Source organism: Mus musculus, chromosome 11 (genome assembly GCF_000001635.26).
Source record: "Mus musculus strain C57BL/6J chromosome 11, GRCm38.p6 C57BL/6J".
Classification (NCBI taxonomy): Eukaryota; Metazoa; Chordata; class Mammalia; order Rodentia; family Muridae; genus Mus; species Mus musculus.
Genome location: NC_000077.6, coordinates 104073831 through 104210475, shown reverse-complemented (window position 1 = coordinate 104210475; position 136645 = coordinate 104073831). Strand labels below are relative to the sequence as shown.

Below are 136645 nucleotides of genomic sequence, written 5' to 3'. Positions count from 1 at the left end.
TGCATTTTCAGGGCAAATCAGCTCTCAACACCTGAAGTGTTAAATCCTGAAATACCATCCTCCATTTGGACTGTTGCTGAAGAGTCAGACCACAGCAGCATCTCAGAAGCTACTGTGAGCCTCACAGGGCTGCCCAGTGTGAGTCGCAAGGGCTGGGCACTTTGGGGGCAGAGGCAGTGGGAGGGAAGCAGAAGCAGGACGTTAGAGGAAGGGAGAAGGTCACATGGGATTCTGCCTGTCCATCTTCATGGACAAGAGGACCAGCCCAATGTGGGATGCGGTAGACAGACACCTACTGTCTGCTTTTCTGGGACCCTTTCTCCTTCTCAAGGGCAGGGAGGTTCTTTTACTTTGATGCTTTGAACTTTTTGGCTCTGGAGAGCTCCTGATTGGCTATCCTCTCTCTGGCCATGCAAATGAGCTCATAACCCATGTTAGTCTATTTCTAAGGTTTTTCTAGATGGAGCTGGAAGAGGCTCTGTCCTCTGCTGGCCACATGGTCAATGAGCCCACATAACTGTAGATATCCCTGCAGTTCAGTGGGCATAGAAGATCCCGGACTACTTCCCTGTAGTCTGCCTCAAGCCAACTCCTTCCCCTCCATCTGGCAAACCTGCACACAGTAGAGGCTCAACTTCGGGTAAGTAGGCAGGAAGACATGTTGGATTTATCCAGAATGAAGAACTAAGCCCAAGCTACAGGAGCTGTGGTCAAGTTGAGGGGCCACAAGGGTAGGGCACCAGAAATACAGCCCTCCAGAGAGAGGGGTTCTTAAAGAATGGCTGATCTCATTGATTAACCAAAGACAAAAGGTGCTGGGGAGATGGTAGAATGTGTGCTTTAGCAGGAGGGCCTGAGCTCAGATCCCAGCACCCATGTAAAAAAGCTAAGCTCTATGCAGCTGAAATCCCAACACAGGGAAGGTAGAGACAGGAACCTCTCCAAGGCTTGCCAGCCAGCCAGCCTGACCAAAGGGAAGAGCTCCAGGGACAGGGAGGAGTCTTGTCACAAAAATTAAGATGGAGAGTGACTAAGGAAGACGGACAATGGAGACTGTTAGCTTACACACACACACACACACACACGAATTATAAATAAGTAATAAAAAGGAAGAGCAAGATAAGATGTGGTGGTTGTCTGACCCATGAGAAATGAAACTATTAGGAGGTGTAGCCTCATTGAAGTAGGTGTGGCCTCATTGGAGTAGGCGTGGCTTTGTTGGAGTAGGTGTGGCCTTGATGGAGTAGGTGTGGCTTTGTTGAAGTAGGTAAGCCTTGTTGGAGGAAGTGCATCAATGTGGGGATGGGTTTTGAGGTCCTGTGCTTAAGCTCTGCCCAGTGTGTGGAAGGGAGTGTCCTTATGCTGCCTTTGAATCAAGATGTAGAACTCTCAGCTCATCCTCCCACCATGATGATAATGGACTGAACCTCTAAAAGCTGGAAGCCAGCCCCAATTAAAATGTTTTTTGTTTTGTTTTGTTTTGTTTTACGTTGGTCATGGTGTCTCTTTACAGCAATAAAACCCTAACGAACACAGGACTATAGCCAAATACTAGAAAAAGAAGACAGTGAGGAAAACTGATTGAAAGAAAAAGAGATCATGAAAGGATAATGTATCTTTGTGCAAAGAGAATTCTCTTTTTCCTTCATCATGATTGTTGAGACAATGTCTCACTACTCAGTCCTAGCTGACCTGGAACTTTCTATGAAGACCTCACTAGCCTCAATCTCACAGAAATCCACCAGCATGATGATAATGGACTGAACCTCTAAAATCATGCTGGGAACTGAACCTTTGTCCTCTAGAAGAGCAGCCAACGCTCTTAACCTCTGAACCATCTCTCTAGCCCTGCTGATAGACATCTTTTAGAATAACTTGGATTTCAGGTCAAGGATCTGAAGAAGCAAGAACAGAAAGGAACTGATGGCTTTGTGTGACTTGAAGAAGGAAGGGTGGTCTCTACTTAGGGGAGGGGACAGTGCCCTGAAGGAAATCCGCCCATGCACCTCAGATTTTGCTCTCAGCTCCATGTACCTCCAACTATCCCACCTGTTTGGACTCTGGTCCTTCTTGTGACCTGTGGTCTACCACGAATTGAAAGGATTGATAGGGCCTGGGAGATTGGCTAAAGGTGACCACTCACATTTAACTCTTCCGAGGCTGTACTCTTCCTTGCTCCTGTCCTCAAGGTCCTATCTTGTGACCCTGCCTTTCTCTCTCGCTCTCTTGTCCATACTGGGCTGTCTGGGCTCTACCCTGAGCTGTGAACAATGGAGCTGATGAACATGTAACCCAAAGCCTGCTTGCAGGTCCTGAGGGCAAGGGCCCTGGGGAAGAGTGAGCTGCAGTTCAAAAGGCTAAGCAAGGAGGTGGCAGTTCAGAGCCAAGGAAATGCAATGAAGACATAGCGATGTACGGCTATGATATCAGAATTTGGGAGACAGAGGCAGGTGGATTTCTGTGAGATTGAGGCCAGTGAAGTCTTCATAGAAAGTTCCAGGTCAGCTAGGACTGCATAGTGAGACATTGTCTCAACAAATCAAAAACCAAACACCAAAACAAAATAAAAATCTCAACCAACCAATGATAGTAATAAAACCCTTATCTCTATAATTTGTCCCACAGGAGGCTGAGTGGAGGATTGCTTTGAGTTTGAGAGCAGTTTTGAAAATATAGTTAGACCTAGTCTTAAACAGTAATGAAGAGAGAGAAAGGAAGAAAGAAAGGAAAGAAGGAAGGAAGGAAGGAAGGAAGGAAGGAAGGAAGGAAGGAAGGAAGGAAGGAAGGAAGGGAGAAAGAAAGAAAAAAAGAAAGAAAGAAAGAAAGAGAGAAAGAGAGAAAAAGAAAGACCAAAACTAAGAAATTAATGCTGCTAATGATATTAACTGGGAGTTTGCTAATGATGATATTAACTGGGAGTTTGCTAATGATGATATTAACAGGGAGTTTGATTCAGATGTCACCAAATTATGTTCTGGTTGTTTCAAATCTGTTTCTTTCTTTCTTCACAGCCATCTCTTTGTGTATTTTCTAACCATCTGTATTTCTTCTGCAAAATGCCTGTTCAGTCTCTTTGCCCATTTCCCCCTCTTGGATCATTTCTCTTTTTTTGTATGAATTTTAAGGGCTCTGTAAAAAAAAAAATTCCAAGTTCATACAGCTAACTAGCAGCCTAGCTAAGAAGAGAGCCCAAGTCTAACCCAACTTTCCATTCCTACCATCCACACCTGTCCGGTTCTTCTTGGCCCTCTGGTCTTCCCTTTTCCCTTGTCCTGTGCAGTGCCCTCAAATGTCACAGACTTCATTCTTATCAGTGTTCCTCAAGCACAGCAGACCAGCATTGCTGGGTCCATGTGTCATTCACTCCTGTACCCAGTGACCCCAGTGGGCATCTGGTCAGGATCTTGTCTGGATGCAGTTTGCATTCTAGCTTTCCGGGAAGTCTCCCTCTTGGCAGAGATAAGCTGCACAGAGAGTTTGCTGCTGAAGTCCCAGAATGCACCATTTGGCGGATGGTCTCCTTCTTAATTGCAGTCCTGGCACTAGTAAAACCTTCTATGCCGGCAGAGCGGAAACTGCAGGAGGGGGGCTGTGCATCTTAGAGCACTGGACCTGTAATTCCCAGGATGCCATTCAAGATGCCTAACTCCCCTTGAGGGCATTATCTCATCCAGTAGCCATAGCCTCAGGACTGGGCAGGAAGTGGTGGGTGTGGGCATTGCTGTGGGCAGGAACAGAAGCATCTATCTGTCCAGCTGCTCCGATTCCAGGAACAGAGCCTGGCTTCTTTGAAGTCCTCTCTGTCTCTGATATGGGTTAAGTAAGCATCTTGCCATTGTAGCTCTGTTGAAGATGAAGATCAGAAAGGACATCATTTGTCTCCAGTAGAGTGTGTGCTTTTGAAGGGGAGGATGGCGTAGTCAGTTGTATGGCCATCCAGAAGGTGTGAATGAAACCTTGTCTGGCTAAAGGGTCTTCGCAGATGTAGCCTAAGAACTTGTGAAGGAATCTGTCCTAGGTCACCCACGTGGCTCTAAAAGAGATAGGCAGAGGAAGCCTGTGACCAAGGGGAGTAGGGTGGGGCTATAGCTCAGTTGGTTGCATCTTTAGTTAGCACGCAGGAGTTCCACTTGACACCCCCTCGCCCAGCACTGCATAGACTGGGTATGATGGAGGAGCCTGTAATACCAGCATTGGGAGCTAGAATCAGGACAATCAGGGGTTCAAGATCATTCTCAGCTATATAGCTAGAGGTGTTGGACCCCCACAGCTGGAGTTTCAGATATTTGTGAGCGTCCTTTCATGGGTGCCGGGAATTGAACACAGGTCCTCTGCAAGACCAGTAGGTATTCTTAACCAATGAGCCTTCTCTCCATCTTTTTCTTCTCTTTGATGTTTGAATAAATGATTTTGAACTTCTTTCCAAGCCTCACCTCATTCAAAAGCTCCCAAGGGTTGGGAGGAGGTCACAGGACATAGAAGAAAGGGCCTGAGTTTATGCAGTTTTAAGCTATAGGGCCCTGGGGTCACTAGACCCTGACTTATCCTAGAGCTCCCAGAGGGGACATAGCCCTCTTGGTGTCTGCACTTCACACTTCTGATCTCCAGCCTGAAAGAATAGATTTCTGATGTCTGAAGTCACCAGCTGTCCCAGCAACCACAAGAAACTGGTAGGAGCCAATGATGGCATTAAAACTCACCAACTGGCAGGCATGGCTCACGCCTTCAATCTCATTGTTTAGGAGGCAGAGGCAGTGTGACCTGGAGGCCAGCTTTGTCTACCTGGCCAGTCAAGGTTACATAGTGAGATCCTGTCTCAGGAAAAAAAAAAAGGAAGAATAAATGAACTAATGAAAGAAACAAAGAAACAAAGAGCACAAACAAAGCTTGGATGGGGGACTGTTAATGGAGACGTGACAGCAAGCTGGGAACCAAGTGGGTTTTTATACAGCAGGAGCAGGAAGCAGGTAGCTAGTCTAGGTTGGTGATCTCTGTAGGGGAGCAGGTGGTCTCTGTAGAGGAGCCGACTCAGGCTGCTATCATCCAGCACACAAGTTGCTCTAGGTATTTCTCTACACACCATACACTGTCTACATCTGTATTCAGATTAGGTGAAAGTGTCACCATTCCCGTGAGTTTGTCTGAAGCACTGGCATCCATGAGCATTGTGAGCATCCACAACATGACTGCACTCGTGTGAATAATTGCCAACACATTCACTTAAGACTTTATCTTCAGCCGGGCGCGGTGGCACACACCTTTAATCCCAGCACTCGGGAGGCAGAGGCAGGCAGATTTCTGAGTTCGAGGCCAGCCTGGTCTACAAAGTGAGTTCCAGGACAGCCAGGGCTATACAGAGAAACCCTATCTCGAAAAAACAAAAAACAAAACAAAACAAAACAAAAAAGACTTTATCTTCTCTTCATGCTTCTCAGTTTCCAGAACTTTGAGAAGTAGATATCTGGTCCTCTATGCCTCCCAGCCTATAGGATTTTGTTAGAGCGGAGCAAAAAGACACACAAGGAGCTTCTGGGGTTCCATATTGGTGACTGCTAGGCCATGTGGGGTGGGAAGAGGCTGGTGGGTCTTCATGCGTCAGCCCCTGTGCCCTCATCACCCATCTGACCTTTGGCTAATTCATTGAAGCCATCTTAGACCAGCAAGATGGGCTCCTGGCCAAACAACCAAACCTAGGCAATGTGGTTCCTTTTCTAGTCAATACCAAGTGAAGAAGAGGCTGCCAACCTCGCATATCTGAGCCACCTGGTCCTGTGGGAGCACCACCTGGTCCTGTGGGAGCACCACCCGGTCATGTGGGAGCACCACCCGGTCATGTGGGAGCACCACCCAGTCATGTGGGAGCATCACCCAGTCATGTGGGAGCATCACTCTCTCATGTGGGAGCATCACTCAGTTGGTCATGCGGGAGTATCACAGGCATAAGGGAAACATCCAGAAAGAGGAGTGAACTGTATATACAAGGCAATAAAGTGGCCTTTGTGGGGTACATCAAGTGGGGGTAGGGAGTGAAGCTCAGTTGTCAGAGTGCTTGCTTAGTGTGCATTCAATCCCTGGCACCTCAAAACCAGGCAGCTTGGTACACACCTGCTAACCTGGCACTTGTGGAGGAGGCAGGAAGATCAGAAGTTAGGTCATCCCCAGCCATGTGGTAAGTTTGGGATACATTCAACCACATCTCAAACAAACCAACAAAACCACAAAAACTGAAACCAACAAACCAAAGGGAAATAAAAAGTAGAGAAGAGGGGGTAAAAGCCGAACATTTATTTGCTTGGTATGTGCGTGACCTTGGATTTCACCCCTCAGCACAACAGGAAAAATATTTTTAAAAACTTTATTATTTGTGTGTGTGTGTGTGTGTGTGCATGTATGTGAGTACATGTGTGTAAGTCAGAGGACAGCAGTGCCCCTGTTTTTCTCCTTTCACCTTTACATGGGCTATAGAAACCAAACTTGGGCCCCCAGGCTTGTGTAACAAGCAGTCATGTTGAGCCATCTTTATAGCCCCAACCCCCCTTTCCTGGCCTGGCGGTGCAGGCCTATAATCCTGGCACTTTTGAAGTGGGGGGAAAGCAGTCTGGGCTGTATGGTGAGTTCCAAGACAAGCCTTAGTTGTTAGACCCTGTCTAAAAAAATTAGGTTCAGCACTGTATTATGCTATGTTTGGAGTTCATTTGTTTGTTGCTCCTACAGTAAATGAAACAGAGCATTTGGGGGGGAAAAGCCAATCACCCACTGCCTCCGAGCCTCACGTCTCAGAGGCAATCCACTGTCAAAAGTGTCTTATGTGTTCATTGTTTTGGACAAAGGTGAGAATATCCTTCGAATCTGGTCTTCAGCCTTGGCCTTTTTGCCTTAACTACAGAGCCCAGACTTGCTTCTCCAGGGCTAGCTTACAGACCTTCCTCCAGATTGGTGGCTGTGTGTTGTTTCCACATGCCGTGACTCATGCCTGTGAATCCCTACTATCAAAGGTCTGGCAGGAAACAGACACCACCCTTCCTGTCTGCATCTCAGGGGCCGAGAACATAAACCAAGCAACACCAGGATGTCCTTTTAATTGTTCCTCTATAGTTCAGAGTAGTTCTTGGGCTTGAATAGTTTGCCCATACATTATATAACCACTTCCCACACCATGCCTCTAGACTGGGCTCAACAAACTGCTGACCTGTCCTACCATCTGCTTTTATAAAGCTTATTAGAGCATAGCCATGCTTAGCTACTTTCCTGTTTCTGCAGGGTAAGATATGCTAACTCATGTACTATCTTGTGGATTCTGTGAGTCAGGAGACAGGTGGTAGATTAGCTGGGTCCTCTACCCAGTATCTCACCAGGCTGAATTCAGTTTCCACTTGACCTGTGATCCCAAGGGGTCCATAGTCTCCTAACTTTTGTGTGTATGGTTGTTTTGCCTACGTGTATGTCTACGTACTGAAAGAAAGATGAAATTTCAAGACCTGTAAGTCATATAAAGTACTCAGAAATTGCTGGTTGTTTGTGAGCCTAGAGGCTGCCTGGGACTGAGAACAAAGAAAAACAAACCTGGGCATGCCCCGTCGTTAAAACATTCCTGGGAACAGCTTAACCATAAAGATAAAGAGGAATGTGAGGACATAACAGGGCTATCTGAACTGAGTCAACAACTCACAAAACCCTGACCTGCACATATTCTTTTGCTGATGTTTGAATAAGCCAATAGTGTGTCGCTATGCTGAATTCCCCACCCCTAAGCCCTTTACCCCATAAAAACCCCTAGCTATTGAGCCTCGGGGTCAAATCCACTGTCTCCTGCGTGAGATACCTTTTAACCCGGAGCTCCATCATTAAACTGCCTCGTGTGTTTGCAACAAGAAGGAATCTTGTGTTTCTTTGGGTGTGCTCTCTCTGCTAAGACTAGAGTGGGGGCCCCTGAAAGGGGGTCTTATAGTACCAAGTGAATTCCTGATCTCCTATAGAGCTTAGAAGAAGACACTGGATCTAGGAACTGGAGTCACAGATGGTTGTGAGCCACTGTGTGGATGCTGGAACTAGAGCACAGGATCTTTGACAGGACAGTCAGTGCTCTTAACCACAAAGCCATCTCTCCCTCTCTTTAAACAGATCACCTGATTAAGCTAGGCACTCCCAGGACAATCTTTCCATTGCTTTGCTTCTTCACTCAAAGTCAGCAGACTAAGCCTCGTATCTGTTTTCATTTTACACATGGTGTGCTATGGCCACTGTGAAGGGATCACTTCATAGCCATAGATTCTGCCTTGCATGGAGAGGAATACTAATCCAGCAACATAGATCTCTGCTCTGGCAAGGGATCACATATAAAAACCTTCTAGGTCTGTGTGATCTAGTTGAGTAACACACCTTTAACCTCTGGCTGGAACACAGACACACCCCCTAGTACACACCTTTAGTCCCAAACAATGAAGGTAAAGTTAGTTTGTAGAAGGAAACAGACATGTTTGAATCTGACGTCTAATTGAGGGGCAGACAAAGTGATGAATCAGAGTAAGATTTGACAGAATGAGTTCTATAGGATATGTTCAACTCACACATAAGAACAGCACCAGAAGAAAGGCTACTTTAGAACAGAGAGAGAGAGAGAGAGAGAGGATGTGGGGGGTGGGGGTAGGGAATACATATGACAGTTTTACCAGGACAGTTTTACAGAGACAGGTTGCAGAGATAAATCGAGCCAGAGAATGAGGAGCCAGAAGATTAGAACAGGTTGCCAAAGTTAGTATGAAGCCAAGTAGAAAAATTTGGTCAGAAGTCAAGAGAATCTGGATCAAATCAGTCAGCTTGGAGAGGAGTTTTGAGCCACAACAGCTGAGTTGAACCAGTCAGCGAGAGTTCAGAATAAGCTAGAAGACAATAACATCTGATGGATAAAAGTTACCTGGATACTTGTGTCCAAGGGAAAGCCTTACATGGGTCAAGAATACTGGTGTAGTGCCAGGCTGTGTGTCTGCCTTGCTGCTGGGGTGTCCAGAGTGTCACTGGTTCTGTTTTTTGTTTTGTTTTTGTTTTTGTTTTTTTTTTGAGACAGGGTTTCTCTGTATAGCCCTGGCTGTCCTGGAACTCACTGTGTAGACCAGGCTGGCCTCGAACTCAGAAATCCGCCTGCCTCTGCCTCCCAAGTGCTGGGATTAAAGGCGTGTGCCACCACGCCTGGTCAGAGTGTCACTGGCATGCAGTGCATTGGTAGCACAGTCCCAGAGCACAGCCTGTAAAGGGGGCTCTCAGTCTGTGTTTTTCCAGGTGGGAAACAGTTAAGTCTGGGATGATTGCTGTGGTTCCCAGTCTCCTGTGTACCCAGTTTCGAACTGGAGCAGGGGTGGAGGGGTTATCCCCTCAGAGCAGCCACACTTCAGGCAGAAAGGGGAAGGCAGAGCCTGGGCAGGACCCAGATTTGGTTCCAAGTGATTGCTGATAGTACTGAGGGGCTAGGAGAAAGAGAGAGAATGCCTTCTTCTGGGGATTTAGGTGTGGCTCTTTACTGTCTATGTACTGAAAGAAAGGTGTGAAGGTCTCCCCTGCACCACTACGGTGATCCTTATTGAAGAGATGGTCCTTGCTTGTCCAAACTGCTTTATTGGATGGTGAATGTGAATGCATGCATACCTTACTCAGGGTGAACAAGGGATTAAATACCTTTTGCAGGAAGGATACCCAGGAGGGAGGCTCATTGCCTGAACACTGGGGGCTTATCTAGATGTTTCATTAGTGTGGAGAACTCCAGGTAGAGGCAAGTGTGGGGGCTTAGAATCCCCCCAGACAGGGTCAGAGATGGAGAAAACCTGTTAACAAGGGCGTCTCCTATTTTTCAATCTTAATTAGCAGAGTTTTCCCACAGTGTGTGGGTCACTGAGAATTCTGTTTGTTCTGTTTGCCAGGTTTTTGTTATCTGTTGAGTACAGATGCTTACACATTACACCCACAGGCTTCAGCAGAAAAATCACAACCTTACTGTCTGGCCCTTTCCAGTAAGAGCTGGTCAGCCTCTGCTCTAGAGTAAGGATGGTTCTATTCCGTAGAATCATCCGATGGGCTGCAATTTAGCTCAAGTTTTAGACTCACCAGAGCCTGGCCTGACTTAAAAATATGCATGGTAAGTAAGATTTCCGCCAAGGCTGAAGCTACTGGATCCACAACCACAGCTGTGGAATTGCTATGTGTGGGGATCACCTGGGGCTGGAGCCTTCTTCACACTATCTGACCTTGCTCTCCTTGGCCTCACTTCAGCCTCAGCTGGTTGAACCACAGGTGGATCCTAGAGTCTCTCTCTCTCTCTCTCTCTCTCTCTCTCTCTCTCTCTCACACACACACACACACACACACACACAGAGAGAGAGTCTTCTATTTTAATATGCCTTAAACAGCTTAATGGCTGAGTCACTCCTAAACTTTCAGGCTGCTAACACCTCCCCTCTGATACTTCTGAGTTATTACTTACAAAAACCTATATTCCACCTTTGCTACCCTAGAACTAATGGAGGGGCGCCCCTAGGGCCACTCTTCTCCAGCTCTTACATCATTGGTAAGTTCTCTCTTCTGCAGCTCTCAAGCCAGGATCTTATTCCTTTCCCAACACGGTGATTCTCTCCTTTCTTCTTATCTCCATCCCCTTACCCACCAATGCCAAAGTCCTGCCTCTGTCTCCCTGCCCAACCATTGGCTGCTGGCAGCTTTATTTACCAATCAGAACCAACTGGGGACAGGGACCCTTAGCATCTTACATATGAATTCTTGTGTAATTTTGGGAGCCTAATTAACATAACACAAGCATTAAACCAAATCTACAACAGTCAAGGGCTCAAAGGCTCACCCACATCCAAGCTTAAAACTCTGGATAAATGGAAAATTAAAGCCAAGCCATAATCATCCTTTCTTGAGTCCTGAATGGTGGGTTAAATAAACTCCACTGCCCTTGGCAGTTACCTCTAGGATAAGATGCAGGGATGTGGAGTCAGGGCCAACACTCCCATGGGCCAAAGGCAAAGCAAGACGGTCACCTGGCTCAGTGAAGGCAGAGAAGGAAGTGGAGGCAGACTGAAGCCACAGCATAGGATGGTGAAGGCTTTCATAGACCTATTCCCACAAGCCCAGTCCAGATGTTGATCCTGGCTTTGTGAGATCTCTGTCTATCATCTTGGCTATTTTGCTTGAGTTCCTCTGATGAAATTCCTACTTATTGAAGACAAAGGGTTCTTTTTTATTTTTATACTTTTTATTAGGTATTTTCCTCATTTACATTTCCAATGCTATCCCAAAAGTCCCCCATACCCTCCCACCCACTCCCCTACTCACCCACTCCCACATTTTGGCCCTGGCATTTCCCTGTACTGGGGCATATAAAGTTTGCAAGTCCAATGGGCCTCTCTTTGCAGTGATGGCCGACTAGGCCATCTTTTGATACATATGCAGCTAGAGTCAAGAGCTCCGGGGTACTGGTTAGTTCATATTGTTGTTCCACCTATAGGGTTGCAAATCCCTTTAGCTCCTTGGGTAATTTCTCTAGCTCCTCCTTTGGGGGCCCTGTGATCCATCCAATAGCTGACTGTGAGCATCCACTTATGTGTTTGCTAGGCCCCGACAAAGGGTTCTTTATTCTTTCTTTTTGATATTATTATTATTATCATCATTATTATTTATGATGTATAAGGAGGCACATGAACCAATGAGAACATGTGGAAATCAAGCTCACCTCATCAGATTTGCACAAACTGAGACACAGAGTCATTTCACTGGCCTGACCTTTTTTTTTTTTTAAAGAAAGATTCTTGCTATATAGCTCAGGTTAACCTTAAACTGGATACCCTCCTGCCTTTACCTTCCAAGTGCTGGGACTACTGATTTGTGACTCCATGGCCAGCCTCCAGAGGGTCAGAACGCAGTTGTACAGCCATATATGGTGGCACACACCTGCTAATTCTGGCTCCTAGGGAAACTGAATTCTGAAGGATGATTTGAGCCCAGATGTTGGAGGCCAGATCGGGGAGCAGTCTTGCATCTTTAAAAAAAACAGGAGCACGGGTGGGGGATCGGGATGGAGATGTGGCTCAGTTGGTAGAGTGCTTGTGTGCACAAAGTCCTGAGTTCAAGCATAGCCAAGCCAGGTGGCGCACACCTATAACCCCAGAACCCTGGGCAGGAGCAGGGGATCAAAAGCTCAAAGTCATCTTTGGTTGTCTACATAGAGAATTTGAGGCTAGGCTGGGCTATCAGACCCTAGAGAGAAAAGGAGGGTGAAGAAAGGAGGGGGGATGAAATGAGGCGAGAAAGAGAAGAAGAGAGAGAGGAGAGATATTTGTGCTCCCACCCTTCTACTTTGGTTAGACCCTCTCAGTCGGGAACCCGTCGGAAGTTTCTCTCCAGGACCTTGGACAGTACCCAGCGCTGGCCGACTGGCGGGACCACAGTTCAACTAAGATTCAGTGTGGGAACCCGACAAAGTTCTGGGTCAGTGGAGAGCAGTGTGTGTGTGTCAGGAGGGTAAACACGTAAGACCCACATAAGAATCACGTAGGTGCTCAGGGGCTCCTGGGAGGTAGCTTTGGCCAGGGCAAGAGACTGATCCTGGAGGCTTTAAAGCCCAGGCTGAGGGGTGAGGATTTGGGCAGGCACTGAAGAGATGTGACAGACATTAGCTGTATTATTTTCTTTAACAAGGATTCTAATGGTGGAGGAAATGGGAGGCACCTAAAAATAGGCTTTACTTTGTTGTTTCGAGACAGTTTCTCACCCTGTAGTCCTGACTGGCCTGGAACTTGCTATGTAGATCAGGCTGGCCTTGAACTCACAGAGATCTGCCTGCCTCTGCCCATCTGAGTGCTGGGGTTAAGGGTGTGTGCCAGCGCGCCTAGCTGGGCTTTGCATTTTAAAAAGTTGAACACATAATTGCATGTGCTTGTGAGGTCTGCATGACGTCTAGGTACATGCATATGATGTGCATATGATCAATTTGGAGTGATTAGCGGCATGTTTATCAGTTCAAACAGTTATCATTTCACTGTGATGAGGACATTTAAAGATTCTTCTTGGTATTTGGAAATATGCAATCTATTAGTAATGTAATTACCCTCCGTGCCAGAGAATACCATTTGTAACTTGGTACCCATAGTCCCGCCTCTCTTCAGGGCCCCTCTCTCCTTCCATCTTTAACAATGGAAAGGATGTGATAGAGCCCAGAGAGTTTCCCAGGGTAGGGCTCGCAGGAGACAGTAACTGACTACATACTCTAAGCTATGGGATGAGAAACGTTCCCTTAGCATACCAGAGTATGGAAATTAAAGTCCAGCCTCACAGGAGCTTCAAGAGACGGAGACAGCTTTCCCTCACGCCAGGTTAGCAGAGCTGCTGCTGGGAGTGGTTTCCATCTCTTCTAGGATTTAGCTCACAAAGAGAATCCGAACACACCACGTGAAAAGTAGTCTAGTTAAAGTGTGTCGTGAGCTTTAAAGATGTTTGCATCTCCAGTTCTCTGGAAATGAAACCACCAGATCCATCTTACAAAAATCGTCTGGTGCTGTAGTTTACAGTAACCTGATTTGCAAAATATTTGAACAAACATTTCTTCAAAGAAGATTTGCAAGCAGCTACAGAGTACAGATAAGATGCTTAGAGGCACTGTCCCGAGACAGAGGAAAATCAACACTGTAACGGACAGCACCTTGCACCATAGTTTGCTGGGCGACTTTGGGCAAGCTGCTTTCTCTCTGTCCACAGCTCTGGAGAGTTCTGGAAGACCTCTGCAAACACCATGATTTAGAAACCCTCCTCTAGTCAAGTCTTGTGGGTGGGGTCCTCCTAGGAGGGGCCAGGAGTGAGTCTTGGGTTTTTTAGGAAACATCACATCAGGAAACATTCCAGATGAGGGAAAGAGTTCCTGGACCAGAGGTACAAAGATATAGCATGCACTTGAAAATACTGCACGGGGTCTCTCACTTGGAATCCTGGCACTCCAGAGGCTGAAACAGGAGGATGCCCCATTCGAGGCCAGTCTGAACTACATAGTGGCATCCTGTCTCAATAGCAACATTGGTAGGAGGTTTGTTTAGGATCAAAATTAAGTATCACAACATACTAGTCCTGTGAGTTTGGAGATACGCACAGTAGGGCAGGTGCTGGAGGTGCACACACTAGGGCAGGTGCTGGTGCTGGTCCTGTGGAGATGCCTCCCTCTTAAGAACACCAGTTCACTGTGGTCTGTGAGACCCATATGGAGGATCTTTAGGTGTTTCAGATCTTGAGGCCATGGTGTAGTTACTTCGTCTCAGAACCAGAATGCTTTTCCAAGGGCATTTTCACTTCCTCACAAATCAGATCCTAAAGGGTCAATGCTGGACCACTGCAGACACCAACTCTCTATCTCTACCCAATGGAATTATTCTAAAACCTGCCTGCAGTTATCACATTGACCAGAAGGTGGCAGCACAGGAACACGCAAGCATCAGCTGTGACCGATTAAAAAGCAGCAATGGTCTAATTGTTCTGGTAACCTACCACAACGCCTCCTTCTGGTAGCAGCATACACTGTCTATAAACTGCCTCCCGGGAATACGGATACCAGGCATGCTCGGTACTGTCTGGGAAACCTGCTAACCTGGATGGTGTGTGACGCACCACCTGTCATTCTCAGTTGTCAAAAGCATATACGAGTGTGTGTCTGTGCTCCTCATCTAACGCAAAGCACAGGTAGGCATCACCAGTCCAGTTTACTGATGGGAAAGCGGGCTCAAAGGGAAGATCCCATTCATCCAAAGCCTCATGTTAATAAACGTAGTGCTGGGCTTTACCATCAGTTCCGGGAGACTTGGGTGCAGCTATGTTCTCCCTCACTGGGGAGGTGCCGGAGGTGTCACATCTCAAGCAGGCAACACCTTCTCACTAAGCACGCAGGGCTGGTGGTGTCCATATCTACCGAGGGGAATGACGTAAGGAGGCTATGGGCCCAGACTTTTCCTGGAGTGGGGAGAGGAGGCAAATGTTTTCAAAGGAGGCTGAGGACGAGAGTTGGTTCCACATGTGGGACTGGGAGAGGTTGGTGCCCCGATTCGAGCCCCTTTCCTGCAATGTGAGCATGGGTGGGCCCTGACATTTTCTGGGCTCTCCTCAGGTGAACAAGAACATCCCGCAGGCTGGGCAGTGATGGTGCACACCTTTAATCCCAGCACTTGGGAGGCAGAGGCAGGTGGATTTCTGGAGGCCAACCTGGTCTACAGAGTGAGTTCCAGGACAGCCAGGCTACACAGAGAAACCCTGTCTTGAAAAAAACAAACAAACAAAAAGATAATAATAATAATAATAATAATAATAATAATAGTAATAATAATAGTAATAATAATAAAAAAGCATCCCACAGGTCCTTGCTGCCTCTCTTCCAGGGAATCTAGACTTCTAACACCAAACTCATTAAAAGGAATGAGTCCAAGACCTATGGAGTGCTTACTGCTTACTGGGATTAAATGAGGCTCCTGGGAGATGTGAATCCAGCCCTATCATGGAGACAGGCTCTTGCCCTGGCTCCTCCTTCAGGTTTACAAGCTGACTCTCCTAGAAGCAGAGGTCAGATGGGTCCAGGAGCCCACATGCAAGGAAGTGGGGACAGGCTGCAGCTGGGGAATCCATCAGACATGACCCAGGCCTGAACCAAGCAAGAGTTTGAGTAAAGGAGTTAGAGGAGGCCCCACAACGTGGCTAAGCCCTGGTGTTAGTGTGGTCATTAGCTTGTTCTCCATGTGCCAGGCACGTGGGTGTCTGCTCTGACATTCTTGGAGCCCCCACCTGTTCATGAGCTAGGGATGGCCTAGTGATGAAGGATCAGCTCTGAGGGGAACAGGTTAGAGCTTATGTGTATGTGTGTATGTGGTAAAGTGTGGTATGGGTGTGTGTGTATGGCAAAGTGCGTACCAAGGGATGTGTGCTGGGTACAGGTTTGTGTGTGTGTATGTGTGTGTCTGTCCATGCATGTATAGTGTAGTATACATGTATGCTTGTGTATATATTTGAAAAATCACATAGTACAATAGTCATGTTTGATTGTGTGCCCTTGTGTGTGTGTGTGTGTGTGTGTGTGTGTGTGTGTGTACATGATCAGTAGCCTGTGTCTTTGTTTTTCCAGTAGCCAGTGGAAGCTGCCAGCTCTAGGATGCTCTGGAACGGTGTGTCTCAGTCCAGCTACTTAGGCCAGTGGGTAGGCAGTAGACTTGCAAAGTGAGGCAGACCAGGCACATAGAAGAAGGCCTCTGGGTAGAAGCAGAGCCTCTCAAGAGTAGCAACTGGAACCCTGAGATTTCTGACTGTGCCAAGCATGGCTCAGCTCATTCCCACCACTACCCAGCATGATGGTTTAACACTTAACACAGACCCCAGGCCCTGTAGTGTTATTTTGTCCACAAAGTCCCAGCTAGCAAGAGGGAACATTTATCTACTCCACAAGTGACTGACAACTGACTTCTTGAGCATCTTGATGTCATGATATTCTAGGAGTGATGGTTTTCAACCTGTGAGTCACGACCCCTTTGGGGGTCAGACAACCTGTTCACAGGGGTTGCAAATCACATATCCCACCTATCAGGTATTTACATTACGATTCACCATAGCAGCAAGATTACAGTTAAGAAGTAGCAACAAAATAATTGTATGGCTGGGGTTCGTCTTACGTTTCTATTTGTCTTGGAGTTTCTATCGCTGTGACAAAACACCATGACCAAAAAGCAAGTTGGGGAGGAAAGGGTTTATTCAGCTTACATTTCTACATTGCTGTTCATCACCAAGGAAAGTCAGGACAAAACAGAATGCAAACAGGACAGGAACCGGAAGCAGAAGCTGATGCAGAGGCCATGGAGGGGTGCTGCTTGCTGGCTTGTTCCACATGGCTTTCTTATAGAACCCAGGACCACCAGCCCAGGGGTGACAAGTCTCACAATAGGCTGGGCCCTCCTCCTTCCCAACTGGCCACTAGTTGAGAAAATGCCTTACAGTCTCTCATGGGGGCATTTCCTCAACAAGAGCTCCTCCCTCTCTGATGACTTGTGTCAAGTTGACACAGGACTAGCCAGTATAACTGATCCCTGGTTAACCTGACACACTAACACATTGCTTTGTTTTTAAAAATTATTTATTTTTAGTTTTGTGTTTTGCCTGCATATGTGTCTGTGTTGAGGGTGTTGGATCTTCTGGAACTGGAGATACAGCCTTGTGGGTGCTGGGAATCGAACTCGAGTCCTCTGGAGGAACATCCATTGCGCTTAACCACTGATCCATGTCTACAGCCCAATATATCACTTTCAGGCCACAACCTTTCTTTTCTTATTCACCCTAAGATCTCACATTAAAAATATACATTACTTTAAAAGCCCCACAGTCTTCACAAATTTAACCATATTACAATTTCAGTCCCTTTAAAATAGCTAATTTCTTTTAAAATACAAAGTCTTTTAAAATTTAAAGTTTCTCAATTATGGGTGCCAGTAAAATAAAAAAATAAATAAACCAAATGTTTTACCCCAAGAGGGAAAAATTAGGGCACACTCACAATCAAATCAAAGCAAAATCAAACACCAACTGTCCAATGTCTGGGATCCACTCCCTATCTTCTGGGCTCCTCCAAAGGGCTTGAGTCATTTCTCCAGCTCTGCCCTCTGCAGCACACACATCTTGTCTTCTAGGCTCTGGCTGGATCCACTCCACTGCTGCTGCTGTTCTTGGTGATCATCCCATTATACTGACATCTCCAAAACCCCAGGGTCTTCTGCTGCAACTGGGCTGTACCTTCACCAATAGCCTGTCACAGACTCTCTTCATGGTACCAATTCTCAACGCTGCATGACCCCTTCAGTCCCCTTCAAATAACACTGAGGCTGTACCTTCACCAGTGGCCTCTTCTGGTCTCTCACAGTGCCAGGCCTCAGCTGTTCTCCATGTTCATCATGCCTTCAAAACCAGTCTTGGGTGACTCTTACACTACCAACTTTGGCTGCTAGCACGAGTTACAACGTTGGCCAATTCTTAAACACAGATGTTCTGTACTCTCTGAAAACACTTCCCAGAAGATTTCACGCCAACGATGCTGGTCTCTTCTCAGTCACTACTAATTTCTTAGCTCCAGCTCACCAGCATCAATTGTCCCAGTAGTGCAAAGGTTCAACTTCAGTGGTGGTGTTGTCTTGTTAATTCTGGCTGTCTCTTCATCCACAGCTGACCAGAACAACAGAATCTTAATTCAAAACAGCAAATAGCCATGATAGTCTTTAAATTTTCTTCTAAACCTTTACAAGCCAGGCCTCCATCTCCTGCACTGCTCTCAACATTCTTGTCTTCCAAGCTCCTAAAAAAATCATCTCACCGAGCTCTTAACGCTCAATGGCTTTTCTAGCCCAAAGTTCCAAAGTCCTTCCACAATTCCCCCCAAACCATGGTCGGATCAGGTCTGTCACAGAAATATCCCATTCCTGGTACCAATTTCTGTCTTAGTTTTATTGCTGTGATGAAACACCATGACCAAAAAGCCAGCTGGTTTTCAGCTTACACTTCCACATTGCTGCTCATCACCAAAGGAAGTCAGGACAAAACAGAACTCAAACAGGGCAGGGACCTAGATGCAGGAGCTGATGCAGTGGCTATGGAGGGGTGCTGCTTACTAGCTTGCTCTGCATGGCTTGCTCAGCCTGCTTTCTTATAGAACCCAGGACCACCAAGCCCAGGGATAGATGTCCCACAATGGGCTGGACTTGTCCCCATTGATCACTAATTGAGAAAATGGAAAATGCCTTATAGTTGGATCTCACGGAGGCATTTCTGAAGCTTCTTTCTCTCTGATGGCTCTAGCTTGTGTCAAGTTAACACAAAACCAGCCAGTACAGGGTCATCACAATATGAAGAACTGTATTCTTCCAGGGTCGAAGTATTAGGAAGGTAGAGAACCACTGTTTTAGAATACAGGGCATGAATGGCTATTGATGGCTTAGAGATGCGGGCTCAAATCCTCCTTCCCAGTGATTGGTTAGTAAAGCTGGATGAAGCCTGAGGCTCTGGGGATAGCCTTGTGGCCTAGGGCCCTAGTAGGGAATTAATGTATGAGGAACTGGCTGGAAGTATGAGCCAAGTCAGGGGTTGGGGGACTACCCTGGGTTCTGAACCTTAAATTCTGGTCTCTGTCCTCCCACCAGCTAGCCTGGATGCATAGAGGGACCAGGATTCAGTTCTCAAGAGGTTCAACCTGAGGCAGAGAGGCAGGAGCCCTTCAAACCCATAGGTGCCTGGTCCCACTCTGGCACACTGGGTCAGAATATGTGGCTCAAGGACTTTTATTTTTCAAATGTGCCCCTAGCTGAGTGACTGATATATAGCTGAGCCTGTGTGTCTGTGTTTGAGCACCCCAGGCTGCAACAGCTACTTGGAGTCATTGCCCAGAGCTGTTTGTAGCAGGCAGCATTGCTGTGGCATATTCTTGACAGAAAAAAAAAAAAAGACCCTGGCCCTCTCCTGTGCCCTCCCATCCCTCTGGTGCCAAGCAACTTAGCAGGCAGGGAATCTTGATCCTATTGCAGGCCATACGCTGGCTCTGATTTCTTTGCTTTAGCTTGGGCTCCCAAGAATGAGGCTCAGGAGAGGAGGCAGAGAGGCCTGGGCCTTGGGGAGACTCCTAGGTGTGGGGGCGGGGAGCAGGGTGGGAAGGAAGAGGCATCCTCTAGTGAGTCCTGGAGCGTAGGCTGTTCACACAAAATCTTCCTCAGGCATCCTGTGGGGCGGGAGTAGATATCTGGGTTACACTCAGGGGAGCTGGGTGTTAGCAGACAGGAATGGTTCTCCACTGAGGAGCTAAGATTTGCTTTGGGGATGTCTGGGACACTGGAATCCACTGCATGCTAGGTTAACTCCAGCACAGGGCTGTTCTCTGAACCCCTGTAGATACTGTGTTGCCCCAAGCACCTATTAAGCATGCTCAGATAGATCTATGAGCTGTCCTTGCTCACCTGGACTCTGGTAAATGAGGAGGGAGGGAGTTGCCCTATCTAGAGCCTCTCTGAGGCCCTGTTCCTTGAAGGCCTGTGTCAGCACCATCATTGTCACACCTGTTGTGGCTGGCATCTCTAGAGCATCCTGCTGGACACACCCAGAGAGGAAGCTTGCTGCCTGCCTCCAACTCAGGACCAAAGAAGCTGAAGGATGAACTCTGTCCAGCCCTTCCTCTAGGGCCTGGCAGGGGTGCAGCCTGCCCCATGGGCCCAGTGACGCAGAACCACAGTGGGGAGGCTGCTTGGGCTGGGGATGAGCCAGGGCCTATGGAGGCCCCTCTGTCCAGGCCAGATGGCCACTGGCAGCAGCGGGTGGGGCTGGCTGCCAATGTCTCAGGTCAGAGTCCTGGCTCAAGTGCCTTGCCCCATCCTGTCCAGCCAGGTCTGCAGCCACTGTTTGCTAAGATTAGTTTCTTCCCTGTAAGTGAAGTTCTGAAAAGCTGGTTTACTCGGACCAAACTCCAAGAAAGAGGCGTAGACAGTCAGGTCTTTCCTTACGGAGAATCACTGTCTTCTACAGTCAATTGACATCAGTGCCTAATTCCTTCCTTCCTTCCTTCCTTCCTTCCTTCCTTCCTTCCTTCCTTCCTTCCTCCCTCCCTCCCTCCCTCCCTCCCTCCCTCCCTCCCTCCCTCTCTCCCTCCTTCCCTCCCTCCCTCCCTCCCTTTCAAAGCAAACAGAAACATACCTATGAGCAAGGAGGTCAAGGTAGGTCCTCACCCTCACAAAGCCAAATTCTATTGCAAAGGACAAGAAACCCAGAGTAACAGGATCTATTGATGCAAATGAGGTCTAGGCACTTCTCGAAGGAGGGGACAGAGCCTGTAGCTCTTCCCTACTGCAGGGCACTGGTCACCTGATAGACACCTCTTTTAGACCTGTTGACAACCCCTAGTGTTGCTCTTCCTATGCTACAGATAAGCAATCTGAGCAGGGATAGCATTGGTCTCCACTCAGTGATATGCTCTAAGTCGGTGTGGGGGCTGAGATTTCCGGGTCCTTGACTCCTTTGTGGCACTGCCTCTTGAGACTTGAGCCCCTCCAACCCCCAACAGGGCCTCCTTCAGAAGGCGCTCCGTTACCCTATGCTCTGATCAAACTGCTTTTAAACACACCACATAGTCTAAAACCCGGTGGCGTCCTAAGGAGGTCATCCTGTTCGTGCCCCCCGCTTCTAGAGGACTCAGTTTTATAAGCCACATTTTCCCAATGGGTCTTTGGAGTTCCGTGAAACCGGGACCTGGCTATCTGATCTGTAAAACTTCCCACGGAAGCCCCATCTCTCTCGCTCCTGGTTACCTTTGTGTTGTTGCCTGTCCCAGACTCCTGCCCTTCTTCTGGATGACAGGGTCCTCCTCCCGTGCCTACTACCTCAGGGGACACAGCACGGGTATGCTCCCTGTCTCAGGGACAGGGCCAAGGGATGTCTGGGACTTGAGCAAAGGGGTTCAACAAGCCCAAGTGAGCTAAGGTTCGAAGGAAGCCTCATGATTTCCTGGCCCTGGGGTCTTTCTGTGGCAGGGAAAGCACCCAGCTAGCGGAATGGTGTGTACAAAGAGGAAGAGGATGTGAAAGGATCAAGAAATTGGGGATGAGCGAAGTGTGTGTGTGTGGTAGCTATGTGTCAAAGTAAGGGACTGGGGCTTTGGTTTGAGGAGCCAGGCAGGTAGGAAAGGACAAGTAGCTTCCCAGGGAACTCTGGGGGGTGGGGGTGGGAGGAGGGAAGATCTTGAGTGGATTTGTATGAGTTGTGTGACCTCCGTGAGCCCCAGTTTCCTCTCTGGGGTTTGGAAGTGATACCAACCCACAGGGACCTTCCCAGCTTCGCATAGACTTAATTCTGTGCTACTGTTGTCTTACAGTACTAACAAGCAATCAGACTGCAGAGGAAGATAGGGAGTTTCTCTAATGCCCGATCTCTTATCCTGTCTAGCATCCCCGTGCAGTGTTCTGGAAGCCCTTTGAGAGGTGCAGGTCCTAGGGAACTCTGTTCATAGGGGAGCCTGGGCTGACATACTCTTCTTCACCTTCAAGCCCTTTCTCTTGTGCAACCCCATCCAGGGCAGGCTGCTATCATGGACCCGAGATTGAGTGCGGATGTGGCCCAGCTCGGAGGGGTGTGGGATTGGTTGGATCAGTGGGATCAACATGGCCTCTAGGGCCATGGGGGAGCCAGAGGGTAGCTCATTGGGGTCCAGGTTGGTGTCACTCCAGCCCTCAGAACTCTCGCTGTGGCCCTCTGGACTCGTGGCTTCATCCTCAGATAGGGTGACCATCTCTGCCATATCGTCCCCAGTGCTGCTCTCTAAGTCCCCTGACTCTCCATCAACGGCCTGCTCAAACCTGTTGGTTGTACGGGAATCCTTCGCATCCTCCAGCTTCATCTTGGAGCCCACAGCAGAGGCAATGCAGGGCTGTGCCACAGGCTCAGCAGGAATCTTGGCTCTGCCCTGGCCAGTCCAGAAAAGGGTGAACTCTTGGCGGCAGGTGGCCACAGCAAGGCTGGTGAGCAGAGTGCTGGACACTAAGTAGAGCAGGGCAGGCTGGCCCATCTGCATGAGGATCATGGCGACAAAGGTGACCAGCAGGCCCACGGCATAGGCCACTGTACAGGCCATATAGTAGACCTGGCGAGATTGGACTTGCATGTCGAAGCGGTGACAGTAGGCCACTAGGAAGCCAGGGACAACAATGTCCCCAAAGCCAAGGATGGAGAAGGGCTGGTTGCACAACGTCAAGGCGGAAAAGCTTAGCCGGGGCACCTTGAGCACCATTGGTAACCTCTCGTGGCTTGAAGAATCTGCTGGACCTGATGCCACTTCTACCATAATGCTCTCACCAGTCTTGGTGAACAGGGGAGTGATAAAGACAAAGAAGACATCGAAGGCTAGTAGGGCCAGCAGGAACAAAGTGCAGTTCTTGAACGTGGGCAGCCGTACCCGCCTCAGGACAAAAAGGCAGTAGGCGACACCCAAAGTGTCCTGCAGGAGCCATGCCCAATGGTCCTCATTTCGGTGGATGACCCAGAGGACAGTCACCATGGCACACAGGCCTGCCAGCAGTAGTAATGGCCATGTTACAGAAACCCGTTGTCCAGGCAAGACCCACTGGTATCGCCATAGGGGCAGGTGGCACAGTATGGGTGCCAGGCAGCTGTAGAGGCCGGTACTGGCACCCAGGCTAAAGATCCCAATCATGACGTAGACAAAGCAGTCATAGAAAAAATACAGCAGGATCATGATGGAGCAGGACATGGTGACCACAGCGCCCGTCATGGCTGGTGTGAAATCCATAGGTGCATCTTCAAAGTCGTCATCTTCCCAGGCCCTTTGGGACCTCTCAGCTGCCACTGTTTGTTGTTGATTGTGACCACCAAGCCCCCCTCCTCTTTGGGCCTGGCGCCTCTGCAGCTTGTTTGCCTCCATCAAACCAGCCCAGTAGCCACCTGCAGCAACAGTACCCACTGCCAAGATGAAGATAATCGCCATGTTATAGTCAGTAACAGGCTCGAGGGGTGCAAACATGGCTACTCGGACATCGGTGTCACCGTAAGTGTGGCTGACAATGTCCAACATGTCAGTGTAGCGGAGCACGGCCACTGGGATGGTGAGGGCAGGCCAGGGCTTGCTGGGGTCCTGGGGCTTTGAGATGGTGTCTGAACACTGTTGATTCCTGGCCCGGCTCACAATGAGCAACCCCTGGGCGCCTTGATCTTGAGCCAGCCAGCCCTTGGCATAGAAGCTACAGTTGCCACGCGTGACCATGGTAGTAGTCTGGTGCAGGGGTCGCTGTCTAGGGGAACTGTCCTGGGCCTGGTGGAAAGAGTCTTCATCTGGACACCAGGGTGTCTTGGTGCCATCATGCAGGGACAGAAGTGGGGCATGGTGCAGGTCCCGGGGGAGGTTGACGTAGTCAGAGCTGTACAGGACACAGTAGTCCTTGCTCCAGTTCTTTGACACGACTCGGACCAGGCCGTATTCTCCCCGGGCCTCGGGGCTGAGGAGGAGGAGGAGGAAGAGGAGGAGGAGTGAGCCCAAGGGGTGGAGGGAACCCAGGCATGCCATCCTCCTCAGACGCCTGCTTCCTCCCAAGGAAGCAGCTGCCCACAGCTCTATTACCCTCCCAGGGGAAGGGTGTGGCTCTTGGTCACAAAGCAGCTTGGCCACTTCTCCTGGAAACCAGAGCCACACCTACCTACCCTGTCATAAAGTGAGGTAGAGCACTCAGTGGGACACAGGCCCCTGGCCCCTCTCAGATCATCTCCCAATCCTGGCTCCAGTAGGGAGGGAGCTCATTTGAGCTCTCATCTCTGCCCAGGCCTCAGTACAGCTAGCCCGGGAAGGTTGAAGTGTGTGTGGAGGGGTGTGGAGGGACGAATTCAGGAGTGGCTGCCTCTGCTCCTGGGAGGGAGTGGACAGCAGGGAACTGAGCAGACACAGCCTTTATAGAGAGATTTTTAGGGGGTGAAGCTTTCTAGGGCAGAGATATCCAGGGTGAGGATGAGGAGTAGTAGGATGTCTGAGCTGGGAGAGGTCAGGGATTGGTGAGTTTTCCTGTTCAGATTTTTTTTTTACCTAAAATTAGCATAATCTGAGGAGGGGTCTTGTTGAGGAGCTGGAGATGACCCTTGTGACAGTTACAGAGTCTGGAAACACCATTATGACAGTTAGGGAGGTCTGGGGGTTGGGCCTGGCTGCCGGAGCTCCTCAGGTGAGGGCCTGGACACTTTTCTCCTTGGGGCTTTACAAAGTTTACTAAGTATAAAAAGTTTACAGCATTTACAAGGCTAGTTCCCTGCTGCGTGGGTGGCATGAGCAGCCAACCCAGGGTCTCACTCTGCAGCCCTGGCTGTCCTGGAGCTCACTCTGTAGACCAGGCTAGCCTTGGACTCTCAGAGGATCTGCCTGCCTCTGCTTCTTGAGTGTGGGTGGTGCTACTTCTAGGAGGGTAGTCATGGGTTCTATAAAAAGGCAGGCTGAGCACGCTATAGGGAGCAAGCCAGTAAACAGCACCCCTCCATGGCCTCCTCTTCAGCCCCATGGCTGAGTTTCTGCTTTGGTTTACCCTGATGGTGGACCTGTAACCTGTAAGTCCTTCCTTCCTAAGTTGTTTTCACTCATGGTGTTTTATCATAGGAACAGATATCAAACCAGGACAGTGTATCGCATATGTGTACAGATGTGTGTAGGAGCGAATGCCTGTGCATGTTCAGAGGAGACCAGAGGAGGGCCCTGGGTACATCTTCCTCATCATTCTATCTCCCTCTGGCTCATTCTCTTGAGGCAGGGGCTTGGAGCTAGGCTGGCAGCTAGCAAGCCCCAGTGATCCTGTCTTTCCCTCCCACAGGGCTGAGATGACACGTGTGTGTGGCCACACCCCATTTTTAAAGATCTGGGTGCTGGGAACCTATCCTTAGGTCCTTAAGGTTTCCCAGCAAGCACTTTCAGACACTGCATTCTCGCTCCAGGCCCTGGCCCTGCATCATTAGCTGCAGAGTAATGAGGACATCACACCTCTAGGCTCCTGAGTGCTAAGCCTGATGAAGAATGCATGCTAAGGGCCAGTGTGTCTATCTGGACTTACTGCATCGCTACAAGGCCCACCTAGCTGGAGGCTGCACACCGTCCTTGGAAATCAGTCCCGCTATCCAGAGCTCACCTTGGAGCTTCTTACTCAAGCTGTCCCTTCCTTACAACATAGGACATGGACAGGACCTGTAATGGGGACAATGCCTGAAGGGATGGGGGACAAAGTGAAGGGGGGCAGTCCCTGGGCAACTGCATGGAGCAGTTGTCTGGGGGTGCTCACTGTGACTAGAGAGATATGTGACCTTCCACAATAAGCCTTCTGCTTGTCATGGGCGTCTTTGTAACAGTGACTTATATTAGGAGTAGAATAGGCTCAAAGCAGTCCAAGTAGAAAAAGTTCTCACATAGTTAAACCATTGGGCTTTGATGTCTTATAAACCTTTTGAAGTGAATTCTAGGCTGGTCTTCCTGCTTACATTCTGGGGTTGAGCTGGGAGCTGAATTTAAAATCAAGAACCAACCCTAGGTACTGGCTGGGCGGATTTCCATCCAAGCCCTGGTGTCTCATCAGCTACCAAATTACCCTATCCGGTCTTCCTCAGGCCACCCATGAAGGCATAAGTTGAAGAATGTGGTCATCAGGACAACTGGTATGTGCAGAGGAGGTACCCTTGGGCCCCTGGGACCTGGAGAGGGGTGGGAGTGGCCAGAGGGCTCCTGTGTTCCCAGGCTGCTTCTGCTGGCCTGTAGCCAGTCTCTAGTGCCACACAGCTGTCACTCAAATCCTTTCACCTGCCATCCTGTGACACCTCTCTGCTGGAGATGAGGTCTGCCATCAGTCACCAGCATAGCCTCTTGGTACAGCGGCAGAGACTCTGTTTCAGGATGAGGCTCTTCTGGGAACTAGTTCAGGTCTCCAGGGCTTGTGGAGGAGGGGAGGGCACACCAGGGAATCTGAGCATGGGCTTATGCCCCAACTCTGTGTCCTGGGTCAACACTGGGCATAGCCCTTCAGCCCCAACTCCCACCCCCTCCTTTGTTCTAGGGATTGAACCTAGACCTTATGTGCGCTAAACAATCCTCCACCAGTGAGCCATATCTCTAACTCTACTGACTTACTCTCTGCCCCAAGTCTCCTAGCAGTATAATCTGTGCCACTTGCTGCTTGACTTTGCCATCTAGGCTTTGGCTCCAATGTAATCTCCATCACCATTCCTCTGGTGGGGACAGTCCCCTCTCAGCATGCCATCACTACAGTGCAGATTTTCCTCACGGCACCACACTTGGCACTGTGCCTATTCTACTTCTACTAAAGACATGTGAGGTCCGTGAAGGCAGGGACCATGTCTGCCCTAGTTTGTAATCTAAAATTCTTGAATAGAAAGCAATGTTCAAAAAATGTGTGTGATGGGTGAGTGAGTGACTGGCTTCATAGTCACAGGATTGATGTGCAGGGCAGTTACAGAGCTTTTTCAAGGTCCTGCTTGACATTAGGAGCCAGATTCATGGTCAGGCTGCTAAGCATCACAGCCTCTGGTTGATCCATTATCACCACACATGGCATCCTTTATCACTGCACATAACATCTGTTATCACTGCACATAGCCTCTGTCACCACTGCACATAGCATCTGCTACTATTGCACATCACGTCCACTCAAGGACTGTGGAGGTGGTGATGCTGGGGTCTGGATGGAAGGTAGACTCACTGACAAAGCCAACTGAGATGTGAAATTCTTTAAAAAAAATTCTGTACCTTAGTACTGGTGAGATGGCTGAGTGGATAGGAGTGCTTGCTCTGCAAGCAAGAGACCTGAGTGTGACTCCCCAGCACCCACATAGAAAGCCAGGCATAGCTGCACGTGTCTGTCACTGCAGCATTAGAGCAGTGGAGAGAAGCCAGACGCTTCCTAGGCAGGTTCTTTATCAAGAGAGTTGGTTAGGGTGTGATAGAGGAAGACACCTGATGTGTGCTACTCCGGTCCCCATGTATGCGGCCACAGACACACATATCCTCCATCACTATGGTGGTAATTTGAATAAGACTGACCTGTCATAGGCTCACGGTCTCAAACTCATTCAAACTCTTCCTGCCTCTGTCTCCCTGATACTTCAGTTAGGTGTGTATCGCTGCACTTGACTCCACACACAGGCACCATACTTGGTCCCTGGTTGGCAGACCTGTTGGGCAAGAATTAGGGGGTGTGAACCTGTTGGAAGAGCTATGCATCTGGGGGCAGGATTTGAGGTTCCAAAGACAGTGCTATTCCCAGTGTGCCCACTGCCTTGGCTGTGGACCAGGACATGAGCTCTCGGCTGTTTCTTCTCTCTGGGATCAGGGATTCTCTCTGAAACCATAAACCAAATTAAATTCTTTCTTTTATGAAGAGCTTTGGTCATGGTGTTTTGTAAGACAACTACATGCATACAACACACACACACACACACACACACACACACACACACACACACACACACACAGAGAGAGAGTTTCCTTCCTATTTTATTCATTGCTCAAGTTGCTTGGGCTGCCCTAAATGATGATATGAATCACATATCTTAAAACAACAGAAATGGGGCCAGCGAGTTGGCTCAGCAGGCAGGAGTGCCTGATGCCAAGCCTGCCAACCCAAATTCAACCCAGGATCCACACGGTGGAAGGAAAAGAACCAGCTCTTGAAACTTGTCCTGTGACCTCCATGCATGCACCATGGCACAGGTATGCCTTCCCTCTAGTACATAGATAAAGTTAATTTAAAAAAGAAACCGCAAGAAGAAGGAAGACCAAAGTGTGGACACTTCGATCCTTCTTAGAAGGGGGAACAAAATACCCATGGAAGGAGTTACAGAGACTAAGTTCAGAGCAGAGAATGAAGGCATGGGCATCCAGAGACTGCCCCACTTGGGGATCCATCCCATAAACAACCACCAAACCCAGACACTATTGCAAATGCCAACAAGAGCTTGCTGACAGGAGACTGCTATAGCTGTCTCCTGAGAGGCTCTGCCAGTGCCTGAAAAATATAGAAGTAGATGCTTACAGCCATCCATTGGATATGGAGCATAAGGTCCCCAATGAAGGAGCTAGAAAAAGTACCCAAGGAGCTGAAGAGGTCTGCAGCCCCATAGAAGGAACAACAATATGAACTAACCAGTACACCCCAGAGCTCCCTGGGACTGAACCACCAATCAAAGAAAACACATGGAGGGACTCATGGCTCTAGCTGCATATGTAGCAGAGGATGGCCTAATTGGTCATCAATGGAAGGAGAGGACCTTGGTCCTGTGAAGGTTCTATGCCCTAGAATAGGGGAATGCCAGGGCCAGGAAGCATGAGTGGGTGGGTTGGGGAGCAGGGGGAGGGGGAGAGGATAGGGAATTTTCGGAGGGGAAACTAGGAACTGGGATAACATTTGAAATGTAAAGAAAATATCTAATAAAAAAATAAAAGCCAAAAAAAAAAGTTGAACCAATTTGAAAAATGAGCATTTTAAGTGAAAACAATGTATTAAAGGTTTGGCATAACAGCAATAAGTAGCTTGCCTCCGCAGGCATGTCTGTGAGGTGGCAGAAGGAATTTTGGTTCCTTGTTTCATTAAATACTGTTATTTAAAAGAAAAAAAAAACACACTGGAAATGGAGTAAGGTGCGGTGATACATACCTAATTGAAGTTTTAGGGAGGTGGAGGCAGGAGGATGGTGAGTTTGAGGCCAATTTGGGCTTCAAAGCCAGACCCTACCTCAACAACAACTCTACCAATCTTACACACACACAGACACACACTCGGGGGGGGGAATAACAGCAGTAACAATAACAGTAACAACAAGCTTACCCATCACAAAACACACACACACACACACACACACACACACACACACACACACACGCACACACGCACACACGCACACACGCACCACTACTACCCCCACCAGCAGCAGCAACAACAAAAATCAGAAACACATTCCCTTATAATTCTGGAAGGTATAAGTAGCCTATAGGCTGAAGGTTGTGTCCCCTCATCATCTGTGCACTGAAGCCTAGCCCACAATGTGAGTGAAGGTAAGACCAGATCATGGGACGGGAGCCTTCTCGCCAGGTTCTTAGAACCTATCGAAGAGACACGGGTGATAATCTCTCTGTTGGCCTTGTGAAGACACTGGGGCAGGGACCCTTTATAATGATGGAGAGCCATCTCCAGGACCTGAATCAGTGTGCACCTTGGTCTCGAGCGCTGCATTCTGCAGGACCAGAAGGAATCAATGCTTGTCGCCTTAGCATCTTGTGTGCTGCACTTGCCGTAGCAGCCTGAGCACTGGGGAGTCTACGTGGCATCTTTGCTTACCTCTCCCTAGGTGTGGCCAGCCAGCCTTGGGGCCACCCTGGCTTATAGTGAGCCATTCCACTCTGCGGCTATGGTTACATGACATTCTCCCTGTCTGTATCACATGGCGTCCAGCCCACTTGGTCCTAATTTGATTATACTGCAAAGACCTAGTTTATGCCACACCAATGAGGAGAGATGAAAGGTGTCCCCAGCACCCATCTCAGAGTCTTGGGAGTGGGGGCCATTTTTAAAGAAACTTATAAAGTGGCCATCAGGCCACATTTAGATTCTGACTTTGTCATGCCCCTAATTATTTATGTTTGTCTTGCCAACATCTAGTTTGACAGCTTAGTTTTTCAGTGACTCATTTGTAACTGTGTCTTTCAAAGCATCCAACTGAATTATCATCAAAACCATTTCCCCTTGTTTGTGCACTTCTGATTTATCCATTAACATAACATTTAATTACACTACAAGCAGTAATTACAATGACTGGTGAACTGTCAGAAACACATTAGGAGCCAACACAACTGATTGGCGACTTGCCACGAGTTGGGGGACTGTGCAGGGCTTAGAGAGCTGGCCGCCACTGGCTTGGCCCACTCTGAGGAATCTTTATTTCAGAGAGGCATAGGGGTGGGCTAGGGAGGAGGCTTGGCATGTATAACCATTAGTGGGGCACGTGGCAATGTCACCTCGGAGTGCACCCCTCTAGAGCAGTTGTTCTCACCCTTCCTAATGCTGTGACTCTCTAATATAGTTTCTCATGCTGGGGTGATCCCCAACCATAACATATGTTGCTACTTTGCAACTGTAACTTTGCTACTGTTATGAACCATAATGTAAATATCTGGTATGAAGGATATCTTATATGGGACCCACAGGTTGAGAACCATGGCTCTAGAACCAAGCACTTAGTTACTGTCCGGACAGGCATCCTTCATGGGTGGTTATTATCCTTACTAAAGCCCTGCTCCTCACAGGGTTTTTTTTTTTTTTTCCTTGTTTGTTTTATTTTGTTTTGTTTCAGAAACCAAGATCAGCACATTCTTGGAGCCAACTATTATTAAAAAGCAAACAGAAGGGCTGGAAAGATGGCTCAGTGGTTAAGAGCACTGACTCCTCTTCCAGAGGTCCTGAGTTCAATTCCCAGCAACCACATGGTGGCTCACAACCACCTGTAAGGGGATCCGATCTTTAAAAAGAACAGCCGAGGATGTAGCTCAGTTGGTAGAGAGCCTGCCTAGCGTGTGTGACGGCCTGGGTTCGATCCCCAGGACTGCATAAACCCCAGATGTGGTTCTGCCTGCCTGTAACCCTAGCACCTGGGAGGTAGAGGCAGGAGGATCAGACCCTTCACTTCATAGCAAGCCTGAGGCCCGCTGGGTTACATGAGAGCTTGTCTTAAAGCCAATCAACCAACCACAAACTTGGTCACATGTGAAGATACGGACAAACTAGAGGCTTCTACACAGCTGCTGAGACTGCACGGTGACGTGGCCACGTGGGAAGCAGCGTGACAGCTTTAAGTTAGCCAGAGAGTTGTTCCTGGAGCTGCCATCCTCCTGGGGCACAAGATCTGAAATCAGACTCCTGGGGGGCGGGGAGGAGTGGGGGAAGAAGCAGGAGAGAGGGAGGAGGGGGAGGAGGACAAAGGAGGATGGGCATGGGGAGGAGGGAGGGAAGGAGGAGGAGAAGGGGAGGAGGAAGAAGGGGGAGGGAGAGGTGAGATTGATTTTCCACTCAGGATGATAAAACATTCTGGAAACAGTGTTGTGGGTGTATTTTATTGACATGTAATAATTAACCATATTTGTAGGCTGTGATATTACTCGTGAGGAAGTGAGTTTTCTTTTGTTGTTTTTTTTTTGTTGTTTTTTTTTTTTTTTTTTGTTTTTTGTTTTTTAATGTCCATGTGCATTTTTTTTACCATAATGAGAATGAAAAGCAAGAAACCAGGATGTCATCCCAGTCCGCTGCAGTAGCACTGTCCCCAGAATGGGTTTCATTTTGGTCATCAGGACTCTGTTGGCCAGGGGCACTCCAACGAGGTTGGCAATATGTGAACACACCATACTGCCGACTCCATCCCCCTCCACATCGGATCCTCGGGCTAGGGGCGCCCTGGTTCACAGAACTCTCTGAACCCTTCACTCCATGCACTTGGGTGTCTAGTTCACTGGAGGTCTGGGAGACCTATTCAGTCCTTGCTGCCCCAGACCCCCCAGCCCACCAGCCCTAGGATTGCCTCCTGTGGGCACTTGGTGCCTAGGTTAGTGTATTCACGGGAGCAGCTGGGACTCTTCAGGCTTCCACTACTCCCCACGTTATAACTGCACAGTCCTATGCCAACAGTGTCACCTAGTCCCACTGCAACCCTCTGCTAAGATCTGGGCTCTCAGGGGCTCCCCAGGTAGCTTGGGACAAAGTGTCAGTATCTGTTGGGACCTAGGTCCTAGGTGGCACCTGGGATATTCATCTTCATCCAATCAAAGTATCGAGGACTGCAGGTAAGGACAGTGGGGAAGGGACAGGGTCTCCTAGACCCTTTCCTGGCCTGGCTCAATGGCCCACACCTTTCCAGCTGGAACAGATCTGGGCCTAGACATTACTTGTCTCTTCCCCACCACCCTAGGAGTGAAGGCCAAAGAAGGAACACCCCATGCTGTCTACCCTAGCTGGAGGGTATCTGTGGTATTCCTTGGCATCCCTGGGTCTCTGAAAAGCCCTGCTCCTGCCCTGTGTCTTTGTCCAATGGACAATGAGGCTGGGTGTTAGGGGTTCTGTTCAGGACCCCATAGAGACACAGTAGGAGTGGCTTGCAGTCTGGAACTCATGACTTCCCATGGTTCAGGTCTTTCTCCATTCTGAGCTACAGGATTTTCAGGTTGGTGTGTTAGCAGGATAATGGGAAACCATGCTGAAATGTGAATGTGAAACAGGCTAGGACACTGGGAGGTGGGCAGGCTGAGGGCCCTGTTCTGCAGGCGGTTCAGTCAGCTCATCTCTAAACACTGCTTGTCTACTGACTGGGAAGCTGGACAATGCCCCCAGAAGGAGGAGAGAGAGGGCCACCTTGCAGTGGGCTCCTGGGGCACTTGCTGGAAAACTGGAGCATGTGAAGCTGCTTGGGTTCTCCTTCAGCCACGCCTCTGCTGTGTGCCCTCAGGAAGCCCTCTTCTCCTCTCTGGGCTCCACCTTCCTCATATGTTAAATGGGAGAGCAGCATCACTGGGTTCACAGGGTTGAACACAGAGCAGTTTGACCCCTATGTGAGGCCTGGTGCCCAGGGACAGGAAGGACTGGCTCAGGATTGCTGCAGAGGCTACCTGGCCACGTCAGACCCAGTGTGGTCAGCAGGTGAGTTTAAAGTCAGCAGAGGAGCTGGGTGGGATGAATCAGAGGCCTTGGAATTCTTTGCAGGGTCCTGAGTGGACCTGGGTGGGGACCGCAGGGTGACAGTGGCTTCTGGTGACCTGGATGTACAGTTTGAAATGAAGCATCATTTTGAGGAAGGGGGATGAGGGGAGGGCTAGGGAAGTTCCCTTCCCTAGACACTGAGAACAAAGCTCCAAGTACCCCTGCACAGCTGGCCGGGCAGCTGGACACTGGGTGAGCCGCCCGGACACAGCTGAGATCAGCCCCGAGTCCCTGTGCCAGCCTCATCTCCCCTTTTGCTCCAGTGCCGTCGTTTTGTGGGTCTTGGCTTTCCAAGCCAAGGCTGGAGGACTCTAGGAAGGGAAGACTGCCAGATGTGTAGCCAGCCTTCCGTCTTCAGCCTCGGTTCCCTCGACCGCCAAGTGGTCTGGTCCTCCAATTGAGAGAAGGGTTAGATGCTAGAATAGGTTTGGTGGATGGTAAAGCAGCCAATGGGGGTCCCTGTTAAGGTATGTATAATTCTCTAGAACCTTCCTCCCTCCCACCCACAGGAGATGTCTTAGCAAACACCCCATCAGCACAGAGGCTGGGTGGGAAACCAGAACCCTGCAGTCACCTGGGGAGAGGGAGAGGGGGGCTTTCCCTCTCTCTCCCTAGCCCACCCATAAACTCCTAAGTTGATGTAGAAGCCACCAGTTCACTTCTCTCCCCGTGTTCTCTGGGCCTCCCCACCCCCGCCTCTACTTAAGGGCGCACTCCTGCTTGAGAATTGGCAGGGATGTATCCAGACTCCATGTATCCTTCAAGAACGCCTTCTCCTCCATCATCTCTGCTAGCTCAGCGGGAGCTGTGGAGCTCTCCCGCCACAGCCGTATCAGTCTTCTCGTGGCATCTCCTGCTACACACCCTTGTGTGCACCTGTGTGCATATTCATATGCATGCATGAGGTGGCCGTCCTCCCTGGTCGGAGCCCCAGAGGCATGGCCCAGGTGGTACTGGGACCCTCATAGGAGTCCCACCCATCACCCCTGTGCTTGCTTTGGGAGGTTTGCGGTGTGCTGTGTCTGATGACTCTGTGGCTCCCTGAATGTGGCAAATGCAGGGACAGCTCGAATCAGCGAGTGAGGGATGGTAAGAGTTGGTAGACCAGTATCCCAACTCTGCTCCCTCGTCCTGTGTCCCAGGCTCCTTGGCAGGCCAGAGTCCCAGCTGCCTGCCATGGTACTTGTATGTCATCTGCCTTTCTCTTTCTCTCCTTCCTTGGCCTTACCCACTCCAGTGCTGTCTTGAGAGTGCCCCGGTCACCAAGTCTCCATGTGTGTATCTGGGAAGACTCCAGCACCATAGGCTGCTCAGCCTCCCTAACTGCTGCCTAGTTCTCCCCCACAGAACTGGGCCCCACTTCAGCCTGGTCTCACTGTCCATGCTAACCCTCTCTGCGTGGTAACCTGCACGGAAGCCCACGACTCTTCTCTCCAGGTCTCACCGCCTTGCCAAGAGCTATTACTTGACAAGCATCCATACCTTCACGTCTGGAGTTCATGTCTGGCCCTCAGGCTCAACCTGAATTGTATGAGATGTATCAAGCTTCCTGCCACACAGGAATTCTTGCCCCTACTGGCTACTTCTCAGAGGCCACCCTCTGGCTCACTCCCAGCCCCAGCAGAGTGAACGTCTTCACAAAGGTAGTTGAAAAGATAAATATTATTTATATCACCCCCACCTCAGTCCTGCTGCGGCTCCTCAGCTCTCCTACCCACTGAGGACTGGGCCATTCCAAGCCTGGGAGCAAGGGCTTAGTTAGTTAGTTGTCCCAGGAGCCACCTGTCGCTGGTCAGGGCACTTGAATAGATCCTTCCCCCAGCTTGTGACTGTGTTCAAGAGGCCAGCCACTGAAGCCAGTGGCCTGGGTACCCAGGGGCCACTCCTTCCTCATAGACTGGGCCCACTCTGGTTCCTGGCAACTCAAGTCCCCTTCCCGACCCCCATCTTCTCACAGGTTAGAAGATACCCAGAGGTGGGAGGATTTGGGGGCGAGGGGACCGTTGCTGTCAGTGGATAAGTGACAGAAAGCTGGCTTGGCCTGCAGAATAGTAAATGTCTAAAGGTGCAGGGCAGCAAAGCAGCAAGGCAGGGCTTTCCAGTGGCAGTGCCACAGTGCTGATGAAATCCTGGTGGCTCAGGAGTGACTTGTAGGGAGGTGGAGTGCCATCTGATGACGTTCCCAGATTTCTACCGCTATCTCCCGGTCTCCTGACTGGACCATGTTGGTCCTCGGTAGCATCCCAAGGCATCGCTAACACTCAGAGACTTTACAGTCTCAGAAGGGAGTTTTCCATGATGCCCCAGGGTAACAGTTGGCCTCCCCAACAGCTCCTGAAGACGACAGATCTTCAGTAAGCTGCTCTGGGAGAAGACAGCGCTCACAGGCCCATCAAACTGCTGCAGGGTTTCCAGCCCCCAATGCCCATTTCAACTTCCCAGGGAGAATGGGCAGCAGGGAGCTAGATGCCAAGGGCCCACCCCAGTGCTATGGGCTTTGTCCACGGCTGGGCAGGCTTACAGGTCTGCATCCCAGGGGCAGGGATGGGAAGGCTGCCTGCCTCTGCAGACAGGCTCGCTAGTGAGCTTGCATCATTTCCCCAGCCTCGGGTCTTGGGGGCTGCTCTGTGGCCTGAGGTTCACACTGCTGTGGACTGCTTGATGCTGTGGAAGCTGACTCTGGTGGGGGAGGTGGGGATGGACATGGCGCGGGCCACTCGGGCTCTGATGGAGTGCTTGTCCTGCCATCGCCGCCACCTCTTCCGGATGGCAGAGCGGACCTGTGGGCACAAGGTAATGCATCAGAGCTCCGGCTCAGGACACCCCTCTCATCCTCTAGGTTGCTACAGGCACCTACCAGGTGTGGTGACAGGCTCTATAGTAGGTGGTGACATTCACATAATTACTTCTATTGGTTTGCTGTTTGTCGAGTCAGTTTTCCCAAATGAGGAAGGCACACCTTTTCCCCCCCCAGTCTAATTTTGCCTTTGCCATACAGAGTCCCAACCCCTGTCTGACTCTCCCTGAGGCAGAGACCTTATCTTCTAGCCACCCCCATGCCATGCTTAAAGATACACAGGTACAGATCAGCAAGAACAGGGACGCTCTCAAGGTTCCCTGAGACATATCATGGGAACCTGGGAAGAGGGAGGAAAGCCAGCCCACGGCAGAAGAGATATGATGGAGACAGTCCTTAGTCTCGGTATTTTGAGCCCAGCCCTGGCCTTAGGTCCTTACCTCACTGTTCAGAAAACAATAGAACACAGACACGAAGAAGCCCTGAAAGGAAGAAAGAAGTCAGAGGTAAGTGGGGTCCAACCAGCCCAGATTGCTCAGCCCTGCCTCCCCCAGTCCCCCAGGACTCTGCCAGAGCAATCCCCACCCATGAGTGCAAATCTGGCCCCCAGGCTGGAGAAGCTCTGGAGGGATGGAGGTACCTGAAAGGACTCCAGGAAAGAGTTGAAGTAGATGAAGACAACCCTGGAGACCTCGTCCTCCCCAGGGTTGACGAAGAACAACATGTAGGTGATGCCCAGGAGGGGCAAGAGCACCAGAGTGGCCTTCACAGCCTTCCTAGGGTGGAACAGAGGCTGGAGTCACAGGCTACCTGGGAGGGATGGGGCTGCTAGCTTGAGGGGAGAGTGACGGGTTTGGGAGACCGTCTTAGGCACTGGGCAAGGTGGAGCTGCAGTTTCTGGGTTGACTGGCTGGCTTGGAAGAGATCTGGTTCAAAGGAGCCACTGGAATCTCTGAAGCATCCCCGGGGAGCCAGGTACCTGTACTGAATAGTCTCAGATGTGGTGGATGCTCGGAGTTTGGTCATGAGGATGCGGACAATGTTGAAGAGAAAGATAAAGTTGATCTGCAATTGGAGCACACCAGAAGGAGTGAGGATGGGTGGCAGGGGCTGGGGTGGGTAGCAGGGACAAATGCAGGAAATGGAGGTGGGTGGGGTGGATGGGACCGGCTTTCCTCGGCTCTCTCAGCTCTGCTCTTGGTATTTCTGCTGCACTCGCTCATACAAACACACACACACACACACACACACACACACACACACACACACACACACACAGGCACGCACGTACTCCCTCTTCCTCCCTCCTTCTCTCAATACTGTCCATGGTAGACAGACTGTCCCACCCCATGGTGGCCTGTCTCCTGCTACCTCCTGAGGCTCTTACCAGCAGGACCAGGATCATGGGGCCCTGGTAGATGTAGTCAGTATATACTCCAGGACGTTTGCCAAACCAGCACCTAGAAGACCACAGAGGAAAGGGAAGAGAGGGATTAGTCCTTTCAGTGGTGTAGTGCTTGAACATAGGGCAGGGTCATTGACAGTGGTCAGGAAAGGGCACCCCAATTTCCAAGAAAGCCAGTCCAACTGACTCTCCTTCAATGCCTCAGTGAACCCGTCTGCAAAGTGGGTGGTACCCTCTGATGTAGGATGCGAAGCTGGAGCAAACTCTGTGGAGGGAGGGGCCATGAAGGCCCCTGATTGTGACAGCCACCATCCTCATCTACGCAGTTGTGGCTGCTTGTAAGGACCCCTCAAGATGGGACTGATTGTTGATATTCCTCCCACAGAAAGGAGAAGTAGAGTGGGAGGGTTAGTGGGCCCTTGCCTGAGATTCCAGCCATGTCTGCCTACACCTCTAGGTGCCCACTGCACATAGCTTCATGGTCTTAGGAGATGCTCGAGTTTGTAGAGTTAACTGGAGGTTAACTCTATGGAGGTTAAGTGCATTCATATCATAGGGAAGTCTTTATCCATGCTGTGGGGAGACTTTCTAGTGGTGCGGCTACTTTGAGGTCACCTATGCGCCTGTAAATAGCTCCTTACCCTGGCCCTGTAAACATCCCCTGAAGTTCATTGTTTCCTCAGCTGGACTTAGGTGAATTGCACCTGAGTTTGTGGTTGGGTCCCTGGCAGGCAGGGGTAGCTTGCTTGTTTGCGTTTCCCAGGGAAAGAATTCTCCAAACAGCAATCCAGAAACAGCCTGAAGCCTGACACTGCAACTGCATTCTCTGGTGTCCACCAAGAGACTCTGGCAGTGGCCATGGCTGAGCGATGCTCACTGCCCTGTCACACAGCAGTTTCTGCGGGACTCTGGGAGTGCAGCCCATGCAGGGAAAGGTTTCACAGCTAGCACCTATTGCAAGATGTCAGCCTGTTCTGCATTCTCCTGAACTGCCCTTTACTCGGCAAGCTCCTGGGAGTAGGCAGGGACAGGGCGAATCGGAAGTCCCGTGTCCTTATGGGCATATGGGATTGCAATGGATGCTGTAAACCAGAATGTGAAGTTAGCATATGTGACCCCCTGGCTGAAACGTCAAGTTTTTTTTGTTTTTGTTTTTGTTTTCTTAACACCACTCAGGTCATATGCCACTGTTTGTGGACTCCAGACTGGGACCCCGGGGCCTCGCTGCTCATCTTCCCCCACTTCTGCTGCAGTGTCAGCATTTGTCCACCAGATGGAGCTTCAGAGCTGCTCACACCTAACCTTACAGCATCCTTCCTGCTCCAGGGTGGGAGCAGGCTCCTTTCTGGGTTTTCCTTCGCTGCCTGTCTCTTGCCTTCTTCCGCCTCTCCCTCCTTCCCAGTCTCTTCTATTCAAAATTTCATATCCTACAAAGCACAGGCATCCCCATCCAGGCATTCCCAAGAAGATACCACCCCCACCCCGCGCCCACACCCTTCCCCGGGATACCGCACCCACTGTCAGTGAACTGGCTCCCTGCAGCCTGCCGCCTACCCTGCTTTGGCACAAACACCCCAGCCTGAGGCAGAAGGAACAACGTTCACAAATATGGATGATACTCCCCCGGGCTTCTTGTGCAGCCCAGTGAGGGGAAAGGAGCGTCTGTCAGTGTGAACCCCCAGTCAGCTAGCTGGGAGCTGGGGATGCTTAAGTGTGACCCAGCTCCTCCCACCTTCTCAGTCTTTCTGCGAAGTTCTCAATCTTGGCTTTACACAGTAACCACCCTGTTACCCAGGCCACACCTCAGTCTGGTAGCATGGAGCCCTGAGGTATAGAACTTTCTAGAGCTTCCCATATGATCCTTGTGAGGGATAGCCAGAAAGTCCCCCATGTGCAAGGCTTCAGGTTGTGCTGGAAAAGGCTTTGAAACCACTTGAACCAGGTTTTTTTTTTTTTTTTTTTTTTTGTAAAGCATACCTTGATGTTAATAAACATTTATGCAGCACTTACTGGGTGGCAGATGCTATTCTTCGTGCTTAGTAGGCACTGATGCCCTTCATCCCCACTACAGCCTTGAGGTGGCAAATAAAATGAAGATGCCCATTTCATGGATGAGGAAACTGAGGCCTGCTGTGACAATGAGCTCCAAGGTCACACATAGCTACTTGGTGATGGCAACAATTCAGAACCTGGGCTGTGTGACTTTGGGTATTGCTCTCCTTAAAACTCCAGACAGATAACAGGCTAGGTCCTTGGCTGTCTAGTGCCACCTCCCCGGCAGAGCACTGGAAAGGATCCTAGAATTGAGGCCAGTGCTCTGTGCCTTTGTTGAGGAAGAAGCCACTGTCTTTATAGGAGAGACAATGGCCGAAGTTCCCTAAGGCGTGTACGTAGAGCTAGGCTCTGACCTTGCAGAGTGACTTACTTTTCATTGTCGTAGTAAAGTTTCCCAATGGCCCAAGCCACAATGATGGGGAAAGGCACACCTGAGGGAGAGAGCGACTGTCACTGGAGGACCCCAGGGCAGTCAGGGGCCGACGGTAGAGCAAGGATTCATGGGAGCTGAGCTCTGATGCTTCATGGCAACCCCACTACTCTCATCCCTAAGAAGGGTGCACACCCCACCCTCTTGACCCCGCTGGCCCACATCCTCAGTGAGGAGAGGCGGGGACAGGGCCGGCCCAGCTCACCCCAGCCGATGCAGACGAACATCCACTTGCGCAGACGGTCGGTGGAGTACGTGAGTACGATGGCTGTGTGCAGGTAGCAGCCCTCACCGAACATCCAGAAGAAGTTGGTTACGTGGAAGTAGTTGTAGGCGGCTGTCACCAGCCTGCACCAGGCCTGCCCCGACCAGAGATGCCATGAGCGTGGGGGTGTCCAGAGACCCTTAGTGTCCAACCTCGGGCTCCTCGGGGTCCTGTTCCTGTTCTGTGGATACCCAGGCCCGACCCTCCTACACGGTAGCCCTAATCTAGCTCGGCCTCTTCTGCTTCCCTAGCTGGGACGTACCACGTTGCTCTGGTGGACCTCGGGGCTCACGGTGAGCTGGACCACAAACCACGTGGCGTTGCGCAGGATGAAAGCCGAGATGAGGTTCCAGTGGATGATGTTCCTCAGGCACCGGATGCTCCTGGGGCAGCGGGAGAGGGCAGGTGGCCATAGCAACAGGAGGAGAGAGAGCACGAGGGCGGGGTGTGAGCACTGAGCATCGCTCCAGCCCAGGTGCAAGAATGGAGGGATTGAAGCTTGAGTGAGTGGGGCCGACGGGTTAGCCTGAACTCCACTGGTCCCTTCCTATCTGGGACCACCAAGACATCCGCTCCTGGAAGAGCCTGGTGTGGTCAGGGAGTCCCCCTCATTCCCCACACCCCAGGATTGAATGCTTACAAACAGGAGGAACCTCCAACAGTCAACCCTGTCTTGACTTTCAGTTTCCAGTGCTACCCACTCAAAACTTTTTCCTATCACATTTGACCTTGTGACAGGGATGACCCTCAATGAAACCCTCACCTCCAGGGGTCCCCCTGCCTTATGACCAGCTTTAGGTATTGGTAACACAGGTGAGCCTGGGCTTTGTTTCTCCCTACCCTACGTCTCCCAGAGGCTGCTGGGAGAAAGGACAGGCATGGCTCTGCCGAGGTCCTAAGAGACCTGAGCTTCACATAGTGATACTCTTCTATTCAAATGAGAGGCCGGTTACCTCCTGGTCAGCGCCCCCATCCCATAGCTATGCCTGGATCTTACCCACCTCCCCGAGTACGCTCAAGGGCCCAGGGGTGGCAGTGCCCGTGTCTTCTCACCTGAGCCGCAGGAAGAGGACAAAGGCCACCAGGAGGGCCACCAGGGAGATGCAGTGGCCCAGGTAGTTGATGATGACGGCAATGTGGTAGTGCACTTTGCTCTTCTTCTGAGGCAGAAGAGAGGGCAGAGGTGAGCCTCCTGCACAGCCGCACCTCTGTACCCATTGAACTAAAGAGCTCTGAGAGGACAGCACCAGGGAGGGGGGCTGCAGGAGAGTGGGCAACAGTAACAGGGTTTGCCCCGCTCCAGAGTGGCTCTGTGAGCCACGCACTACCTTGGAGTAACAGCATCCACTTGGGCCAGTCTCTGAATCCGGTCTGTCTTGTGTTATAGACAGATATGAACTGAAGCTGTGTCTATGTCATACGGTGCTCCCGTGTCACATTAACACTGTACACACCCACACATGTACCCTAGTGCCCACAGATACCCGTGTCTCGTTCTGTCCTGACACCACAGGCTCCGGTGGGTGCAGAGACCCCAGCCTTCCAGGATTGCATTTCTCACTCCTGAAGGTTCCCATCTTCCTGGTCACACCCGAGTCCGGCTGAGTGAGAACCTGGGTTTGGATTCCTGACATCCTTGTGAACTCTGGGTGTGGCTGAGGGGGATCTGTAACCTCAACACAGAGCATCAGATATAGGTGGATCCCTGGATCCCTGGCCTGTCAGCCCAGCGACACTGTCAGCTCTAGGGATTAGTGAAGAGATCCCGGTCTTAACAAACGAGGTGGAAAACCATTAAAGAAAACACCCTACATCCACCTCTGACCTCCACAGGCACACACAGATGTGTGTTGTCCACGTGCATATATGAACACATGCATGTACCACACACATACCCCTGAAAGAAGAAAACACCAATTCCTCATTCTCAAAACATTTCCCTCATCCCAGGCCCAGGGGCTGCCCCAAGTGAACAGTGCCCCCCCCCCCCCCGTTTCTTCCCTCCGCCCTGCCTTCTCCGTATGCTAACCCTCCTCTTTCTGAATTGAACTCAGGGTCTTGAACAGGCTAGGCAAGTGCTCTGCCTACTGTGAACTACATCCTCAGCCATTCCTAATGAAAAGCATTTTAATTACATTTATTTATTCAATGTGTATATATGTAGGAGCATGAGTATAGATAGCCATGTGTGTCAAGGCGCATGTATGAAGGTTAGGGACAACTCGCACAAGCCAGGTCTCTCCGTCCACCAGGCGATCCTTGGGATTAAACTCAGTTTGTTGCACTCGGTAGCAATCACCTTTACCCACTGAGCCATCTCTCTGGCCCTTAACTTTCTTAATTATTCAATTATGAATATGTGACGGGAGCTACTGGCATGAGTGTAAAAGCCTTCCCACTTAAGAGTTTTCCTCATCTTAAAGCTTCAAAGCGGCCCTGTGGGAAAAGCTGGGAAAGCATTTGTAACTTCCTTTGCAGAAAAAGAAGCCCAGAGGTTTGTTGACTTTCTCAGGATTGCTAAGTTCAGCACCTCTTACCTTCACATGAAGCTTGGTAAGGTATATTGATGCTACAAATGGGTCCTTACTCCATAGGGGACCAGTCAGGACCCCAGTGCTCAGATCTTAGCAGATTCCCAATACAGGACTCTCATTCACCCTTTCCTGGACCCCAGAAGGCAGGACATCACACTAGCAGTTTATGCTGCTGGAGCCCTGGGACCCCCGGATGGTGAATAGAGACAGGTCAGGGAGGCAGGGGGGGGGGGCATCTATTCTGACCTGCAAACACTGAGGGGCTCTAAGGGCCTACAGCAGATGCCAGGATCCTACCAGAGGCTCCAGACAGACATGCTCAGTGCAAAGCCTGTCTGGAATCAACACTTGATTTCTTTTTATTAAATTTTCTACTCTTCCATGCTGAGAAGCCCCTGGGTAATAACGGCATCTGTGGAACTGAGCGGCTGCCGTGCCCCTGCTTTCTCTTCAGGTCTAGGAGGGGATTGGGGGGGGGGGAGGAGCTCTTCTGCCCCATCCTCTACCCTGGCTCCTCTGTTTGTCAGAGTGAAGCTGGATAGTTTTGAGAGGACCTACTGTGTGCTGGGTCCCACACCATCGTCCTCAGTGAAGTCCCTGAGGCTGGTCCTCACAACCTTGTTTTCTGGTTGGGAAGGCTCCACAATTGATCCAAGCTGTATGGTCAGCAATCAGAACCTGGGCCAGCCTGGCTTCTAGGATTCTCTTTTCCTTCCAACCATAGGGCATTTTGAGGGGGACAAGCAGGGATTGGGGGATAGGCACTCTGGGGGTGGGTGTCTCTTCTCTGCTGTGTCCAAGATCTTGGTGGAGGGGCTTCTGCATCGAGACTGTGGCTCACTAGTATTTTTTTCTTCACAAAGGCTAGAATGGAAAAACAAAGCCTAAAACCACAGGGGCAGAGAGATATAGCTGGGTCAAGCTCTGGGTTCTGTTTGACCCATGGGCCTGATGCAATCCGAGGACCAGAGCACCAGGATGGCAGTGTCACAGAGAGTGCTAGAGATACCCCAAGACATGGTAGCTGCTGCCGATACGAATGCATCCCTGAAATTTAAAGTCTGGAGACGTGGTGCCTGGTACAGAGCTGTTGGATGTGAGGCCTCTCAGCCAAGTGGGGGCCTCACTGCAGGACTTGGTTCCTTTTAAAGGGATGTGTGGCCTATTTGCTTGCTCTCACCCTTGCTTTGCCTTCTGTCATGAGATGACACAGCAGCAAGGCCTTTGCAAGATTCTACCCTTTCAACCTTGGGTGTCTCAGCTTTCAGTACCAAAAGACAAACCATTTCTACTCATTATAAATGACCTAGAAGCTGGGGGTGTGGCTCAGATGATAAAAATGCTTGCCTACCTCGTGTGAAGCCTTGGGTTTGATTCTTAGCAATCCAAAACATGGGAGGCACTGCCACGTGTCTGTGAGCCCAGATCTCGGGAGGCAGAGGTAGAAGGATTGGGAGGTCAAGTTTTAAAAAACATTTAGACTTATTTGTCTTATCTTTACGTGCATGCATGTTTTGCTTGCATGTAGGCATGTGCACCAAGAATGTGCGTGGTGCCTGCAGAGGTCAGAGGAAGGCATTGATTCTCCTGGAACTGCAGTTACAGATGGTTGTGACTTGCCATGTGAGTGCTTAGAATGAAACCCCGGTGTGAGCACAGAGCACACGCTTTTGACTGCTGAGCCATCTCTCCAGCCCCTCATATAGATCTGAAGTTTGTGGTTAGCTTGGACCACATGTGACCTTGTCTCAAAAATTAAAAGACTCAACCTCAAGAGTATTCTGTTACTGTAACAAAACCAGATCAGAACAGCTGCCAGTGCGCTGGGACATGAATGATCCCGGGACACCCAGCAGAAGAGCAGGTAATACTGAGAAAGCTCCGTGAACAGCCAGAGCTCTGGCCAAGCACTGCCTGGAAAGATATCTAGTAACACCCTGAGAGGTAGCCAGAAGCACCCCCAAGGAAGAGCTATTAACACCCCAAGATGCTGTCAATGACACTTGGAGAGACCAGCCATTGACCTCTCCAGTCTCCCCGATGTCAGTGACACCCTCACTTGTCCTGACTTCCTGGGGACATGTCACTAAGATCCTCAGAAGCCACTGGATGCCCAAAGCACAGGGAGACAAAAACAGCCCCGGGAAGCTTGGTTGGCGCTCTCTCCTTGCCCAGTCTGGAGATCTGAGCTCTACAGGCTCCATGAGGAGGGTGGCACTGAGTGAGACGCTGGAGGGGAACCACTCTGCTGTGGCCCTCAAGATCAGACTCTAACAAGCAGTTTCTGCTGAACGGATTCTGACCAGATTGGAAGATATCATCTTGCCCCAAAGGCTGGTGCCATCAGACCTGTTTGGATGCCCTGCCAGGATAGAAGCAATGAGCTCCTTCCAGTGCCTGCCTGTCTCACTCCTCGACCCTGGTCATCAGACTCGTGCCTTTTGCTGCCCATCTGAGCTGCAGTTTTTGCTCCTCTGTGGGTGGTCTGTACCTACAGTTCATAAAGCGTGGCACTTAAATCAAGAGCATCAGATCCCAGGAGCTTGCAGACATCTCAAGGAAGACAGAGTCTTGAGACCCAGCCCAGTCGCATCGAATTAGCAATCTTATCTTTAGCAAGGAGCCAAGAAATCCTGGGACATCTCAACACTGTTAGCATCCCATTCCAACCACTGCCCCGCCTCAAGCCCTGGCTGTTCAGGAGGCTGGGTGTGAACGAGTGTTCTGGGTGAGATTAAGCAGGTCTGGGAATCTCAGGATGGGATGGAGGGTCTCCCAAGTTCCTTTCTAACTCAGACCTTCCAGAGGATGGAATTTCCAGGATCTCCTGGGTCTGTCTGTCATCCTCACTCCTAAGGCCCAGGGACCTGGCAGCCTGGGGTGGTTTGGTTTCTAACCCTCTGCTTTTTGCTCATTTGTTCTGCCACGCCCCTGTTCCCACCCTCCTCAGATGGGGTAAGTGGGACTGAGCATGGAGAAGAGGTGATAGAGGGAGGCAGATATTCACACACCTGCCTAGCATCGTTTATAGAAGATTCCTTGTGATGATGCTGTCTGTAAAAGCCAAACACAGAATGAAGACTGGCCCGCTAAGTTATGGCACATCTGGACTGTGGTTAGTATGCAAATCTAACGAGAGTGAAGATGCTTGCTCTAAACTGACATGGAACAATCTCTAGGATCGATGGCCACATGAATAAGCAGGCATCCAGTAGTTTGTAGGACAGGTGACGTCTGGGTAAGACCAAGAACACCATGCACATTGACTTGAACACACAGAACATGTGAGCTACCGGCTAGGGATGGCAACGGGCGGGGCGCTTCTCGGTGTATTCCCATTTGGACCTTTTAAATCTTGCATTCCGGATAAGCAACAGCTGCTCAAAACCACTGAAGTTTTGCAAAGCACCTCTGGGGCTTTTTAAAACTGCATCAGTGCCCTACTTCCAGCCTTGGTTCTGACACAGGCCCTCACGGCCGGACTTTGATGTCACTCTTAGGTGTCTTTGGATCCAGCTACTGTTGGGCTCGGCTGTACCCCAGCCCTGTCCCACACCCAATGCAAGCAGCCAAAGACAAGTGTGAGAGGAAGGGAGAGAGGGAAGGTGGGAGGGAGAGGAAGGGAGGAAGGAAGAGGACCAGGACTGAATTCACCACACTATGTATATTCAGAGGTCCCACTAGCTTCTGGAAAGTTCCCTAGGCCCCAGCTGCTCATGTGGCAACCCCCCCAGACCCCCCACTTGTGCTGATGGCCCTGGCCTACTCCTCAGGATGGTGGCCTATCCTCACCTCTTCGTTGAGAATCTCCTGGCACTCAGAATAATTCACACGGGCTGCCCAGCTGCCGTTGGCCAGGCATTCCCGGTAGCCATTGTCTGGGAAGAGAAGAAAACCCATGTCAAAAGAGACATCTGTCTGCTCGCACCGCACATCTGAGCTAGCACAGGGCCTGCTGGCTAGGAGCCCTGGGGTTAAACTGGGGAGGGGTGGCTTCCTGATTACCCCATGCCCTACCTCTTTCTACTCTGTACCACAGAGGTTTACATCTGTACCCTACAAGCTATCTACAGGGCCTTGACTCTGTCAGCCCAAACTGGCCCGATCATGCGCTCTCCTTACCCTGAGGGCTACCTCCCTAAACTCTCTCCAGTGGTAAATTTCCTAGTTGCTATTCTTCCAAGATGTTCTTGTTTGGGGTCCTTCATGATGACAGAAAATGGCACAGGCTGTGACTTAGGATACACTGGGCAGCTGGAAGTGGTGGTGTATGCTTTAAGACAGAGGCAGGTGCCGGGCTGGTGGCGCACGCCTTTAATCCCAGCACTCGGGAGGCAGAGGCAGGCGGATCTCTGAGTTCGAGGCCAGCCTGGTCTACAAAGTGAGTTTCAGGACAGCCAGGGCTATACAGAGAAATCCTGTCTCGAAAAACCAAAAAAGAAAAGAAAAAAAAAAAAAAAAGACAGAGGCAGGCGGATCTCTGTGAGTTCCAGACCGGCCAGAGCTACACAGTGAGACTGTCTTTAAAAAAAGATACATGCCTGGGCAGGATCTGGTGGCTGAACGCGTGGTGACTGCTCACTCAGGCGGTTTAAATGACGGGACTCCTTGTGTTTGTTTCTCTGTGAGGAATTCTCACACTGGAGCGTTTCCTAAGGGGTCAGACTCACAGAGGTCCCAACAGTACCATTTCTCCACAACATGCCATACGTCAGAGGCCTCACAGGGGAGGCCTTTTGGCAGAAAAGGGCAGATGTCAGGGGTATGGTGGGGATGGCACCGAGTGGGTCTCATATGTCAGGTAGCTCACTACTAGGCCTGCTGCTGTTGCTTTTGATCTGGGAGGTGACATTAGAAAAGGGGCCAGAGAGTGGTTACAAGGGGAGGGGGACCCTGTGACTGTCAGACTGGACTGCAGCTAGACTCTCTTACCTCCTAAGGAGGTTTGGAGGGGCCTTAGGGCTTACCTTTAGGGCCTTGGGAGGGGCAGGGTTGCCCAAGGGGCCTCTTTTACCTATTTTCTGCACAGCCTTTGGGTAGCAGAGCCAGGAAATCTATCAGGGAGGGAGACCAGGAGTCTCCAGAGCCCTCTCTGGCATCAGTATTGTTAACCACACTTCCTTGTATTTCTGGCTCTTACTCCAGCCCTGGGTCATCTCCACTGTAGTCTTTCTTCCTACAGTTTGCTCTGTGGCTCCAACTGACCCACAAGCTAGAAGAGGGCAGGGGAAGCTGTCAAAGTCTCAGACCCTGGGCTCGGAGCCCAACAGGGGCCAAAGGCATAGCTCAGCTGTGGCTGAGCAGTTAGCGGGCCTCTCATCCCCTCCATTCATTTCTAAAAATGGAGATGTTCCAGTTGATGCCTAAGGACCATCCTCAGCCTGGGGGGTGGGGGGGCTGCAGCATCAGGACCAGAGGTAGATACAGAGTGAGAGGCCAGGGGGAATTAAAGCTGTCCCAACAGAGGAAGCTAGTCTGACTTTCCTAAAAGGCTGTGGCCTCTGAGAAGCTGCTCTGGCTGTAGCTAACCGATGGGGGAAATTATCTTTATGGATTTTCCTAGCTCCACTTGGCCTCACGGTGCGCAAATCTGAGTCCTGTGCAAAGCAATGATCTGGATAGAGTCAGCAATGAGGCCAAAGGCTCTCCACTGGCATTAAATAAGAGCTGATCCCCAAGGGACTCACAGTGAGGATGCTCTGGAATATCTGTGGGATAGGAGGCCAAGAACAAGCAGGTTGATTACAGCACACAGTACGGGTAGGATGTGCCTGACACCAACCAGAGGCTGCTTAGAATGTCAGCAGAGAAAGGGGCTTATGACAGGGACGGGGGAGAGCATAAGGCAGAGAGAAGCAGCACAAAGCAGGGCCCCTGGAGCCACAGAGTCTGGTTCAAATGCTGGCACTACCCTTACAACCTGTGTGACCTTGGGTGAGTCACTTGGTTGCTCAGCCTCCCTGTCTTGAGACAGAGCCATCTTGAAGACACTCAGCCTCTTTTGGGTTAGTGTTTTTAGTGAACAGTTGGAACAGTACCGGGCATATGGTGTCAGCCCTATGTCTATTATTGTTGTCTCTGAGCTGTCTTTATATAACCGTACATAATAGAACATATCATTTGTCTCTACCCAAGGGGTGCAGGTAGAGATTTAAGTCTTTTTTGTCCACCAGCTTTTTCACCTACCCCCACCTAAGGTAGGATGTCTGGAGCTGGCCCACAGGACGGACCATCGGAAGCAGCAGGCTTTGGCCCAGAGGGACGAACTGACCCTGAAGGAAAACAAGCCTGGCCCACAGAGGCTTGTTGCCAGGGAGGAGCCAACTTCCTTGTCTAATTGCTGAGCTGAGCAGTCCTCCTAGAGGATCATGGGAAAATGGATATTTTTGGAAATGTTTCCCATCCCTCTGAAGATCTGATGCCGCAGGAGGGAGAACGGTAAGGTTGCTTGGAAGTCCTAGCAACACCTCATCAGTAAATGAGTTAATTAGAAGCTAATGATTAGGAGCAGTTCTGCCCCCTCCTGACACCTTCGTGGGCGCGCTCCCCTTGTCTGGCGCCAGGAGCACCTGCATGGGGAGTCTGGCAGTCCATGCCAGGGAAACCAACATCTCAACTTTCTCCTTGGAACTGTGGGTGATCAAGGGAACTCAGCAGATACCTCACCTCACCCCCTAACCATCTTACAGAGAAACAAAGGTCCAGAGATGGCCCCAAACCAAGGATTCTTGAACTATGGACAGACAGAGATGGGGCTGGAGTGCAGGGTGCCTGGCTTCTGTTGAAGGCAGGGCCCATGTGTACCATAGCATTAAAGCACTTGCAGAAATGTGTCCAGGAAACCTTGGCAATCCAAACTGAGGGTGCCCATGGACAATGGCTGGGGCTGGCTGCAAAAGTGGGCAGGGCCGTACCGCAGACAGCTTAGTAGACTCAAGGCACAGAAAGGTGTAGCAGAAATGAGTGGTCTGTAACAGGATCAGACTAGGGCTTAGACTGGAGTGCCTGAGGCTGGGCAGTAGGCAGGAGGGAAGATGGGTGCCAAACAGGCCCTGGTGCTGTAGTGAAGGGAGAGAGAGAGACCTCCCAAGGAACTCATCTGTGCCAGCCTATGCTGCCACTGTCCTGGGACAAGGTGTAGGGTTTATGCAGAGCAATGTGCAGGCCTTAGAAGCCTGGGTTTTGACTCCACCTTCAGGTACTGTGACCCTGACTAAGTTATCCATCCATCTATGCCTCAGTTTCCTCTTTACAAAACATGCCCTAGTTGAAACTAGCCGACTATGTGCCACAAAGTCTCCTCTTTGACCTCTGACCTCTACTTTTTCTTACTTGGCCTTTCCCCCTTAAACCCATCACCCACTCTGGTATTTCTTCTCTTTCTCTCATGACCTTCCTGAGGCCACCCTCTCAAACCATCCTGTCTATATTCCTAATCTTACCCCCTTCAGCCATCTAGTAAATGATGGAGGGATGGGAGGAGAGGTTTGGGAGTTTGGAGTGGGAAGAGGTCCTCAGCCCTCTAAACCTCAGATGGGGAAGCTGGAGGGCCACAAGGAGGGAGAACATACTGAGGTCACCCAGTGAGTCTTGACGTGGGTCACGTGGCCTCTGATCACTTTTGGCACCTGTTTGGAGCTTGGGGATGACCTATCACACTTTCGGGACTCACACAGGAGCTCCTAGCCCCCAGGGACCCCAGGGACCCAGAACCCAACCTCCTTTGCATGTCAACGGCCCCTGGGCTCCATCTGTTTTTCTCTTGATAGCAGGAACCTGAGTCATTGGCAGGAGAAAGCAAATTAATTCTGAGGGTGGCAGATGCTATAGCAAGGAGCTGCAAAGCCTGGCATGAAGGCTGGGCCTCCAGGGAGCAAGGTGTTTACATGGGGATCCAGTATCTGCTCAGTCCATGGGTCAGTCCTGCCCCGCCCCCACCACAGCTGCAGGCCTGGGATACTTGGATACAAGTCACTTTCAATCGTGGATTGGGCCCTCCAGGTGCCCTGTCTCCATGAAAATTCCTTGTCCTGTTAGGACAATTACCCACCAATGGGACTAACCAGAAGTTTGTCAACCTACAACTACAGAAGAAAGGGTCAGTATCCCAGCTTCACCCACTGTTGGCTGGTGACTTGGGCAAATTCCCTAACTTCTCTGAGTCCAGGCACCTTGGTTATATAGAAGGTGTTTTCTCTGCAAGAATCAGCCCAGAGCAAAGCTGGCCCTAGGGGTGATGGTGGCTATTTCTTCCACCACCAAACTGCCGCCACTCTACCCCAGTAGCCCACTCTCTCCCTTCTTCCTTACTTGTGGTGTTGTAGCGGACACCGTAGAAAAAGGCAGGGCAGGGCCGAACCACCAACTGCCCTGCAGGGCTCCTGGGCCAGCAGGTGCCAATGAGGTCCACGGAGGCATTGCACTGCAGGCCTAGGAACAGAGACAACAGTGAGAAAAAAAAAAAAAAAAAAAAAAAAGCAAGGTCCCAGGTAGACAGAAACCTCTCTGGAGTTCTGTCTATCCTCAGTCCCAGTAAAGGCAGAAAAAGCAAAACCTCAGCAGGAATATCAGCTCAGCCAATACAGGAGCGCAAATTCGCTACTACAGCACTTGGGAGACTGAGTTCCAGAGCAGAGCAAAGAAAGACAGTCCGGGCTGGCTTCAGATCTCCTGCTGTTGGCAAGGACGCTTTCTTCAGAGGGGCTCATGCATTCGCCCAGCACCGTGGAGGTTAAATGCACTGCTGTCAGGGTCCAGGGAAGGAAACGCCTAACATACCTTCTGCCAAAGACAGAAGCACCTGCCTATTTCCTTACTTTTAACAGTCCCCCAATACACTTCTCGAAGGCTAGAGGCAGAAAGGACCTAAGGGCAGTTAGCACCATTTGATATCAAGACCAGCTAGAGCAGTGAGGCTCCACCTGAAGGAGTCTCCCGCCGGAAACGCCATCCCTCAATGTCCCCCATTTTAAAGACCCTATTTAGAGCTCTGACTCCGCCCACTGCTCATCCAGGGAGGAGCAGGACCCATGTGATGGTGGGCGAAGCAGAATGGCGAATGTCCTAGGGTCTTCCCTTAAATAACCTAAAATCTATTCTGGTCTTACACCACCTGCCCATTTGGACGCTAACTCCCTGCTTTAAAGAGAAGGAACACTGAAGGCTCAGGAATGCACAGGGGTCGACCCAAGAGGCGGGGTAGATTTTGAACCCTGGGCTTCTGAGGCCAGCCATAAGCTTCCACTGCTCCACAGAGGTCTCTGGCCGGCATCTGCCTTTTGCCAATATCTGGCTGGTGCTCCCTCCTCTCTGCGCCATGTTCCTTGCGCCTGTCCCCGACGCTCACAGAAAGCTTCTGAAGTGACAACGGGGATATAGCGACCTTTATATTAAAAGCTCAGAAAATCCTGGAGCATCAAAATCTTTGAAAAGCTGCAAGACTGGAGAAGAGAGGTGGAACGAACGGGTAGGCAACAAAGGCACCAGCTTCTTTCAGAGAGCATCCACACTGGGACCTGTGGGTGGGGCAGTGCGGGGGAGGGCGGAGTCAAGCGTATGGGGGCCAATCAGGAGCTGCGGCCGGGCTCCACTGATGCACTTAGCTGCTGAATTGGCACTAGGGTTTCAGTCCACCGCTAGGAGCTCCAGGGGCCGGAAAAATGAAAGGAAGGAGGGCACAGACCCAGCAGGGAGCAGGCGGCATGTCAGGGCCTCCAACAGCGCTGCCCAGCACACCGCCAGTCCCCAGACCACCCCACTGGGGTCCCCGCTGTCCAGTAACCTTCGGCTTGACCAGCGTTTGCTGCTCACCCTGAGGACCACGCCTGGGAAAGAGAGCAGGGTCCCTGGGGATCCAGTAGACAGACAGGGTCTCTGAAGGGGACCCATAAGACATAGGAGGGAAGGGGCCGGCGTGAATGTTTCCAGGCATTGTGAAGGGCGCTTTGCCACCCGCCACATCACTCTGAGGAGGGGAAAAGACAAAGCAAGCAAAAGAACAAACCGAGTTTGGAGTGTGTTACGGAGACTGGGACAAAAAGAATAAAGAATATGCTGAGGCTAAAGCCCGGAAGGGCAGAGGAATGCCTTGAGAAGCAGGTGCAGAGACCGATTTCAGAGCATAGGAATTCTCATGTCCTAGCCTGAAGCACTCAAGGATCTCAAAGCCTAGGCTGCGGAAGCCTGGATTACTTTAAATTTTTAACCCCTCTCTCTGTCTGTCTCTGTCTCTGTCTGTCTCTCACACCCCCCCCCCCACGAGACAGAGAGACAGAGACAGACAGAGCCAGCCAACTACCTACGAGCCCCTTCCTGGTCAGCCGCCGGCTGAATGGACAGGGAAGAACACCGGAGGCTTTTAAAATGATTCTTCTTTCCACAGAATATATTTTGGTATTATTTTTCCCTCCTCCAACTCCTCTCAGATCCTCCCCCCTCCCTACCCTCTCTCATGTTCTCTCCCTCTCTTAACAAAAACAAAACAAAAATTCAAATACTTAACTCACCCAAGAAGTGGGGTGAACTGGGGACAGAAAAATGAATAAAATAGATGTCTGGCCCCGAGGGGGCTTTCACCCTACTGGGAGACACAGTGAGCAAGCAGGCAAGCATGTGCTATCCAGTGCGAAATGTTACAAGCAATGTACGGAGATGATGACGGACGGGGTGCTACTTTAATTTGGGATTTCTCTAAAGCACTGTTTAATTACAGACTTGGAGAGAGGAAGTCACGTGCATACATGGGAGAGAGGGAGTAGCCAGTTCGAAGGTCCCCAGGAGGTGATTGCTGAGGTATCCAGGGTTGTCACTTGTCACTGGGTCACTCAGTTTACAGATAAGGACTCTTTCAAGGGTGGCCTAGTTATGGCTTGTGTACAGTTGGACACTGATTTCGTCTGTTAAATTGTCCACACACTTCCCTTCCTATCAAGATCAGTGCCCAAGGGTGTTCACAGGACCCTTCCACTGTAGGTAATGCTCCTGCCCAGGTGTGAGGAGGGGGTCTTCCATCATGTGCTTCTGGGCGAATCACAAAGGGTGTGAGGATCTGGCATCCCCCTGCAGCTAGGAAATCCATTTACCCATCTGGCATGAGACAGGGAGAAGAACTCTGGGGCTCCCTGGGGGAGCAGCCAGGAGCCAGGGCAGCCTCGGACACAGGCACCCCTGCCAGTGGGAAGCTGGTGCCATGGGATGAAGGGGTAATGGGTTTGTTTGGGTGACATGACATGGAGAAAGGCACACAGGCTGGCAGACAGGCTTGTCACCTTAGGTTAAGCTGTAAAGAAAGGCAGGACAAAGGTAGGTTTCTTGAGGCAGGTGGGTTTCTGAGTTTGAGGCCAGCCTGGTCTATAGAGCAAGTTCCAAAGACAGTCAGGGCTACACAGAGAAACCCTGTCTCAAAACATCAAAAAAGGAAAAAAAAAGTGTCTCTGGGGAAACACCAAGAGAGTAGGTTGGAGCCTATGAGACCTCCTGTTTTGTGGCTCTGAACACTCTTGAGTTTTACACTCAATACCTAGTAGAGGTCCCAGCACATAGTAGGTGCTGAAGAAGCTATAGGGCTATATGAAGGCTCAGTATGTGCAAGGTAAACTTCAGGGGTGACACTGCAGCTCTAAGTAACTGAGGACACTGGGTCATGGGTATGACAAGTCTCTTAAGTGACCACATAATGTACTAAATTTGAAATCAGTGTCCAGTTGGCTCAGCTCTTGAGGCCAGTGTTTGATAACTGTGTGCTCCAGTGAGTTACTCAACCTCTCTAAGTCTAAGGTTCCTTTTCCTTAAAGCAAAGACAAAAATCCTCGCTGACTCCACTATGATGACTGAAAGAGGCCGAGCACTTAGAGCGGAGCCCAACGCAAATGGAGATCCACACACGCTAGCTATTATTATAGCAGTTGTTAGTCATTGCCACCTTAACAACAGGAAGAGGAGCCGGTGACCCCAGGTCCTTGTGAGCTCTGATTCCACTTGTCTGTGATGTTATTAGTCCGTAATTCTATTTCTTCCTGGCATAGACATACTCATGCCATGATTTTATAAGGAGCCAACTCTGTAATCTGTCACATGATGGGGCCTTGGCCATGGGAACCTAACCCCTCCTTGCTTTCTGGCATGAAGTGTGTGCAAGGCCCCCAAAGGTTTCAGCATAGTGCCAGCCACTTCAGCCAGACGTCCATCCATCTGTCCCGGGCCCTTTGCCCCACCCTCACCATCTGTCTCTGCCAATGCCCATCGGTCTGGGTTGGTCTCAGCATCAGATGACAAATGGCTGTATCGGAGGCCGTTGTGAGGGTTGATGGATTGCATCCTATGAGGCCAGGCAGGCTGGGATGGGGGTGGGGCATCCAGTACAAATCACGGAGGAATGAACACCATTCATCACAGCCTGCTGCCTCCAAGGACAGGTGACACCTGTGTGGCTCCAGGGTGTCATTTCTCTAGAACACAAGCAAGTTAATGGAGCCTGACTTGGCCTGGGGTAGAAAGGAGAGATGGAGACCTTTCCTCCAGGCATCCACCCTCCCTCCCTCCCTCCCTCCCTCCCTCCCTCCCTCCCTCCCTCCCTCTCTCCCTCCCTCCTGGTTCTGCAACTGCCCACAGGCTGAGAATAATGCTCTTCCTGCTCAATTCTGCCAGTGGGTAGTCCAAGGCTGAGAGGGCAAGTGCCTCTCTTACCCTGGTGAGTTCTCCTGCCAAACTTACCCGTTGGTGTTCACTGATTGCTCTGCCTCTAGGCTCACTTAAAAAAAAAAAAACCCTCTCCTTCAGAAAGGCTTCTTAGATTTGCCCTGCCCCTGTCCTGGCCTCCCAATACCTCCCTCATAGTAGCCAAGCGATTGGTAGCGTGCATTTTTCTCTTCTTCCTGGCTCTATAGTTAAGTGCTTTTAAAAAGCCACCCATGGTTAGTCCCAGTAGTTATGTGCACTCTGCAGTTTGTGAAACAGATCTTCAAAATTCAGTGCATTTAACCTCATGGATTTCCCCCTCCCTCCATTTGGGCAAAGGAAGGACCGAAGAAGCCTAGGGTATGGTCTTCCTGTGGGTACCAGTCCTGAGCCCCATAGTTTGGGGTGCAAGTGAGCCCGACTAGGAGTCAGTACAGGACACAGTTGGTTCCTGCAGGTCCAGCCCTCCCTTCCCTCCCCCACCTCTCTGAGGGGTCAGGGGTCAGCATTTGGATGCTGCTCCCACCAGGCCCAGCTTTAGAAATGAATTCCTCCGGCCTCCTTTATACTCTTGAGACCGTTTCTCCACTGGCTGCTCTTCTGCCCTCTGGCTCACAGTCCTGGGGAACCAGGGTGAGACTGGGAGACCCTCTTGGCTCCTCTGGTGACATACATGGGATCTGATGCATCTGAGGTGGATGCAAGAAGAGCAAAAAAGAGTCTCCACTGCATCCTGTCTGACACCAGCCATCCCCGGGGCCATGCCCGGAATGAGAGGAGGCTTGGCCTTGGGGTTTGGAAGACCGAGCTTTGGGTCCAGACCCTGCTATCACTGATGGTGACATCCTGGGAAGTTTATGAAACTCGTTCGTGCCTCAGTTTCCCCATCAGGCTTTTAGCTCACTGGGGATAAAATAACTGCATAGAAGCCCTTCATCAATGGCCTTGGTGCATTCTTCTAGCATTTTCTATTGGGGAGGTGTGACAAACCTAGAGGGAGCCAGGTTGCCTCTGCAACTCGAACTTCAGCACTTAGTGTTCCTCTGTTGCCTCAGTTGCCTGAGGTGTCCAGTGGGTGACATCTTGAAGCTCTTGTGCTGGCAGCATGGAGCCTTATACCCCAGCTCGTGTAGCAACAGCAGCCATCTTTGTCCTTTGTCAATGTTCCCAACTCACAGCCCAGTAGCAGGGTCTGGGGGACCCTCCCCTGTTGCCCATGGGATGGTGAGCATGTGACACATCGCTGTGACTCCTGTGCCCACAGCCAAGGCTGCTTGCTAACCTCATTCCTTGTTCACTCAGGACTCCAGCTCCTTCCTTTTCAATACAGACCACGCCAAGGAAGGAGGCCCTGGGAGAACCTGGCATCCTGAGAGGTAAGGGGCAGGGGCAACTCACCAGAGACATTGCTGGCCAGGGACAGGCTCTCACACTGCTGATCCTGGAGGGAGGTGGAGACGGGGTTCAGCCCCAGAAGGAGAAGGGCCTGTGGGGATAAGGGGTACAGGACACTGTTAGGGGTGCTCAGCTGTCTGACCTGATGACTCTTGCCCCTCCTCCTCTGCCCAGCATCCTCCCCTTTCCCAGTCTCCTGGTGCCCTCCTGAATGTTTGAAATTGCCCGGTTCACAGAGAGCTGGGGATGGAAGCTGGTGTTTGTCTCTGGCCATCTCCACATGTCCAACCAGGTCCCTACAAAGGCATGTACACACATTTGCACCCAACCTTCTACCTCCCCTTCCTCATGTGGCAAACTCCTCTGATGTACTGTGATATCTACGACAGCGTAATTCTCCCTGGGGCCAGCATGGGTATGACGATTGCAGATAGAGAAACGGAGGCACTGAAGAAATGATCTGGGAAGATTCTAGAGAAGGCCTTTGTCCTTTAACCCCATTGAGGGCTCTGTGTCACTCTGACTCCAGGATCACAGCCCTTTTGGGGTGGGAGCAGTGTGGCCCTATGACTGGAAGGCTGTCTCCTTTTGAAGGGACAGCCTCAACCACGATGATACCTTTCTTAGGTTACTGCTGTCTCTAAGGTTAGAGTCTGGGAGGGTGGGCTGTGTGACCGATCTGGATCACAGTGTCTGCACCCTTAAGCAAGTTCATCTGTCCCCTGTGTTTGAGAACGTGTATTGTGCTTGAATTTGGCAACTAAGTTCGGAATGATGCTGTGTTGTGGCTATACAATAGGTGCTCAATGAGGACATGCAGATTGACTTGAACTCAGTGGTTGTTATCTGGTCTATCGAGGTAGAGACAGGGGTCGGAGTTGTGTCTGTTGGGGGTTCCTTTTGCAAGGGGGCCCAGAAGCAAGTGGGGATAGGGGAGGGGCACTACCACATGCATCATCTCCTTCATGTGGGAGAAGAACCCCGAGGTTGGATGGCAACCCTGGATGTGTTCTTCACACAGCACTCCACTCTCTCCTGTTCCCCTCTTTGCAAGCCCTAGGCTTGAGAGGATTATCAAAAAGGAACAGTATACCCAGCTTTAGAAGCAAAATGGAACCCTCGTTTCTTTAATTTGATTGTGGCTGATTCTCTCTTTGTGTGACTATCCATTTGTCCATCTGTCTCCCTTCTGAAGCTAGTTTTCTGTGTTCCCCTGATAGAAATGTCCCTATCTCTTCCCATCCAGCAATCCCCCAGCCTCAACAATACCTACTTCTCCCTTCTGTCAGAGGTTGATGACAAAGGCAGTCTGCTGCCTTCTTTCCCACCACGCATTTGTATTCCTGACCAGAGCTTGGACCTAGTCCCCACAAGGATCACCCCTAAATCCTGGTGACTTACAGAGTCACATTGTCCCCCTTGGTGTCTGCCCAAGTCTTTAGTGGGCTTTTTCTAATTCACTCCCTCACCTCAAGCATCCTCCCTCCATCTCGCTCTAGGACTCTCTTTGCTGACACAGCTTCAGATTCTTCAATCGTCCCCAGTCCCACCATTCCTGTGCAGGTTCAGAGCTGCTCTGCCATCAGCCCTGGGGATAGTAAACTCACTCCAGGGCCTTGGTGGTGGTTAGGATAAAGCCAATTGCTGCCCTGGCCCCAAGCAACTTCCCACACTTTATTAATCAGTAATTAAGTTTCAATCTCCAGAGAGGTGACGAAATATCATTAGCCTCATTTTCCAAATGCAAAGGCAGAAGTGGAGAGAAGAGGAAGCCAAGGGGCTCGCGGGTGGCTCTTGACAGCTAAGCAGAGGGCAGTGTCCTTTTGACAAAGCTCTGCAGTAGCTCACTCAGAGTCAGCAGGGACCCAGGCTCTGTGCTCTCCCCAGAGATGTGTAATGGCTGCTGGGGAGAGAGGTCCCTGATAGAAAATCCTGTTCTCCTTCACCTCCTAACGCATACACACAAATCAACCAAGCAAGCAAGCAATCAATAGTTAATCAGTCAATCAATCTCATTTCAGTCATAGGCAAGTTAAATATAAACTTTGAACCCTATTGGACAATATCAGCCCACTGCCTGACTCCTAGCCTTATCAATTTAATACTTAAATCATGCTTCCATCTTTCAGCTTCCCCTTGAAGACACATCATACCCCATTCCCATCTACCTACCCTGCATCCTTTCTCGCCACACAGCCCCTCCTCTTCTGGTCCACCTTTGCCTACACAGTCTTTGTCTCTTCTAACCTTGTCCAGCACCCGGTGACTCAGCTGTCCTTAGAGCCAAAACCCCTCCTTAGCACTCTAAAAGCAAAATGACTCAGTATACCCTTTTGGTGTGCCCTCAGTACGCCCCCATACCCTGCTTGTGTTAGGGATGTTCCCAGTGGAGGCCTTGGGGTAGTCCGGAGTGTGCGAAAGCCAGCTCATTACTGCACACACTCAACCCAGCTCTAATTAGATGAGGAATTCGAGGACCGGAAGCTCTTATTCACACATTTTAATGTCCTGGAGTTCATTAGAGCAGAAACCCAGATTTGAGGGGGTGGGGGGGGGAAGAACCAAATGCCACAGGGCAAAGGGCTCAGCTGACCTTGAACCCTGTTTCTTGTCTGTCTGTCTGTCTGTCTGTCTTGGATCTGCTTGGTCATAGAGCTGTTTTCTGCTCACAGAGGACCTGGGCTGCATTATGCAAAGGCAAACACTTCTTAAAATTCCTAAGCTGGTCTTTCCTCTCCAAAAGGTCAGCTCTGTGGCAGAATCTTTACCTGCGCCCCCTCCTGCTCTGTGGAGGTTTATAAAAGCTTCCAGCTAATTCTGAAATCCTACTTCCATAAAAGGCCAAGTGTTTCCCTCTTGCAGACTGTGGATCTCTCCCACCGTCACCTCAGCTTCCCCTCTCCATCAGCAGGAGAAGGCTCTGCTGGCAGCCAAAGGCTCCCAAACTTTCCAGGCTAATGTCCTCTTAATGAAGATTTGTTTGTTTGTTTGTAGCAAGGTTCTCTAAGCAGTCAAGGCTGGCCCCAAACTCAAAATTCCCCTGTCTCAGTCTCCCAGGCTCAAGGATTAAAGGTGTGTACCACCATGATCAGCTTAAACTGGGAATTTTGGGGGGTGGGGGTGGGACAGGGTTTTTCTGTGTAGCCCTGGCTGTCCTGTAACTTGCTTTGTAGACCAGGCTGGCCTTGAACTCACAGACATCCTCCTGTTTCTGTCTCCCAAGTGCGCCACCACACCTAGCAAGACTGGGAATTCTTAATCTGAGCTCCACAAACACACTGGGAGTGGTGGCCAGTGTGAATACCCTGTAATTAATTGTGGAATGGTTTTTATAAATATTTTTTCTTTTTTTAAATCTTTTTTTTCCAGGACAGTTTGTCACTGCCTCTACTCCACAAGGCCCAGGCATCCATACAACCAGATCTGGGTCTTCTTAAATCAGAACAAAGTGCATGTAGCCTGAGAACCACTACTCCCTTTGTGTCTACCCTGTTTTCTCCTTTCAGCCTTAGCACTGGACACTGGCTGTGTATTCAGAACTACTTTTTAAACTTTGTGCAGTGTGTATGTGCGTGTGCATGTAGGCATGTGTGTGTGTGTATGTGTGTGTTGCATGCCCATGAGTGTGTGCAGCACATGAAAGTGGAGTTCAGAGGAAGAAGAAATAGAAGAACCCGTCCTCTATTTCTCTCTCCCTTATTTCTCAGAGACAGGGTTTGTCCGGGAAGCACACACAGGGCAGGAGGGGGCGCAGGTAAAGATTCTGCCACAGAGCTGATCTTTAGTGAGTCTGGCTGACCAGTGAGTTCCTGGGCTCTGTCCCCTAATGCTGGGGTTACAAACATGAGCAGTCATTTGCAACATCTTACTAGGGTATTGAGGTTCAAACTCAGGCCCTCACACTTATGTAACAAGCAAGGTCTCTCACAGACAGAGTCATTCTCCCAGGCCCCGACAACTAGTTTTGAAAAAACAATTTTTCAGTATCTCATGAAACTTGCTGTTTTCCTTTTTTCCCCCAATAATTTATTTTTTTTAATTCACTTTACATTCCAATCGCAGCCCCCTCCCTCTTCTCCTCCCAGTCCTGCTCTTACAAGTCCCTCTCCTCTTACCCCTCCCCTTCTCTTCAGAGAAAAGGAAGCCCCCTTTGGAGAGCACTCCATCCTGGGACATCTAATCCCAGCAGGACTAGGTGCATCCTCTCCTGCTGAGGCCTGATCAAGCTAGGAGAAGGGGATCCAATGTCAGGCCACAGAGCCAGAGACAGCCCCTGCACTAACTGTTAGGGAACCCACATGAAGACCAAGCTGCACATCTGCTACAAATGTGTAGGGGGGCTATGTCCAGCTCCTGCATGTCCTTTGGTTGAAACTTGCAGTTTTCTGGCTAGCAGAGAAGCTAAAATGCTGTAAACGAGCTGGCATACTTCACTCACTGGTCAATGGTTGGGCCTGTACCCCAGCCTGCCAGCCCCGGACCCCAAACAAAACTTCTGTCTCACTGCTAAACCTCGGCAAGCCTTGAAGGTCTAGTCTGAGAAGGACAAGGCCACCCTGCTATTCAAAGAGGTCACCTGCCTTCGAGAAGCTGCGCAACGGATGTCAGGCCTTGGCAAGCACAGGGCACCCACAGTGGGAGAGGGAAGGGAGCCATAGAGAAGCAAGGAAAGTGGTAAGATGTCTCTGGAGGGCTGGTGGGAGGGCTGAGCCTGACAGCTGCCTGCTCCAGCTCCAGAGCCCTGCCCCCCAGGCCAGCACAGTCTGAGCCACCACCCCAGTTCGCACTGTGACTTTGGCATAAAGGTTAATCACACCCCGAAAATGCTTATTAGAGACCACAAATAACCGCCTTCCTGAAGCTCCATTTGGTCTTTGAGGCACAAAGTACAATCTTCTTTGATGGGACGATTCCATGATTATTAACCGTTACCACAGGAGGGAGGGAGAGGTGGCCTGGAAGCAGCCAAGGCCACCCCCACCTCCTCAAAGTTTCTGAAGAATCAAGGGAGGGATCTGCCTTCCTTTCCAGAATCATCCTGGGAGGTGAGCTCCAGGGCAGGTGTGACAACCTCAGGGCACTGCACTGGGCCCTTTTTCTTCACCCTCCTAGAGCTCAGAGTGCTGTTCTTACTGAGTGAGTGGCTGGCCTTTCACATGTAACTTCCTTTTATGTGAAGCAAGAACAGTGAAGTTGGGAGGTGGACCTTCTAGGGACCAATAGAGGAAAGCTTCTGGAATATGAGGCCAGCAGAGCCATTCTCACTCTCTGCCCCCTCTGGGACTCAGAATCCTCCTTAGCTATTTTTTCCCTGAGACAGGTTTTTTCTGTGTAGCCTTGGCTGTCTTGGAACTCACTCTGTAGACCAGGCTGGTCTCGAACTCAGAAATCCTCCTGCCTCTGCCTCCCAAGTGCTGGGATTAAAGGTGTGCACCACCACGCCCGGCTTCCTCCTTAGCTTTTGAGGGCAGGCTTGGTATAACATGCATGAGGCTGACCCTGCCCCATGCCCTCGCTACCTTACTCATGGTCTGCCCCTCTCTGTAAGCATGTATCTGGGAAGGGGTTTCAGCCTAAAAGAATGGCGGTTTGTTGTTTACCTTGCTTATTTTGCAAGCCCTTGCTAAGCTGAGGTTCTATGTTCATGGAGTCCAAAGCTCAGAACTTGATTTGTAGAAGAATAAAGGAATTCAGAAGCAGAAAGCACCAGGTGAGCATAATATGTGTGCGCACGCACACACATGCACACATACATGTACACACACACACACCACACAATTCAGAGACAGAAATCACCAGGACAATATCACACATGTACACACACACACACACACACACCTCATGACGACAAAGAGTGTAACTGAGTACAGGGAAGGGGCTGCACTGCATGACCATGAATGGGTTTCTGGAGGGAGGAGAGCCTATGAAGGGGGACACAGTCAGGAAGAGAAACATTCTTGACCTGGGGAGACTCAAGCTAGTCAGAGTTGGAGGACTCAGACACTAAGTGGAGATGGATCCAGGAGGCCAGGAGAGCCAACACGGATTTCTGGGCAGCAGACAACTGGATCTGATCAGTGCTATCATTTGCAGGTGTGAAAACTGAGGCCTGAAAGGAAATTGGAAGCCAGATCGGATACTTGAGGCGGACCCATTGGATCTTGATAGAACTGAGCTCAGGAGAACGTGGGAACCCTGGTTAGTGGACCCCCAAAGCCCCGACTCCCTAGTGAGATCAAAATCCCAGCTCTGCCCCTTGTTTGCTTTTGACATCCCTCCTCCTCATGCATGTTTCTGTGTGTGATACTGTGCACATGTGCATGTGGGTGCATGTGTCTATGCATGCTCACGTGGTGGTCAGAGGTTAACATTAGTGTCTTCTCCAATCGCTTTCACATTATTTCTTGAGACGGTGTCTCCCATTGAATCTGGAGCAGCTTGCTGTTAGGATAAGCTGGCTGGCCAGTGAGCCCTGAGGATCTGCTTGTCTCTGCCTCCCAGGGCTGGAATCCCAAGGCTTTTTGACATGGTGACTAGAGATCTGAACTCAGGTTCTCACGTGTATGGAGTAGGTGCTTTACCCATTGAGCTGTCTCTGCAGCCCTCCTCCGGCTACTCTGACTGCTTTGATCAGTACTCTGTTTAGGAAGGGGGAGGGGAATAAGCCAAGATGTGAAAGGGAGCACACAGCTCATAAAGCAGGTTCCTTACCCAGGCTGACTCCCCTAGTGCTCTGAAATGCTGGCATCCAGCTTGCAGAAACAGGACATGTGCAACTAGCCCTTCGAGCCTCATCTCTGCTACCACAGACTCATGTGCAGTTGCGGGCTAACTGAACCTGGACAGGGGATTCTGAGGGTAACAAGGGACTCCACAGGCAACTTTGTGGACTCCACAGGCTCACAAGCGTCAAGCAGAGGAGTCAGTGTTGGTGAGGACCACAAGCTCTACACAGCCCGGCTGAGACGCGGAGGGGACATCTTTGCTTCTTTGGATCCACAGAGGTGCCCAAATGATGAGTCAGGGCAATGCCAGACTAAGGACAGAATGCAACAGTACCCCATGTCCTTTCTCAGCCTTCCTGCTTTTCCCTACACAATCCTTTCTCCCCTCCCCGCCCCAACCCCACCCGTGCCCCAGACCAGGTCCCCTCCAATGATCTCTGTTGACGGTCACAACCTGTCCCCATCTCTAGGTAAAGAGCCTGTCTCTCTACAACCCGCCCCAGAGTGGGTGAGCAGTGAAAGATTATTGCAGGCAGACAAGAAATAATGTATTGTTGCATTTAATTAGGTTAAATTGCTGTTGTACAGAGAAGAAAAAAACGGACGGGAAAATCTCCTGCCTACACTCAAGGGGGTGCAGGCCTGGGTGTTCCCCACCTCCAGACTGTCTCCCTGGGTCCTAAGCTCCCATGTGCCCTCCCCAATCCCTACCCTTGCTCCTGCCTCACTTCTTTTCCTCCCCTCATGGAGGCCTCACAGTGGAACTGGACCTGTCCTTACCCCAGCTCCTCTCATTGGGCAGTGGATTTTACACATGGCCTTGGAGAGTACTGGAGTATGTCTGCTAGGGCTGTAAGCTCCTGGGATAGGGTCTGTGGCTGTTTTGATATCCTCAATGAATTGGGAGACATGGGGAATGAATGAATGAATGAATGAATGAATGAATAAGACAGTTTGATTTTCTCTTTCTACCCCCTTGATCCAAAGGGTCGTGTGATAATTTCCACAATGACTTTTTCAACCCTTCCCCTCTCTCCCTTCCTCTCTCCTCCCTTCTCTTCCTCCCTCCTTCTGTCTCTTCCTTCCTTCCTTCCTTCCTTCCTTCCTTCCTTCCTTCCTTCCTTCCTTCCTTCCTTTTCTTCTTTTTCTCCCTTTTGTTTTCTGGGACAAGATCTCACTCTAGCCTAGGAACTCGCTCTGTACCCTAGACTGGCCTTGACTCTCTTGGCAATCCTTCTGCCTCATCCTCCTTGTGCTGAGATTCCAGGCATGCGCCACTGTGTCCAGCTCCACCAAGACATTGTGACATCTCCTTATTTCTCCCTTCCTTCTCTCTTCCTGGTGGTGTGGGTCCCTTCTCTTGTTCTGGCTTCCTGCACAGCATGCCCGCCTTGGGTCAGCCTGAGAGCTGAGCTCAGGAAAGGTACACCCTGGTGAAGGTGTTTGGACACCTGGAGTGTGGTTTGGAGAGACTTGGTCTGGGACAGTGGACAAGTTGCTGCCCAGCCTCAGTTTCCACAAGTGTGAAATGAATAGAACACTTGTTCTCCAGGTATGAATATGCTCTAGCTCCAAGACTCCCAGGAAAGCCCAAACCCAACCTCTAACTCAGGGGAGATCCACAGTGGGACACCTTACTGCCCAGGCCCATGTGTGTAACCTTGAGAAAACCACTGATCTCCCAGTCTTTTCCCCTGTCTCTAGATGGGACTAGTTAGAATGAAATATCTACACCCAGAAGCTCTTGGAAAGATTTGATGAGTCAGCGCATACTGAATAACAAGGGGCCAAGGGGCTGGCTAGCTCTTCAGTGATGGGCTTCCTCCCTGCTGGGTGCTTCTTCCATACCAGAAGTGCCCCTGCCTGGTCTCCTGCCCATCACCCTCCATCACCAGTCTGTTCCCAGGAGCTGTGGTCACCTACAAAAGTGTGTGTCACCCTGAATGTGGACTAGATGGCCTTGGACATGAGGACATGGAGTGGTACCTATATCTAATCCCCATGATGATGGTTAATTTCCACTACAGGCCTGATTGGGTTAAGAAATACAATGATGTCTAGACTACAGAGTAAGTCCCAGGATAGCTAGCCCTGTTGCCCAGAGACACTCTGTCTTGAAAAAGCAACCATCAGAACCCCAGAAGAGAAAGAAACAAAACAAGGCACACCTTTGGATGTCTCTTTGAGGGAATTTCCAGAGAGAGGCTAAATCTCAATCAACGAGGAGGAAAAACCCACCCTGAATATGGGTGACAGCATCCTACGGTCTGAAGTCTGACAGTGAATGAAGGGGTTAGGGGGAGGAGAAAATGGGCTGACTGTGGGCAAGCCCCTCTCTCTGCTTCTTGGTCAGGGCCGTGGACCACCCTGCTTCTCCTTCTGTGATGGACTGTGCTCCCCTGAACTGCGAGCCAAAACCAACCCTTCCTCCTTCTGTTGTTTTTGTCAGTTATTTGGTCACACTGAGAAGGACAGTAACTAAAACACCCATCCCAAATCTGCCTGTCACTCACTCACTGCCCTAAGCGAGTCTTAGTTAGGGTTTCTAATGTGTCGCTCCATCATCACCAGAAGCAAGTTGGGGAAGAAAGGGCTTATTTAATGTTACAGTTGTGCATCAGGAAAGTCAGGGAAGGAACTCAAGCAGAGGCCATGGAGGAGTGCGGCTTACTGGCTTGTTCTTCATGGCTTGCTCAGCCTGCTTTCTTATACAGAGCCACTCACTACCCAGGGTTGTCATCGCCTACAATGGTTGGGCCCTTTCATATGGGCTGTTATTAAGGCAATATCATGAAAACCTGCCTGTAGGCCAACCTTTTGGTGGCATTTTCTCCATTGAGATTCTCCCTTCCAGGGCCGGGCAGTGGTGGCGCACACCTTTAATCCCAGCACTTGGGAGGCAGAGGCAGGTGGATTTCTGAGTTCGAGGCCAACCTGGTCTACAGAGTGAGTTCCAGGACAGCCAGAGCTATTAAAAAAAAAAAAAGATTCTCCCTTCCAAATAACCCTAACTTGTGTCAAGCTGACGATTAACTAGCTAGGATGGTATGACTTGTTCTCTGATAGCCTCGGTGACTTGTTTGTCCACTGTAGGCCTCTGGCCTCCTTCCTTGCCTTTCTATTACCTGGTTTCACTGAAGACTTACCCATTAACAGCCTCGGTGGTACTGTTTCTCATTGCTGTGGTATGAATAGGAGTAGCCCCCATAGGTTCATAGATTTGAATGCTTAGTCATTAGGGAGTGGCACTACTTGACAGTGATTGTGGCCTTCTTGGAGGAAGTATGTCACTAGGGGTGGGCTTTGGGTTCCAAATGCTCAGGCCAGGGCCACTGTCTTTCTTTCTGTCTGCTCCCTGTGGGTCAGGATGAAGAGTTAGCTACTTTCCAGCAGTGTGTCTGCATGCATACCACCATGTTTCCCACAACGATGACCATGGACTAAGCCTTTGAAAGCAAGGAGCAGTTAAATGTTTTCCTTCATCAGAGTTGTCATGGCCATAGCGCTTCCTCACAGAAATAGCACATTGCTGCCCAAGATACTCATGTAATCTCACCCCATCTCAAGCTGGAGCCCCTACCACTTCTCCACTGTGTACAAATGTCAAACTGGTGTGAACAGAGTTTGCTCATGGCTGTTACCCTAGCAACTGGAGGCACTAGGATGGAAGCCGTTCTCTGATCTTAGCAAGACGGCTTGTTCCCTGAGCCCTTTTCTAAGCCTGATGCATCCAAGTAGGTACAGGTTTCTTTTTGCCTCTTCACCTGTAAGTCATAGCTAGAGCTGCAGCATGCAGTAAGAACATGGGAGCAGGGTCCCTTATGGGACCAGGATGACAAGAGTTATTTAGGTAGAACGTAGATTGATTCTCACAGATGCATGGAGCCTGCACTGGGCTCTAATCCTGCTCCCAGTTGGGGAACTGGAAGCTATGGGCTGTGTGTGATCCCTGGATGCTGATACGTTTCCTCAAGGAGGCAGAAGCCAAATTCCAGGTGTCAGGACAGCTTTGGAGACATCAGCCCTCCAGGTGATGCCCCCCCCCACATACCCTGGGGGCTCCTGATTGGCTGCACAGAGACAAGTGTGAAGTTGGCGGTCGCCATGTGGTGGCAGAAGCTTGCCCCTGGAGGAGAAGCACTTCAGACATGATTTTGAGTCGTCTGGGAAGGAAGAAGGAGACTGCTTGGCAGCTGGCAAGTGGGTCTATGATAGAAAGCCTAGAGCTTCAGCAACTGGATGTTGCGGGTGAGCAGCTGCCTGCCAAGGTCACTCGGGAGCACGAGCTAGTGGCTGCTGGACCAAGGCTCACTGAGCAGAAATTAGGAATAATCATGGGACAGGCAGTGGCCTTGTCTATGGTTCTCAACTAGGTGATGCGTGGCAGCAATCAGAGGGAAGAGTGACTGGCACATAGCCAGTAGAGGCCCGAGGTGCTGAACATCCCAGTGTCCAAGGCAGCTCCCACGGCCAAGAACTGTTGTCCCATGTCAGCGATTACCTGGTTGGTAAAGTGAGGCATGAGGTCCCCAAGTCTGGTCTCTAGAACCCACATACAAATGTTACATGTGATGCACACTCAGAATTCAGTGCTGAGGAGTTGGAAACATGCAAATCCCTAGAGACTGATGGTCAGCCCAGTTTAGCCTAATTGGTGAGCTCCAGACCCAATGATAATACCTAGGGTTGTCTTCTGGCTTCAATACACGCACACACACCAAACAAACATCAAAACTACTAACACCAAATGCCAGCAATAGTGGCCTTGGCCAGCCCTATTCTGAAGGTACTCACCTGTCTGCTCATTAGGAGGAGGAAGGGAGACAATGGAGGTCCTTGGGGGAAAAAGAAACCACACAAGGAAAGAGCCTTCTATACCCAGGACGCTCTGGCTGCTCTCTGTCCATCAACAGCTCGTGAACCAGTCATCCCCTTTTGTGGCTTCAAGTTGCGATCAGAGGACTGGTGGCTACCCCTACCTGGCTAGCTAACCCTCTTCCAACCAGCTCCTCCAAGCTCTTCCTGGGTGGGATGCTACAGAAGGCCAGAAAGATGAGGAAAGATGGATTGTTGGTGTGACTGAAGCTCAGTGGCAGACAGCACAGGTCAGAACAGGGTCCTGGGCTCGGGGCTTTGCCTCTTTTATCTAGACTGAGTCTCAGCCAATTGGCAGAACCACTACATGCGGGCCATGGTAGCTTTAGATGAACCCACGATAAAGGAAAAACTTCTTTGGCCTCTCTGCGGCACTGAGACCCACTGACTATGCTTAGGCTTCCTCTCATCTCAGTGACAAGGGACAGGTTGACACATGTTTTAGTTAGGGATTCTGCTGCTAAAGAACAAGAAGGAAGAAGCCAGAGTGTGCCGGCACTTCCCTGTCAGAGTAATCCACACAGTTTCCTCCTGGCTCCACACCAGAGATGCTCTCTAACTCAGGTCCCTATAGCAGAGCTGAAGAGAAGACACAAGGCACACACAATGATTCCGGCCTTGATGGTGAAAATTGTAGCCCCCAGGTGCATCTCAGAGCAGAGCTTGCTACTCCAAGCATGCTTAGGACCAGTTTGGGCAGAGTTGCCAAGGGCAAATTGTTTGATACCAGCCCACAGCGTGCTAAGTCCAAAAATCGAGAATGACTATTTAGAAACTTAGATGGGAATTTGTCCTTGCTGTGACACCCAAGCAAGTTGTCAATAAACTCATCTCCTTGAACTGGGTCTAGACTGATCCCAGTGTTTGTCAGACTAGCAAGGTGAATCACGGGGTGCCGCTGCCGGGACCACATGCCAGTCTGCAGAGGACTGGAAAATCCCCGTGGTCTTTCTCTCTGCTGGCTAGCTGGAGGACAGAGCTCCAACTGGCTCATTATGGAAGTCCTCGTGGAAGAGACAGTGTGAGTGACTGCTGAGCTTAGCGTGGGGCAGAGAGGACGGCCGATACCCACGAAAGTAGCAGGGCCCCCTGTTTGAGCTTTAGTGGTTGCAGGCTGCTCACTGCACAACATCTCCTATTATTCCCCATCATTGTCCAGGTAAAGAGGGTTCAGAAACCTAGAGAGACTTCCCAAAGGTCACCCAATCAGGACGTGACAGAATTGACTCTAACCTCAGGACACCTGCTCTTTTGGCACTGGGGACAGTGCTCCTTTCTTGTGACACTCAGGGTACATATTAGCCCTGCCACTCCTGGCCTGGGTCTCACAGCCTCGTAGTGTCATTTACTTCAGACCATGGGGCCCAACTATCTGCAGAGAAAGGACGCAAGGCTGTCCCACTGCCACCCACAAGGAGCTGGGGGCATGTGACATACACTCAGGACAAGACCGATTAGAGGAGAGAGCAATGCTACTGTTCTGAGTCTCTTCTGCATTTTCTGGTTCCTCCTGTCTGGCTGCCTGAAGGATCAGAACACCTCCAATCCCATCTGGGGCACAGAAGTGACCCAGGCCTGTTCTGTGACACCCCAGTCTCCAGCCTGGGCCCTGGCCTCCCCTTGGTGATATTGCTCCAGAAACTCTCAGGATACAGACCTGCCTGTCCACATGTGGACTGCCCCTCAGCACATGCCAGGAGACACAGGGCTGGAACCTCTGAGTGTTATTGAGCGCTCAGCATCAGGATACAAAGCTATCCTTGGGTACTAGGGAGAAAGGAAAGGCCAGAATGACCAAAGTAGTTGTGCAAGCCAGCTTCCTTCTCATGCTTGCTCAGATCTCATGTTCATGTTCTTTCTCCTCCATTACCCAGTGAAGCCTCTCTCTACCAGACTGTCTGTCTTGAAGATAGACTCCCCTATCAAAACAAAACTGTCCACCCCTAGTAGGCTGTGGACAAGACTGGTCATTCAGTACAGGAGTCTGTATGGTCCTAGAAGGACCACTCCCTACTTGTGTTCTTTCTCAATCCTTTCTCATCAGCCAAGACTTTCCCGTCTCTGCGGCTGCCTGGGCCTTCCTCTTTTTCCCATCTATGCCCACTGGCTGCCCACCAGCAATGCCTTCATGAGAGAAGGAGGTCAATGAGCCAGAAGAGGCCTTCCAGCAACCACTTAGCCCTTGCCAAGAAGGTCGAGAAAGGAAAGACGTCAGAGGGAAGGATTTCACCCTGCCCTTGTCAGAGGACACGCTTGTGCCCGTCGCCAGCTCCTGTTCTAGCTGTTTACCTGGGCTGGCTGCATTTTATCTCTGTGGTTCTGTGTACTTACCAGGGACCTTAACCAATAAGCTGTTCTCAGTTCTCTGAATGCCCTGACCTCCCGGTGCCCAAAGACTCAACCAAGATTCCTACAATGCCTCAGGACAGCCTTACATCTCTGCCAGGGGTATCCTACCATGGCCCCATGGCCACATTACACTCTTGGGTGGTAGGCTGGACACCTCCAACACTTACTGAGTGACTCAGACAGTTCTTTATCTAGCATGACCCAAAGAAGCCAAAAGCTTGGGAATCCCTGTGTCCAAACACAGAAGACTCCAAAGTCAGCTCAAACAATCTCCCTGGCTCTCAGCAGTGAAGCAGATGGACCTGCCTGTCCAGTTTCTCTTCTGGACTTTGACCTAGATGCCCTGGCTCCCCACCAGACCAAAGATCAGGATGATAGCAGAGAGGAATAGGTGCCACTCAGACCACCTCTGGGCTCCTGTGGTTGCTGTTCCCTGGACCCAGCAGACCAGTGACAGGATTGTCTGTTTCCATGGCATCTTCATGTGGTCCAGGAGCACATGGTGGATGGCTGCCAACATGGAGGAATCTCAACAGGTGGCCCTGGGCACAGAGAACTGCGTCCTGGAGCAGAATTCTGACGTGTCCTCTGCACACTAAAGGGAGGACCTTTCCCACCCCCGAGATGAAATTCTGAGAGACTAGGCTCCCTCTTGCCCCATCTTCCTGCCTTTTAATTTCATGGAAGCAGCTCCTGCTTCTAAAATAAGAGGTTAATACTGTGCTTCCTGACAGACCCCAAGGAGTTGTTTTCAAAATAATTGCCTGTATCTGAAAGTTAATCACATTGTATCACCCTCCTTGCAAGTGTCTATTTTTACTGACAAATGTTTCCACCCGCCAGTGTGGCCTCTGACCTTGAGCTCAGCTGTAGGCTAGAGCTCTAGCCTTTCAGAGGGTGAAGGTAGAGTAGGGTGGGGTGGGATGTGAAACGTGAAAAACCCTGGGGATGTTCCCTCCTCTCTACTGCTTCTCCTCCTCCCTTCTGCCCATTCTTCTCCTCTTCTAGTTTTTTGTTTGTTTGTTTGTTTGTTTTTGTTTTTAATAGGGTCTCATGTAGCCCAGGCTGGCCTAAAATTCACTATGTAGTCCAGTATGACCAACAACTTCTAATCCTCTTGTTATTACCTGAGTGCTGGATGACAGATACGTGAGCCACCATGCCTGGTTTACTCAGGGCTGAGAGTCAAACCTAGGACTCCTTGTATGCTAGGCAAACACTCTAAGACTTAATGAACTACATTCCCATTCCTATCCCCTCCCCGACCTCTGACAGCCTTTCTTAGACCGGAGACATTGGTAGGATATCTTATAGACAACTCTAGTTCATACTTATGAAGGGCAGATGGTATGCCAGACCCTTTAGGACTGTTTCATGCCACACTCAACAATGCAGGAAGTCACGGTTACCCCATTTTCCCAATTTTGGGGAAAGTGTGTATATGTGTTGTGCTGAGTGTGTGATATATGTGCTTGTGTGATAGAGCATGCTCATGTATGCACATGTGTGGTCAGGACAGCGATGGATATCAGGTATCTTTCTTCTATGACTCTTCATCGTTACTTTATAAGGTAGCACCTTTCACTGAAACTGTAAGCTCATTGATTAGTCTGGGCTGGGCTGGTGGATGGATGCGCTTCAAGGATCTTAGAATGTCTTAGAATGCACCCCACTTCTTCAGTGCTGAAATTACATAGGCCGCCATGCCCAAGTTTCCCCTCCTCTTGTCCCTTACTTCCCAGCCCTCCCAGGTCTGTCTCCTACCTTTAAGGCCTTCCCCTGAAAAAGAAAGAAAGAAAGAAAGAAAGAAAGAAAGAGAGAAAGAAAGAAAGAAAGAAAGAAAGAAAGAAAGAAAGAAAGAAACCAGAAGAAAAAAATAAAGAATGAAAGAGGTAAAGAAAGAACCAAAAAAAAAAAAAAAGAGTTCAAATTGTGTTGTCCGTATAGTTACTGGAGCATGGTCACATTCCCTATGGCCAGTCCCTTAAAGAAAAGAGAGTCCTTCCACACCAGCATCCCCACCAGAAGCCATCAGTCGTGGAAGCTAACCAGCCTCCTTATCACAATGTTTAAGAATTCTCTCTTTGATGGCTTCCGGTCTAGGTTTTTACTTTTGGGGGATGGGGGTTGTCTGTCACTCTCTCTCAACTGTGAGTCAGCTGTCACTAATACCACTGCAGAAGAGGCTTTCTTGTCCCTTATAGTCAGTAAGAACAGGGATCATAGACTTCCACATGGCATCTGGTGACAGCATGGACCATGGACACCCATCTGACCTCTGTACGCCCAAGTTTTTATATGTGGATTCTGGGAACCCAAACCCGGTCTTCCTACTTTCCTGGCAGGTACTGTACTGACCAAGCTGTCTCTCCAGCTTCATCTTTCCCATTTTTTAAGCCATGAGGATATTACTCAGAGTGATAACCCTACTTGCTCAGAGCCTCATAGCAGGGTCAGGTCCACCTACATCTGCTTCCCTGATTTCCCCATCTCCCAGAAGAAAATGCCTGGTCTAGAGCAAGATGTCTTGTGATGAGCATTTTAAGAGGGTTTGGTGTACAGCTTGCAAGTGTCTCTGATGACTGGGGCCTCTAACAGGACGGGGTTATAATTAACAACTCATTACTTGACCAGAAAACTGCAGTCAATATCTCCACCCGTTCTTCCATCCCTGATGGGTTCTTATTTCCAGACAGTCCAGAAATGGCGGCATGGAATCTGAGAAGAAAGACAGCACCCTCAGCTCCTCTGCCACCCAGAAGGAGACAGGAAGGGCAGAATCTTACAGGGCTCACTCAGTTCTTCCAGACGCCCTATGGGGCTGCTATACCCTCCCCCACACCCCGCCTTAGGCTGCAGGTCACTGGGATGAACTGTACTGGTACCTGTGGCGTTCTTTTCTTTTTTAACCACTGAGCCAAAGGTGGGCTTCTGAGGTTTTCTGTACCTGATGTGGCTTTGCTTTTCCTTCCCCCTCTTTCTGTTGTTTTATGCAAACAACATATCTGATGTTTGCTTTGCTGTTTCATCTTGGGCTCCTCTGTTTTTAGATGACACCCAAGTTGCACAGGGGCAACAAGGATTTCTTACAAGCTAAAAGGAGCGGGTGACAATACCACCCTTATCTTAGTCCCCAGGTATCTGGTAAACACCTACTGCATTCATTGGGTTTCCAGGCCCAGTGGTGAAGGAGAAACACCAGCTGGGACTACTAAGGCCCAGAGAAGAGCCCTTGGTCCCCACACATTAAGGTCCCCAGATGAAGAGAAGCGGAGCTGGGGGTTCAGTTTCCTAGACCTTCCCACGTAAGGTTGCAGCCCTAAGGAGCTCATAGGAACCTCTGAGAGAGGCCGATGAATAAGGGAGTCAGCTCCACACTCAGGCACAGACAAAGACACTATGGCTCAGAGAGAGAAGGTGACCTACTGGAAATCACACAGCCCGTTGGATGCAGAGCTAAGGGCAAAGTCAGGCACACTGACTGCCACACTGATGACCTACCCGATTCTCGGCTGAAATTCTCAGCCTTGCACCTTGCTCCTCTATGGAGGCCTTATGTCCCCATCTCTCCCAATCTCTGGGACCAGAGCTCAGGCTCTTGCCAAGAAGTTAGACATTAACAGTGGCTCCAAAGGGCACATTTGACCCCTAAATTATTTCTGTGAGGCTGATCTTTGCTAGCTGCCGATGCTCTCCTAGGAGTCAAATGTCTGCAAGGGTAAGAAATGGATTTTTCAACTTGAGCTCCAGGCCCGTGGCTTTGCTTTTTCATGTCTGCGCACATTGAGAAGGGACTTAGTTGCCAGGTTTCTCCACAGGCTGGATATCAAATCCCACAGTTTGCCCTTGTTTTTGGGCCTCCCCTTCCTTACTCTGTTTCAGGTCTGTGGCCAGGTGACTTCCTACCCCACAGCCCACAGTCCCAACCTGGTTTGCTTTTTTTGCCTTCCATCCTTCCTGGCACCCCTAGAAAACTGGACTCCACTAGGACTCAAGCAAAGAGACGATGGAAGAGAGGACCACACAGAGCCACTTACGGGCATTCCCTAGCAATGGGAAATCTCCCTTTGAAGGCTCAGAAATGGCATGGGACAAGACTGGGGCTCTGACACAGCAAGGGAGAGAGCTGTCTGATGGTCACAGCAATGCCCAGACCTGTTCTTAAACATGGGACCTGCAGGGATCGTTATTCAACTTGTCACAGCACCGTGTAAAGAGGGAAGTCACAGCCATTTTCTCCTCTGCTTTAGACTTTGCCTAATGCTTCTAAATTGCTATAAACAATAACAGCAGCAATAAAACTGGCCTCCCTGGAAGTCACTGGACACTCATTGTCCTTTAAGAAGACACAGGGGCCTAGTTCACTCCACACAGTCACTATCCAGAATTACCTATCACCAGAGCATTAGATATGTCCCTAGGAAGAGCAGTTAGTGGATGGGTCATAAGAAGAGGGACTAACTCTCCTCTCTATACTTATCCATAAACACCACACACACACACACACACACACACACACACACACACACACACACTCCACACCCATGCACACACACTCCTCATCTTTCTTGCACTCTCCCACAATGTTCTATAACAAGTTCAATGAGAAATGCACACTATAGCCCCCGAGTGACCCTTTTCCAAGCATAGCTTGCCTGCCAATCATCAGTGAAAGAGCTGGTTTTTGCACGATCTCCAAGTTCCCTAGATTCATATGTTCAAACTGATGAAACGCTCAGATTCTCAGCTGGTAGGCACTAAGCATGAGATTTAAGTTTGAATTTAACAAAACAGAGTCTTAGGCTTGGAGTACTGGGTTTGAAATCTGTGTGCAGGCGCTAAGGGCACGGTCAGGCTTGCTGACTGACAAGCTCATGGTGCCGCTTTCTGAACAAGTAGGCTCAATCCTCTATGCCTAGGATATAATTCTTACTTCTTGGACTATTATGACGACTACATGACTTAATATTTATAAAGCAACGAGACTAACACTGGGAAATGTGTACAGACCACACAAATATCACAGTCACCGACTCTCACTCCCCATTTCCTGGGCACACGCTGAATGTATCATGTAAGACAAGTCCCCCAACTCCCACTAGCCAGTAGGAACAAGAGGAAAAAAAAGTACCTTTTATCTTAAGAAACTGTGAACATGCCAAACAGGTCATTTCACACGGTTCTAAGAATGGCCTCAGAAAGAACCTTCATTGATTTCCATGTAAACTTGAAAAAAAAAATATCCACAGCCCAAATTTTTGAATTTGCTTAAGAGGCTTCATTTTTAACCCCTGTGAATTTAGATCAAGGCTCAGTACACAGGAATCCTTGGGAAAAGACCTCCATTGCTGCTTATCTATACAACCTCCAAGAGTCTCCCTAACTTCTTTGTAGAAGACTTTGGTCACCCCAAAAATAATCTCTGGCTCCAGCCCTTAGGTTCACTGAGACTCCCTTAGATTTGAAGACAACCTTTGAGTATGTGGAGAGGGGGGACATTTTAAACGCGTGGTGGTTTAACTCAAATGCTTTTCGAACAAGTAAAAGCAGTCGGCTTAATAACTGACGGAAAAATCAAAGCCAGTCAATTCGCACTGCTCCTCCCAACCACTTAGATCTTTTGAACGCAATCGCCTTTCCTGGCCACAGTTAACCCGGTGCTTCGGCTTGTGGTTCAGGAGGTCCATGTCAGCCCTGAGCGGTCCGGAGACCCAGGCATGGCAATTGGGGCTGCCGGGCGGCAGCGCCAGGCCCACTCACCTTCTCCAGCACCAGGGCTGAGGTGCTGGTACCCAGTGAGCGCGCGCGCTCCGGGACGCGCCGGCGAAGTGGCGCCTGTCCTTAGGCTGCGGGCCTGGCTGCGAAGCACCTAGCTCTTCCCGGGCTCTGTCCACCCCCGCGCAGCCCCAGATCGCCCCCAACTTTAGCCAGTAGGCACTGTAAACGCCTTCTGAAGACTTTCTGAAACTCCGCTTCTCCAGCCCGGTGGCAGGAGCGAGCCCAGTGAGAGAATGCGTTGCGCTCCGGGGGGCTGTGGCACCCCGGAGGATCGGCCGGACACTGGGGTGCGCGCACCATCGCCTCTCAGAGATGCTAAGTCGATGAAGGGCCGCGACTCGCGGGCCGCATCTATCTCCGGAATCTGAAGCTTTCTACGGAGGAAAACCGGCAGGAAAGAGCGCCTGAGACCGGGACAGGGCCGGCTCGGAGGGTGTCCAGCAGGGACAGGATCCCATCCAGAGCCTTAAGGGGGATGGCGCTTCGGCCCCAAAGATTGCAGCGATTCTTCGCGCAAAGCCGGTTCTTCGAGTGGGCGGACCCCCTCCTCCTCTGGCGCCGCAGCGGTTTCACCATCACCCATTCTTTTTCCACCAGAGTTGTCCCTCTGTCTCCGAAGCCCGGCTTTAGAGGTCCAGGTAGAGGACGTCAGGTTGAACCCCAACCTCCCGGGTGGCGCCGGGTTCCCCGATCCTCTCCTCCGGCACCCCTGCCCACGCCTGTCCCGCGCTCGTTCGGCCCGGAGCGCCTCTGATTACCCGGAGGTCGGTCCTCTCTTACCTTCACGAGCCGGAGCTGCGGGCGCTGTCCCATCCTCGGGCTCGCTCTGTCAGCGTCCTGGATGCCAGGATCGCTCCGACATCCCAGAGCGAAGAGCGGGCGGCTGCGGTCTCCGTTGGGCGGCCAGTCTCCCGGGTCGCTGAGCTGCTCCCAGGCGCCCGGCTTCGCACCCTCCCGCCCCGCCCCACCGGCAGGCTCTGGCTCGCCCTGCGCGAGCAAGTCTGGTCGCCTTCTCCCCACTCAGCTGGGCCCACAGCTACCTCTCTCCTGCCTGGATCCCGCCTAGCCCGGTCGCCTCCCCCACGGTCCGCCTGCCTCTCGCCTCTGCTCCCCGCCCCCTCGCCTCGTGTCCCCTCCTCTTTCTCCCTCCGCTCCCCTCCTGTCCCTCCTCCGCTCCTCGCCCCTCCGCTGGCTGCAGGCTCCGGTCTCCTCGGTCCACTGCCCAACCCCGGCCCGGATCCCCGCACCCTGGCCGTGCTGAACCCCCTCTCCCCGCACCCCGGCTTGCGGCAGTGCGCGGGGCGCACAGGCGGCGGCGGCTGCCACCGCAGCTAGGGAAAAACCGGGGATCCGGGAGGCGGCTGCTGGAGAGCAGGCAGCCTTTCTTCTCTAGCCTCCTGTGAGGCTGGATGTCCGGACCAAAAGAGTCCGGGGGATCCCGGGGTACTTGTGGGGCTCGGGGGGCGGGATTTAGAAGGCTAGTAGGCGCTGGGGAATAGGGCGATTTCCACAAAACTCAGCCTGCGTGGAAAAAGAAGCTGAGAACTACATTTGGGTGGTTCCCGCCCTGCAGCCATCCAGGAGGTTCACCTCCGCCCCCAATTTAGTGGGGAGGGGAGGCCGGGCCCGAATCCCCCTCCCGATCCGCGCGCCTTTGGCCTAAACACACCTAGGATGTGCTGGGACACTGATGCTCTGCGGCGGGAACCCTTCCTTTTTGAATCCTTCGTTCGTTCGTTCACTCATTCATTCATTCGTTTTTGGAACTGAACGTCTGTCTTTTTGGTCCAGGCCCCAAGATAAGTGGTGACAGCGGACTGGGCACCTAGTCTGTAAGGAGGGGAAAGCAGGGCGCGCATTGCGCCGCAACGCTGTGGACGCAGCTGGGAATCCAGCCCGAAGGGCGTGGAGGGGGCCACAGCGCCCCCTCTTGGCCAAGCTCTCGGGGCTGGAGCGGGCTGTCCCGCCAGACCTCCGGGTCTTCGTCTAGGTTGGCTTTCTAATTCCACTTCCAGCCTTAAAACCAGCTCTCGCCACCTTCAGGCCAGTTAGGTGGATTGTTCTTTTGATTTCCTTCCCCCATCCCCCTTTCCTTCCCCAGCGAGAGATAGAGAAGGAGAAAAGGAGTGTCGGGGTAGAAACATCTTCACCTCTCAGGTCCGGGTCTCCATCTTGAGTACACAGAAGCACAAAGAGAGAGGCAAGGTCCTAGTGGGGGAACCAGCTTATTTTAAAATGTAGCGGAGCTTGGCGACTCTGGACACTACTTTGTGCAACTCCCCTTCCTTACATTGTGTTCTCAGCACACTGGACAAGATCCACAGCTTAGAGGCCCAGGCAATAGTCATTTTGGAGCTGGAGTTGCTGTAGGTCATGTGACAGTTTACTAGTGAGGAAACTGAGGCACAGGGGAGCGTGGATTGTCCAAATCCCCACAGTTGGCACCCTCCTTCCTAATTCCCAACTCAGTGTCCCTGGCGGTCTTGGCTCGGATGGGGTAGGGGTGCAGAGTCGGGCGGATCATTGATTAAACCCACTGGTCACATTGGCTTAGCCATTGTGCATGCACAGTTCAGTGAAGCAAAGTCCTGAAGTCTTCAGTTCAAAGCAGTGACTCACATCAGTCAGCCCCAGAGAGATGGATGTCTGGACATACTAACCAGACTGCCGACTTAGAGTACCCGCTGTTACCAGCAAAAGGGAAATGCAGAGTGACCAGGTAGCCTACTAGTCAGGCAGATGGGGCTGGAGTCTAGGCTCTTCCAGGTTCAAACTGAAGAGCTCTAGAAAATGATTTAGCGGGGGCCTCAATATTCGTGCTTATTAAACAGACACAGGAAGGCGCACCTCCTAGGGTTGTTCGTGAGGAAGTGCTTGGCGTAGTGTCTGATATGTAGTTCCTCTCATGGTCATCATCAAGATAGAGTGGGCCCGGTGTTCTTCCAGGAAATCCTTGGCAGGAAATAAATTCTTGAGAAGGGCCCTGGAACCCTGGACTGAGGGATGGGAGGAGGGAGGGGAGGGGAGGCTAGCTGGTCCCCAGGGCCAAATCTCAGTCCTGGCCTTGGAGCACAGTCCCTGGAGGAAGGACAGCCCCAGGGCTGCCCTTCTCTGGATTCTGATTCCTGGGGCTCAGTAAGCAGCAGATTTTGGCTCTGAGCTCACCCTCCTCCCCTTGACATGATCTTTAAATATGCTAATGCCATCAGTTCACAGAAATCGCCTCTGGTTCTTCTGGCTCTGAGCCTCCTCCCTGAAGTGTCTCCAGCCAGTCCAGCTGTGTCCAACACAGTCACCCTGGTTGTGTTAATTCCCTGACCTAACTAACCTCTGTCAGGACCCCAGGCTGAAGCCGGGGCTTGGGTTTCATGCCAGGATCCAACTTGTTCTGAGAGCCACAGTTCAATAGTTCACAGTATCCCCTTGTATTTGTCTGGAAACTGCAAACCTTTTACTTTCCAAAGCTTGGCTCTGCTCTGCTCTGTAGCAGCTCTATGTCTGCCATCATCCCGTCCCCACAGCCTGATGTTCAGGGCATGTCCTACAGTCTCACCACACTCTTCCCAGAGGAGCCTTCTTTCCCCAGATGGAGACTTCCCACACTCTCTTTCTATCCCCCCCACCCTCCTTGCCCTCTGTTCAGTCTAGGTCCAAGCAGGAATCAGCTTTCTCTCCAGTAACACTTCCAAAGAAAGGAGCAGCATACGTAACCCAAACAGTCTTCTAGATATCAGATAGATGTAAAGTCGGTGTGTGTGTGTGTGTGTGTGTGTGTGTGTGTGTGTGTGTGTGTGACACTCCTCTCAGATTACCTGTGACTAAGAACCAGGCCTAATATTTATTGCAGCAGGGTCTCAGTAGCCCAGGCTCTCCTGGAATTTCCCTCTCTATCCCAGACTGACCTCTAACTCATGACAATTTTCTTTCTTCAATCTCCCAAGTGCTGAAATTACAGGCACGCTCCATCAAACCTAGCTATTTTTAATGTTCTAATTGGTCACAGGTGACGCTATTGCAAATACAATGGGAATAAGTGACTAGGAAGTGAAATTAAAAATAAAAATAAAGGCACAATTAAAGCCCGAGAGGATCCAGTAGACCCACACAACTCTACCAGGTTGCTTTGACATGCTTGGATGCTTATTCTCTGTTTTCCGCTAAGCTTGTCACACCTTGGCAACACAGTTGGCAGACCCACATCAGTGTATAGATCATACTTGCCGTAGCCCCAGTCTCAAGGATGGAGCCAGGGAAGTAGCCTTGCAGAGAGAGCTGTCTTTAAAAATCCCAGGGACACTGGGAGACAGTGTTAGTTATTCCACTTAATCAACAAACATTTAATGAGCAGCAACTATATGCCAGTCACCGTGGGATGCCAACGCTAATAATGATTAATGTGCCAGGGTCCTAGTCCTCAAGGTGTTCACAGCTTGGAGTGGGATACAGACACTCGAATAAATTATTAAAAGCTAGCAAAATTGGGTCAACAATAGGCAGGGCACACTATGGCCACAGAGGCAGGAATATTAATCCTTCCTGGCCAATAGGGAAGAGTCTATAGAGGAGGCAAGGCTTTTGCAGGATCTGGAGGGAGGGAGGGAGGGAGGGAGGAAGGGAGGAAGGGAGGGAGGGATGTATCTGTTCAGTACCATATGCCCCTTGCTCTCAGTAAATACAGTGTGTAAAGTGCTTTATGTGCAATGCCATCTCTCCCTCTCCTCCCTCCCCCACCTCTCTCTTTCATCAGGGTTTTTGTTTGCTTGTTTTGTTGTTTTTTTTCTTTCAGGATCTGTGTAGCCCTGGCTGTCCTGAAACTTGCTCTGTAGACCAGGCTGGCCTTGAACTCAGAGATCCACCTGCCTCTGCCTCCCAGGTGCTGAGGTTAAAGGTGCTTACCACCACCCAGCCATTTAAATTATTATTTTTTTTAACATTGTATTGATTATTACTCTGTGTGAGTGGAGGCACACACTCATGCTCCGGCCTGTGTGTGGAAGTCAGAGGACAACTCTCAGAAGTCACTTCTCAATTTCCACACTTAAAAATTAAAACAATTATTAAAAAATATTAGCCAGATAGTGGACTAGCACTCGGAAGGCAGAGGCAGGTGGCTCTCTGTAAATTTCAGGCCAGCCTGGTCTACAGAGTGAGTTCCAGGTCAGCCAGGGCTATACAGAGAAACCCTATCTTGAAAAACAAATGAACAAATTATTATTATTTATTGAGTGTGAGCATACATGCTATGACATCCACGTGGAGCTCAGAGGACAACTTTATAATGTTATTTCTCTCCTTTCACCTTTACGTGGGTTTCCAGGGATTTAAATCAGGCCACCAGTCTAAGACTTGAATAGTATGCATCTTTATGTGCTGAGCCAGGTCAAAAGCCCTTGATCCCATTTTTGAGGCAGGGTCTCTTGAAGTCCTGCTTGTGCTGCGTCCATTCCAGGCTCGCTGCCCCTTGAGCTTCCGGGGAGCTCTCTCTCTCCCATCTTGCTGTAGGATCATGTACCACTGCATCTGGATCTTATGTGGATTCCAGGGATGGAACTCAGGTCATCAGACTTGTGTGGACTTGTGTGCACTTTTACCTGCTGAGCCATTTCCTTTGCTTTTTCCCTTTTCTTTGGAGAGAGATTATTATATAGCCCAGATTGGCCTTCAACTCACCAAATAGCCAAGGACGATTTGACCTTCTAATTTTCCTGCCTCCTCGCCTCAAGGTCTGGGACTAACAGGAATGTGTCACCATGCCTGCTTTCTGAAGTGCTTCGGATGAACCCCAAGGCTTCCGGCAACTGTTTTACCAACTAAGCCACGCCCCCGGCCCAGCTGCTATTTTTATTATTAAATATTATAAACGGCCATCACTAATATTATCACTCTAGAGATGTAACCAACACTGCCCTTAATTTTGGGGTGGGGTTCTGGTGTCACACTAGTGGAGGAGGACAACCTGGATTTGGTCTTATTGCCTTTGTCAGAGGACAGAGTTTTCTGGGAGAGATGGATTGTGGGAAGAGAATGTGGTCAGGCAATGGTGGCAAGAGAGGGAGACGATTCTCTTAGAGACCAAGCCTGGGCACAGGAAGCTAGTAGGAGCAGGGGAAGACTGGAGAAAGGGCTGATCTCTCCCGATTGCTCTTTTAGAACTACAGCTGCTGACGATGATGCCTTTGGGAAGGCTGCTTTCAGGGCTCCACTTTCCCACAAACGTTCCTCATTGAATCCTGGCAACAGCTTTGTGATAGGGGTCTTGGTAACCTTCTATAGAGGGAAAGTCTCTCGGAGGCCTGACATCCATGCTCACACAGATGGCTAGACACAGGCAGTCCCACATCCTTGGATGTTTCCAGCGCCCCATGGAAAGATGGTTTGAACCTGGTCCTCTAGGGAGTTGCACTGTGCTTTAGAGGGGTTTTCAGTTCCAGAAAAGTGAGACCTTGCGATGAGACAACTATGGATGGGGCTTGGCAGTGACACAGTGAAGGAGAATTCTTGTGGCTCTTCCTTGCCTTGCAGGTGTGAGCTTGCATCTATCAAGGGCACCAGGTACACTTATCTGTGGCACAATTACCATATATTTGCATTTATTAAGCAGGGACAAGAAGGCCATTGACATTTATTGGTTGGTTCTTTTTATTAACATTTTTAAAATAACTTTATTATTTAAAAACATGCAAATAAATTGTAAAATTTTTGTAAAATAATTGTAGAAGTTCATTGAGTTACATAGATTTGAGGTCTGGTTAATTTTGGTATATGATTTTTTTTGTTGTTTATCTATAATATTTACTTGGTTCTTCTGAAAGAAAACTTTTTTCTTTCAAGACACCGTTTCTCTGTGTAACAGCCATAGCTGTCCTAGAACCCTCTTGTAGATCCTTCTGGCCTCTAACTCACAGAGGTACCTAAGCCGCCTCTGCCTATTGAGTGCTGGGATTAAGGCATGCACCACCATGTCTGGCTCCGCAACAAAACTTTTTAAAGGTGCATGGAAATAAGAGGGTTTGCACAAATGGAAAGGTATCTTTAAAAATTCTGGAAGTGGAGCAATTTTTTTTAAAGGCAGGGTACATACTCACTTCTCTCTATAGAGAAATTATCTCCCTCTAGAGGCCTAAGCCAGAGCCAATAGACCAGGAATCCTTTTGTGTCCAGTCCAGAAGAGTCTTTGGCACTGTCTAAAAACAATTTTGGTTGCCATGGTTGGGAAAGTTGTTGCTGGTATCCAGAAGTCTAGGGATTCTGTAGGGATATCCTACAAAGTATAAAACGGTGCACCCCAAAACAAAGTGCTACCTGGCTCAAAACACCCACAGGACATCTGTGCCAGTCAGTAGTACTGTGGCAGACTCGGCACTCCAGGAAACTAGGGTCCAAACCTAGATGTCCCATTCTGCATGGGAATCACAGAGGGGCCACCTTCTCTTCTCTGAACAATGTCACCTCTAGCACAGACTGCCCAGTTCTGTTCCTAGCACCCACACTGGACAGCTCATAGACACCTGTAATTTCAGTTTCAGGGGATTCTGATGCCCTCTTTTGGCCTCTGTGTGCATTTGTGAGTGCACGCCGGGGTGTGTGTGTGTGTGTGTGTGTGTGTGTGTGTGTGTGTGTGTGCGCCTGTCTTTTGGAGATACAAACTGAGATATTTACAGATGAAATGTCACAATGTCCTAGATTTGTGCTTAGTGATACGGGAAGAGATGGAGTGGGTCAGGATCCCACTGAAACCAGATTCCGTTGTTAGCAGTTAATCTGAGTGGTGGTCACATGACCGTTTAGGGTCACATTGAGCTTATCTATCATGAGGGGTTCCATGCAGCTCTGTGGTGGAGCCTGTGCTTAGCAGGCGTGAGACCCCAGTTTCAATCCCCAAACACCAGAACAGCCAGCTATAAAGCTCAGAGCATATAGGAACTGCAGGGACACTTAGGGAATTAATAGACTGTGGTTTCCAGACCATTTCCAGTGAACTCTAGTTCCCAAAGAGAGGCCTCCAGGAACGATGCTGGGGGGTGGGGGTGCTGAGCTAGTGAGATTTCCTTCTCCTCCTCTTCCTCCCCCTCCTCTTCCTCCTCCCCTTCCTCCTCCTCCTCCTCCACATCCTCCTCCTCCTCCTCTCCTTTCTATATAGCCCACACAGACCTCAAACTCACAATCCCCCTTCTTCATCCTCCTGATTGGGATTAGAGAGGAGTAAGATAACTCCATGTCAGGGTGCACTTTTTGTTTCTGAGACAGGGTCACATGTAGCATAGACGAGCCTTGAACTTGCAAAGTCGCTGAGGATGACCTTGAACTTCTGTCCTTTCTGCCTTTATCTCCCAAATGTAGGGGTGACAGGTGTGCACTGCCATGCCCAGTCTATGTGGTGCTAGGGTTGAAGCTAGGACTTCCTTCGTGGTAGGCAAGTGCTCTACCAACTGAACTACATGACTGGCCTTTTTTGACACAGGCATTTATTTTGCCCAGGCTCTCTTGAATGTGCTAAATAGCCTAGACTGGCCTTGAACTCCTGCTTCTCCTACATCTACTTCCAGAGAGCACCACTATACCAGGTGAAACCATTGTTGTTATTATTATTGTTGTTGTTATTGTTTTGCTTTGATTTCAAGATAGGGTTTCTCTGGTAGTCTTGGCTGCCCTGGAATTCATTCTGTAGACCAAGCTGACCTCGAAATCAAAGTTATCCTCCTGCCTCTGCCTCCTGAGTGCTGGGATTAAAGGTGTGTCCCCAGCCTGAAACCGGGTCTTAGATAGTGGTGTTCTGCAGGAGCTCTCATGCTGGCAGAGGGTTCTACCTAGGGGATGAAGGGTTTCCAGTTGTATTAGAAGACACAGTAGGCTCGGCTGAGGCTTCAGCTCTTAGCCTCCTGCATACAGTACGATGACATACTGGCTTCCTCCAGCAAGGATGCTGCCCATGGTCCTTGTAAGACTAAGGACCTGTGGTCTAAGTGCAGTGGGGGCCTGGATGGGCTGTGCCATCTCTGCTCCAAGTTGGCTGAGAACACACTGCCTCTCCCTCTGACCACCCATTGCTTGATTTCTGAAGCTGGGTCTGTGGCACTGAGCCAGTCTGGGCTTTGCTGCCTGCCATGTGGCCAGGCCCCAGCAGCTCATCTGGACAGAGGCCAATGCCTCCCAGCCACACCTGAGCCAGAGAAGCAGTGAGCGAGCAGGGTCCAGCCAAAGGCCACACAGCCGCAGCACATTCTGGGAGGGACATCCTGTTTCCCTCTTTCTTTTTGCCAGGTCTCTCCTGTGTGATGGGCTTGCCTGAGATTATACCCGTATGTAGTCAGATGAAGGTGGTGATCAGGGCTGAAGACATTAGGTCCCATCTGCAGGCTAAATGCATAAGGGATTGCTGAGACACGTGGCAGAGGAAACTGTCACATTGTAGTAGAGGTCTATGGCTAGAAATCTGGCTGGGCTGAGCGCACAAAGGAGACAAGCACCGGTTAATAGTAAAGAAGGACCAATGTCATGCAGTGAATCTTCTGTTTGCCCTCTGTAATTTTAATTTTTTCAGTCCTTATTTATTTATTAATTATATGTAATACACTGTAGCTGTCTTCAGACACACCAGAAGAGGGCATCAGATTTCATTACGGATGGTTACGAGCCACCATGTGGTTGCTGGGATTTGAACTCAGGACCTTTGGAAGAGCAGTCGGCGCTCTTAACCGCTGAGCCATCTCACCAGCCCCAGTCCTTATTTTTAATGATGGTTCTTAAACATTTTAACCTCCCTTGTGCCCACCACCCACCAGAGGTAGTGGATAAGAAAGGATATGGGGGGGGGGGGTGAACCTATTTAGAAAGGTCCTTTGGAGTACCTTCCATCTGTCTTGTCAGGAAATCGGCAGTTCAGTTCACAGTTAGCAGGCAGCGGCAGCTCCATCCGCTCTCAAACACCTCACAGAGACACCAGCAGTCCAGTTCAGTAGAGTTGGGTTAGCTACCATGGTGACATGACCTAGCAGAGACAGCCAGGCCTCAGCCTCAGCTAGAGTCGGCAGAAGGGACCTGGGGGGACACCAGGAGAAGTTCTCAGCTGAGCCTTTCTGAGAAACAGGGAAGCAAAGATCAGCACAACTGTGAGATCCACAAGTGTTACACAGCTAGCTGTACCAGCAAGCCAAGCTCTGTCTCTGTCACTCCGTGGAGTCCCATTTATACCCTCCACGCATCACGTGACCTCCACGTGCCTTGCCTCAGCATGTGCATCCAATCAGCCTTAAAAGGAAGCAGCAACAATGGCAGCACGTCACCAGAAGCTTCCACAGGCGTTTCTCTCTATGGCATCCCGACAAATGCAGCTCAACTACGCAACATAAGGTGGACCAATACATACGTGTCATTAGCAAAGAACATGTGTCCTTTCACATGCTTGCTTTAGCAAAACATCCTCTCTCCTGTGTCTGCTTCAGCAAAACGTTCCTTCACAAGTCCACCTTAGTCTTCCACCTGTGTCCACTTTAATGAAACATTCCTTCACGTGTTTGCCCCTGGCAAAATACCATCCAACCGGCTTTCCAAAGAACCCTCAAGTTTCCACTCCAGCCCCTCCATCTTTCTAGTCTTCCCCATCTGCACTGTTCCAGGCCTGGAGGAAGTAACTCTCACCCATAGGCACAGTTCTCTTCCCGATTCACAACAGGTTTAGCCAACAGGAAGCAGCTCTGCCTGGGGACGGCAGATGGCTGGGATTTATCCTACCAAGTCTCCAGCTGTAAGTCAGCCACGGCTAGCCGCGGTTCTCGGCTGAGTGTCTCTCCTGGTGGTTTTGAGTTGAGTGCCTCCAAGCCCAAGACTTTTCCTGTAGCCCACTCACTGTCTGATGAAAAATCCTCCACTACTCTGAGACAGCCAGGCTGATCCCTTCCAAAGCCATGACCTGCCAGCCAATTCTTTCGTGTACTGGTGCCCACCTTATGTAAGGGTTGTCTCCCTGAACCTGCCTTTCACCCTGGCCCAGCCATCTTGTTATGTGACCTTGGGAAAGTCACATTTGTCTCGGGATCTGTCCGGGACATGGTCATGGTGACAAGAGGTACCTTGGCTGGCTTCTCTTGTCCCTCTTAGATTTTCTCTGAGTAAATAACATGAGAGTGCACCTCATTCCTCCTTGCATTCTGTGCAGCACCGAGGGGAGGCCTCTGCAGCGAGGATGGAGAGGTGGAGGGGCGGCTGGTGGGTGGATGATAAATCTCCCTGCAGGGACAGAGGCAATTCATCCCCTGCCTCTGAGATGATCGAAATATCTCCTGGGAACTTGCCACCGCCTCTGCCCACTTCCTGGTTAATCCAGCATGTTCTCATTTGTAACCTGCTCTCCTGGGCAGACTACTCTCTCTTGAATAAGCCGTGACAGTCACACTTTAAAGGAATGGCACGGATCACTGACCACAGTTGCCCCAGGGTGGGTATCAGCTTTGGGGATTGGGGAAACCAAAGTTTTTATAGGATTCCTGTTTGTTCTCTCATATTCTTATTTAAACTGGAAGCTACTTTTATGATATATAAGATCTGGGGCATGGGTCAGTAGTAGCGCACTGGCCTAAGAGGTGTGAGGACCTGGGTTCAAGGCCCATGACAGAAGGTAAAATGTCTGCTGGGTGTGGTGGTCCATGCCTGTCAGTGTAGCACTTACGAGGCAGAGGTGGGAGGACCCCTAGGTTTGATGCCAGATTAGGTGACAATAAACCAACCAAGAAAAACAAGGGGGCAGAACGAAGGTGAGGGAATGCTGGGAAATGCTGTCCTCTGGATGGATGGTGTGGATGTTTCACTCACTAGCACACAGCAGCTGTGATCAGCTGTAAGTCAGCATTACAGCAGGAATGGGGAGCACGGTACTCCACCCCCACCTGCCGAGGAGCTATTGGCAGTTAATGGCTGCTGGAGTAGAGGAAGATAGAGGAGTGGGAGTAGGAGAGGCAAGGGGAGGGGGAGAGTTTTCTTCAGTACTGTAGCCACCTGTAAGTTTTCCCTGTGTTTTAGGAAATAACTTCACTCATTCATCTCACCAGGGGCTAGGGTGGGGTACAGGGAGTAGGAGGGGGGCTCATTGAGAAGAAAGAGGAGCCCAGAGGGAGTGGAAGGAGGATAGAGAGGATTGTGTGTGTGTGTGTGTGTGTGTGTGTGCATTATCAAACACATTATATAAATGTATGAAATTGCCACAAGGATAAATAAAAAATGTTCAAAACAAGATAGAAAAGGTAGTGTGTCTTTTGATGGGGTTGGGGAGTCATACATAGAAGACCATTGATTGTGCTACTTCTAAGGACCAAACTGGGTAGCTGAGGGCTGGGGCAGGGGTGGGTAGGTGAGAGCTGGGGCAGGGGTGGGTAGCTGGGGGCTGGGGCAGGGGTGGATAGCTGAGGGCTGGGGCAGGGGTGGATAGCTGAGGGCTGGGGCAGTGGTGGGTAGCTGAGGGCTGGGGCAGGGGTGGGTAGCTGAGGGCTGGGGCAGGGATGGGTAAACTGAGAGCTGAGGCAGAGATGGGGAGTTGAGGGCTGGGGCAGGGGTGCAGAGCAGGAAAGAGACTCATTAGCTAGTCCTTTCATTGTCTTTGGGATTTTGTACCAAATTCCTCAGTCATTTTTTAAAGTACACATTTAAAAACTCATACATGGCCAGGCATAGCGGCATATGCCTTGAATCCCAGTATTTGGGAGGCAGAGGCAGGCAAATCTCTGCATTTGAGGCCAGCCTGGTCTACAAGGTGAGTTCCAGGACTGCTAGAGCTACATAGTAAGACCTTGTCTCAAAGCCAAAACAAAAGCTTTAGAAACTTATGTATGTGTGTGCAGATCTGTGACATTATTATTTATTATTATTATTATTATTACTATTATTTTGGGTTGAGGACTGAACCAGGACTTTACACTTTCTCAGCAAGTGCTCTCCCTAGGCCTTAACATTTCCCTCTGTGCTGAATCACCAAACTCCGTAAGACTCACTTCACTCTCCTGATGACTCCAGGCAAGGAGCCGTATGCACAGATCCCTACTAGCTTTGTGACTCTGTAACCATGTGACGCTGAACCCCAAACTGATTTCTGGGTGTCCTGCTTCACCAGGTGGGCAGGTTATAGTTGGAGGAAAGGAGATGATGCCCAGAAACCGGAAGTGGGGTACGCACTGTCTGATGGGGGGTAGTTGGCTGCTTGTGACTGGCTGAGATCCTGCTTGATGGAACCAGCTACGATTTGTACATCAAATTGGGTTGTAGTTGGTTATGGGCAGAGAAACCCTGTAAGACAACTTAAGTGTGTGGGGGCAGCTTTAGACTGAACTTTTTTGTTACTCATTAAATTTATTAAACGCAATGTAGTGGGCTGAAGAGGTGACTCAGCAGTTAAGAGCACTTACTTGTAGTGAGAATTCTGTTTTTTTTTTTTAAACAAACACAGACATGCTATAGGAATATGTCTTTTGTTTTACTCCCAGGTGTGGGGATGTGGGGCTGCTTTACAGCGGCTGACTATGATTTGTCTCGTGCTCTAGCAGGGGTGTGATTTTGACAGCTGTAGATAGTTTCTGCAAGTGTGTGATTCTGTTCCCCGCCCCCCCCCCAGAAGATATGTAAATGCTAGATCCCTGATAGAGGGAGCTGGTTAGCTGATTGTTAGTTGTTTGTGGTTTGTTGTAGTTTATTAAGTAGTCATGTGTGAAGAAACAGAAAGAAGAAATTAGATATCCTGATGGTGAAGATCAAACTTGCCCCAAGAAACTCAACACCCTTTATCGGCAGATCAGCAGGAAGAAGTCTAATGATACAGTTGCCCCTTTTCCTATCCCTGACTTTATTTGGTGGTCTCTCCCTCTCCTCCTCCCCCTCCCTCTTCCCCTCCCCCCTCCCTCTATTCTTCCCCCATCTCCTATCTAGTGTTAGGGGGTAAGAAGACTGAAAGAAGAGAGATGGAAGAAAAGGGAACCCACAAAGTAGCCAAACGTCTGACAATGCTTATTGTTCTTGCAGAGGACCTGAGTTTGATTCCCAGCACCCACGTGATGACACAGGAGCATCTGTAACCCCAATTCTAGGGGATCTGATGCCCACTCTGGCTTTCTCAGGCAACAAGCACTCTCTTGTGGTGCACATACACACATGCAGGCGCACACACACACACACACACACAAAGAAATAAAGAAATCTTTAAAAAACAAAACAAAATTAACTTTCTGCTAAGGTAATGCCATTACCGTTGTAACCCCGCTGTTCAGATGAGAAAGTGTGCTTGTAACAGGCCCCCAGATCTTAACAATTGACTCCATGATGAAAGTTCCCAGCAGGAATGGCCAGAGAGTTACAGCTCTCTGAGAGGAAGCCAAAGCAAGGCGTACTGCTGGGCCTCTTCTGCAGCATCTGCTCCCCAAGTTTCGGTGGAGGGCAGCTGGGGTCAAGGTCGAGGCCACTGAGGAGTAAATGGCTGCAGTCAAGCTCGCTCACCTGGCTGTTTGGGCTGGATGAGGTCCAGAGAAGAAAGTTTTGGGAGAGAAATTCTTCCCTGGAGTGTTACAGCTCAATAAGAGAGGCACTCTCAGATGATCTTTGGTGAAATGATTCATGCACTTTATTCCTTGTGGATAGAACCTTATAAACATTTGGGCATGGGCTGGGATCTAGAGGCAGACGCTTTCTACTGGCCTGGTCTGAGATGTTAGGGATGCCTCATCTGCATGAGGAAGAACTTCAGGTGTTGTCCCCATGGAGTGTCATGGTCATGTGTCCCAGGACAGGAACCTGTTTGGGAGTAGATTTAAATGCCTATTATGAGAATTGCTGGCGTTCCTGAGTCCACTCAACCTTACCAGGTTTTCTGTCTGGTGGCACGGTCCACTGTCCCACAGTAGACAGCACCACCTGCCAAAATGAAAACAAAGACCTAATCCATCAAAGTCCGTAGTTCTGAGAAAGTCTCTAAGTATACCAACCTTGCATTTTAGCTTCTGTAGTTCTGCTTCTGGCTAACTGTTCTTGTTAGTAGAAGCATGAAAACCCAGAACATGGATTTTGCACTTAAAAGCTCACTCCGAGAAAAAGCTCAGGGCTACACTGTGATCCAGAACACCAGTGTAGTCACTGGCTAACTAACGAAGACTTTCTACTGGCTTCTAGCCCTGTCCAAGCAGTCTTTCCTGGTGACTGTCCACAGCATGCTCACAGAGAAAAGCTTGCCCAAGGCTTCTTAGAAGAGAGGGTGTGGCTCAGACTCACATCGGGTTTCTGTTTCAGAAGCAGGCTGCATGCAGACAGAGCCTAGTTTAGCCCCATCTACTCCCATTTCGGAAAAACAAATTGGCATGTTGATATATGACTCAGTCTCTGGAAGGTTTGTTTACTGTCAGTCAGATGCCTACTGGAGACAGATGACGTGTCCTCAATGCACAAAGCAGAGGTTGAGATCCAGGGCCAAGGAAAAGTCCATCAAACCAGACAGGAGTGGTTGCCCCAGCAACACTTGTACACTGTACTCCCTCAACCTCACGGCTGGAGTGATCTCTCTTAAACCTTGAATCTGCTTCCCAGCTGGGTCTGTGAACTTCTTCGCACTAAGCTGTAGGGCTGTCTCACGGCCACTAGCCAGTGCTTCTTTCTTGGTGGAATTCAATCACTTGTTCAACAAGCACTCAGAATCTGCAAGCCAAACTCCATATCTTCCCTGGCCCATTAGGGAATGTGATTTTTTTTTAAGACAGGGTTTCCCTGTGTACCCCTGTCTGTCCTGGAACTCGCTCTGTAGATCAGGTTGACCTTGAACTCACATAGATCCAGCATTTCCCAAGTGCTGGGATTAAAGGTGGTGACACCACTACCCAGTGCGAATGCGCTTTTATGGCTCCCTGGTTAACTGTTCACACCCATTTCCCACAGGGATCCCACCACAGAGTAATTTCTGTGGGTGGCAAAGTTCCTGGTCCCCAGATGTGTATGGAACCTGGGCCTTGGTGGATGGAGGACTAGGTGGGTGGGTAGCACTGCCTCTGATTGGACCTGGGTAGATCAGTTCCTGCAACTCATTCAGCTCCATGTAACAGTACTGGGCCTCATGATCCCCAGCCTCTCATGTCCCCAGAGAAGAACAGCAGCTGCTCTGGTCCCCTAGGAGCTGGCACATGGAGTCAGCCTCCCTGACACCTCTGGTCACCATGCTACTACCTCTGTAGCGTCCCCTTCCTCTTTGGGTAGGCTCCGCCATGATGTGAAGTTGCAATTGCCAAACCTGGAAAACCTAGTCCCACTCCAGAGCTGAAGGCCGTGACTACAACCTTAGGGGATGAACCCCAAAGGTTCAAAGCCCTCATTGGCTCCCAAAGCATGTTATCACTGTTCAGTCTGTTGGGATGGGCACCTACTGTAGGCAAGGCTTGGGGCAGGGAGGAGACAACCTTGCCATGGTAGAAGAAAACAGGGCCAGGCTGGCCTTGAACTTGTGAAACTGAGGATGGCCTTGAACCCCTGATCTTTCTGCTTTAGGGGCTGGGATTGCAGGCAGGAATCACTAAGTGCAGTTTATGCAGTGCTGGGAATCAAACTTAGGATGCTACTGGGTAAATATATTACAAACTGAGCTGCATCCCCAATCTGGAATTCCTTTCTTTTGTTTTTAACTTAAAAATTACATTATTTGTTTGTTTGTTTGAGTGGTGTGTGTGTGTGTGTGTGTGTGTTTGCACTCATGTCCCAACACTATTGTGGAAGTCAGAGGACAACTTGAAGAGTCTGTTTTTTTCTTCAACCTTGTGGATTCTGGGTACTGAGCTCAGGCAGGCTTGGTAGCAAGTACCTTTACTTGCTGAGTCATCTTGCAGCCTCACTTACCCACAGCCCAGGGTTTCTCGATCTGTGCCAAAGCTGAGGGTGCTGGGGACTGGCTGTACCTCTGTAGGCCAGTCTCTACCTCTCGATGGCCTTTGACCTTTCACTTTGCCACTCAAAGGTTGAACGATGACATCAGAGCTTTCCACACTGCTTTGTGCAACCCACCATCAGATAGATAAACAACAGAGGGAGTCAGAATCAGTATCAGAGAGAGCCAGAAGCCAACACACACCAGCTTCATACGTGGTGGGTGACTGTCACTTAACCTGCTTCCAAGAGGGGTGTCTGTGCACATGTGTGTGCATGTATGTTTGTACACATGACTGTGGTAAGTACATGTGTCTGTTCACATTTTACATGAATGTGTCTCTCTGCAAGTGCACTGGCTCACTATACATAGTGGGCTCCTTACTGTATCATACATGAAATATTTGGGGGGAAATGCTGGTTATAAATACTATGAGGTGCTTATTAATAAGTGTTTTGTTTGTTTGAGACAGTCTCACTCTGTAGCCCTGGCTGGCCTAGCACTCATTTTATAGCCAGGGTTAGCCTTGAACTCAGAGCAGATTCTCCTGTCTCAACCTACCTTAGATTCGTGAACCACCATATGCCCTCTGAGGCCCTTCTGGCTCTAATACTGAAAGGTCTCACATGCCCCTAGAAAAGGGACAGACTCCTGAGACATGGGATGGGGTGTTGCCATCTGTACCTTTGAAGGTGATTGTGGTTTCCTCCAATGGAGATCAGTAGTTAGAACCAGAGGGGAGATGGGAAACAGGGTTCCAGACTGGGGGACACAATGGACAAAGGCACAAAGGCCCAGAGTGGAGCATCCTTGCTCTATGTGGGGAGTCAACGAGAGGGGTGACTGGACCAGGCTCAGCATAGAAAGGGGAGCTGAGCAGGGAGGGTGTGCTTGAAAGATGGCTCAGTGGGTAAGATCACTTGTTGGGTAATATGAGGACCTGGCTTTGGACGGCATCACCCATGAAAACAAAAACAAAAACTGGGTGTGGCCATAAGCACCTTTAACCATGTGTGCTATGGTGGACAGAGGCAGGAGGATCCCTGGGGCTTGCTGGCCATCAGTGCAGCTTCAGGCCCACGGAGGGACCCTGTCTTAGGGGAAGAAGGCAGAGAGTGACAGAACAGGACACCTGATGCCCTCTTCTGGCCCCTACTTGTGATAGGAATATTTACCTATATGCACAGGCACATATGCCACACAGACACATCCATCTTACACACACAACTTAAAAAGGAAGGTTGGCATTGGCTGAGGGCACAGCTCATAGAGACCCTTGGCCTCCACTTAAGAGCTTTCCCCAGGGTTTGTGGGAACTCAGGAAAAGCTTTAAATATCTAACCGTCCTAGGAGGAACTAGGACTCTGTGCCCCTACTCCTTCCAGAAAGGATGTTTAGACTTGCTTGTACTGATAAAACATGCAAATGACTGTTGTACAAGGTGGTAGCTGTGATGGCATGTGGTCCTTAAGGCAGGAAAGAATTTGGGCACTTCTAAGGCAGGGAAGGCTTCAAAGTGGCTGTCAGTGTTGTGAGAAAATTGGGGACAGAATACAGGCAATGACTGGAGCCCCAATATCTGGGAATCCAAGCTCCAAAAAGATCATCCTCTCCTTCTTTCCTCCCAAGGGAACTGGCCCATGTGACACCATGAGTCTTGGAGAAGGTGACCATTTGCATTAGAGTCACTGAGCTCAAGGCAGGTCACATCAGGTCCTCTCTTGATGCTCTCTCTGTTCCCCGGGATGGATGCAGGAAAGCCTGAACTCTGGGTCGTTGCCACCCCTCTCTTCCCCCCTCCCCTGCCAGAGATCACAGGCCGGGGAGGGAGAGGTGACACCACAGGGCAACTATTTTCAGTTCCCAAGCATTAAGCTAGTTTGCCACTGTATGCTGTATATCCGAACACTGAGCGACAGGCGCGCTGAATGCAGGGTCTAATTGCGGAGTCCTTGTAAAATGCAACTTGTCAACCCAGCCCGCCCTGGGCGCCATCTCCTGTCAGAGGAATCAGAACTGTTTCAGCTCTCTTGGGCTCCTCTAGTGCAGGGGAAGGGAGTCTTGGTGAAGGGCTACGCTGAGGCCTAGGACCCTGGACAGCTCCCAGCTGGCCTTGCACCAGGAGCTAGATGGAAGGCTGGTGGTGATTGGACTAGGGGTACTGTGGGAGGGACCTGGGCGGTGTGACTCTAGTTTGACCTCCTTTGAGTTAGCAGCTCTGGAAAGCACTCCTTGGGGTATGTGCAGACAGCTCAGCCCATGCTCCAGTCTTTGAACGGAGGCTATGACTTGGGTTATAACATGAGGGTTTTCATCCAGCTGGAAGGAGGACTTTATTGACAAGGGGATTCTGGGAAAGGAGGGAGGCTGGAGGCAGCGGCAGGGGTGGGAGGAGTGGGGATTGGGGTGGGCAATGTTTCATTTCAAAGGTGCTTATTTTTTTCTACTCAAAGAGGAGGTAGGCCCAAGACAGTGTGGCACCCTTGGGGTTCACCTCTATCCTCTGTGGGCAGAACCTCTGACCTCATTGCATGGATGAAGAAACTGAGGCTCAGGTTAAAACCCTGGATGTGGGAAGGTCAGAGCTTAAATCAAACGACCTACCCACCTACCCTGTCTAAGTCCAGCGCTCTGCTCACCACGCTAAGATCTCAGCGGCTGAGAAGGGCTCAAGTCCCCTGTGCCAGACAGCCAGGCACGGAGGAAAGCGTTTCAGGGCCTGTGTCAGACCCAGAGAAACAGAGTATAAGGTCAGGTTGGCTGAGCACCTGCAAATCCTAGAAGTAGGAGGGTCAGGAGTTCAAGGTCATCCTAGGCTACAGGAGAAATTTAAGGTCAGCCTGACTCAGCTTCTCTGTACTAGTTAGTTTTATTATCAACTCAACACAAACCAGAGACACCTGAGAAGAGGGGGCCTCAGTGAGGATTTGCCTCCATCGGATAGGCCCATGGGCATGTCTGTGGGGGCATTTTTTTTTCTGTCTTTTTTTTTTTTTAAAGGAGATATATTTTATTTTATGTATATGCATGAGTGCCTGTGTATTACATAGGAGCACCACATATGGGCATCTGGTGCCTGCAAGGAAGAAGAAAAGGCTGGATCCCTTGGATCTGGAGTTCCAGATGGCTGTGAGCCTCTGCGTGCATGCTGGTAACCACACTCAGGCCCTCTGCAAGAGCGGCAAAGGATCTTAAGCACCGAACCGCTTCTGCAGCCCAGTGGGAGCATTGTTTTTTATTGGTCACTGATGTGTGAAGGTCCACCCTACTGTGAGCAGTGCTATCTCTGTGCTGTGGACTGCGTAAGAGAGGTAGCTGAATGAGCCAGGGGAGCAAGCCAGTGAGTAGCATGACTCCATGGTTTCTGCTTCAGCGTCCGGCCTCGAGCTCCTGCCTTGGCTTCGCTCACTGATGGAATACAGCCCATAAGCTGAAACAAACCCTTTTCTTCTCAAGTCTCTTTTGATCACAGCCACGGAAAAACTAGGATGCCCACCCATGGAGCACTCACCCGGAGAGAGGCCACTTGGCTATTTGTCCAGCCTCTGCAGCATCCTGTGCTTACCAAAGATTGCACCTGGTATTTCTTGTGGCAGAAAGAGGGAGCTGAGCCCTGCTAGGTGTCCACTTCAGGTCTCTGAACCGGCTACTGTTTTTATTTAGAAACCCATGTGCTTATCCAAACATGCTTGTGTGGATAAGAAATTGGAACCAAGGTTGCTGGTACCGGCTGTTGAACTGGCTTTCTGAAGACAAGCACAAGATAGGTTGACCGTCCTGCATTCCCCAGGCACATGGCTGCTCTGTGTTGTTTTTAACTCATGCATATTTTATGATGCATATCTGTAATGGCTATTCCTGGTTGCTAACTTGACTATATCTGGAAGAAACTCCAATCCAGAATTGGAGGGCACACCTGTGATCCAGATTTTGAGGCTGGAAGACACAAGTTTCTAACCTGGATCTTGGCATGGAGATCTTGAGGTATAGTGGCTGTGAGAAGCTTAGGCTGAGGCTAGGGAATATATGCCTTTAATCCCAGAAGATTGAGGCAAGGAGATCTCTGAGTTCAAGGTCAGCCTGGGACAAAGCAAGTTTTAGATCCAGGCAGAGTGGCACACCTTAATCTGGGCCACACCTTCAGCTGGAGGCCTACATGAGGACATTGGAAGAAGGACGATTCACTCTTCAACTGCTTGCACTTATATTCCAGCACATCTGTTGGAACCTACTTTGACAGAAGACCAACTTAAAAGAACTAGCCTCATGGGACTGAGCAACTACTAGATCCTTGGACTTCCGATCCACAGCTGCCCATTGTTAGGTTAGTTGGACTACAGACTGTAAATCATCACAATAAATTCCCTCAACATAGACTTTCCATAAGTTCTAGAGGACCCTGCCTAATGCAATATCAAAAGCTCACACCTCATATAAATGGCAAAAGGTGTCCAGGAGAAATCCTGACACCCACAGCTGTCCCTGTCCCCAGCAGTTGCTCGACCAGGGTTTCTTGGTGCATTCCTGGTGCTGCTCCTGACCTCAGCACTGTGGCTGGTCACCCTTTGGTTTTAAACCGCCACATACTTCTGTACCAGAGCTTTCACCACTGTGTTGTAGAGATTTCTGCTACTCAGCCTGTAGCAAGCCTCTCTGTCCACTCCTTTCCCATGGCTGGATAACAGTCCACCCGTGAGATGAACCATAATCCAGTTACCTCATCCTTGGTGATGGGCACCTAGTTATTTCTAATTTTTTTGTGCTTTAAATTTTTAAAAATTTATTTACTTATGTATTTAGTGACAGAGTCGTTGGCCGTGAACTTGCTATTGTCATTTAGGTTGACCTTGGACTCCTGACTCTCCACACCGAGCTGGCACCAATCATTATTGCTTGAAAGCAGAGTCACAGTGAATGAGCTTGTTCACAGACCGTTGGATGCATGAATGGACGCGAGATAAATTCCTGGAGCACAAGAGCTGGTCTGAGGCCACGTTCATGCAGGATGTTAGTGCTTGGTGCCAGATCTTCCTCCGGGTGTTGCAATCTTAGGCAGTTTTCTCCAGCACCCTCCCCCTCCTGGAAAGATTCGATGAGAGGTAGTTTGTTAGCGAGAAGTGTTTCTACATGTCCTGTGGAGGGTCAGGACGTGAAAGGTGAACCACGCCAGTGTCTCTGTGCTTGACTACAATTAATTCTCTAGGAATGCAGTGAGCACTGGGCTAAGAGCGATACAGTTAGGGGCACCTGTGGCCCACACCTAGCTGCTGGTAGCTATTTTATCTTCCTTCCTGGTCCCCTGTCTCATGCTAGAACCCAACAGACTGACACGAGCCTGAGGGGTACCTCCTAGCTTTTCACAGAGGCACGTGTGGGGAATGGGAGCCTATGCTCTCCCGTGGTGCCACCCTGGGCCCACTCCACCTTCCAGGCAGCCATGCTAAGTGTACCCATTCCACAGTGGTGTGTGTGGCTAGTGTAAGATCCTTCCCACGTGTCTAATGAGGACACAGAGGTCCTGATTTTCCTCCTGGACCTATGGCTTCTCTTCCTCCCTCCCTTCTTTCTCTCTACATTTGCCTGCCTCTCTGTGCCCCATCTCCACAACATGCCTATCAGTGCAGTATTCTGACACCTCTCTCTCTCTCTCTCTCTCCCTCTCTCTCTCCCTCTCTCTCTATCTCTCTCTCTCTCTATCCCTCTTTTCTCTCTCTCTCTCCCCCCCCTCTCTCTTTCTCTCTCCCTCTTCTCTCTCTCTCTATCCCTGCGCTTGGGTGAGGCTGTGACCTGTACTGGGCAGTTTCATTGACTAAAACCACAAAGAAAGTGGTCTTTTTAAAGAGAGACATAATATGTTTTGTCTCCACGTATGTATGTGTACTACATGTGCCCACAGCCATCAGAAGAAGGTGCTGGCTCCCCTGGAGCTGGAGCCACCACGTGGGTACAGGGAATTGAACTCAAATCATCTGCAAGAACAACCAGTGCTTTTTTTTACCTACTGAGACAATGTCTGTAGCTCCAAGAAAGCGGTCTTATCAGAAATCATTTTACTCATGAGAAACCCAGGGCTCAGAGAAGTCACTGGAGAGCCCAGGACACATAGCAGCAAGCAGAGACCAGAGAATGGTGATTCTGAGTGCCCCTTGACAGCTTGGCCCTGGGAGAATAACAGCAAATTCGGGAGTCAAGAGTGTCTTGGGAGAAGGTATTCTGTCTGGGGCTGGGGGTGGGGAGCGGCTGAGCACAGTGAATGGCCAGCCAGGTGATGTTGGGGCACACCTTTAATTCTAGCACTCAGGAGGAACAGACAGGCTTATTTCTGAGTTTGAGGCTAGCCTGGTCTACAGAGCAAGTTCCAGGACAGCCAAGGCTACACAGAGAAACCCTGTCTCAGAAAAAAAAAAAATGCTGTTGGCCAGAGGAAAGGGCTGGCTGGCTTCCCAGAAGGGACATGTGGAAGATTCCATCCATGACAAGGTTCATAGCTGAGGTGCTAGGAAGCCAGAGCCACTTGCAAGGCATCACAGCTTCCCTGATTGATCTGCCGTAGGTTCTGGGATGGGTATTGATTTTCTTTTAATACAAGAGTTTTGAAAAGGAAAAACAAGAAGCTTTGCCTGCAGAGACAGGATTTGGCAGACAATGGCTTGGTTTGGGGACACACTGTCTTAGAGAAGAGGGCTCAGGAGGGTGCTATGGGTGGGTCTCAGGGTGACCATCAAGCACCAGGTACCTGTCTCTGTGCTCTCTCTTACTGGGGTTAGAGTCCTGGGTCAGCATGCCTAACCTTTCCTTTGGTGCTGCGGATTTGAACTTAGGTCCTCTTGCTGGCATGCCAAGCCCCACCCCGTTTTTGTTTTAAATGAGTTTATGATGTTTGTATTAGGCTGTATTCATAAATAGTTGTAATGGATCATGGGTTAGATGCCGTGACTTAAAATGTCTGATCTGTAGGCAGAGCTGGAGAATGCTATGGCTTGATTATTGTGAGGTGTTCTTGCAAAGGTTCCTGTGTTGGGAGCTTGGTCTCCAGTATGGAGATGAGAGCAAGGTATCTCCAAGGTAGGGCCTAGTGGAAGGTTTTCAGGCCAGGTTCTTAAGGCGGGTGGGGGACTACCTCAAGCTGGCATCTAGGGGTGGGTCTCCTCAGAGTCACCCTGACTGCTTCCTGCTTGGCAATTTCGTCACTGGTTCCCACAAATGCTTCAGCTGCTGCCATCAGTTATGATGAGTCCCCACAGAAATGAGGTGCACATGGGCACCTCACCCCTGAACCCAGGACGGTGAGCTCAGTAAACCCCCTCCTAAGCAGCCTGCCTCAGGTATCGCACCGCAATAATGCAAAACTAACGGTGATGCTCTCTTTCCCCAGAACCTGTGATAAAGCCTGGCTTAACTCGATTCCGCTTTCTCCCTCAGTCTCTCCAGAAATCCTCCAGTTATTAAAATCCACAGTTCTGGGTCTATCCGCTGTCTTATCTGTTTGCAATTTTTCTTTCTTCTCTCTCTTTCCAAAGGGCTTTCCACGGTACTGTGCTAAACTGAGCTGCTGGGAATTAATTATCCTGGAAGGCTTGCATTCGAGTGTATATACATCCTCCTGCCCAAGCAGTACTGTTTGGTGTGGCCTAAAGCCCTTCTGTCTCCGTTTCCAGCCTCTGCATCTTTCCAGCTCTTTCTCCCTAGGAAGATGTTGGGCTTTTGGTGGCAAGCAGGGGGCTCTCATGTACTAGCCTCCCGTTCTCTCTGTAGCCAGGGATGACCTTGAATTTCGGGTCTTCCTGGCTGTCTCCCGAGTGCTGTGATTACAGGTGTAGACCATGTTGGCTGGTCTGGTGGACGTTGACAATCAGAAGCTACCTGGGAAAGCCATCATCCTGGGTCTGGTATTTTTGGCAGGGCTGGTAGAATGTTGGAGCCCACTCACAATGCTAACACTCTGGAGGTGAAGGCAGGTGGATCTAACGTTCAAGGTTGTCCTTAGCGACACAAGAAGTCGAAGGGCAGCCTGGGACTTGTAAGTCCCTGTCAACAAAACAAAACAAAACAAAACAAAATTTAAGCCATTTATCAAGAATCACTTTCAGGCCCCCAGGCAATGGCTTCTTATGAAACAAGCCCCAGACCCTTTAGGCAGAGTGGGCCCTTCTGTCTCCTACCTCCTTGCATAACCAGCCACTCGGGTCAGCCTCACCATTTCCCTGTCTCTGACACCCCTCACCACGAGGCCATTTTCACAGCTCAGAACAATGTCTCCTCCTATGCATGGTTTGTACCCCATGAGGCAGTCAAAAGTGTGGACTGTGGACCACATGACTGCCAGGCCAGCTCTGCTCACTGCTGAGCTGTGTGGCCTCAGTGAAGTCGCCCATGAGCCCCACTTTCCCTGAAAAGGGCATGATAATAACCACACACCACATTACAGGGAAGCTGTGAGCAGTGACCGTGAGTCCAGGGAACTGGTTTGCTGTGAGGCAAGGGCGTGCTAAGTAGCTGATAGCAGTGGCCCCTGTTCCTTGACAGAGAAACCCCTCAGAATGTTACCTAGGCCTTCTTTCTTTTCATGGTGTGTGTGTGTGTGTGTGTGTGTGTGAGACTGTGGGGGAGCATGTGCACACAAATGCACACACATATGTGTACATGTCCACATCCTCCCGTCCCTAACTCCTGTTCTGTGTTGCCTAGATCCCTCCTGTCCCTCAGTTCCTTTGCTGTTCTTTTGCTTGGGAGGAGGAACAGAAGGTGAGGAAGAGGGGGAAAGGGAGACGAGAGGGCAGGAAAGACGTGGTGGTGGGGGGGAGCACAGGAGGGTGAAGAAGAGGGGGGAGAAAGAGAAATGTGGAAGGGGAGGAGGGAGAAGGAAAGAAGAGAAGGGAGAGGAAGGAGAATGGAGACAGGCAGTTTGTGAAGGAGAGTCAGGGATGGAAGACCGCAGAGGAGCACTGCAGTTCCCCCAGGAAACCTCCTCAACCCAACAGTTCCTCTCTTTATCTATCCTCTAACAGAAAACGTTCTCAGACTTGCTGCAAACCTGCAGAGTCAGACTTTCCTTTGTAAAACATTGAGTTGCACGTGTAGTTATATACGTAAGCATGTGTGCACGGATGCGCACACAGGTGCATGTCACAGCCTGTGTCTGAAGGTCAGAGGACAGCTTAGGGCTGTGGTTCTTGTTCCTGGGGAGGGGACTTGGGTTGTCAGGATTGGTGGTAAGTGTCTTTTTGCACTGTGCAGTATTGCAGGCCCAGGACCAGAAATGATAGCGAAGAGGAACCTGAAATCTCTTGAAGGATCCAATGTGATCATCCAGGCCTTGGGATCCACTCATTTACACACAGTGGAGAGAGCCTGTTGCGTATTCAGCCCTGAGCTCACATTTCTGAGCAGCCTTCGCTGAGTGAGTTAGCCTCTCTGACCCGCATACTGGCATCTGTCTTGAGACAGTGAGATTTACTTTGGTGCACAGTCAGCATTTAGCATAGTGTCAGGCATATCCAGACCCCAACGAACAGGGAGCTGACCTGCAGCGATCGCTACATCATTAATTATTAGCATTATCACTGTGCGCTTTGGCACAGCCCACTCCGAGGACTGCAGCTCTGTGGGGTTTGTTTCTGGCCTCTGGTTCCGAAACTGGGCACTGGAAGAGGGTGTCTCAAGTTGAAAGTCAGCTAGATAAAAGGCAGCAATGGGGCTATTTGCTGGATGCTGGGCTCAGTGAGAGTCAAAGCTCTGGGGAAACCAGTGAGATGAAAGCAGATCTGAGCGCCGTAATAACATTACCCAGACACAGCAGCATCTGCTAAACTCTCTTGCTCACTCCCCCCAGGAGACTCCAGACACAGACACTCCAAAGAGGCTGCAAAAAGCCTTGGGACAAGGAAGGCACCATGGGGAGGGGCCAACATGACATGCAGCTGGTGTCCCTTTAGAGCCACTCCTGAGCAGGTCCTGGGGAGAAGCTACATCTATCTCAGTGAGTGTCAGGACTTGGTGCCAATGTGGTCTCCTTCTAGGTGGGCTCAGGGCTTCCCTGAATATCCCTGTCTCTCAGGCAGCTCCCAGCCCTGCTGTGACCTGCTGTTCATGTGCAGAGAACAGTGACATAGGCACCCCATCCTGCTCTCAATCCTGCATAAGCCACACTTCAGTCTTTCCTGTTCCTCAAAGCCACCAGAAGACTCTGACCCCAGGGCCTTTGCACTAACTGCTCAGTCTTCAGATCTTCGAATTCCCCTGTCCAAAGAAAACCACTTGACTGGCCTCTCTCCTCCAAACCTACCTGTGTCTTCTATAGCATATACGCAACGTGGAACCATCTTGCTGATTCACAATTAACTCCCTCATTACCTGCCTCCTCTGGCAGGAACGTAGCTCCCATGCAGGCATGACTATCTGTGTCATTTACCCTCTTATCTCTTGAACCCAGCATAGCTTCCAGTGCCAATGAGAGCTCCATGCAGACTGTTGAATTTTAATTTTCTCCTCATCTTGAGCCTTAGCAGCTGGCACAGTGCCAGGAACCCGAGCGCTGCTTAAAGCATGCTGCTTAGTGAATAAATTATACCCTCCAGCCCCTTCAGAACTGGCTCCTTCCCAGGAAACCTTCACTACAGTCTTAGAGCTAGAACCTGGCTTATTTGACAACATTTATTGAACAGCTATTTAGTTCCAGTTTCTAAGCTGGGTTCAGGGGCTGCTGTGGGGTTTGTTTCTGGCCTCAGTTAGAGGAGGGGAGGATTTCTCAGCAAGGTTAGAGGAGGGGTTCCCATGGAGGTATTATGCTCACGGAACTTCTATCCTTCATCTCAAGCCTTCTCTTAGATCCTGGGGTGTTGTAGCATGCCCAGCAATGTGGTTCAAAGTGTGGGTTTTATAGGTTTGTTGCCTGGCTTTGGTTGTTGGAGGAGGAGGTGGAGAAAATCGCTCTACTCAGGCAGGATCAAAGCTGGGGTTCAGACAACACCTCTCTCCAGCCTTGTCCCTCTGCTTCCGCCCACCTGCCATCCAGACAGCCCATAATCAGACTCCTTCATTATGAAGACTGATGTGGCCCAGACAGGGATCTGAGCGCGCTGGCTACAGCTGACTTTAATGGGGGAGGGGAGTGGTAGCACTCACAGAAACCAGAGTGACAGGGTTCTGCCTCTGTGCCTATCAGTTAGGCTGAAGCCAAAGATTCCTAGGAGAACCTGGTAGGTGGGACAACCAGCCAAATTAGCTGTCTAGAGCCCCAAGGGTGGGCTTTGAAGCATGAGAAGCAATCCCAGAAACGAGGCCAGGCCAGGAGGCCAGGAGGAAGAAGGAAGGGGCCAGAAAAGATGAGAGCTTTCTCTACCCAACAAGGGAGTCCTAGAAGTGTCCAGTGTAGGACTCCAGCTGTGGCGTGCTGAGGAGCCAGAAGGAATCCTAAATACAAGTTATGGCTTCTAAAATACTGCTCTCCAACTGTGGGGATCAACCCTGCTCCAGATCTCCAGGACACAGCCAATCCCCCCCTTGTGCTCACTAAAGCTGACTCTTCCTGTCCCAGGGCCAGCACACTCCTGACAACTGGAGTGTCAGCTTGTGGGGACGGCTAACTCGCCTAAGCTCGGAGTCCCCTTCTGTTTCTGTTCTCCCAGCGCACTGGCCAGCAGCCTCTGAGGACAGGGAGAAAGAAGGCTACTGCCTGCAAATGAGAAATCTCTTTCCAGAAAGTGAGGCAGGATCCCTAGGAGTTTTGTGGTCGGCAGGCCAGCTCCTCCCATTCAAGGAACTCAGGCACAGAGAATGTGTCACCTGCCTAAGGGTAGTATCAGAATCTGGGTTTTCTAGAAGCATCCACAAAAGGCCGGGCAGTGCCCAGTTCTCAGCAGGGCTTCAGGTATACCAGCTGCATAACTGAGTGGCTCAGCGGGCGAACTCCTGCCTGAATGGGTAGATAGATGGCTGACACAGTGTTTACTTTTCTTTGCTTCTTGGGCTTCCGGAGTCAGACCCCAGGACTTCATGTATATCGGGCAGTGCTCTACCACAAAGCTGTACCCCAGCCCGAGTTGTGTCATGATGTCTTTAGAAAAGAAACTAGCATGCCCCCCCCCTCAATGTTCCGTGGTGTGGTTAGCTCTGCAAACCACACCTCCGCTATTTGTGAATAAACCAGACAGTCAATCAGTCACCATCTCGAAATACACAACACTACCTCACAGCGACCAAATTGGCTGTGGGAACAGCAAACCACGTTGCAGGACAATTTAATTTCTCTTCACTGATGGAGTGATGGGCACTCTGAGCCAGGGGCGTGAAGGAAGCTGTCATCGATCTTGATTTCAGGGCGGCTGTGGTTTCCGTCTTACATGACAGTCTCATCAGCTTGTTGTGGAAGCGCTGTCTGTTTCAGCCTTCCTGGGGGATGCAGGTGGAGGGGACAACCTGAAGCCCTGTCCTCATGTCAACTCTTTGTGGGATTACTGAACCTTTACTCAGACATCCATCAGCGTGTCTTCATGCAGTCTCTGCCTGCATGTCTGTGTTCACCTCCAGGAATCTGCTGGGGATGAGATGCAACACACACACACACACGGACACACGGACACACAGACACACGGACACATAGATAGAGAGGCTCTGCAAACACCCACATGCATCGGGTCGGTCACAGCAAAGGTAGCATACCAATAGCCGCCATCCATAAAGGGTCCAGGGAGTGAACCTGAGGGGTGGGGAGAGAGATAGGGCTGGCCTGTAATATGGCTCACACTTGATCAGAGACAGAAGTAAATGAGTCTATGAGAAACCGGAACTGGACCCAGGCATATATAGCATTTTAAATTTTCTAGCAACTTCCTTAAAAACAGGAAGAACCTGGACGTGGTGGTGGCTCATGTCTGTAAACTCAGCACTTAAGAGGCTGAGACAGGAGGATCGCTGTGAGTTCCAGACCAGTGTGGGCTATGTGTAGCATCTGGTGGCCGGTGAGGGCATGCCCACTGTCACAGAGCTGCTGAAGGCAGGCTGAGGGTGCACACAGTTCTTGAACATGGGCAGTTCCTAACACGAAATCTTTTTTAAAAACCTAATGACGAAAACACTTTTAATCCCAGCGCTAGGGCAGTTGAGGCAGGAGGATCTCTGTGAGTTCCAGGCCAGCCTGGTCCACGACATAGTGAGTTAGTTCCAGGACAGCCAGGGCTACATATTGAGATAAAAGTCAAGCAAACACCCACCATCACCACCACCGCTACCCCAACACCAAACCAACATAAAACAAAAACCAGTGAGTATTTCATGCTTCCATTACTCCTTCATGTGAATGCCAAATTCAGATACCATGTTTCTACCCAGGCTTGCCTTCAGATTTCATAAAAGTTACCGTTCCGAAAATTTATACAAACTGTTGGGAAAAGTTTGAAATTTTTCCAAGAAGGGAAAGGAGACAGCAGTTTTAGGATTTCCGTCTACATAAGTTCAGTTCAGAATTCACTCCCTGATTGGCAGTGCTCGCATGAAATCCTCTGGGGGCTTCGAGACAGCTGGATATCAAACAAGCAGGGGGACGGGAGGCTCTGGTCAAGTAGCAGGCAGGCCACCTTTGATGCTCAGGTGGGGTCCAGGCTTAGAGCCACCAGGACAGGAGGGGCTTCATCCTCCCCCCCGCAATAGAAGCTTCTAAAGTCTGTGTGCTAGTGAGTGCTGGGATATGGGAGATTTCAGAATACTGAAAGTTAGCAAGGAGAGACGAGGGCAGCGGTGAGGAGGTGACAAGCCAGTTGAGCCAAGGGGATGAAGGGAATACAGGGGATACAGGGGTCGGGATGATGCCAAGAAATGAAGAGGTTTTGATAGCAGCTGCACAGTGGATGGGGAGGGCAGAAGAGGCTGTGAACCCCAGTGGCTGCCTGGATTTCTTCTCTGCTCAGGGATACCATAGCACCTCTCCTAGGAGGCCCTCCGCTTTGCTTCATGTTCTGGCCTTACAATGCCAGCTGTGTTAGAGAGTGCCATTGTTCCCCGAGGAAAGTGAAAAAAAAAAAAAAAAAAAACCAAAAACAAAAAAACAAAAAGAAAAGATAAGGTACATTAGAGGGGGAGGGGACAGTGAATGAGGAGGGACTTGTCACATCTTAGTTAGATGCTCTGAACAGATTTGCAGTAGGAGGCCCTGGCTGCTGAAAGGGGGAAGGGCCTGAGCACGTTCCAGAAGGCATGGGGCAAATGCTGCGATGGAGGAGCTGATTGCAGCGGCTCCCAGGGCAGGGGCTCTCCAGGGCTCGGTCTCTTTCATGGCTCCACAAAGAACCTTTTCTTCCTCGCCGGCTGTGCTAAATAATCACAACCCTGGACTTTCTTGCCCCAATTTCTTGAGCCGCTTCAAGTGTCACCTGGTTACCAATAAAATTCATACCTGGAATAGTGTCTCTGACCTCAGCTAGTCTGCAGCACATCGCGTGGCCCCTGGCTTGTTTTGGAATGTGATGAAAACCTCAGACTCTGGAAACCCCGGTTTCTCATACACAACGGGTGGAACTTTGTGAAATAAACAGTTCTTCTCCCCCACCCCGCCCCATGAACACCACGGTTAATTGGAAGAAAAAGACACTGTCCAGATGAATTGTGGGAGCTCTCATGGGCTTTTGGCCACCATCTCAAGGGATTCTGGGTCCTAGAGAATCAGGCAATATAGTGGAGCCTGGACAGGATTTGAATCCCAGTTGAGACCACTCTGTCTGTACTGGGAGGCCCAAACGGGGTCTATGAGGAGCTTGAACTACTGTTCCCAGCCCTGAAATGGATAGCGGAGCCCTCCATGTTGAGGATCCTGTTCTTATATTCAGAAGGGCTGGCCCTCCAAAGGCATTTGAAACACAACAGCTCTGCCTCCCGACTCCACACACTCAAGTTGAAGGCTGTCGGGAACAAGTGCATTCGACTGCACAACCCTGCTCCAAAAGGCTAAGGAGGTACCATCTAATAGTATGGGTCCTACCCTCACCCTTTAAGGCCTGAGAGCGCCAGGAGTTTCATTGGGTCCTCAAAGAACCTTGGTAGGGGACCACCATCAATGCTCTCATTTTACAAATCAAGGAAGCAAGATTCGGGGTGGAGAGTTTGTGCAGACCTGTGGGCAGGAGAGCTGGGATTCAAATGCAGTCCTGAAGCAGGGATAAGGAGAAGGCTGGACTGTAAAGAACGAAGAAGGGGCAGGTCACAGGGCAATGGCCCCCATAAATACCTTCTGACTGGGGATGGGAGAGGAAGCCGGAGTGGGGCGGGTAGAGAGAGGCTAGGCATATCCCATGCCTCTCAGAACTGTGGAAGTGAGACATGAGAAAGGGCCGGCCCTGGAAACCTCTGGAGTCTGTCTCCTCTTCTACATGCTAGGCAGCCTGTCAGCTCAACATGCCCCTGAGCTAGCGGCAACTAAGCTTCTAGAGAGGAGGCAGAGACTGTGGTAGAGGCCAGACAAGCTTCTGGCTGGACACACTCAGAGTGCTCTGGCCTATCATGGGGCTACCTATCTCCAGCACCCTTCCCTGACTTCCTCCAACCTGCAGCCATGTCCCCAAACCCTTATTTCTTTCACCATCTTCTCTACTACCAAAACCATCCCCTCTCTCCTCTCCCTGGAGGCCTCCCTGGCCTGGTGACACACAGGCTTACTGTGTGTCTTAAGGAAGTCCTGATGGGCCCCTGTCTCATGATCCCCAGAGGTGTCGTGGCACATTTTCTTAAAATGGCAGTCTCTGTCCTCCCATTTCCAGGCATGGGCCCCTCTGACGGGCTAGAACAGACCTCTGCAGTCTCCAGGGAACACGAGCTATCTCTTATCTCCCCAAGCTGTGAAACCGAAATACAGAAATAAAAGCCTTTTCTCAGGGGCTCTTGATCTCTTAGCAAATCATGGTGAGAGAGGCCTCTTTCCCTGGCCACAACTGCCCAGCTCAGGTTTACAGTTAAGGGCACCACACACAGAGAGGCCATCGGGGCAGGTGCTTACAGGGCCACTGTGGCCCTGTGGGGACTTAAGGTTCATAGTCCCCAAGATTCAATGTGTTGAGCCTGTTCACCAGACTGCCAGATCAATACAGATTCCAGAGGAAGTAGTTCAGATAGCAAGATACAGCAGGCGTGAACCCTGGGTTCCAGCATCCAATGGTACCATCTGCCCAAAATCCTGGTGGTCTTAGCAGGTGGAAGACTACAGTCTCAGGCCCCTTAGAGAACTGACCCCAAGCTTGAAAGGTGTTACTAAGGTCCCTAATTAATTCCAGAGGACACACAAGAGACCTGGTTTGATTTCTTCTGTCTGTCTGTCTGTCTGTCTGTCTGTCTGTCTGTCTGTCTGTTTTTTAAGACAGATGTCTCATGTAGCCAGGCTGGCCTCAAACTCACTGTGTACCCAAAGTGCTGGGACTCTGGGCATGTACCACCATGCTCCCCTTACACAGTGCTCAGAATAGAGCCCATGGCCTTGTTTGTGTTAGGCAAGCACACTACTAACTAAGCTACAGCCACAGCCTGCTCCTGGTTTAGGATTAAACATTCTGTTCTTTGAAATTGTTGATCCCAAGGATGCCGCACAATGACACCCACCCTTGCTGCCGAGTAACATCTAGGCTCAGTGACACTCATTTGTCAACTGCTTTAACAAGGGATGCCTGAGGTGTGACAAGCCTAGTTGGGTACACCCACCCCAAACTGTGGGTGAGGAGCTACCCTGAACAGAAGAGAGGTAGAGGAGACACTGGAGCTGAGGCAGGACCCACCTGTCCGCTTGTCCCTCGTGATGACTGGGGACTTAACCCTGGGTTTTGGAATCATGTGATTGCATTCATATTCTGGCTGTGACACGCCCTGTAGGTAACCTGAGCATTTGGAACAGCTGGCTCTGTACCTATGTAGCTTGTTTCACACAGTCCATAGCTGTCTGGACCAAGTGAGTATATTTGCTACAGAGCCATGGCCCAGAGCAGGACAATAAGTCTGTCTGGGCTAGACAATTCAGAGCTAATGATGCTGACCAGACAGTAGCCTCGCTCTCCAGTACTGGCCGGGCTATTCCCAGCTCACCTGCCAGTGGACGGGATTGCTGCCTGCTAGGAAGAGTCTTTTAGAACCCCAACTCCTGGAAGTCCCTTCCCACCAATATGGAGACATCCCCTCTTATACCAGGGCTCAGAAACACGGGCAGCTGTTCCCTTGGAGCAGCTAGAAGTGACAGTTTCCTCCCTCATGACTCCCAAGGACTGCAGCAGATGGTAGGGTGGGTGTTCCCGGTTGGGCTGACAGCCTTGCTCGCCTGGAAATGCCCTCCAGTTCCAGGGAATTCCATCCAGATGTTCTCACCCGCAGGCTGGCGGAGCAGCGGGGGAGCTAAGGAGCCAGGGCTGAGAAGCTAAGCCAGCTTTACTCCTAGTGAAGGAAATCAGCCTCATAAGCCAGTCCAACGACCCTAGGGTTTTCAAGTCTCCCACCCTGCCACCTACCAACACCAACCCCACAGCACCACTGCTAGCTGTCTGTTCCTTTGGATACATCCTCGCTGCCTCAGGGAGGTCTCTCTCAGACCTTCTCCACTCCCAGGAGGGGTAATACACAACATTCTTGCCATTAAAGCTGTGGCTCAGGAACACTGGGCATCGCTCCTTGGAACCTCAAGTCCCAGCCTGTCGCTAAGGAATAAGAGTCTATAATGTGTTGGGTTACTTTCATGTCTCTGTCTTGTACAACATCTGCTTTGTAGTAGTGCAGGCAAACACTTTTATCCTCTGTCCCCCAAGGCTGAAAACTCCACTTTAGGCAGGTTGTTTATTCTGTTCTCTGTGTAGATCTCAGAGCTCCCAAGGTAGAACGTATTAAAGGCCTTGGGGGATGCTGAGGACATAGCCATGAAGCCTTAGGTTCTATCCCCAGCATTACAACACAACACCTTGCAGAGAGACAGACAGACAGACTCTCGTGCTGTTGGAGCATGGGAACCTTACATGCTCTTGTTCCTTGTAAGACACTCAGCTGCTTATAGTGTTTTCTTTACTTAAAAACTACATTTTAAAATGCCTATATGCATACACTCATACCTCTGTGTGCATGTGAATGTGTGTGTGTGCACACCCACATGTGTGCTCACATGTTCTGATTAACACATGTGAGAGTCAGAAACAACTTGCAAGAGTTTGTTTGTTTGTTTTTTCCCCTTCCACCATGTGGATGCCAGGAATTGAACTCAGGTCGTCAGGCTTAGCAGCAAGCACCTTGACCTACTGAGTCATCTTGCTGGCCCCAAAATCTTTTCTTTGAAAGCTGGGCTGCTGCCTGGAAGGTTCTAGTTTGGGGCTTGAAGCCCAGTGAGCTTTTCATTCACTTTGATGGCTAGTGGAGTGTGTCTTCATGGGGTCACCGAGAGCCTGAGGCTTCATCTTGCTCTCACACACGTGCTCTAAGCCCCTTTTCACCTTGGTAGGAGCTTAAATTCAGATCCTTGCTCCTGGAAGAGGTTCAGATCGTCCATAGAATGACCAACACACCCTTTCCAGCCTTATCCTGACCCCATCCCCTGCAAACAGCATCATCTGCCAGCATCCTTTAGCCATGTTTGCATTGCACAAGAGAATGTGATTGTCCCCCCACCCCACCCACTCCTGCCCCATCTTCAGAATTCACTCGGGGCTCTGTCCCCAGGCCCAGTGTGTGGTAAGCACTGTGCATGCAGGGACCAAATGAACTTCTCTTGCTCACCATACCTGTTTCAGCACCCTTCCCTACCAGTACCTGCAGAGAGACACAGGGGGAGGCAGGAGGCGGGAGGCGGGAGGCGGGCCGCCACGAACTTGTTCATAAAAGCTGAGAGCCCACGCTTGCACTGTGTTACTTTAAATAACATCCGAGTGGGTCTGTTTGCTTGGTCCTCCGACCCCTACAAAATACCACACATGTCAGACAGCAAAGTAGGCTCGGGATGTGGAGACAGCATTCTAGGCTCCTCAGGACCCTGGCAGGATGCTGACAGCTGCAGAACTGTCCCTGACAATGCCACCCAAACTTACTAACACTGCCAGCAGAAGAAGGAGTTGTATACCGTGAGGCAGCTGGACCTATCCAGACCACCTTCTTTTGGCAGAGAGGTTCTGGCAAAGGTGAGGGGAAGTCTCATATCACCTAGGCTGAGCCTCAAGGTCAAAGACTCTGGGTTATAGCAGGAGGGGTCTGGGAAAACATCTGAAGGACATGATTTGTTTTAAGACAAGTCCTCACATAGCTCAGACTAGCCCAAACTTCTTATGATGAGAGCCAGAATAGCCTTGATCATCTGATCATCCTCCCTCTACCTCCATTGTCTGTACCATCACACCTACTTTTATGTGATACCAGGGAGAGAACCCCAGGGCTCCATGCATGGCAGGTATTTTGTCAACTGAGCTACATTCAACCAAGAACTTGTAAAAAGTCTTGGACTTTGGATCCTCCTGCGCTGTCTCCTCAAGCGCTGGGATTACAGGCATGTACTGCCACCCTTCCTGCTGTGCTGAGCTTTGAACCTGGGGCTTCCTGCATGCTACGCAAGCACAGAGTGTGATGTTACATTCTCACATCCCCAGTACTCAGGAGGCTGAGACAAGAGGATCGGGAAGTCAAGGCCAGCCTAGGCTACATATTGAGACCCTGTCTCCAAAATGACCAGACCAGGCGTGGGGTTGTAGCTCAGTTGGTAGTTACCGAGGACTACATAGCCATGGTTTTGAGCTCAAACATAACAAAACCCAGCTAGTGCCCATCTATAATCCCAGCAGCACTAAGGAGCAAGAGGCAGAAGATCAGGAGTTGAAGCCCAGCCTCAGCTACATAGCTGTTTTTTAGAGTTTCTCTTAAAAAAAAAATGACTTGGGCATAACATCAGACTCCTTTAACACTAGGACCCAGGAGACAGAGGCAGGTGGACCTCTGGTCTACTAGCAAGTTTCAGGAAAACCAGAACTACATAGTAACACTGTCTCAAACAAAACTAAGCAAAAAACTCAACCAAATCAATACAAACAAACAAACAAACAAACAAAAAACAGTAGAACAAAACAAAAAAATTAGAACAACAAAAACATGAAAAAGAAAAACAAAACATACACCCTTTTCCCCACAAAAGTAAAAAGTGTTATGTCAGCTAGGAAGGGCAGTTTCTCCCATCTTTTTTTCCTCTCCATTTCCTTCCCGGAAGGCTGGGATGAACCAGAGAGAGCCAGGCAGCAGGGAAGCTCCCTCTGGGCCCAGAGGTGCTGACTCGCCCGTAGGCATCTTCACAGCCTCATTTCTCACTGACACTCTGGGCATACACCCAAAGCCAGCCCATCTGTCCAGCATAGGAAGAAAGTGGGCACAAATTAGCCGTGGAACCATTTTAGCAGCAGGCTAAATGGACGGCACATGGGTGAAGGCTGACCAGGCGGAAAGCTACATGGTAGATAAAAGGAATGACCTAGTTAGATCGCAAATAGGAAAGCTGGAGTTTAAAGGAAGCACATTGGACTTGAAGAGGTCAGCTAGTACACAGGCTTGCCACACAAGCTCGAGGACCTGAGTTCAGCCCTAGAACCGCTGTTTTGTTTCTTATTTTTAAATGGGCATAAGGGCATATGCTTGCAATCCCAGCTGAGGCTCACCAGCCAGCCAGTTCCGGAGGAATGACACCTAAGGTTGTCCTCTGGCCTCTACACACAGTCACACACATTTGCACTGCACACAAATGTCTGTATATCCACAAATAAAATATATAAATAAAGGAAGCATTTTTCTGAAGGATAACTGTTTCTTTATGTAACACTTTGCACGCCCGTGCATGTGTGTGTATGTGTGTGTGTGCGCACACACCATTTATACTATATATTTTCCATGATACATTTTCTTTTTGCATGTAGGAGACACTTTAACTGTGGAAGCATCATACAAATTTACATAATTCTTACTCTGGAAATTCAGGTGGAGCGTGGGAGGAGGTTATCCACGACCATCTTACAACGTAAGATGCAGAACACTTGTGTGGTTTTATTTTAAGCCCCAATGTTCCTATTTGAGGGCAGCAGGTCTCTTCCTTTCTAGGGTCCCAGCCGCACTAGTTCTCTACTGACTGTACGGCAGGGTCCAGCCACCTCCCCATCCAACAGTGAGAGCCACAGTAAAACTGGGAAGATGGGCAGGTGTGCTGCTTTGTTCTTATTTTGCAAAGGAGTTGACAGTGTCAGAAAGGTTCAGAGATGAGCCCAAAGACACAAAGGAAGTAGCAGACTGGGACCGTCATCCTCCAACCCTAGTCTAATACAATGACTGGCCGAATGGCCGGATTTATTTAAGGTATGCAGGGTTTATGGTGTTTATGGCAGGTGTTTCTAGACCCTTTTGGGGCCTCTGGGTAGCAATGGGGTGTGCCAACCCTTCTGAACTGACAGTGCCAGTGCCTCTACCTGCCTCACATCCTAAACCCAGCAGTCCAAACAGACTTCTCTTCCTAGGCATTCAGTCCCAGGTCTATCTGGGTGGAAAGCTTCAGGTTCCCGCACGAGGTGAGCCTTAATTGGTGGGTGTCCCTCCACCTCCCATCTCCCCTCTCACCACCTTAGCCAAAGTCAGTCCCCATCTCTAGCTCCTCCCAGTTTCTGATCTGGCCTCTGTGTCCTTTGGAAGCTGTCCAGGCTTGAACTTAGTCAGTGTACTGGTTGTATGTCAATTTGACAAAAGCTGGAGTTATTACAGAGAAAGGAGCCTCCCTTGAGGAAATGCCTCCATGAGATTCAGCTGTAAGGCATTTTCCCAATTAGTGATTAAGGGAGGCGGGATCATAGTGGGTGGTGCTTCCCTGGGCTGGTAGTCCTGGATTCTATAAGAAAGCAAGCTGAGCAAGCCAGGGGAAGCAAGCCAGTAACATCCCTCCATGGTCTCTGCATCAGCTCCTGCTTGCTTGCTTGCTTGCTTGCTTGCTTGCTTGCTTGCTTGCTTGCTTGCTTGCTTGCTTGCTTGCTTTTTCTGAAACAGGGTTTCTCTGTGTAGCCCTGGCTGTCCTGGAACTCACTCTGTAGACCAGACTGGACTCAAACTCAAAAATCCACCTGCCTCTGCCTTCCAAGTGCTGGGACTAAAAGGCGTGCACCACCACTGCCGGGCTAGCTCCTGCTTTCTAACCTGCTTGACTTCCAGTCCTGGCTCACTTTGGTGATGAACGACAATGTGGAAGTGTAAGCTGAATAAACCCTTTCTTTCTCAACTTTCTTCTTGGTCATGATGTTTTGTGCAGGAATAGAAAACCTGACTGAGACAAATCGATCGGTACCAGCATAGTGGGGTATTCCTGTGACAACCTGACCATATTTTGGGGAGGACTTGGAAGGACTTTGGAATTTGGGCTAAAAGAGCCATTGGAATGTTAAGAGCTCTGTGGGGTGTTCTGTAGGAGCTTGGAAGATAATGTTGAGAACAGTGCAGAAAATGGAGGCCTGGCTTGTGAAATTTCAGAGGGTAGATAAAAGACTCTTATCAGAGCAGTTGCCATTTTGATTGTGAAGATTTTGTGGTTTTGGTTAGCTGGGGTGAAGAATCAGCTGTGATTAACAAGATGCCAGAACCACTAAAGTGAGACCTTTGCATTACTGGGACAATTGATGTTGGTTAGCTGGAGCTAAGAAATTAGTGGTGATTAAGATACTAGCATCACTGAGGTGAAATCTTCTGGGAAGTGTTTTCAGAGAGCACAGAGGCTGTGTTCCAGAAATAGCTAAGGTTGTACTTCCTGCTGTAGTTGGACTTGGTAATGTTTAAGAGTTACTGGTTTTGAAGATATGAAGGGGTCATGAAGAACAGCTGAGGCTCAGCACTGTGGAGGCCAAGAAAGGCCACTGGTGAAGGTGTAGCCTCAGTTGCAATTGATGGCCCAGGACTGAAGGGGTCATGCAAAGGATTTGAGGCCTGGCACCATGAACAGAGCCTATGAGAGGCTATTGTTGAAGCCTAGTTGTAGCAGGAGACAGCAGTGTTTTGGAGATGCCAGTACCATGAGATGACTACCAAGAATAGCAGCAGCAGTGGAGTATAGACAGCTGGAGCCTAGAAGACAAGGTGTGTGCTACAAAGGGCAGGGCTAGAGATGTGACCCAAGCCCTTGGAGGAGCCCAGAAGGTCGTGAGTGGATCCCAGACATCGGACAGTTAGAGTTAGAGTTTGATTTTGATCTTGATTGTGACTGTGCCCTGATATTTTTCCCTCTTGAAGCAAGAAAGTATTTTAGTGGAGCCCACAGTGCAGAACTTTGAATTATAAAAGAGACTTTGAATTTTAAATGAGATTAGATAATTTTTGCGCTGGTTTCTTTTTATTGTGTTTTCAATGGAGAAATACATCATCTGTTTATAAAACAGCTCTTGAAAAATACAAGGAGTACAGATACCATAAAACAAAGCAAACTCCAGTCATGAGACACTACGTACATCATGCAAAAGCAACAGTCTGATCTGCAGGTTACAGAAACTAGAAGTAAGAAGCCACTACACAGAAAAGATACATGTCTCCAGCCTGGTGAAACTTGGATGCAGTTACATGGAACGTTTATTAAACTGAATTTTCCCCCGATATGTAAACAAGACAACAGTACTAAATCTGTGCCAGGTGATGTCAATCTAACTCCAAAGCTACACACACAGACACCGGTACATGTCAGCTGTTAGCGGACCATCTTTACTCGAGTGGTAGGAGGAAGGGCAAGGTGACTGCAGAGCAAGAGGTGGCGAGGAGAACACTGTGTATAAACAATGTAAGTGGTAAAGAAAGCCTTAATTAGTGCATAGCTTAAGAGGGAAGACTATCCTCCAACTTTGGAAATTAATTTAGAAGGACAGGGGAGAGTTTAAGTAATTGCAGTGCAACATGAAAATGCACAAGCATGTGATAGAATTCAACGAAGTGAAGGATTAAAAGACCATGCTCATACAAAGATCTGTTGCTCCCAGTCTGATTTATCCAGATTAACAAGAGATTTGATATTTTATGGGATTGAAAATTTAATACGTAAGAATTCATAAAGACTGTGGGACTTTTAAAATTATTTAGATCTTGGAGATGAATAAGAAAGTAAGGGTTGAGGCTTAATAGTGATGTGTTTGTGTGTCAAGCTGTCAAGGGGTCAATTGTACTGTCTGGTTTTGTGGGTTAACTTGACACAAACTGGAGTTATCACAGAGAAAGGAGACTCCCTTGAGGAAATGCCTCCATGAGATCCAGCTGTAAGGCATTTTCTCAGTGATCAAGGAGGGAGGGCCCATTGTGGGTGGTGCCATCCCTGGGCTGGTGGTCTTGGGTTCGGTTCTATAAGAGAGCAGGCTGAGCAAGCCAGGGGAAGCAAGCCAGTAAGGAACATCCCTCCATGGCCTCTGCATCAGCTCCTGCTCCCTGACCTGCTTAAGTGACTTTCTTTGGTGATGAACAGCAATGTGGAAGTGTAAGCTGAATAAACCCTTTCCTCCCCAACTTGCTTCTTGGTCATGATGTTTTGTGCAGGAATAGAAACCCTGACTAAAACAGTCAGCTTCTAAGTCAGTGCTTCTAGAGGTGTCAACAGCACCTTGGTCGCACCAGAACTCGCCTAAGCCTGTTGTACATTCAGCTGTTGGTGTTATGGACCCACAGATGTTAGATTCCCAGGCCTTAGGCATCTGCTAGAGCCTAGATCTCTCTCTCCTCCTCCTCCTCCTCCTCCTCTTCCTTCCTCCCTCCCTCCCTTTCTGCGAAGTTGCATGAACATATTTTTACTTGTGAGTGTGGAACCTAGAGGTCAGCACTGGATGTCTGTCTCGGTCACTCTCCACCCACATCTAAGAGTTATTCATTTTATGTGTATGAGTGGGTTTACCTGCTTATATGTCTGTGCACTGCATGTGTGAGCCCTTAGTGGCCAGGAGAGGGTGTTGGGTCCCCTGGAATTGTAATCGCTGGCTCTTGTGAACCACCACAGGAGTGCTGGAGTAAAATACAGGACCTCTTCAGCCCCTCTACCTTACGTTTTAAGGCAGGGTCTCTCCTTGAATCTGGAGTGTGATGATTTGGCTGCACTAGCTTTCCAACAGGATTCAGGGATCCTCATGTCTGCGTCTCCCAGTGCTGGGATTACAGATGCTCACTGCCATGTCCAGCTTCCCATGTGTGTGCTGGAGAACGGACTGGGGTCCTCATGCTTGTGCAGCAAGCAGTTGATTGGTTGAACATCCCAGAACCCCAGGAATCTTGTTTCTGAAACAAATCCCACTTAATGCTGCCACTGAATGTAATTTGAAGAAATGTCATTTACTCTGGGCCTTTGAGTCAGAACCCTGGTAAACCAAAGTCCCAAAGGGTGCCTCCTGCCCAAGGCCACACAGACAATAGACTGAAAGCAATATCAGGGGGTTACTGGTCCTCCAGTGACACCCCTCCCTGCATTTCATGCCTGCACATACACACTCCAAATGTGCACACCACACATATGTGCTCATGTACCCCTCATACTGGGGAGACTCTCTGTTTATCTGTTTTTGAGCACTAGGGATCAAAACCCAGGGCTTTGAGTATGCTATGCAAGTGCTTTGCTGTTGAACTATAGCCCCAGCCTATAACACAGGGTTTCATGTAACCCAGACTGGCCTTAAAGTCAATATGCCTCAGAGGCTGGCCTTAAACTCCTGGGTCTCCACTTCTGGTTCTCCTGCCTCTACCTCCCAAGTACTGGGATCATAGGTATGTCCACCATGCCCACCTCACATATTTCACATATCCTAGCTTCTATCCTGTGGTCTAGCAAAAAGAAGGTCCCTCTCCTTCTAGGCTACAGAGTCTAATGTCCAGAGTGGTCCCTATGGAATGGTGAAAATTGTCACCCTTTGGGGACAAGTCCTGGTGTGATTCTGCTATCAAAGCTCAGGTCACACAGGCAGGCAGTGGTGAAATATGAGCTGACCCTCCCTGTCTCTGGCTGTCCCAGGAGGCCCCATGGGCCTAGCCATTCAGCCACCTTCCCCAGGATTCAAGTGTCACACATCTGGGCCCCATGCCAGGTTTCTGGTTCTCAGGCCAATCTCCTTGCTCTAGGGTCTGATCCCAGGAGACTGCAGAAGTCTCATTGGGGCAGAGAGAGGGCACTGAAGTTGCAGGGTGATACTATCCCATGCCTGACAAGCCCTGAACAAGTGGGCCAGGTCTCTTTGGTCCTATCACTCTGGACAGCCACCACCCAGGTCCTTCCCAACAGCTCTTTGTGCCCTCAGCCTTGTCCCTGGGTCACTTTGTTCTTTATACTCTTACTTTAGCCCTCCTTAAAAACCCACAGGCCTGGAGGCTGGGGGTGATGGTTTGTATATGCTTGGCCCAGGGAGTGGCACTATTAGAAGGTGTGGCCCTGTTGAAGTAGGCATGTCACTGTGGGTGTGGGCTTTAAGACCTTACTCCTAGCTACCTGGAAACCAGAATTCTGCTAGCAGTCTTCAGATGAGGATTTAGCACCCTCATCTTCTCCCACACCATGCCTGCCTGGAGGCTGCCATGTTCCTGCCTTGATGATAATGGATTGGACCTCTGCACTTGTAAGCCAGCCCCAATTAAATGTTGTCCTTATAAGAGTTGCCTCGGTCGTGGTGTCTGTTCACAGCAGTAGAACCCTAACTAAGACACTGTGGGTGTAGGTCAGTTGACAGAGTGCTTGCTTTCCATGCATGAAGCCCTGGGTTAAATCCCTAGCATCACATAAGCCAGGCATGGTGGTGCCAGCCTGTAATCTTAGCACTTGGAGGTGGAGGCAATAGGGTCAGAAGTTCAAGGTCACCCTCAGTTACTTAGTGAGCTTGAAACCAGTTGAGTAAAACCAACGCAAGCCACCAAACTAAACAACCAACCAACCAACAACCAAGAAAGCAACCATAGGCTTTGCCATTGAAAAGCAAAGAGTGTCTAGAAACATGGTGAAACATGACTTTTGTCCCAGCATTCAGTAGACAGAGGCAGGCAGATCTCTGTGAGTTCAAGGCCAGTCAGGATACATAGTGACCCCCCACACACAAAGGCAACTCAGACAAGCAACACAAGTAATGAAAGAGGATATAAAGCTGATTGTTTTACTAGTTCTAACTGTAACAGACTTTTTGGTTTTAAGGGTAGATAGTACATAAAATGTATAAACCGTCAAAGTGTAAAATCCAATGTGACATTGCACAGCCTCCGTTGTAAATGACTATAGAGAAGTTCATTGAGATATATAGACTGGGTTAGATTAACTTTAGATAAGGTCTCACTATGTAGACCAGACTGGCCTTGAGCTCACAGAGCCCCACCTGCCTCTGCCTCGAAAATCCTGGGATTAAAGACATGGGCCACCCCACATAAGACATGTAAAACAAACAATACCCAGGAGTGTAGTACAGTTAGGAAAGGGGAGATGTGAAGAGGAGGTTGGCTGGAGAAGGCGTGGTTGGCAGTCTGACACTTGTAAAGATGCTCACTCTGAACGGAGCGGAGGTTCCAGTTGCAATGAGGCAGCTTCCAATCCAACCTAGTAGCTAAAATAAAAACCGGTAATGCACCCAGTGCAGGCAAGAGGCCAGAGCCTCTGGGTCACTCCCCTGTCGCTGTGCTGCCCCTGTGGGAGGCGAGTGGGCAGTTCTATTACAAACTAAACAATGACTTACAACTGAGTGGATGCCCTTCTGGGTGTTGATCCCAGAGAACTGAAGACTGTGCTCAGCTAAATGATGTAGGCTGAGCTAGAGGCACAGCTCCACGGGTTAAATGGTGAGCTGGGTTCCATCCCTGTTATCCAGCGTGAGAAACGGACTCCCTCTCTGACCTCCACATGAGGCATTGGCATGCACATGCACACATGCACACATATCACACCACAATAAACAATGAACAGGAAAAAAAAATTAAACTGTATTTAAGGACTGGAGAGATGGCTCCATGGTTAAGAGCACTTACTACTCTTGCTGAGGACTCTGGTGTGATTCCCAGCATCCACACAGCAATGTATAACTCTATAATGCCATTTCCTGGGAATCTACCACCTTCTTCTGACCTCCATGGGTACCGCATACCTGTGGTGTATATACGGGCAAAGCATGTGAACATAAAATAAAAAATAAAAAAGTCTCGCCAAAATGTACGCAAATGTGTGTGGCAGCTCCGTTGGTGTCTTCTCAAACTGGAAAACACCCAGGTATCCTCCAGCAGGGAAATGACTGAGAAACAGACTGCCTTGATTCCATTGTCAAGTGTTACCTGGCAACAAGAAGAAAGGAGCCGTCAGTGCTCACAGCAGCCTGGGTGAGTCCTGGTTCTGCTGAGAGGGAAGAGGCGATTCCCTAAAGCGATGCTGAGCTCTGCACACAGCACAGCTACACACGTGGAAAACAGCTCATTGGTTACACCACTAGTGTCCGGGTCCTCGTGGGAGAGGGAAGTGGGTACGGCTATAACAGGGGCCACTCTAGTCCCTGCAGTGACAGAAATGTCTCAGCTGTATCGGTGTCTGCACTCTGGATAAGAGATAAGAGTTTTACAAGATGCTCTCATGGGAAATCGAGTCGAAGGAACCTGGGTTCCCTCTGAATGCTTCTAAAACTGCATTTAAAGCTACAGTGACCCCAACATAAATAAGTTCAAATCATGTATAGAAACCCAGTCTGCCACATAGGCATGAAGACCTGAGTTCAGACGCCTAGAACCAGGCAGGACAGCAGAGATCAGCAGCAGGTTCCTGAAACACATTGTCCAGCCAGAATAGCTGGATCAATGAGCCAGGTTCAATGAGAGATTCTGTCCCCTCTATGCTCCCCCAAACGTGGAGAGCCATTGAAGAAGACACTGACCTCTGGCCTTCACAAGTACACACACACACACACACACACACACACACACACACACACAGAGTTTTGGAGGGAAGGCAGCAGATGCTTCGACAGGCTAAAATGAGAGTGGTCCAGGAGTAGCCTGCACCCACCATGGCCTCAGGAGGTGTACAGACTCTTCTCTCTCCTCACACGCTGGAGCAAGTCACCTACGACCCCTCCCTTCTTTCACCTCCCCAAGTGGGAAAAAGCTAAGCCGGTTGCAATCCAGATACTAAATGACAGATACCTGTTCACACACGGCTGCTCACAGGGATGCTTCGGCCAGCGGAAACAGACCCTGTGAACCCAAAGTTGCTCCTCTAACAAAAAAACCGACTGACACAGCAGGCAGAGGCAGAGTGGGGTAGGGTAGGAGTGGGAGGAGGTGTGGGGTTGGGGGGAGGGTGTTGAATGTGATTGGGAAGGGCAGAGCACTGCCTTGAACTCTGAACAGCCAGCAGGTCTGCAGGTTCACTGTACTGTAGTGGGTAAGGAACAGAGAGACCTGGGCAACAGGGTCCGGGGACTGTTACAGAATACAAATGGCCGTTGGGCTTCAAGTTAGATGGGAATGGTTAGAGCAGAGAGAAGGGATGGATAGACAAAGGACAGGTATTAACTTGCTTGGAGCTGTCCACTCCTTGGTTTCTCAGTAAAGAGCTGCTCCTTCCCATCCTGGCTCTGTGACCAGAGTGAGACAGTGATTGGCAGAGGTGTGACCCCCCACCCCCCACCCCTGAGACCCAGGCCAATTGGACCAGTTGGAGGGCTGCTTGCTGCAACTGAGAGGAGAGAGAAGAGTTGAGTCTTGTGTGTGTGTCTGTGTGAAACTGAGAGTGGTAAGCCTTGTGACAGACAGCGGCATGGATAAGCTGTCTGAGGAGGGAGGTGACACCCTGAATCTAAAGAACCAGAAATAAGACCGTGGCCAGGTGGTCTGGTACCCACGATACCTCCCCCCAAGCATCTCACCCTAAGGATGGCTGTATTTGTGGCCACTGAGGAGTTGTACAGGGGTTACAAACAACCCCACTGTCCCTCCCCAGAAGTTGGAGCAAAGTCAGGTCTAACAAAGTGAGGGAAGGCTTGGTAAGGGATCTGGTCCATTTGTGGATTCCTGGGCAGAAAGCTCTGTTCCACTGATGGGCCCTAGAAACAAAAGGCAATAGGGCCTCGGGGTGTATTGTGGTAGATAAAGTGCTTGCTTAAAGTGCACAAAGTCCTGGGTTCCATCTCTAATACTGCATAAACTAGGTACGTTGGCACACACTTGTGATTCCAGTATTTAGATGACAGAAGCAGAAGGATCAGGAGTTCAAGACCATCCTTGGGTAAATAACAGGATGAAGACAGCCTGAGCTATGTGGCTGGTCCTGGAGCTCTGAGGCTGAAGAAGATACCAAAGAATCAACAACTGGGGTCTGTCTTTGTACACGTGAGTGTCCGTGCTGCACAGGATGGCCCACCCACAGAGTCAGTATTGTGGGTCATTTTGAAGTAAGAGGAAGCCAAATCGTGCTGTAGAAACCAAGCCAATACAGCATAAAAGGAAAGACAGGGCTGGGTCTCCATCGCTCAGAAGCTCCAAGTCGGTTTCTTTTTTTAGATACCCAGCCCTTTCTGCAGTGGTGCTGGGCTCCTGCCTTAGTGAGTCTGCTCTGCTTAGCGATTACCCAGGGCCAGCTCATGTAGGTTGGCTGCTCAGACCTTACAGACAGATCCTGGAGGCAGAGGTCAGTCTGCAAACCTTGGTGATCATAACGCAGAGTCAGATGGATGTGGGACCATGTCCGGGCTCAGGAGAGGGCTCTGGAAAGGCTAGCGAACACCCTGAGCCTTCCAGTCAAACTCAGTAACCACACCTGCCCCTGTGGCCAGGGACTCTCCGAGAGCTGCTCAACACAGAGAGCCAGCACTCTAGCAGGCCCAGAGGAGCCCAGGCAGGATTCCCCTGTGGCGTTGCCAGCCCTCTGACCGTTCATAATCTCCTGGGGCTCTAGCCCTGCCTCACATGTTCAGCTCTGCCAGGCCATTTTTTTTTTTTCTCTAAACTTTTCCAAATGTCACGCCTCGTTTTCTTCTCTTTAATGCTTTGTGTCTTTATCTAGGTGACATTTTTTCCTTTCCTTCCACAGGGACTGTTGCAAGAATAGGAACAAAAATAACAACAGGGCCTCTAGTTAGGCCTTCAAAAAGTGGGGAGATATTTTGGTTTGGAGACAGCCAGAGAGAGTCCCAAGGGGACTTGGGGGTACGGGATAAGTTTGGGAACCAAAAGCAAGGGATTGACCTGAGTGGACTTCTCAAGGAGATCCAGAGCAAGGTTAAAGGGCAGCTCTTCCTCGTGTGACGAGCATTGAGAAGCCGTCCACGGGCTGCAGAATGGCTCAGCAGGGTGAAGATGCCTGCTGCTGAGCCCACCAACCTGTTTGATCTCCCAGACCTACATGGTGGAAGGAGAGAACTGGTTATCATCTGACTTCATGTATATGCTGTGGAGCATGAATTTGTGTATACACACACTAGAATAAAAGTGAGAGAAAAGAAAAAAGAAGCCACTCACCTGTGGGGCAGGTTAACATCTTCTTGCCCCTTCTGTGACTATCTATGCCAGTCAGCTCGAGCATCCCCTGGCCAGGTGGAGAGAGACAGGCTGGACTCCCAGTGATGGGCTTCACCTCAGTTGGGCCCTCCTGGATCCCAGGCCCTTTAGTCTATTGTGCTTGCTCTCTCAGAAGGCTGGTGAGGACGGCTTCCATCCCAGAATCCTCCATAAGCCTGGTACCCTTGAAGCATCAATGAGCGCTCCCATGAGTGTTGAATGAAGTGACAGAATCCCCGGTTCTCGCTGGGGGGGGGGGGGAATGGGGAGTAGGCCCTCCTGAGAGGAGTGAGTCAACAGCAGATGATTTCGTGTACAAATGTTCTCCACTGTCACCGTCACCCACAGCATCTCTCTGTGGTCCAGACCCTCTGCTGGGTGCCAGACATTTAACTAAGCACAAAAGAGCTGCTGGCGGGAGCTAACCAGTCAGATGGTTTCTCTCCCAAGAATCTGAACTTGTATGCTGAGGTAAGAGGCAGCCCTTCCTCATTTGACCATCCTTGAGAAGAATGTCAGACCAAGAATGCCAAGAACCATGGCCCCTGGAGTCTCCACCACCATTCTTCCTCCCAAAGCCCCTCTATTAATTAGAAATTCAATCTGCCTGGCTCAGATCCCCTGTGATCTGAGACAGATGGGATTCATTTGTGTTGCTTGACAGCAAAGGAGGCTTACCCACACCCCCACATGCCCTTGGGGGGGGGGGTAAGTGGAGCCATGTGAACACAGGTGTGCCAGTGTCATCTAGGTGCAGGGGAAAAGTGGGAACCCGGGTTGCTTGGAGCCCTGAAGGGATCCCGTTGTGTGCATTTCTGGGAAGCCCCAAAGAGCAGGGGTCCAGCCCTGGAGCTTCTGGGTGAGGCTCTGGAGTACGGAGCACTGGATGGTCCTTGTCCTGGTGCTGTGGGAGGTGGAGCCTTTCAGAGGAGGCAGTCTTGAGGAAAGAAGTTTGGTCGTGGGGAGTGTGGCCTCGACTGTGACTCTGGCCTCCCCCTCCCCGCTCTCCCTTTTTCCTCAGCCACCAGGAAGTAAGCTGCTTCCACTCACCATCCTGGATTCCTCACCACAGGCCCAAAGCAACAGGTGAAACACAGGCAGAAACTCAAACGGTGAGGCAAACCAAACCACTCCCATGGTTTGTCTTTTTCAGTTGGTCACTTCTGATATTTTGTCACCGTGACAGAGAAGGGACAAGCACGTGAGGACCGTGCCAGGCTGCGTGGGTTGGGTTAAGCTGTGTGTCTTAGTGTTCTATTGCTGTGAAGAGACTCTGTGACTGTAACAACTCTTACAAAGGAAAGCAGTTAATTGGGCCTGGCTTACAGGTTCAGAGTTTAATCCACTGTTACCATTAGCATGCAGGCAGACATGGTGCTGAAGAGGAGCTGAGAGTTCTACCTCTGGATCTGCAGGCAGCAGGAAGAGAGAGCCACTGGGTCTGGTTTGAACATTTGAAATCTCAAAGCCCCGCCCCGCCCCCCCCCCCCCAGTGACACACTTCCTCCAACAAGGCCACACCTCCTAATAGATTAGGTATTCAAATATATGAGTCTGTGGGGACTGTCCCTTTAAAAACTACCTCGAGGTAGTAACAAGGAGCCCTGCTCTAAGTGGGATTCTGATTCACCGCCATGATGAGATCACTGGAAGTTTCCTTTCTAGTCATCTCATGCTAAAGCAATAGGGTGGCCACTTTGGGAAATTGCCATTTGGTTGCTTTGTGGGTTTTGTTGACAGGAACGAGGAACGTGGCCCTTAGCCTTCCATCACAAGCCCCAGGGCAGGGTTTTGGTGGTTCCTAGTCATCTTCTGGCCCAAAGAGCAGAAAATTCTTGTGATGTGTAAAAATTGCATAGATACCAATTTCTCCTCACCCCATGTGAAGAGGGGGGCTGCCCTCAGTTTGATACAGGAGAAAACTGGTACCCAGTGGAAGTGATAGGGGCAATACCCACAAAGTCCCCAGGAGGATTCCCTCAGGAGAGATCCATTCAGTGAACTCTTTCCCGAAGAAGCCAGTCCAGTGAAGTTCTCGCCAGGTTCCGGGTGAGCCAAGAACATTGGCAAAAGTGAAATGGCCCTCCAATTAACACCAGAGCCTTCCTCCCGACTAACTCCTGCCAAGATTCTCACGCGTTTCTCAAACCATCTAGGAAACAGGAAGTTGGCCAAATTCTGGACCTCCCAGGATAGCATGTGGCCAGATTGTGCGGGGGGGGGGGGGGGGGGGGGTGCTGGGCACCAGGTACACTGATGATATTCAATCTCTAAGAATTAAACTTGATTTTAAAAAAACCAAACCAAACCATGATGTTCATAGTGATTCAAAGAAGGCAGTCTCCGTAGAGATGATAAAAGTCTCTGACCTAAACTGGCTCCAGGCCGAGCACATGTTGACTCGTAGAAAGTAGTGGTTGAGCACTGCATACGGGAGCCTAACAAGACAGCACAGGCAATAAGGCCTGGGTACAGAGTCGGGCCAGTGGGGTGTCTAGATGGATCCACTGGCCAACGGTGGAGAGCGAGAGCCAGAGGGAGAGAAGTTGGGGAGGGCCAACTAGGAACACTGAGGAAAATCTTCCAGAACAGTCCATGAGGAGACACTCAGGGGACGGGAGCGAAGCCGAGGGGAAGCTGTGGAGTGAAAGGGGAAGGAAAATCCAGAGCAGTGAGGCATCCGGGTCCACCAGCCACCGCGCCCAAACGGCTCCTAAGACGTGAAACCTAGGAACCAGACACTATGGGACAGACACCCGTCCCACGGAGCGCTGAAGCCGTAGGAAGGCCAGGGCGGTCTCCAAGGGTCCTCCATGAAGGGAGAACAGAAGCAAGAACGTTAAGGCACAAAGGTGGCTCCTAGCCCACCTCCTTCTTGTAAGGTCTTGAGGTTTACTTCACTATCAGCGTATGGTGGGGGGCAGGGAGAGATGGGGGAAGATAGAGAGAGGGAGGGAGGAGGGAGAGGGAGAGGGAGGGAGGGGGAGAGGGAGGGAGGGGGGAGAGGGAGAGGGAGGGAGGGGGGAGAGGGAGAGGGAGGGAGGGGGGAGAGGGAGAGGGAGAGGGAGAGGGAGAGGGAGAGGGAGGGAGGGGGGAGAGGGAGAGGTGATTGTGGGTGCACCTGTAGAAGCTGGACCATAAGCAACTTTCAAGAGTCGGTTCTCTTTCAACCACAAAGTTCAGAGATCAATGTCCTTTTTGGAGTAAGATCATAGCCCAGGGCTCCCAGGAGGAGGAAAGACTGGGGTGAGCCTGAGTCACAACCCACAATTACAGGAGACAGGAGAAAACCAGCCACCTGCTAAAAAGCATCAGAACCCCCAGCAGGACTAACTGCCAGAGGATGTCAGACAGTGGTCAGGCGTTCCCAGACTAGAAAGCAAGCATAGTCAAAGCCCCCCCCCCCCCAGTCTGTAAATGTTCTTGAGCTTGCGTCAGACTCACTGAAACTGTTTAGGGATCACAGGTGAAGATCTGCCTCCCTCTGTCCCCTCCCTCTCCTCTTCATCCTCTCTCTCTTTACTTTTCTCACTCCCTCCCTCCCTCCCTCCCTCCCTTCCTCCCTGCCTCCTTCCCTGACTCCCTGTCCCTCTCTGACAGATAACTGCAAAGGTCCAGGGAACACACAACTAGTAACATAGAATTAGACATAAAACTTATGTCTCCTCCCTAAAAATTAGTGCTTGCTTTACATTCAACTTATTTCTCAAATGCATTTGGTGGTGCTGATGGTGGTGGTGCTGATGGTGGAGGTGGTGATGGTGGTGCTGATGGTGGTGGTGGTGGTGCTGATGGTGGTGGTGGTGCTGATGATGGTGGTGATGGTGGTTATGATGGTAATGGAGGTGATGATGGTGGTGGTGCTGATGGTGTTGGTGCTGATGGTGCTGATAGCGATGGTGGTGATGGTGGTGGTGCTGATGGTGGTGATTTGAAACCAGTTGTGGTTATGTAGATAGATCCCATCTCAAAGAAAATCCATAATAATCCATAATACATGGGTATATATGAACAAGTATGTAAATGTAAAGTCAAAATGTGATTGACAACTCGTCTTCCCAATGGTATAGCTTAGTCTAACCTACTTTAAAATTCTCAGAACACCTTCATGAACCTGCAATTGGGCAAATCAATACAGCAAAGAACATTATTTTATTTTATTTTATGTTCATTGATTCTTTATGACTTTCCTATCATGCACCCCAATCCCACTCATCTCCCCATCCCTTCATACCCACCCTCCACCCTTGCAACCTCCCATCCCCCCAAAAGAAAAAAATCTCATTGTGGAAGCTGTAATGTGTGACAGTGTGTCCCTCAGTACATACACCCTTTTGTCCACACCTCTTGCAAATGTTTGTTGCAATGAGTCATTGGTCTGGTTTGAGGCCTGCAGCTCCTGCTACACTATCAATACTGGATCCTCACCAGAACTCCTCGAAGACATCCTGTTGTTGCCCAGTCTTTAGGACAGGCCCCGTTGTGTGCTCCAAAAGTTCACAGATGGGGTAGATGTTGGGGGGGGGGGACCAACACAAAGCCTTGGATTGGGGCTTGGGTGGTACCTGAGCCACTCAGCCCACTAGCCCTGTCGCACCCACACCTTCAGGGCAAGCTCTCCAGCACTGCCCTGGATAGCTCACCCAATGCAGCAGCTGGCAAGGGGCAGAGCCAGCTCTCCTGTTCTCACACCCTGGGGACTGGCTCACTCGCACCCATGCCAGCAGGGCCAGCTCTGTTGTGCTGCCTGAGTGGAGTGCAGGACCCACTCTCTTGAGTACTGCAGCTGGTGAGGGGCAGGGCCAGCTCTCCCACTCTCACACCTGCAACCCCCACAGCCAGGACCAGCTCTACTGCCCAGGAGAGATGCATGGCATGCTCACAGAACATATTTTATACTACAGTAGGGACTGTCTTGCATTCTTTGTTAAGTACTTACATTTAAAGATGGCTGGCAATTCAGGCCACTGCACAATTTTGTTGTTTCCCCTTGTGATCATGTAGCTGCTGGGAGCCACAATGCTACTTGCTGTTGTTATCTGGCATGATGAGACTATTGCATTATGTATCACTACTGGGGAAAAGATAAAAATTCAAAGTCTATTAAAAATGTTATCAGACCATCATAAATCAGGGTAATGCAAAGAGGTAAGAAGATCTTGGAAATCAGGCTGGGCTCTCTATCTCCATCCACACTTTTTTTTTTTTTTGACAGGGTTCCACTATGTAGCTCTGGCTAGCCTGGAATTTGCTATGTAGACCAAGCTGGCTTTAAACTTGCTAGAGATCTGCCTGCCTCTGTCTCCTGAGGGCTGTGGTTTAAGGTGTGCCTGGCTAGGGAATCGTGCCCTGTAACAAGCTCAAGGGAGTTGACTTATCCCTGCCACCAGGAGGAGACAGCCTGCCCCAATACAGGGGAATGCCAGGGCTAAGAAGCAGGAGTGGGTGGGTAGGGGAACAGGGCAGAGGGAGGGTAGAGGGAACTTTCAGGATAGCATTTGAAATGTATATAAAGAAAATATCTAATTAAAAAAAAAAGAAAGGAAAGAAAATGACAACTAAGGAACAGAACAGGATGTCCCAGGCACTGGGTCTAGCTAGAACCATAAAATGATAAATTTCTATTTAAAAAAAATTTTTTGGTCTAAAGTATTTTGTTATAGATTTTGAACAGACTAAGAGAAACTGTAGATCTGAGACCATGTCGCCATGGCAACCTAGGATGTAGGTCAACTGAGCTATACAGAAGAAGGTACTTGGGTCCTTATATATCTGTATGACCAAGCCACCTCCACCTGGACTGTTTCATTAGAGGACAAAGAACCCCACAATTGTCTTCAAAGACACTCTGGGAATCCCAGCTCCCACAGCCTGGCCTTAACTTGGTTAATATGCTAAGGAGAAAGGCGAGAGGGCCAGTCTTCTAGGAACAACTGAAAGAGAGCACATCTGTGATGTAAAGCTCTGCAAAACTCTGAGCTGGCCAGGACCGTCATGCAAGGTTCTGAAGTCAGGCAAAGAACTATCTCCAAAGCTTTAGGCTTGATTTTTCTCTGATTCTTGTCTATCTGTCTGTCTGTCTGTCTCTGTCTCTGTCTCTGCCTCTGTTGTATGTTCGTGCATGTACGGGCATGTGTGCATGTTTAAAGGTTTCTCATTGACCTGGGACTCGCTGATCACGTTAGGCTGTCTGGCCAGCAGAGCCCAGGCATCGTCCTGTCTGTGTGTCCACAGTGCTGGGATCGGAGGCAGATGACTGCACTCCACTTTTTAACATGGGTTCTGGTGATCAAACTCAAGCCCTCGTGCTTGTGAGGCAAGCACACTACTGGATGAACTTTCTCCTCAGCTCTGACACTTCTCTCATTACATTCTTTCAGCACAAATGGGAACTGGACCCCTTCCTGACTCACCTCACAGATTTTGCCCCCTTCAGGTGATAACTCATGCCCCCCAACAGTCCCAAAGCCTAGCTCCTCTCTGGGGAGTTGAGATAGCAAACCATCCGGTGTTCTTCCCATGACCTTGACAGAGGGGAGTTGGCCTGGCCACATAGATTGCGTTCTCTTGGACAGGCCTTTCCATCTCTGGCCTCTCTCACTGTGAGACTGGAACCCTGCTCAGCAGCTACTTCCTGTGCACAAATGAGATGTGTGCAAGCACCTAGTGGACAGACACCCTGTCCTCTCTCATCCATCTGCCCAGCAGAAGGCACAGGAGTGACCCATAAACTAGAGTTGCTGTAAGATGCTCCTGCTTGCACTAGGTGATGGTTAATGCAGAGACTTACAGCCGGTCAAAGTGTTGAGAGTAAATGAACAAAGTCCAGCCTTACTCATAGGCGCTCACAGAGACTGAGTCAACAATCATGAAGCCAGTCTGAATCTGAGCTGGGTCCTCTGCATGTATGTTATAGTTCTTGTGGGACTCCTCACAATGGGAGTGAGGGGTGTCTCTGACTCTCTTGCCTGCCCTTGGGATCTCTTTCCTTCTACTGGGTTGCCTTGTCCAGCCTTGATAGGTTTGTGCCAGTTTTATTGTAACTTATGCCATGTTTGGTTGATATTCCTGGGAGGCCTGCAAACCCTAGCCCTAAATGGTTCGTCTGTATTGCCAAGGCTCAGTGAGCATCCAGAGGAGGAGAGCAGAGGCTAGAAAGGAGGCTGTGAAGCCCTGTCTTCACATGGGCTCACAACAGCAGTGGGTGTCTGCACAAGACAGGGCCCATCAACATGTCATCATGCCTCGGGAAGTGGCTCACAAGGTTCCACCCCTCCCGGGGAAGCTACGGGCGGTGAATATTGTGAGGAGACAGAAGAGTTCTATTCCTCAGTGGTATGCACTGGCAGGTTGCCCTTGTTTGTGTAAATAACACACTCACTAGTTGTGAGCAGTGAGAATACACAAGACATCAAAGTCTGGAGGGTGTGCTGGCCAGTTTTATGTCAACTTGATATAAGCTAGCGTCGTCTGAAAGGAGGGAACATCAATTGAGAAAATGCCCTTGTAAGATACAGATGTTAGGCATTTCTTAATTAGTGATCAATGGCAGAGGGCCCAGCCTACCGTGAGTGGTACCTGGGTTCTATAAGAAAGCAGGCTGGACAACCATGGAGAGCAAGCCAGTAAGCAGCACTCTTCCATGGCCTTTGCATCAGCTCCTGCCTCTAGGTTCTTGCCCTGTTTGAGTTCCTGTCCTGACTTCCTTCAGTGATGGACTACCATGTGGAAATGTAAACCAAATATACCCTTTCCTCCCCAACTTGTTTTTATTCATGGTGTTTCATCACTGTAATAAAAACCCTAACTAAGACAGAGGGGGAATATTGGGGAAGAGGAAAAGTGAGAGGAGGGAGAGGATGATGGGTGTGTGTGATCAAAATATGTTATATGTACACACACACACATACACATAAATGCACACAAACACATGTACATGCACACATACATACACACACATACATATACACATACACATATACACACATATCCATATCCATACACACATACAACTTTGAAAGACTAAATAAATAACACAAATTGAAGAAAAAAGTAAAGGAAAAATCAGAGCAGGACAAAGCTAGAGGGGCCCTGGGGGAGTGCTTAATTCAACCTCTTCTATTAAGAGACTGAGAAATTAAGGCTTAGAGAGAGATTTCCAGAGAAAGAGCTTAATTTTCAGCAAGAACATTTTCTACTAAAGCCCACTTACACCCTATAGATTTGTATCAGTGGCTTGCTTCCCCAAATCACATGTTGTATATGAACACACACACACACACACACACACACACACACACACACACAGCATCCACTATTACTGAAATAAACAGCCCTTAAAATCAAGGTGTACTGAATATTAGGATGGAAAATGACCCTACCTGCCTACCCAGGCATCCAGCAGGCAGGACCCACAGGGAGAAGGGCAGGATTGGGGCATGGTGTTAGCTTTACAACACAACAGGGAGCCCAGACATAGGAAAAGCTCAGCTGCCGGGAGAAAAGAGCCACATTCTATTGTCAGTAAGATTTATGAAGGGCCATTGACTTAGTCTGAACTCTGGCATGAGACTTCCATAGACAACTCAAGATGGAGTGACTTGTGTTAAGCTTTCTTGTCTCCGAATGGAGGTTCAGCTACTTACTTCTTACATCTGACCTGTGAGAAATGAGGGCGGGCAAGCCAGGGCTCCAGGCCAGCCACATGGCAGTAACTTTTAGAAGGAAAGGAACCTGCTTTCAGTTGTTGATTTTAGCAGCTGTGGAGACTGAGCCCAGGATCTGTACATACAGGGCACGCACATTACCATGGAACTAGCTCCCACCTTCCTTCCTTCCTTTCTTCCTTTCTTTCTTTCTTTCTTTCTTTCTTTCTTTCTTTCTTTCTTTCTTTCTTTCTTTCTTCATTTATTTATTATCAAGATGGTCTGGCTATGTAGTCCAGGCTGGCTTAAGCACTTTACCACTGAGCTAGCTCCTACCTTTATTTATTTGCTTGTTTGTCCATTTGTCTATTGTCCGGATAGTCTGGCTATGTAGTCCTAGCTGGCTTCAGGTTTGCAATACCCCTGACCTCAGCCTCTGGAGCCTCTGGGAAAATTATGCTGAACCATCACACCTGGTAAACAAACCTATGGGTTGTTTTGTTTTGTTTTGTTTTGTTTTGTTTTGTTTTTCTTCCATGTTGTTTCCCTGCTCCTGCCAAGTGACCAGCCTCGGCCCGACATCTTCCTGTTCCATAGATGGAATGCTGCCTGATTCATGAATCACTAATATAAGTTAGTTAGGCCATTAAACTCAATTTGTTGACATGTTGTTGTGTTGCTGGACACATTGGTAACTGGGGTCACCATCGGGTAGCTTTGGAATCCTCAAAGCACTCTCTGAGCCTTAAGTAGTTCATGCAGAAAGTTAGGAGGCAGGGAGAGGGCTTGGGCCTCATTCGAGCTGAGCTGCCGAGCGAAAAAGCATATTCAGCCATGGGGTGGGCAAGCAGAATCTTGTCTTCCAAGCCGTGTGAAATCTCAGAACACAGGAGGGGCCATTTTGAGAGTAGAGAGTAATAGGGGCTCCTGCTGGGAAGGTTGACAGTGTGACTTGGTAAAAGCGCCCTCTCCACCTGCACTACGGGGCGCTGGCACAGAGACTTCTTCTCCCAGTGAGAATTCCTTTGTAAGGCTCTGCCTGGGCCACTGAAGCTTATGGTGAGAGCTCTTGGGTCCCCTCTCATCCACATACCCTGTTGGACCCTTGTGTTTGAGCCGCCACATCTGGCTCCTCCAGCCTTCCGTCCTTCTCCAGTGTTTACTGAGTCCCATACTGGCACATCTCTGACGCTGCACTGGCCTTCCAGAGCAAAGCCTTACACCACCGTCTTCTGTGTGGAGAATCCGAACATCTAATGAAGCTGAGCCGACGCCTCCTCAATGCAATGCTTGCTGCAGCCCCAGAGGAGAGACATCCCTGCGTGTAGCTCTGTGAACACAGCTCTGTGTTCCTTCCGGAGGATGTGTACTGCTTGATCCTGTGAGCCAATCAGAAAGCCCACTCAGCCTCGAGGTTCCCTGAAGGCAGCAGACCCCTGTATTGTTGTAGCAGGGACTTGAGATGTCACCTCCTTCACATAGGCCTTGATAGGCTGCTAAGAGCTCCTAATTTTGATTCCTTTTATTGTATTTGCCCAGCTTCTTCTTAAAGAGCCCTAAGAGCACAGCTCCAGGCCACCCCAATCCCATGCAGTGCTCTCAGCAGCCCCACTTCTCACTCACCCACTCTTCCCGCTGTCACAAGGATCCCTCCCTCCTTGGTTTTTTGCTGCTTCTCTTGGCAGTTTCCTCCAGAGAGTGATGCCCTTAGCCCCATGGCTGCCTCTTCTCTTCCTTGCTTTCAAGATTCTCTCTCACCTTTCTTTTTTCTCTGGCTTCCTATCCTCCTTTGCTGACTCCTTCATCTCTCTATCCTCCAGAGATCTCTCCGTGGCTATTAAGAGAGAAGGAAGAATGCCCCAGGATAGCTGGAGCTGTCCATCAAGGTCTCATTCTTTCTGATAAGACTCTGCATCAGGACCAGAGCAGGCAGTGGCAGTCCCTGCTCAACCACACCATCTCTGAAACCAGTTCTTCCTTTCTGGAATGAGTCAGCCTCCTTATAAAGCCCATGCATATAAATATAGCCAAGCAAGAATAAAGAGGAGCATTCTTTTTAAAAAAAAATGAAGAATGGGCTCACACCTACCAATACTAAAATAGAACAAAGCTATAGTGATTAAGGCAACACAACTAAAAAGACTCATCAATGGAAGAGAGGGAAAGAAGAGAACAAAAGTAGAAACAGTTAGAGATGTGTAGTTTCTAATGGCTGGCTTAAGTGGATTATTTATTAAACTCATCGGATAACTGCTCCCAGAATGCAAAGTTGCTCTGTAGCTCACTTCCAACAAATGTGAAATCAAAGCAGCCTGACTTACACGCTGTGTGTTACACTTACACGCTGTGTCTTACTTTTCTATTGCTATGACAAAACATCACGACCAAGGCTACTTAGAGAAGAAAGGGGTTATTTGGGTTATAGTTTTAGGGGGATAAGTTCGTGATTGCAGAGCAGAGGTAGCAGGTGGCAGGAGCAAACTGCAAATAGGGAGCAGAGAGAGACAGAGACAGAGAGATAGTCAGAGAGACAGAGAGAAAGACAGAGAAAGGGAGAGACAGACACACACACAGAGGGACAGACAGACAGAGACACACAGAAAGACTTAGAGAGGAGAGACAGAGACACAGAGAGACAGACACAAAAGACAGAGAGATAAAGAGAGACAGAGAGAGAAGAGACAGACACAGAGAGGCATGGAGACAGAAGGAAAGAGACATGGAGAGAGAGAGAGAGAGAGAGAGAGAGAGAGAGAGAGAGAGCACTGAGAGCATCACATGGCCTTTGAAAGCTCAAACCCTGCCCTTTGGTGACAAATTTCTTCCAGCAAAGCCATACTTCCTAAACCTACCCACTGTCACCAACTGAGAACCAAGTATTCAGAGACCTAAGAATATGGGGGACATCTCATTCAAACCCACACCTTTCCCTCCTGGCCTCCATAGTCTCATGGCTACATCATAAGACAAAATGCATTTAATCCAACTTCAAAAATCCCTGTAGTCTTTCATAATCCCAACAAACTCCACTGTCCAATTTTCTGCTGAGATTCAAGGCAATATCTGTACTGT

At 50.0% G+C, this 136645-nt stretch overlaps 2 protein-coding genes and 2 long non-coding RNA genes across 13 annotated transcripts in view; 1 reads left to right on the top strand and 3 right to left on the bottom strand.

Moving 5' to 3' along the window:
• Positions 1-19309: 19309 nt before the first annotated feature.
• On the bottom strand, positions 19310-24149 carry Sppl2c (signal peptide peptidase 2C). Of its 2 annotated transcripts, NM_001082535.1 has the most exons (2): positions 22380-24149; positions 19310-19759 (listed from the first exon to the last, which is right to left on the bottom strand). In NM_001082535.1, exons 1-2 carry the CDS (start codon positions 24098-24100, stop codon positions 19735-19737), a joined length of 1746 nt encoding a protein of 581 aa, NP_001076004.1. In that variant the 5' UTR covers positions 24101-24149; the 3' UTR covers positions 19310-19734. The 2 variants fall into 2 exon arrangements, with proteins under 2 accessions (NP_001076004.1, NP_950184.2); NM_199019.2 differs by lacking the exon at positions 19310-19759 and having other exon boundaries at positions 21925-24149.
• Positions 24150-34952: 10803 nt separating this feature from the next.
• Positions 34953-80013, bottom strand: Crhr1 (corticotropin releasing hormone receptor 1). Of its 8 annotated transcripts, none has more exons than XM_030245516.1 (14): positions 77372-80013; positions 56868-56955; positions 51105-51224; positions 46587-46672; positions 41745-43658; positions 41314-41420; positions 40523-40643; positions 40201-40354; positions 39936-39996; positions 37493-37565; positions 37085-37170; positions 36746-36881; positions 36546-36587; positions 34953-36088 (listed from the first exon to the last, which is right to left on the bottom strand). In XM_030245516.1, the coding sequence occupies exons 5-14, from the start codon at positions 41946-41948 to the stop codon at positions 35948-35950; spliced, it is 1125 nt and encodes a 374-aa protein (XP_030101376.1). In that variant the 5' UTR covers positions 41949-43658; positions 46587-46672; positions 51105-51224; positions 56868-56955; positions 77372-80013; the 3' UTR covers positions 34953-35947. The 8 variants fall into 8 exon arrangements, 5 of the variants coding, with proteins under 5 accessions (XP_030101376.1, NP_001300858.1, NP_031788.1 ...); NM_001313929.1 differs by lacking the exon at positions 41745-43658 and adding an exon at positions 44146-44221 and having other exon boundaries at positions 77372-77695; XR_001779869.2 differs by lacking the exon at positions 41745-43658 and having other exon boundaries at positions 36746-36877.
• Positions 51753-73407, top strand: Gm35469. 2 transcript variants are annotated; one of them, XR_389072.3, is made up of 4 exons: positions 51753-52260; positions 56772-56845; positions 62958-63062; positions 63763-73407. It is a non-coding gene; the product is annotated as a predicted gene, 35469 (long non-coding RNA). The 2 variants fall into 2 exon arrangements; XR_389071.3 differs by lacking the exons at positions 51753-52260; positions 56772-56845 and adding an exon at positions 62241-62574.
• A 55759-nt stretch (positions 80014-135772) lies between the features above and the next one.
• The window catches only part of Gm51921, a 9489-nt gene continuing 8616 nt past the window's right edge, over positions 135773-136645 (bottom strand). The window contains exon 2 of the long non-coding RNA XR_003949778.1: positions 135773-136645. This exon is cut by the window's right edge and continues 1113 nt beyond it. This is a non-coding gene — a long non-coding RNA (predicted gene, 51921).

Coding starts and splice junctions, on each gene's coding strand:
- Crhr1 (NM_007762.5), bottom strand. CDS start 77,404: ATGGGACAGCGCCCGCAGCTCCGGCTCGTGAAG. Junction 40,644..41,313: donor GTCCTCTTCCTGCGGCTCAG/GTGAGAAGACAC, acceptor CCGCTGCCCCAG/GAGCATCCGGTGCCTGAGGA. Junction 36,089..36,545: donor ATTGTTTTCTGAACAGTGAG/GTAAGGACCTAA, acceptor TTGTGCCCACAG/GTCCGCTCTGCCATCCGGAA.
- Sppl2c (NM_199019.2), bottom strand. CDS start 24,100: ATGGCATGCCTGGGTTCCCTCCACCCCTTGGGCTCACTCCTCCTCCTC.